We start from the raw sequence: 144,179 nt of genomic DNA, 5'->3' as shown, positions 1-144,179 counted from the left end.
ACTTCCACTTGTTTTGATAGCAAAAAGGCATTCCTATTTTTAATTCAACTATTCAATGAAAATTGAAGAAGTGTCATTTTATCTTACAGAAGCTATTAAACCTCAATTTGATTTAAATAGCGATTATTTAATTGCTTTTCAAATTAATAGGCTTTCTGCATCAAAGAAAGAACAGTAACCAAACATGTTCAGATGAACAACTGGTGCACTGTCCACTAGGGGGAGCTGAGGACCTAAGCAAAAAAGCACCCACATCAGAAGGGGGATAAACTGGCAAGCTAGTTGTTGGTACTACCTTAACTTGTAGTGAGTGAGTGCCATAGCAAAGGCAGTCAAGCTAGCCTCAGATCCACAAGTTCTGTGCAGTCAGAGCAAAACAAAAACCGAAGTAAGACATACTATAGTCTATATGTACCTTAGCAAATAGGTAGAAGTTGAAATAGATTGCTGAGCAAAACAGTACTCGAGGACCAGCATCCATGGGGATTTTAGAGGTTTTATTTCAAACTAAATCAAGTTTGGTTGTATTAACTGAATGTCCATACATGGCTGGAGCACGAACACTTTAGTTCACTTTAAGAATCCTGTCTGAATACCTGCAACTGTTCTGCAAGTGCAAACTAAAGCACTAAGTAAAAATGACCAGGAGATTCACTTCAAAAGTGCATCCCTGATATGAGCTCTAACACTAGTTTAGTAGCTAGGTTTAGTTTATTAATTTGAGCCTACATTAGTGCAGTCATTCTATGTCTAGCTAGTATCTGTACTCAGCACCAGCCCACTCAGAGATAGGTCTTTTAATCCTATTCCCTTACACAATATAGGCAAGCCCACTTACAGACCTACTATACTTAGCCAATTCTGGGTTGCATCCTAAACCCTTCACTTATATAACCCTTCACTGTTACCTTGTTCAAAAATTACTCTTTCTTTTCACCCAACTGACAGGAGCTAGTTCTATCATCCACAGTATTAAAAACAGAACTGTGCAATACTCATTAGCCTGTACAGTATAAATAGAGGGTACGATTTCTAGAGCCCCTTTGCCTGGTACTCTAACTTGTTGCTTCCTGTTTCTGGTCATCCAGAAAAAAAACACAGTAACTTTTTATTTTTAATTCCTTGGCACCAAATAAATTACTCGCTATAGCACCACTTGCAAATTGCAAAAGCTGGAAAGCACAATTAAAACAACAACAGAACCAAGAATATCAACTTACCCTAACGCAACATAAAGATGCTCCATTCAAAATGCACAGAATCAAAATGGTTCCACACACAGAATACAGTAGACATTGACCAAGTTTACATTAGGTGTAGTAGAAAAGATCATTTTAAATGAGTTTTTGTGTACAATATAATCTTTTAAAATATCTTCCGAACCTGTATGACTGCATCATGAGCACTTGAAATCAGAGTCTGACAATCAGAGGTAAATCGACAATGCTGCACGGATGTCTTGTAGGCCTCCCGGCATTTCAGAACTTTCCCATCCAACAACTGTAATACCTTTACAATGAAGAATGCAGTAATCTATTTACTTTACATAGTTTATGGAAAGGAAGAGAAGAACTTGCAAATTCTTTTTAATTAATAAAGAGACTGCAAATACATCATTCTCAGTCAACAAGAAAATTGCATTAGCTCAATACTTGGTAAAAATAAATGCAGAGCTACATTATTAGTATTACCTCAAATTATTGGCATTTCAACATCATTCAAATGTAAAAACTTTAAAGTACTATACTAAAGAATATGACTGTAGAGTCATTAAAGTGACATTCATTTAAATAAAAGTATTTTTCCTATTGTTTTAAGTAACGTTTACAATATAATACCTTTACTGTTCCATTCTCCTGTCCAACTGCTGCAAATTTTAGATCTTCACTTAAGCAACAGCAGCAAATAAGGGATTCCTGAGGTTCTGTCTGCATAATAATGTTGTCTGTATTTCCATTAATGAGCTGCAAGACAGGAAGTTAATTAAATTAATAAAATATTTTAAAATTTAAACTAAAATTAAAATAGAGAGCTAAGAATGGTAAGAGAATAGTTTGTCAGTTTCTAAAATTTGAATTATCTGTATCAGTTACTTTCATAAATCAACTTCTTTAAAGGTCTGTGTAACCATCTCCATACTGTAACATCTCCATACTGACCAAGCTCCCTGAATGGAAGAAGTTTGCAAAAAGAAAAACACCTTAGGATTAGAAGGCTTTTAAAAGTTTGAGTACAGAAAACAGTAACTCAACATGTTATTCCTAGATTTCAAAAGCCATATAAGAAGCTCTGAGCTCAAAGCTACTTGCCAGCCAGATTTTCCAATTCATGCCAAATGGAGCAGAAGCATGACTTAAAACTTATTAGCGTATACAGTGCACTAGATTTCAACTCAGTGTTGACCTCAAATTAATTCTCCAGGGCAAAAAAAAAACAACTCTTTAGAATACAATGATTTACAAAACAAACAAAAAGATTAAAAAGAATCCACTGATATGATGTATTTAAAAACAACCATACAGTACATCAAAACTAGGGACTAGGGATTACTAATTTACCAGTTACAAAAGGTAAAACACTACAGCTACAAGAAAAACTACCTCCACAGATTGTGATAGTAGAGATTTACTATGGAATTACAGTAGCTTAACTGCAATTTGTCTTTTTGGTCAATTTTTCTTCTTGCACAAAGGTTAAAAATCTATTCTCTTGCTACAATAAAGTCTTCCCTCTTGACTGCACCTCTCCAGGATGTCACAATACTGTATTTAGGGCAGCAAATCTAAGCACCAACTTTCTCATGGAAAAGAAAGATATAATAGAAATATAGACACACACCTTAGGTCTACTAAGACCTACTAATTTAGATGACAGATTACACCATTACAGAGTAGTCTTATGTATTCTATAATTCAGGAAAATTGAAAGAATTCACTATCCTACATCCATTTACATGTGAGGAGTAATTCAACTCCATTCATTGTGGTTTTTCTCTTCCCTGTGGTTGATAGAGCTTCTTTTCTCACACATATGAAATGTTCACATAAATTTTAATTTCAGCATTTACTGCTTCCTCTTGGCTCAAAAATATCTTTATTGTCAAGGCTCTGATAGAGATATTCAGTTATTTCTATATCCATACTACCTATTATTCAAATATCATCAATATTCTACTCAAAGTTTCTTTTTTTTTTTTTTTAGCACGATTTTTAGGTAGAGTAAGAACTGGCTAATTTGCTGACAGGACAGACAAAAGACAACAGACAGAAAATAGGAAGAGAAAAAGGAGGATATCTCGAGGAACTCTAGGATTAGAAATAAAGATGATGGTCATGCTGATTAGCCAGGATTACATAGCTTACATGCTTGTCTCTGGACAAACTAGAAAAAAGGACATGACCCTACCAAAAGATTATCTGCACCATGTCCTGCAGGGCAGCAGAATCTATTCCAGCACTCACCTACCTACATATCCAGCAATAAGAATTCACTGATTTCACAGGCCAGAACAAAGGTTTTATCCTAGACAGCTGCTGCTTTAGGCTAAATAACTGAAATAGCTACCTCATAGCCAAAGGCATGGCATTGCCCGTTTTATGGCTTCACACACAATCAGTTTGCATAAACAGCACTCTGCGACAAATATGGAATTGTTTTATGCTTTTGAACACTTGTAATCGAGTAAAAAAAAATAACCTGAGTGAATAAGAAAAGAATAAGCTGATTGCTTTCACTTTGAAGAAAATCCTATCAACTGACATTATTTAATAAATGAGAGGATCATGCTAAAAACAAAACCAACAAAAAAAGATGTCTGAGCTTTTGCTATCACAAAATGGCAAAAATATGTTGAAAATTGGTGTATTATTACTTGGCACGCAGGGCGGCGGGGAGGAGGTCTCACAGTAAAAATAGTATATACATTATATTAATGGTTTATAGTATAGTATATACTCTATATTAATGGTATTCTTTAGAACACAAAAGGCTCTATAGCTCCTAAGGCTATGGGCTGACCTGGGCCCATGTATCATTTCCCCAGTTTGAGATTATTACTTCAGCAGTAGGTTTGATGCATTAGGTACTTGTGTTGTGTAACACCTCGTCTATGTGTAGTGTATGTGCACATTGCTGTGCATGCCTAAGCACAATTCCAGGCCTTACAACATCCCCAGTCTTGAAGAGAAAACAGTTTTGTTCCTCCACATCGAGCTTCAGTTCCTACATCAGTGTGGAAACTCCCTTTAATCTTCAGTTTTTGCTTAGTAAACTAGGCATAGTTCCTAGAAATAAAAATGTTACCATACATTAAGAGTCATCTACTACAGATCCAACTGTTCAAAGTAATGAACAAGCAGTTATTTCAGTTCTTCCTCTGTATCCTACTGAGATTTGCAGATAACATTCAAATGTAACAATGCATTAAGAAATAAAGCTTACTTGTATATGCTTCTGATTGTAAATTGCTAAAATCATTACTTCACCGTTGTGAAATACAGCATCTAGTTCACTTTTTAGCTCAGCATCAGAAGACTTGCACACCTTGTTTGTTTCCCAAATCTGTTGAAGAACACATTAGTTTTATTTCATTTGTTTTATTAGTTTTGTTAAAGGACAAGATATAAAACTTGCTGAGTACCTATAAACTTAAGTCATATAAATTTACAAGTAACATTAACTGTCAAACAGTGAGAGTTATCCTCCTTCTGTATTTATTTACTAGGGGAGGTTGGGCAATTACTATAGCAATTCCAATGGATGAAACAGAACAACTTTTTTTCCAAAGCTGACCAGCAGACTCCTCGGTATTTGGTATCACAGTCCACAATTTTCTATTTCAAAGAGTGTTAAAATTCAATTACAAAAAACATCACGTACCAATTTCTAATACTTCAATTGCTTTCAAAACGTTAAGAATGTTAAGTGTTAACTCAGAAAGAAGGAAACATTACTTTGGTAAGCTACAGTTCTACTTACACAGCTTTTAATGAGGCATTACAACTACAGGAATTTGTTCTAAATGTTAACACACAAATATATCTAATAATGAAAGCAACATCAACTTTGTAAGCTTTCAAAAGAACCCTCAAAATAGTTCACAATGTTTTTATTTAGATAAAATCTAAAACAAAATAGGTTACAATTACTCTTGAACAGCCATTGGACTTCGATATGCAAAAATAAAAAAAAAAAAAGAAGCTCATTTTACTGTATATATAGGTAACTTTATTATAAATATTTACATTTATATAATATAAACATTTACCCATATATAATACCAAATAAATGTTTGTATTATATATATGATTTTATAACAATTTTATACACACATACACAAAATGACATTTAAAAAAAAGCGATCTTACTCGTATTGTCTGGTCATCAGAGGATGTCAGAAACAGAGATCCATCTGGGGAAAATGTCACACAGTGAACCCAGCTCATGTGTCCCCTGCAATCTGCTACTTTTGATAAGGATTTAATATTCCATAACTACAACAAAAATATGAAAGAAGAACTTAAGTGGATTTAGATTGTATAGTCAGGGAAAATAGTGCAAAATCTAGAAGTATACTTAATTACTATTTTTTCTAGTATCTTCTTACTTAACTCTGAAATCAGACATGTAATGAGAACTGTGCCTGTTTATCATATTTTGATGGTCAGAGAAATGGAATCAGCAACCTCTTTGACTAATATAAGAGATGAGGTGGGGGAAAAATAAAGACATAGAAAGAAGAACACATATCACATATCACTCATTATAAAAACACATATTGTTCTGACCAAGTAGGTTGCAAAAACAAAACGAAAACAAAAGAAAGAGCCAGAAAACCCTGATACTTGTACAGGCTTCTTTAGCCATGCTAGTCAAAGTTATTTCAGCTGTTGTATTCCTCTTTAGTGAAATGCCACATCCTGTAACAGCATATAGGAGGAGAGGAGCATGTTTTGTTTGCTTGTGTTGAATTAAGCAACGGGAAGGTATACACTCCACACAGTGGTAACAGTAACTTTAAATACATACAGTAGCCTGGTGGTTTTATATACAACTAAGATGAATGAATCATAGAATCATAGAATCATAGAATATCCTGAGTTGGAAGGGACCCTTAAGGATCATCAAGTCCAACTCTTGACACCGCACAGGTCTATCCAAAAGTTCAGACCATGTGACTAAGTGCACAGTCCAATCTCTTCTTAAATTCAGTCAGGCTCGGTGCAGTGACCACTTCCCTGGGGAGCCTGTTCCAGTGTGCAACCACTCTCTCTGTGAAGAACCCCCTCCTGATGTCAAGCCTAAACTTCCACTGCCTCAGCTTAATCCCGTTCCCGCGGGTCCTGTCGCTGGTGTTAATGGAGAAAAGGTCTCCTGCCTCTCGACACCCCCTTACTAGGAAGTTGTAGACTGCGATGAGGTCTCCCCTCAGCCTCCTCTTCTCCAGGCTGAACAGGCCCAGTGCCCTCAGCCGTTCCTCGTACGTCTTCCCCTCTAGGCCTTTCACCATCTTCGTAGCCCTCCTCTGGACACTCTCCAACAGTTTCATGTCCTTTTTATACTGTGGTGCCCAGAACTGCACACAGTACTCGAGGTGAGGCCGCACCAGCGCAGAGTAGAGCGGGACAATCACCTCCCTCGACCTACCGGCGATGCCGTGCTTGATGCACCCCAGGACACGGTTGGCCCTCCTGGCTGCCAGGGCACACTGCTGGCTCATATTCAACTTGCTGTCTACCACGACCCCCAGATCCCTCTCTTCTAGGCTGCTCTCCAGCGTCTCATTGCCCAGTCTGTACGTGCAGCCAGGGTTTCCCCGTCCCAGGTGCAGGACCCGGCACTTGCTCTTATTGAACTTCATGCGGTTGGCGATCGCCCGGCTCTCCAACCTGTCCAGATCCCTCTGCAAGGCCTTTCCACCCTCATTCGAGTCCACAACTCCTCCAAGTTTGGTGTCATCGGCAAACTTGCTCAAAATACCTTCTATTCCTACATCCAGATCGTTTATAAAAATATTGAAAAGTACCGGCCCTAAAATGGAGCCTTGAGGGACCCCACTAGTGACCGCCCGCCAGCCTGACGCAGCGCCATTCACCATAACCCTTTGGGCCCTGCCCGTTAGCCAATTGCTCACCCATCGTATGATGTTTTTATTTAGCTGTATGGTGGACATTTTGTCCAGTAGGATCCTATGGGAAACCGTGTCAAAAGCCTTGCTGAAGTCCAAAAAAATCACATCAGCTGGTTTCCCTTGGTCCACCATACGGGTGATCTTATCATAAAAGGAAATCAGGTTAGTTAGGCAGGACCTACCCTTCACAAACCCATGCTGGCTGGGACCAATGACTGCTTTGTCCCCCAGGTGCGCCTCAATAAGTTCGAGAACCATCTTCTCCATGATTTTACCAGGCATTGACGTGAGACTGACAGGCCTGTAATTGCTAGGGTCTTCTTTCTGACCCTTCTTGAAAATCGGCACAACATTTGCCAGCTTCCAGTCTACCAGGACCTCTCCAGACTCCCAGGATCGTTGAAAAATAATTGAGAGAGGTTCCGCGATGACGTCCGCCAGCTCCTTCAGCACCCGGGGATGAATCCCATCCGGACCCATGGACTTGTAGGGATCCAGGTGGAGTAGCAAATCCTGCACACGTTCAGGGTCGGTTGGGAGTTTGTCATCCCCACCGTCCTGGTCCTCCAGCTCAGGGCACCCTGGGTCCCGAAGCCCATCATCGGCATTGAAGACAGAGGCAAAGAAGGCGTTAAGCGTCTCTGCTTTGCCTATGTCATCGTCTGTGAGAAGACCTTCCCTATCAAGGAGCGGCCCTATGTATTCTTTAGTTCTCCTTTTTCCATTCACATATCTAAAAAAACCCTTTTTATTTTCTCTCACAGACACAGCCAGCTTCAACTCTAGGTGTACTTTAGCCACACGAATTTTCTTCCTACAAACATGAACAGCATCCCTGTATTCTTTCCATGTCACCTGGCCCTCCTTCCAGTAGCGAAACACTCTCCGTTTCCGCCTAATCTCCATAAGAATGTTCCTGGTCAGCCACGCCGGCCTCCTGCCGCGCCTGCCTGACTTGCGATATTTAGGAATTGCCTGATCTTGTGCTTCTAGGAGGCATCGCTTAAAGAATGACCAGCACTGGTGGACATCAAGGCCTTCAAGAGCAGCTTCCCAGGGGACCTTGCTGACTAGTTCCCTGAGCAGCCTGAAGTAATGTATAGCTTTCAAGTATTATTTCCTAATTTACCTTTTATACTTTAGAAGCAAACAAAAATTATAACAATGAAGGACATTGAAAGCCTGTTAAAAAGGCTGATTTGTTTGAACTCTGCATACAGAGTTAAAACGCATACAAATACAGACACATGTATCATTTTACATTACTGAAAAAAAAAAAAAAAATCAAATCACTTACCTCAACAGAACAATGAGACAAAGCAACTGCTACTAACTCATCACCAGCACAGAAGTCACAATATTGGATTGTACTGTGATGACTTACGATGACTTGCGTTAACAAATCACTTGTTTTAACATCAAAAAGCTGTGAACACATAATTGCAATCCTTAGCACACAGATGAAATTACTTCACTACAAACAGTTTATATACTCAGCAGCATACAACTTCAAATCTAAAATGTATTTCTCTCAGTCAATGTTTGTCACCCACATATTTTTACTTAACACACACTTAAAGCCATGCAACTTATGTCTGAAACATCTAGGTGGCCTATAATATAATCTTTATTCATAGTTTTGAACTAGATAGCAGTATACTACCTATAGAAAATTATTAACATGAGATACTTACCAAGAGTTTATTTTTGGCAACAGCCAAAATCATGTCACTATTTCTGGACCAAGAGCAACATTTTACTAAGACCTCCACATCATCTTGCTCATCTGCATTTTGGAAGAAATCTTTTATCTCAATAGTTTTCAGTTCATTTGCTGAGCGTGCTTCCCAAAGCTTCAAAAAAAAAATATATATATAGAAAATACATGAAATTTCTTTTTACTGCTGAGGATAAAAAAATACAACAGGGAAGAGCTATCTCCCAATCACTTATAGGGAGGAAAATGAGGAAGACACACACATACACACACAAACCACCACCACCAAAAAAAAAAAAAAAAAAAAAAAAAAGAGAACAGAAAGGAACACCAAAACAACCCTTTGCTTTTTCCACTACCCCAATCAACAAATGGCATTAAATATTCACATGCCCAGATGGCCGTCTCAACCTCTACTAGGCAAAAGAATAAAAACAAAAATAACATCTGCTCTGCAACTCTATTTAATAAAACCCACTCACAATGAGAAATCTGGTATACATCTAGTTTTGTACCCTAATTTCACAGAGACACCTGCCAATGAGCTAGAGCCTCACCTCGAAGTACTGTGTGCAGTTCTGGGCACCACAGTACAAAAAGGACATTAAACTGTTGGAGAGGGTCCAGAGGAGCGCAACAAAGATGGTAAAGGGCCTAGAGGGGAAGACGTATGAGGAGCAGCTGAGGGCAATGGGCCTGTTCAGCCTGGAGAAGAGGAGGCTGAGGGGGGACCTCATCGCGGTCTACAACTTCCTTGCGATGGGGAGTGGAGAGGCACGTGACCTATTCTCTGTAAACACCAGTGATAGGACCCGCGGGAATGGTGTTAAGCTGAGACAGGGGAAGCTTAGGCTGGACATCAGGAAGAGGTTCTTCACCAAGAAGGTTGTTGCACACTGGAACAGGCTCCCCAGGGATGTAGTCACTGCACCAAGGCTGTCTGAATTTAAAAAGCGATTGGACTGTGCATTTAGTAACATAGTCTAAACTTTTGGATAGACCTGTGCGGTGCCAGGAGTTGGACTTGATGATCCTTATGGGTCCATTCCAACTCGGGATATTCTATGATTCTATGATTTCTGTATCCTCCACCACAACTTTCCTTCTGAATGACAACAGCTACTGCAACCCTTCTTTCCCAACGTCTTTTTTGCAACTCTACAGATATTTAATGTTTTAAGAACTGCAGTTCTGGAATACCATAGATCTGTTGCAGCCAAAGGCAGTAAAAACAAATCTTACATTCTAAGAAAAAACAAAACAAAACCCTCTCAAATTCTTTTCTGGTGCACACATGGAAAACGGTGCACAAATTACTTTTAATACTTGTTTACTGATGGTTCATTTTCAGAGATGACAGATGTTTCAACTAAAATTAAAAAGATTTACATATGTATATATATACACATCAACATTTTTTGTTTAAGTAAGTTTTGAAACACCCTCCACCCATTTTCTTAGCCACATACATTTTTTCAAAAAAAAAAAAAAAAAAATGGTGTAAAGTAAAGGATTCAAAATGAAGTTAGGTAGAATTTGTTTTAAGCAGTAGACACCGAACTTTTTTTTTCTGGTAACGGACAAGCCTTTTCAAAGTTTAGCATTAAAAATAGTAGCAATACTCAACTGTTTCAGGGTTTAATTCATTAAAAGCTAATTATGCAAATGCAGAACTTTCTTATGCATATTTTGCATTTTATGAAAAACAAATCAAACCAAGCAGTTGATTTAACAAATATGCCGTGTACCTTTACTGTTCCATCTGTTGAGCAGCTGGCAACATATTCATCATTTGGCGAAAATCTACAGTGATTGACAGAATTTACATGACCAAACATCGTATTTCTACAATACTTTCCCTTCAGATCCCAAAGCTGCATAAGAAATAAACATATAAATATCATTATATTTGTGAACTATTCCAAGATAAATTTGAAAAGAGAGATTTCTGTTCAAAGAGAAATTTCTTTACTGAAAGGATTGTGCGGCACTGGAATAGGCTGCCCAGGGAAGTGGTTAAGTCACCATCCTGGAGGTCTTCAAGAAACATGTAGACTACATGTAGTAGCATGGTTCAGTGGTATGTCAGTACTAGGTTAAAGGTTGGAACAGATGATCTTAGAACCTTTTTCCAACCTGAATGATTCTATGATTCACATAGTTCACATTCTTAAAGTGCACTGGCAACCAAATCCTCAATTTTTTCTTAGTTTTACCTTTGCTCACAGACTTTACACTATGCCTGAGGCTCCCCCACAATTTATTTCCATTTGCTAGCTTGCATGAAAATTATTCACATCAGTATTATATAGACCACTTTGTACAGTAAGGATAAGGCCCTTATCAAACAAAGTTACTGAAATTTTCTTCAGACTGAAGAATAAACTTTGTCTTGCCTTTCTTTCAAATTTCAAAGTTCAGAATTACGTAGCTTATATACAATAACTAAAATGAAATCTCTCAAGTTATTCTTGGATTACTGCATCCTTATTAATAAAGACAGAAGAACATTCCACATGTTTAGGGCACGTGCACACACAGACTGTTTTCCAAGCCTACAGCCCACACTTTCTTTCTGTTTTCAAATTTCTTGCCCTTCTCCTATATAAAAGCAATACACTTGACTGCTCAAGTGATAGTTCAAAGCAAGAACAATTATCTGGACAGTGTTCTCTGAAAACAATCAGGTCTTTTCCACTATTATTTTACTACTCTATTCTATTATTGTGCATATTTCAGTTCTGTCATTCATTCCCCATGAAAACTGTTGAACTGTCCAAAACTTCAGCCACGTTTACAGCCTGAGAGTGGTCATTTTAAACATGTTTGTTCTAAATCTGTTTGTTCCAAGATGTAAGTTTCTGACAACAAATGCATCTCTCAGGACATCCAGGTCAGCACAAAAGCCTCATCTTTTCATCTTGATATTGGCTCCTTACGTCTATTTTAACTCCAATTTACACAAACACAAGCTTCTGCCAGAATGCTTCAGATGAGATCTCACATTACCATTAAAACATCTAACAGACTGCTACAACTGGAAAAGGCACTCCTGCCCCCTCCAAAACTCCCACGCCTCACTGTCTATTCCCAGCATTTCTCTTGTACTGACACTGGAGAGTGGAGCCACTACAGTGAACTGAAGAGAAAACCAATCCCACCAGAACTGGCTCCTTGAACCATACCATGCAGAGTAAGATCAGTACATGCATTGCAACAAATGCAAGACAGATTGCAAGCATAGTAGGTCCATCATCTTCAGTGCCAGTGAACTATTTGATTTGCCCAACTGTGCTGTGAAATTCCACCCTTATCCAACAGCTTAGGTCATCCTTCAATCTCCTTTTTTCCTCCTTCCTCAAATACAGACTTCAGTTACCTTGTTTCTGCTCTCTCTGTACACATAATGCCCCCCAGTCTGAACAATGCCAGGTGGCTAACCTGACAAATCTCATTTTGATTATTCTTATTTGTTGGTTTCCACTTTTATTTCTTTACTATGCCCTATGAATTTAGAAAAGAAAAAAAACTACACCTGTTACACTTCCATAAGGTAAACCTTTTAATCCTTCAGCATCCAGGTTGAATGTTTGTTTCATTGTTATTTTCCTAATGTTTTTTTAAACATTCGAAATGTTTAAAATCTTAAAATTTCTGCTTCATTTTTTCTTATTTCATTTTTAATCAGGTATTCCACTCCCAAACTTTCCCATTCCACCCTCTAAAAGTCTTGCCAAAAGTCTCCATCTTTGTACCCTACTAGTAAGGATTTGTTTATTCTCTTTCACTAAACATGAACATTTCTTCTATTCTGCCTTGTTGAAATCCAGTGACAGAGCTTCGGTAAGTACTCCCGATCTATTTCCTTATCTCTTCTTTAAGTTAAAAAAAACTAATTTACAATGTTTGAAGTACATTTATACAACAACAATTAGTCTGTTGTGGTTATTTTTATATTGCTAACCATAACCTTTTCCACTTACTTTGATGAAAGTATCATTTGAGCACGTGGCTAAAAGATACTGACCACTTCTGTTATTGAACTGGCAGCAATTGACCTGCTCTGTGTGTTCTTCAAATATGTGCATACACTTGCCTGTTCTTGAATTCCAGATCTAGACAGAATTGAAGGACAAATAACGCTTTAAAATATTGTCAGTGTACTTGATTTAAAAATATACATATACAAACTCCACTGGAATACAAATAATGTCCTAAAGCATTCTCAATTACACAACAGAAATGTTTGGAAGAGAAACAGAAAACATGTATATTTATATTTAGACACAAAAAGCTGTAATTTTAAACTGTTTCTACTAATGTAGCCAAGATAGAGATATATACACTTTTCAAGAACCAGAACACAGTATCTACAGTCAAAGTTTCTAATGACAAAGAGTCTGTGACCAAATAGGACTGATCTGGTCTTATTAAAATTCAGTTTTAGCTTATTATTAATTATATAAACTTTCACAGCAAAGTGTTTGAACAACTTAGAAATCAAAGGGGAAGGGGAAAAATCATTGTTCAGATTAGAATCTGAGAGACTAGAATATCAATCAAGGTTTTGCTGCAATACTGAAAAATTAAAAGTGAACAAACAATATATAACAGAAAAATAATACGAAAAAAGCTTTATGGGCATTCATGTTATGAACAGGATTGGACTCATACATTATGCTCTACTTAAAATGAATCACCTGACAATACAAGGAAAACAACCATCATACATAAAGAATTACAACTAACATAGCTTCATTATAATTAACAGAGTATGCCTAATGAAACAAGTATAAGGTTTTTCATTTTGTTTTTCAACATCAGGTTTAAGACAGTTAAAAAAATAATTAGTCCTAAGACTGTTCTGCTTGAATTGGTTAAAACTGAAATCGGAACTATCACACTTAAAAAAAAGTCTGTTTTCTATTTCCTTACCTTCACTTTTTTATCAGCTGAACAAGTTGCTACATACTTATCATCTGCAGAGAACGCACAACAGAGTATTTCATCTTCATGAGCAGTTATTTCCAGCAGCATCTCTCCACTTTCTGTTTTAAACACCTGAAGAAATACAATAAAGAAATCTTGTAACTGGCATATAATTTTGAAACGTGCTACGCAGATTTAAATTTGTGTTCCCTGAAACAGATCTCTACGCTCTTTATTAAACTGGTTGCATTTTGAAAGCATTTATAATTTCAAGGTAACATAATATACGTGTAAAAACATTTAATTGGAGTTTTAATTTCATAAAGATAATAGAAATTCTTAGGGAAAGAAATACTGAAAAAATATTTTTAAAAAGTTTCTGCATGCATTACGTGTTTAATTAATTATTTTTTTCTACCCTTTATGCCTAAGTCTAAACTTAAGTCTTCTAACATTTAAGTCTTTCCTACTCTTTAAGGCTAAGTCCACATCCTCACTCATTTTAAGAATATCTGCACAAAATACCTATTAACAAAACCTAGCCTGTTATTAAAAGTACAAATTCCAGGTTAATATATCATGATATTCTTCTACTGAAAGAAATAATTTTAGCAGCAACTGATGATTTGGGGAAGGAAGAGGAAAAAAAAAAAAGTAATAGTAAGAAGTTGTACAGGATGACACAAATCTGTCTTGATCTGGTTGGAAGGAAGTAAAAAGCAGTTGGGAAGAAGTACTACAAATTAATCTTTTTTCCCCAAATTGTGAGATTTTGCTTTACAAGCATGAAAAAAAATCAAGACATCCTTTCCTTTACAAGGGCACATACTCCTAAGTTACGTAAACAAATCACAAACTCTTCTTTACAGCAGCGTTCAGGATGCTACAATTCTGAAGTCCCTATGTTTCCCACTGTTTTTTTCATCAAACGGGAATATAATAACAATGTAATAGTTGGTATTTGTTAAAACAAGAAGATTAATATTTAAGGAAATATAAATTTACAGTAAATTCTGTGGAATATCTGTTCTTAATCTAATGCCATAGTTGATTCCATGGAAACAGTAGTGGTAGTCTTAAAAATTGAAAAACATTAGTTTTATTTCCATGCCACTAATATGAAAAACACAAATAAGTTCAAAGTTAATGCAAAAATATTATTAATTTTCCAATTATTTCTTTCATGTAAGTTTAGGTTAAATGCAGTTACAATCCACAAAATTTTCCTTTTTTTTTTTTTTCCTAGAAAATCAAAAATCAAGAAAACAGCAGTCTCAGTAACGAGGCCATGAAGGACAGAAGCACGGCACAGTAACTTCAACAGAGCATAAAACTAGTACATCCACCAAGCATCTCCTTAAGTGGATGCCACATAGAAGCCAGCAAATAAAATAAGCAAACGAACACCACCACACTAAATAGACAAATGAACAGCAACTAAGGGCCACTTAGTATTTTTACTTTAGTACTGAACTTATCAAGCATCCAAAACAATACCAAAGGCTTGCAGAAAAGTTGCTCTTTACCCTTACCTTTGGCTGTCTGGAATACGGATACTTTACCAGGTTAGTGGCTGGCTGATTGCTAGTTTTCTCAAGAGCAGTTTGGCTCCCCTCCAGGCAGACTGCTGGCAAATTTGGATTAGTCACTTTCCTCTCTGTCTCCCCTTATCCACTTCCTAAGCACTTTGTACCTGTTTCCAGTCTACTACTGTCCTCAACTTCTGGGGCTCACTTTTATCCCTAGATTGATTTCTTTCACATAAGAAAATTTACTTACTAAGCACCAAAGTAGTATAACATCCATTACAATCCCACGGAAATTGCAGAGCTGTAACTGTCTTTTCAATTCTGTAGAAAATCCACTATGATGGGAAATATTTTTGCAAACAAATAGGAAAAATGCTGGGATGTATTTCTTTGGCTATGGGCTTTCTTGTATCATTAAAAGGTATTTCATGTTGATGTATTACACTCGTTAGAGTACAAACCCTGATATCAAAGTTTAGTTTTTGAACTAGAAAATAGTATTTTAAACATGCAACTTGATATTTATGTAATCATACATCCCTTTCAATGTCTCCAATACATTCTAGATCCGTAAGATCTTCATACCAAAAGAAAAGCAACAGGACTTTTAACAAACGTTATGAAAATAGTACACAGCGTTACATTTCACTCATGCATAGGCATTTTACCTGAAGTGTTTTATCAGCTCCACATGATGCTATTCTTTGTCTGTCCTGAGAAAAGCAGGCATGGTAAACCGCATCTTTATGTGGACGAACAACCAGACGGGAGAGGTTTTTCAAGGATTTTTTATTTCTGCAAGATGAGACGGTGGATTTTAGATGAGTAAGATTTCCTAGAGTTTATTATTCAAAATCCTCCCTAAAAAGATAACATTTGTTCAGACATCTTGAGCAGCAAGCTTTAGAAACAACTGGCCTCACAGCCTTCATGCAGAAGAAGGGAAACACAAATTACTCCTTTCCCTGAAAAATTTTCGTTGCCCTCCAACACTTAAAGCTTAGGAATCATGAAAGATGCTATGTGCATGAGAAACTAACATGCTACTTCATGTGCACAGCTGTTGCAGTGCAAGACAGTCTTCCTCATGACATCTTAATGACGGGGTATGTGCTATGTCCAAATATAAACTTATTTACAAGACTTCTTGCTCTCCTACAGTTTCTCTTTGAATTTTACTCAAGAACAATCACACATTTGTTTAGTTCTAAGGAAAAATATTTCAGTTTTACAGCAATGACTCATTTTTCATGGTTCTTGCCTCACTTCAAAAAAGACTTAGGATTAGTAGCAACTGTAATCATCCTGTTAAGCCAGGTGTTAATACAGAAAACTGTCACTGTAATAGGATGATTTTTGGTAATGAATATATTGTTACAAGATATTTTTTTTCTAGGGTCAATAAATCCATGTACTTTTTTGTTTTTTATGATCACCAGCTTCAATCTTCAGGCTCGGTGATTGAAAAAAATGAGTAAAATATCTTGAATAAGGTTACTGAGCTTTAGAACGAAAACAAATTTCACTGCAAAATAGTGAGTCATCAAAACATTTCTTCTTCCCTCATAAGGCTAAAATTACTAGTCAAGAGTACAACTTACTCATCTGCACATCCAGAAACCATTCTGAGAACCCTGTTCTAGGATTCAAGACAAAGTCATCCATCTTCATTCTGCTGATTTCAGCTTAAGTCTCCTACATCCAAAGTAAATGCCCTAAACTACCTGGAGACTGACTCTTCTAAAGCATGTATCTTTCAATTGTTTTTGTTATAATTCTGTTAGCTATTCAAAACGAAATAACCAAATATTCGGTGATGATAGAATTCAAGTCTGCCTGGTTTGATCTGCCTCGTTATTACCCTGATTACCCAAAAATCATTTTGTTTCGTAACCATCAAAGATTGCAGAACAAAAACACTGAACGGGAGAATCTAATTGACAGTTACATGGTCAGATGACTACTGGACTACTTGCTATACTGAAAAAATATTTATATGCATATACTTTTTCCTTAAATAACTTAATAAGATACTATGGCATCAAAAAGTTATATAAATGCCAAAAATATCAAATTGGGGTAGAGATTACAAAGCCTTTTAGTATTTCTCATCTCACTACTTCCAAAAAATTGACAAGTTAACATAACTACTTTCTTTTTTTTAAAAGTGCATATTTTACTAGAAAATCTAACAATGTACTGCAAACACACACAATATTTGCCCCGCATTTCTAAATTTTCTAAAAAATAAATTTAAAGAATTGTCAAAGAATCTCAATTTCATCTTTGTATAGATATTCAAAATTAACAAATCACTGAGTAAAAAACATTCCTTTATTTCTGTGTAAACATTACTAATTTGTAGCTTTACATATCCAGTTACCCTCCTTGCACAAATGCCTGAAAATTGTTTTACATACTTTTCCCATGAAAAACATTGTACTTCTTAAAGTCCTTATAAAAGCCATACACTATATTTAGTTGTACATGAAATGATTGTATTGAATCAAGGGATTAATAGATCAGCAAATGGATTACTGCTACTTACATCCATTCCAAATAAAATGCTCCTGTTTCACTCTGAGCACGTAGCTTGGCTTGTTGATATACCTCTGATGTGTCTGGTTGACAGAGACCCAGCTGTATAATGTCAGGAAATGGCTGTCGCCCAAGAAGGTGCCCATTTAAAGACAGAAATTCCTGGAAATTCTCACGTACTATGCTATCCTATGTACAGAGCAGATAATATTTGGTAACACATACAGAGGATACATTTTCTAAGTGCACTTTGCTTTTTTAATTTCCTATATAGATAATGTTCTTACAGAAGCATTTAGTTCTACTTAGTTCTATTAGCAAGTACATATGATAGACTGAAATATATACAAGCAAGTTTAATTTCATGCTGCCTGTATGTCTCACTTTTTAAAGTTTTCTACAGAAACTCCCATAAATACATAAATAACATGCAATTAAAGATAGAAAATCATATTTTGAACAGACTGATCATTTACCTTTCACATACCTTTTGATCCAGGACTGAACTATATTCCACATATTCATGAATCAGATGAGCAGGCCCTACCAATTCTGTTTTAGCTTTAATCCAATCTAGAGAAAACAGAAGCTCACGGAGTTCCTACAAGAAATACAAATTAAAGTTCAGAGCATGAGTTCCAAGACTGCATCTACCTAAGAGTAGGAAAAGCACAAGAAAAGCACAAGAAAACACAATAGATATTTAATATACAATTAATATACAATCAACTTTAACTGAAGTACAATTGACACCAATTCAAAAGTTATGCGATTTCCTGTTTCCTGCTTCTTACTTGAATGGATATGAAAATTCTGGGTATAGAAATATAAGCTTGGTATTATAGGGAACCAAAGGATTGTTTCTTCTCTGATTAGTTGTACTAAGGAATGGGGAGGATGAAACAAATCTTGACTTCCGTAGCATAGAAGACCTGATTTATGATACAACTCTGAAAGAAGCTTCTTTCTTCTAGACCAGTCTGGCAAAGATCAATCTGCTAATAGTGATCTGTTGTTATTCACAAATGAAGAGTTTCAGTAAGAAAAAGATGTTATAGTTGCATTGAATTTAAAAATGAGAGCTACCTCTAGAAAAACAAAAGCAAGTATTAAAATACTTGCTGGGATCAGAAAACTCTGGGAAGTGTACAGTCATAATGAGAGAGGCTAAAGAATTCTGAGATGCTAGTTCTATAAAATATAAAAAGGCTAATTATAAAAACATCTTTCTTACAAACTGAAAGCAAAAAGATAATCAGTGAGATAAGTATGATTTTAAAAGACAGATTTGTAGCCCACAATCATTTCGAAAACGCCTGTAGGTACACAAAATATACTCTATACAAGTCAGATAAACCATCTCAGAAGAGGTTCAGATGAAAAGTTTTAGCATGTGAAATAAAGCAATTAGTCACCAGCACCAAATGCTATTCAAAGCATGAAGAGATCCAAGTGAAATTACAGAAAGTAGTTTCTACTACTGATCCATTGTTTGTATCTTATACTAACTTAGTACCTAAAAAACAATAAGTGGCAAAAGTGATGGCAATTTTTTTTAAAGGCTCCAAGGTAATCCTAGAAACAGAGATATGCCCATCCAACTCCTGCCTAACATGAAACGGCTCCTGAAGTCTGTCAATATAGAGAATGAACATTTACACAGAAATTAATATGACATAATGGGAAAAAGTAACAATAATTCTGTAGACAAAAAAAATCTCTCTTCACCGATCTAATCAAATCATCTGAATAAATCGATTTACTTTTATCATACAATGTAGCGAGCCTGGATTTTCAGAAAAGCTTAGGGAAGATTTCTTACCAAATCTTCCTCACCAGGAAAACAAAGAGAAAAACACAAACTGTTTTAAGAAATATTCTCATGAACTGGTTGAAAAGACAAAAAGACAAAGGGTAGAAATAAAGTAGTTTACATAGTAATAGACAGTGATTATCAGTGGACACCCTAAAAAACCTTACGTTCACTGTTTGTATATCTGCACAAAAGCCTGGGAGCAGAGAGGTTTGAGAGGGAAGAAGTGGCCTGGACGGGAAGGGCAAGCATAAAGGAGAGAGGTGGGGGAATCAAGAAAAGAAACAAAAACCCAGCCAGAACTCACCTTCTGCATGTTGGCACCAGCCATGTGATATGCTAGGAAGTTATACCAGTACATGCAATCCTCTTGAGATGCAATAGGCATGTTAAGCTTGTAATGTTTCTTGTACTGATTGACTATGTTTTTATGTAGCTCCTGCAACATGAATCAAAACACACCTTCAGTGAATACTATACCAAAGTACGGACTGACTTTAGCATTGAGGTTTATATTATTGTTATTTCTCAAAATAAGATGTCAACAGATGAAATAAGAAAAAATTATCTTCAAAAACTGTACATATAATTTATTGTAAAAGCTTTCCCCAGAAACAGTCTCTGGATACTAAAGCCAGAAAAGCAAGCTGATAACCTTCCTTCTTAGACTGAGAACAGCTCTCGAGTCACTACAATAAACAATATATATATATATATAAAATAGCCAATATATATATAATATAGCCAACAATAAAAACAACCCTTACATATGTAGAACTAAAGCAAGACTAGAAAACATACGTGAATCTAAAGACAGCAATTTGCTTTTTCTTCATATCTACTCTTTCTGCCCCTTCCTTCAAAACTGATAAATTTATTTGGCCCAACTTTTAGGACATCTCCCTGCAAGCACTGCCTTAAATTGAGAAAAGGAGTAAAAAGCGTTTCCCAGTATTACAGAAGAAATTTTCTATTCTGGTAGGGTCTTGATTTCTTTGGAATTATCAATGGAACACTCCCTCTCCTGATGGAAACATCTTTGACAGAGACACAACGTGTTTAGAATCTTCTTTCAGATTAGCCTGAACACAGGCTAGGCAACAAGTAGAGAGAATGGCTCCGGAGAATGGCTTGGGGTACTCGTGTATGAAAAACTTGACAAGGTGCTCTTGCAGCCCAGAAACCATATTCCGTGCTGCATCAAATGAAGTGTAGCTAGCAGGTCAAAGGAGGAGATTCTATTTAACAAAGGAACATTTTCTGAATGCCCAACTTTGGGAGAACAGAGTTAGAGGTAAGTAGATTAGCCAAAACTGTACCTGAAGCTGGTTGCGATTCTTCTCTGTAAGAAAGTCAAGTTGAAGATCATGTAAATAATAGTGAAATGACTTCCCATTACGATCACAGAACAATAGTGATTTGTTAACAAACTCCTGCAGTATATCTTCGACTTCTTCGGTTTCCATATCCCAAAGAATACAGAGCACCTAAAAAAGCACATTAAGACAGAAAAGATAATCAGAACTAATATCATAAAAGAAGTGTTAACTGACAACAAAACACATGGTAAAAGTTATGGACATTTTACAAACTGTAGTAAATTCAGTAAGTTACCAGTTCTTTCATACCAGACTATGTATATGACAGATAATACAAATTAACCCTTCATTTGTCCATTTGTGATGACTTATGATGGTCATATCTTTTCTTAAGAGAGACGAATTTCATAAGAGTTTAAGCCCTCGGAGAGCTCAATTATTAGTTAGCACAACTAACTAAAGAGCTATATATGCAGTGCATGTTAAACCAGTATTATGAACAAGTTTATTCAGTTACAATTTTTTAGTTTCACTACTGACAATAAAAGTCATGATACAACAATGGACCCAATCTACCATTTATTATTAAGTTGAATACACAAGTTATACACAGTTACAAATTTTATGACTAATTCATTGCTTCTAACTCACTAAAAATCACAGAATATCCCAAGTTGAATGGGGTCCACGAGGATCACAGACCAATACATATACACAAAGTAACAACAAAAAAAGCCCACACTGCATTTCTGTTATTACCTTAGTAGGTACTTTAACATCTTTTGGAAGAATAGAGAGGTCTTTATAGTAGTCTTTAAAATCATTATCCAGTTGCTCAACACTTATGGACATTGCTTCATCAAGGGCTTCATAATCATAAGACGAAGATTTTCTTATTCTTTTAAATTGCTTGTTCTGCAGCTGTTTGAGATAGTACTCCCAGCGACTGGGGAAGTCTCGCAATAATGCGCCTATCAAGGATATCACAAGAGGAGAACCTGAAGGAAGAAAATAAAGTTAATCTTGGAGGTTTTCAAGGAATAATTCAATAGTTTAGTAGTTGAATAAATCTGGTAATTTTCCCAATTCATTGGTAAAATTCTTGAGACGTGGAAGACAAACAAAATATGTTATCTGCAGATGTTATTAAAAACATGTTAAAATGTTATTTGCATATATTATAACATGCAGACACCTGAAAAAACACTAAGTTATCATCCAAATATACTGGAAAAAATACACTGAAAAGAACTACTTGAAAGATCATCACGAGACACCTTTGTTTAAAGAAACAGAAGGCATCCAACAAACATGTGTGTTTTACTTAAGGGATACAGTATCAAGGAATGTTTCCCTCCTCTTTCTCTAAGTCAAAACACAGAAGAAAAAAATCCATTGAATGGTAAATGGCAAGTTAAAAAGTAGAAAGTATCATACCTTTGCATTCTCTTATAATGCAGTTAGCTTGTTCTGGCAGTTCTGGTATTTTCATATTCACAAACAGGGATAAAACCTCCAGCCCTTTCTCATGTGCAAGTCCACTTTCTACATGAATCTCATATTTATTGCCTAGACACAGAAACACAGGGAAAAAATAAAAAAGATTTTTTTAAATGCTGTGGAAATGAAGATTATTTTCTGATAAAAATCTGGAGCAAAGGATCTGGTTCATGATTTTATGCATAGTATTTTATTCTTAGTACTAAGCATATTACTAAGAATAGTAGAAAAATAGTATAAGTAAATCTCAAGTTTTCATTATGGAAAAAAAATAGCATTATGTGCATGTCATAGCAGTGACTTCTTCATACTGTAATCAGTTTAACAGCAGCAGCATCACACAGGCTAATGTATCCCATTGAGAATCACTGCACTCTTCAATGTAGATGTTGAACTTTTAGGATAACATTTAACATGTATTTCATGTAAGAGCATAAGGTCTTAGAGAACAGTCTTCTGAAACTTTGTCACTTATGCGCAAGTTGACAGACACAGGTTCTATCAGATTCTTTTAAAAGCTCACAAAACCAAACTGCATACATATATAATCACAATTTGTAGTGCAGGATAAGAAACTGTTCCTCACCAGACACAGCATCCGTTACACTCCTGTCCCGGCTGGTAATAAGAACTTGACATTGATTATCAAATGCTTTTAATACCCAGGAATCCCAAATATCGTCCAGGACCAAAAGAGATCTAGGACAAGAGAAAACATTGCAGATTTCAGATCAACTATTAGTAATGAGACCCAGTATTTCATCTTAATAATTAAAGAACATTTTCAGAATTAATACCATACCACTTTATAATTTTCCTCCACTAACACGTAAGATATCTTAAGAGGGCATTAAACACTGTGCTAGAAAGCTGAATGCAAGTATCTCCACAATAAAGTTTTTACTATTTATTGCTTTTACTTTAACCATTTTACCATTTGATCCAATTTTTACCCATTTATGGCTGCAATTGAAGTGCACTTGATAAATATCGTTTTAAAGACTATTTCCATTAGAAGATGTCAGGAAAATCAGAAATATTTACTCCATTTTTTAACAGAATTCTGCTTGACACAAACTAGAGATATACTTTTAGATAAACAATTTCAACTTCCTCTTAACTCAAAAATTAGGATAATTTTTTTCCTCAGAAAGAGTAGTCAGGCATTGGAACGGGTTGCCCAGGGAGGTGGTGGAGTCACCATACCCAGGGATGTTTAAGGAAAGGTTGGACATGGTGCTTAGGGACATGGTTTTGTGGGTGACATTGGTGGCAGGGGGATGGTTGGACCAGATGATGGTGGAGGTCTTTTTCAACCTTAATAATTCTACAGTAAAACAGAAAAAGGAAAAGCAAAAGATGAGAGAGTTAGGATGTTCTCTTATGTTTTTTTTTTTAGACGCAGAAACATGTAAACATTACACAGACACTTTAGATGATTAGACCAAAGTAACTGACAAAACTTTCAGAGTAAAAGAAAAATGTTTCATTTTACTGACATCACCTGGGATATTTGCGCAGCATTAGCAAACGAAGACGATCTTTAGCCTCCTCAATGTTAAGTGGTGGTCTCTGTGAAAGAGTAGAGTCATGTTCTAATCTACTACAGAGATTTTGTAGTTTTATAAGGAGCCCTGCTTTGTCCTGTTTTCCAACAGAGATCCAGTGAACTCCTCCTGGAAAGTAATCTGACAGGAACAACAGTGTTAATCATGCTTTACATTTAAAACTATAAGTATATATAGCAGATTAGAACAGCAATCAATAATGCAATTTAAATTAAAATATAAACTGCAAAGTCAATTGCCAGCAACATTAAAACTCATTAACACCATTAACACAGAAAGTTGATTCTACAACACTACTGTTTTTTATTTTTAAAGGAACAGACTCTGTAGCGCAAGTTCCCACAGAGAATTCACACTGCCACTGATGCTGCCCCTCCTCTCTACTTGCATTCCTGCCTAATCCTTGACAACCCCTTCTGCATCCAACCTTCCTGCTACTCCGACTCAGCATTCATTGTTTTCACCCTTCAGAAAGAGGCTGGAATGTGAAATCATTACAAAACAGTGAGTAAGAAAGCATCTAGAAGAGTCAGCTACAGCAGAGGATGATGTATTCTCTATCCCTCCATCATGTTTTCTATTATCTCAGTTGCATTTTCTTCTCCAAGTGTCCTATGCAGAAAAAATACTAGAAAATTATTTCATTTATGACACACTAACTGTAAGCTAACATAATACTAGTATAATCACACCACAAACACATGTCATCATTAAAATCTATGTTATGTTTTGAGCATGATTTTTTAAACTCACATAGCATGGGTAAAAGTCTGACTCAACAAGCAGAGTCCAAAAGGAATAAAGACTAAAATGATTATTTTACACTGACAGAAATAACAATTTCAGGTTAATTAAGGGTATATCTACTCTCATAAACCAAAGCAGATTCCATGGTGAAAAGGTATTCTCAATCTTTTTCCATATATTAGTAAAATATTTAGTGGTCCTAGAGCACTAAATGCCTGTGAAAGCCATAACTTGCAAGCAAACATTTCAAAACCATCTATGGAATTTAGCAACCTAAATACTAAATTACTTTTAAGATGACATAAAAATACTTCATCATACACACCCAATATGTGTATACTTGTAGCAATCTATAAAAACAGAGATGTTTCTATAAAGGTACCTTCCAAGAGCTGGTGATCCCTTAAAGCTTCTGCTGTTAAAACAGTCTTCCCACAGCCTGCCATTCCGTAAACCGTGACCCAGCCTGGATCACTTCCCAAGCTGCGCAGTTTCTGTTTAATAGCATCTACCAGTTCTGGCCGAGTGACAAACACAACCGGTCTTTGTGGTACTCCTCCTTCACAGAGGACTGTCTTAACTGAAGTTAAAAACAAGAAACGTGAAAATTGAAAGTAATTTCTAAATATGACACCTCTTCAAAACAAAGCAAAACAGAAACAAAACAAAGAATTCTCTACCAATAACTACTGACTTTTTTCCCTAGCTCATGTCCCATACAAATGCTCTAAAAGATACCAGACTAACAACACCAGATACTGAAAAAATATTGCTTGTTTGACAAATTACTAAGCAGGTACCAACTTCTCACCTATGGTAGTGTTCCAATTATTAGCTATATATTCTGCAAGCTAGACCTAGTTACATCAACCCCAAGAAGGGAAAAGAATTAACACCAACAGAAATTATGGCAAACAAACACAGGAGCTCAACATTACTATTCCCAACAGCCAAGTCACTTTCTCAGCCAGAAGTTACTGTCCCAAGGACGCAGCAGAAAACAAAATATGTTATATAGGGCTTTTACTTTGTGGTTAACAGCACAGCATTGTGGCCCATTGTGACCCATGCCATCCTTCCTTTGATTGAAACTAAGACAGCAGGACTTGTAAAAGGGCAGCTAAAGCATAACAGGAAAGTAAATGTGCACCTAATCTGTCCACTAATGGCCACACTGCGAGGTGCTGCACATATTATACTAATAATTTTTTTTAAGTCTTACTCAGGTAATCAAAAACCACATCTCTCTGATCCTTCTTAAAATGTACAGTCAATGCAGTAAGAAGGCTCGTTCCATTAGAAACTACCAGCTTATTTTATATCAATCAACAATGACAATAACTACAACATATGTAAAGTTTAGGAACTTAGAGTGACTAAAAGATCTGGTTGAAAGAAATAACCAATTAATTATATCAACTGTTGGTAACTATTGGTATTTGCTAGTGAGAGATTATAGGTTAATCTTCAGGGAAAATGTCAGAATTTCGGAGGATTCAGCTTTTTATGTTAGATTCAATTTCTTTAATATATACGAGTCGTTTTTCAACTTAAGTAAAATGTTACAACTTACAAAAAAACCAGGAAGTTTCCAGTCTTTTCAAATACACATCACTAAATAAGAACATTTTCAAGATGATCTATGAATGTCATAACCATCCTCTCCTACCATATTAAATATATGAAATAAAGGGAATATTGATTATTGTGCTAGCAAAACAAGCAAATACACTTGTCATTTACTCCTGCTTCATTGGAACAGGTATTATAGATAGTCACTTAGCAAGGAATAAAAATACAACTTCTCTTTACTTTCAAGCACAGTGATCACTGTAGTTACACTTACCATAAGAAGTCATTCCATCCACAGAACTCTTTCCATTACCAGAGAAGACAGGAATGCCATCCTGAAGAAGTGCAGCAAGATCTCTGTACCCTTCATGAAGCAGTGCATTATAAAAGGATCTATATGAATTATTATCTTTTGTAAGAATAATGTTTATTAGCATAGCCGCTCGCTCCTTCTGTGTGTTCTAGAATAAATATTAGAACAGATGTTATACAAAACTGGGAGAACTCAGAAATCATCTAATCTATCAGTCTGTCAGTTATAGACCAAGATTATACTTACAGAAACAAGCAACAATTTGAGCAAGCCCTCAGCTCAACTTTATGAGGTGCAATAAAGACTGCAAGCTAAGCTTACGATTAAAAATGTGCTGAATCCAGTAATGATAGGCAGAAACAATTATTTTTAAAAAGGACAATAAAACATATAAGCAGCCTAGGAAGATTAAAAAACAGTGAGAGATGATTCTACCTGTTGTTTCACTTTCTCTTCCTCCTCTGTTGTTAGTACTTCGTCAGATATCATATGATCCATAATATAACAGGTCTTGATGTCTCTCTCCAGAGCTTGACGATTCATAAGTAAATAATTTCTACTCTTCACATCCATGTTTCTTCAGTGTGTCTTTGTTTCTTCAGTGTGTCTTCAAAAAAGCAAAAAAAAAAAAAAAAAATAGAAGTCAAGCTTGAACTAGAACATAACTTGCAAGTACAATGAAAACAGTTTTAAAGTATCTTATGAATTTTTGTTAGAGTTGGAAAAAGTAGAAGAGCAGCCGCGTTAACAAAGAATAGAGTGAAATCTTCAGGCAAGCTTCTGCAGTTTGTAATAGCAATCTAAACAATTTAGTTGTTTTTCACTTCTGTTCTGATAAAATTATTTTTATACCACTGTTGCATAAGTTTAGTTACACTGCTTGGGACCTACTGGTCCAGGTTGGCTGGACAGCACAGCAGCATCAAGAAAGTACAGAGGAAATTTAATGTAATTCCTCTTCAACAGAGTAAAAAAGATACATTAAATATTTAAGTTTTAATAGGTCACAAGCTACTGTGAACATGAATAATAGTTTTCAGGCATTATGTAGATACCAAATGAAATTGTCTTAAATCAAAACATACAAATGAACGTTACCATAATTAATCTACTACAGCCTAATACAGTGTTCAGTTTTGGGCCCCTCACTATAAGGGCATCCAGGTGCTGGAGCATGCCCAAAGAGCAATGAAGCTTGTGAAGGGTGCGGAGAACAAGTCTTATGAGGAGTGGCTGAGGGAGCTGGGGTTGTTTATGCTGGAGGAGAGGAGGCTCAGGGCAGATTTTATCATGCTCTACAACTACCTTAAAAGAGGCAAGGTAGGAATCAGGCTCTTCTCCCATGCACCAAGTGACAAGACAAGAGGAAACAGCCTTAAATTTTGCCAGGAGAGGTTTAAAGTTGGATATTAAGAAAAAATTCTTCTCTGAAAGGGTTGTGCTGCATTCGAACAGGCTGCCCAGTGAAGTGGTTGAGTCACCATCTGTGGAGGTCTTCAAAAGCTGTGTAGATGTAGAGCTCAGGGACGTGGTTTAACAGTTCACTTGGCAGTGATAGGTTAACAGTTGGACCATACGATATTAGCGGCCTTTTCTAACCTAAGCAATTTATGACCTTCCACAATTGCTCCACTTGGAGGCATATAAAGCAGGTATAAATATAAATATATAAAGACTTCATGTAAACATATACACTGTATGTATAAAGACTTCAGTCTTTATAAATTAATGAGACTCAATAAACTACTTGCATTCACTGTGAGAATGGAAGTTTTAAATAAATAAAAAAAAAAAAAAGAGACATACTGATAATTTTGGGGGTGACAACCCAAAAACATTAATTGAGGTCCTTTATCACATTTCTGTCACTTTATGTTTATGAAAACTTGCAGAAATAAAGATTAAGTTGCGCCAGGGGAGTTTTAGGTTGGATCTTAGGAAGAACTTCTTTACCGAAAGGGTTGTTAGACATTGGAACAGGCTGCCCAGGGAGGTGGTGGAGTCACCATCCCTGGAAGTCTTTAAAAGACGTTTAGATGTAGAGCTTAGGGATATGGTTTAGTGGGGACTGTTAGCGTTAGGTCAGAGGTTGGACTCGATGATCTTGAGGTCTCTTCCAACCTAGAAATTCTGTGGTTCTGTGATTCACAGCCTGTGCAAGCTTCTCACATATTTGCCAAGTGCTTCTGTGTATTCTCTCCTTGCTCTACGTACCTCAAAATTCTGAACTCCTTGGATCATGTAACGGGGACACAAGGACAGCTCTTGCGGTTGGCAGCACTGGGCCGAGCTACAACCAAAAACAAACCCTCAGAGACTCCCACAACACCATCCCAGCGTCCTCCAGCTCCAGGACTCCCCGCAGCTGCACTCCGATCCCAACACACACCGGAGCACCCACCCCTGCCAAAGGCCGGGCTAAACCTTCCTGTGGCAGCCCCTGGCGCACAAGCATGCTTTTACACACTTCCAAAATTAAAGCTATTTCGGGGGGAAAAGCTTTTCAGTACTGACCAAGACACCAATCGCTCCTTTCCCCTGCACTCCCGGGCAGGTACCGAGGCCGGTGGCGCACCGGGGCTGGCTGCAGGAGCTTTTCCTTTCCCTTTCCCTTTCTCTTTCCCCAGCCGCGCAGCGAAACCAGAACAAAAACCGCAGCGGCCGCAGCCGCCTCCCCGCACCCCTCACAGCCCGCCCGCCCCCGCAGGGGGGACGTCTCCCCGCGTCCCCCCGAGGCGGGGATGGCGATGCCGGTTACCTGCCGCTCAGCGCCGCCGGCTGCGAGGCCTCGCCCAGAGCAGCAGCCGCTCCCCGCCCAAGCGGCGGCCCCCCCACGGTCGCTTCCTCCTTCCGGGCCCGGGGGCGGGCGGAGCGGCGGGGCCGTTCCGGTGCCGGCGGCAGCCCCCGCCCCGCCCCGCGGCGCACAAGGCGCGGAGCCCGGAGCCCAGAGGCCGTGGCCGCCGCCCCACGCCGGCGCAGAGCCGCGGCGGAGGCCCCGGCGTCCTGCTGAGGCGGGCACGCGCCTGACGTGGCGAGCTTGGGGCCGCGCTTCTCGCCCCGAGCCGTTTTTCCGTGCTGCCCCCCGCAAGGCCCGCTCTCAGCCCCGCTGGTGTCGGAGGGGACACGAAGCAGCGTCTCCGCTAGGGGTTTGTGAGGGGGGACGCGTTTTATTTTACTTTCTCCTGCCTACTTCAGGCTCAGAGCGCGCGTCCCGGTGCCGTTACTTGCTGGCAGCCCAAAGCTTCGGACGCCTGTGACACTTTTAAACAGGGCCCTGCAGGCGTGCGTGCAACCAAGTAAGTATCTCTGGCATCCAACGTTTATATTTCGGCGTGTGCCTCAGCTGCAGTGCTAGGGAGTGATGCGGAAAGAAGCACCGCGCTCCGGTCCCAAACGGTGCTAAACCAAGTCCGGCACGGGTTCAATTAATCTCTTCTTAATTAAGTGCTGGCGGACTCGGGTCTGACACTGCCTCTGGGTCTCCACGTGGCTGGGCAGAGTGTGAGCTTCTGCTGCCTTTGAAAGCGGAGATCCACTTAGCTGACCTCACTTTTAATGAAAATAACAGTTCTTATTTTATCTAAACGTAATATTTCATTATTCTTCCGTATTTTTTCTGTGAATGGCTTCATATTAGCTGCTGCCTATAGCTTCACAGATGAAATAATTGCAACAGGATCATATCTAAATTAAATATTTATTTGTAATGCCACGTTTATAAATGAGAGGGAACACGTTTTAAAATGTACAAATACTTAAAACAGGTTACAGAAACTTCTGCTAATACCGTGACAATAATCACCAACTATAAAAACAATTATCGTGCTTATTTCAGTTCTTGTGCTTTTAAATATCTCTTCAAAATGGCTAAAATAACAGCTAAGAACAGCTAAAATATTTCTGGAAAGGTGAAATTAGCTAAGGTTTGAAGAGCCTGTGCTCAGTTTGAAAACTGTGCTCTGTTGTATATAAAGAAAAGTCTTAACAAAGTCTTATGAAAGTATTGTGGCATTTTATGGAAGTTCACCTCACTAGGTAAGATATTAAGCACCAAAGGAAACATTTTGGCGGTATTTGTGTAAATAAAAAGTCTCTTGTTTTGTTTGGTAGCTCTCTCTTTTGCTTCTGCTTTTTGAAAATGCAAAATGTCTGAAGTTAAGCAGAGGAAAAAAGGCATCTCTTCATCCAAGACCAGTGAAGATTCTCAAAAGCTTGAGAAGCACAGTAATCATGGGAAGCTGGCAGGTCCCAGGACGAGCAATAATCAGAGTTCCTTTTGGATAGACTTGAGGACAGCCTTGAATGTAATTTCCCTTGCAGCTTGTCTGGTGTTGACCTGGTAGGTAATCCTCTACAGTGGATTTTAATATTTTCATTTATATTCTGTACCGTATTTGGTCATGGACAACAAGATTAGTAATGTTTGAATATATTGTTTGTATTAAATGACTGCAGAAACATGTTAAAGCTAGAAGGGTCAAGAAAAGAATAGCAGTATTCACAGGTGTGGAAATATCGTTATACAGTGAGGCATTCACAGAAGCTTAATCTGTTTAATCAAGCTGAAAGTTTAAAAGGTGCCTTGCTCATGAATTGTAAATATCTGCTTTGGAGGCTACATCTAACTCTGAAGAGCAACTTAATCTTTCAGTAAGCACAACAAGGCTCAGTTGGCAGGGAATAAATAAATCAACAGCAGAAGGGAAGTAGAGTAGATTTGCTCAGCAGCGTGGTAAACTGTTCTTCGTGCAGTCTTCAAGAAGATGACATAATCTTTGTAAAAGATGTTCCAGTATATCTTAATGACATCCATACCTTAGTTCCATCAGAAACTGAGCTTCATGCAGAACTGTTAATGATGAAATTCTCAGAACTCTAGTGCAAGAAATTAGTCCAGACTATTACACTCTTTAAAAAATCTTGCAGAACTTGTTCTTATTTTAGATAATGAAATCTGTGTGATACTAAGTCTTTGATAAATGCATGACATACATAAATAGATACACATAAAACATGGGGCAGAAACATCACTAATCATTTTATTTCTCTGTGTCATTCTGTTTATCAATCTGTAACTATCACTTCTAGCTTTCATTACATGCCTTAATCCATGTAGACTATCATAGTTCTTTTAGAGACTTCTAACTGCTATGCAGTATACTAAAGAGTATTAACTTATGTTAGTGCAAGTATTTTAAATAAACTGTATTATTCTAGATAAAATAGCTCCTACTACTAAGAGGACTGCTGGATAGTCTACAATAAAGCTTGTTTAGGGATTAATAGATGTCCAGTAAAAATCAGGGGTTTGCTTGGTTGTCACACTTTGTTTCTGCTCCCAAGTTCACAGCGAGTGAGTCCAATATGTACATGAAGTACAGAACTGAGGTATCTACTATCTGTTCCCAAAGCTAGCATCATCGTAACAGAAGCTTTACTATTCTTGGATGGCCACATGTTGATTAATGTTAAATGATTAATGCTGTTTCATGTTAGGCAGCATTAGCTTAACCAGCCTTTCTAAATCTAAAGGTTGATATGCATGGTTTTGTGATGCTTTGCAAGAAAGTCCAAATTAATCTTTCGTGTTTTATTTCTGCCAATTGAATTATACTTTATCAATGAAATATACTGCTTTAACTGTGTGGCAAAGCATTAGAAACGTGTGATGACCTCATTGTATTCTCTGAAATCTTTGACTTCTCTGCTGTTTTCATTTGAATGGTACCCTTTGTAAAACTGAAGCACGTCTACAAATAATTCCTTATTTTTACACATCTATTGGAAACTGGCAATTCCAGTAGGAAGACAGATCAGGTTCATTAACCCCTATTTTTTGTCCTGTCATGTATTGATCTAGTAAATTCTATCAGCACAAATCTCTGTGAACCAGATCCTGGAATGCTTAACTATAGTTACATTTACTATTTATTTATTTGTAATTTTAAGGTTCCTATTCCAGCAGTCAGGGCGATTTGCTGATATGGAAAAAAGGTACAACTTCTTGCAGCAAGAAGCTGAAAAATTCCTGGACATGGAAAATAAAGTCAGCTTAATTTCTGAAAAGGTAATCAGTACCGTCTTAATTGGATAACTTCTGATGAATGTTTGTTATTGTCTTATTTCATTGCCCTTTAGTCAAATTTAACTGACTCTTCTTTTTGATAATTTTTATAATGTGTTCTACTTGCCTGTGAATTGGCCTTTGAATATTTCATTGAAACATTTGTGAAGACGGCACAAGAAATCAGGTCTCGCTTCTGATTCGTTAATTTCATTTACTGATTTGCTACTGAATCTTGTTCAGGTTGCACTTTGTTATTTATGTCTTTAAAATGAAGATAAATGTAAAATCTACCTTACAAAAGTGTTTTGCTGAAGATAAAGAATATTCTGAAGTACTCTGTATTATACTTGCAATCTAGCAATCATTGAAAAAAGTTTAAGGAGTGTGTTGCTTAGTATTATTTATTTAAATCCTTATTTACTGACCTTGTGTACATATTAGAATGAATATTAATACATTAATTAACAATGAGAACATTGATAAGGAAATCATAACCATGGTGAAAGTAGTAGCAAAACTCACTTAGTCCATTGAAGCCTATGCTGACTCTTGAAATATAAAACTGATTTTATTCTTATTAAAAAAGACACATTAGGAATAGGATCTGTCTTAATTTTATTAATGCACCTACATGTGTCAATCCATTACCATCATTCAAGGATGTAAATATAGTAGTTGTATCTCAGTCTTATTTTATTAGACGATAAACTACTTCGAGAACTTACGTTTATGCACATACTTCATTCTACTATTACTGTTCTGTAGATAATTCAAATATACGTTTATTTGAAGAAAAGTTACAGTTATGTAGTAGACCAGTTCTAGTAATAGGAAAGAAACACTGAAATGTTAGGAGAACAAAATAGTAGTAGTATTAATATTATTATTTTTCATTGCTATGTGTGACACTATCCAGTAGAAAACTTAGGCTGGCTGCAGAATTATCACTTGTATCTTAAAAAGAATGAGAACATGGCTTATGTAAGTGATGTTGTTTTAGCAGTGATCTCATAATGTTGTCATTTATATATATAAACACCATAATTATGCTATAATTTTGGTGTTAATAATACTACATTCAGATACACTGCAAAATGTTGCATGGGATTTAGGTTGATATAATTTACAAAAAAAGGTATGTGTTCTATGGAAATTCATAAACAAACATACCTTTCTATGTGGCTCTTTAACGCTCAATAAATCAATACTTTTAACAACAAAATGTGAAAAATATTAACATTGAGCATTATAACAATTAAAGTGGCTTCTAAGGGACTTTATACTCTGTTAAATAAAAGCAAGTGATTTTCTAGTCTTACTTTTTTTAAGTAGATATGGACGTTGTTTTGTGTTATAAATACAGCTTGAGTCTTCTGAAAGTATCCTACAAGAAGCTGCTTCATCTATGTCTGTGATGACTGAGTTTAAGCAGGAAGTATCTACTCTTCATAACATCATAAGGGATATTCAGAGCAATGAACAGACTCTCTCTATAAAGATGCAGAGCATTAATGAGAAGTTCCAAAATATTACAAATTCCTGGAGAAGAAGCTTGGATGAAATGAACACAAACACTAGTGGAATAAAATCTGAAGCAAAGTTCATACATACAGAAGTTACTTCCCAAATTAATGAAGTTGACCAAAGAATTAAATCCCTTTCAGAAAGATTAAAAGATCTGGAAGACAGCACAGCCAGAAATATTAAAACGGTAAAAAGGCAAGAAGATGATGAATTCACTAGAGTTGAACAAAAGTTGGATTTACACGCAAAGGCAGTCGAGAAGCTGGAAGAGGAACAGAATAGTCTGTTAGCCAAGGACACAGACCTGAATCAGAAACTTGCAGCCTATGAACCTAAAATTGAGGAGTGCAAGACCTATTTGCCAACAATTGAAAATGCTATTCATTCTATTCTTAGACTATCAAGTGAATTGTTAAGTATGGAGAAAAAGATAGAGGGATTGACAACAAAGCTGTATACTGTGGAAAACAACATGTTGAAAACTGTCTCTGATACAATGATGATGCAAAATCTTCCTGAAGGCATGCAGTACAATGGTAGCATATTGAAACTGCAAAATAAAACAGTGGTTGTAGAAGAAGTAGTACATGACATAAAATTATCTTCAAGTGCTGAAGGGATAACTTTAGAAGGCTCTAAGTTAAAAAATGACCAGGACGGGGATAAGTGAATTTGGACTTCCAGTTTTCGCTAATGAAAAAGCACTTTAATAGTTTATTTATAATTTGACTCTAGCATATGCAGGGAAGAAGGGAGAGGCTGAGGGGGGAATACAGACATCAGATTAAAAATTTTAATTTATATCTCATTTCCATTAAAAAAAAAAAAAACTTTGGTTTTTATGTTACTTCTTGTGACCATATTCCATGGACTTTGTAACACAGTGAACTAACTTCTTGGCTCTAGGCAGCCGTACGCTGTAGATAATTCTTCATGTTACATATATCATAACATTTTTGTGCTTACAATACAGACTTCACAATGGGAAGTGGGAATCTCTGAATGTTACATGCAAGAAAGCACAAAATACATGTTTAACAGATGATGCTGAATTTTAGATACAAAAACACTACAGAAAACACTAGTAAAGTACCCCTTACTGAGAACCTTGTATTTTATTGGTATTTACAGGTGGGGGAGTATATAGCAGCTGGTGTTATATTTTTATTTCTTTGACTTTGTGCAAATAGCCTCATTAGACTTCACCTCCATCCTTTTCCTTCCTAAACTCAGTCACGGTTTTGTTCTCCCATTGAAGTCTTTGGACTACGTATAGACTGAAGTCCTTACTCCTGTTGAGTTTCTTACTCCATTATTTCTTTTGCAAGTTCAGTGTGATCAGTCATTGTATTAGACTGAGAGTTTTTTTTTATTGCTATTAGAAATGTTACAAGTTTTCCTCTATAGAATGTCATAATGTGACTTGTTTGGTATTGGTTTGCATTTCAAAGGAGAAGAAACTGTTAACAGAGTCAACTGAAAATGTTTCCTAAACTTTGGTGAAACAAGGACTGCAATTCCTGGAAGACACTGATTTATACACTTCAGGGAGGGGAGGAGGGGGGAGGAAATCTATTCATAGATCAGTTAAATCTATTCATAGATAAGTTTTCACAGGGCATAGTGCTACATTATAGTCCTGATAACTCTATATTGAAATTTGGATCTCAGGACCACCATAATTTTGTGTCTACAGATGTACGTCTTGGTAATGTCCATTTTCTGAATTCTGGGAAGGAAATTGCTTAGGCAGTATGAATGTATAATGCTTATGAATTAATTTGTTTTAAGTTATTCAGGTTTTCTACATTCATTTATCTGTACGGAATTATTCTTTAAGTAGTTAATGCTGCACATTCACAATACTAATTAAACTCGTACTTCTCAATGCTAAGAAATCAGTTTCATATATTTATTACTCAGGTACAGATTACATCTGTTTACAGTTATTCAATAAAAATATATTGGAGTGTATTGCCCTGTCTTGGTGCATAATCTAATTAAAAATGAATTGTTTTTCCAGAAAAGAGTACAGAATACATACTTTAATGTTCAGTGTTTGATTAAAAATACTATAAATATATACTATACTAAATCTTTTTAAATATTCTTCACAAGTGTGTTTTACTGTGTTTTTATTTCATCTCTGCTTGGAGGAAGAGGTAGCACTACCAATGGTATAGTGCCCAGTTTAATGCCTTCCATCAACACTGTCTGTGTTAAAAATTGAATTTACATAAGATGGAACAGGAAATCCTCATCCTTAGGAAAACCAGCACAGCTCTTTATAGTGTAAATTCTAATATTTTGTTTTTAAGCAAACAGCTCTGTGCTAATGAGGAATGACCGACACTAACAAGAAGTTAAAATGCTTGTTTCTTTGGTGTTACTTTTACTACTGGCCTCAGAAAAAAGGATTAGTATGATTTTGTGAAACAAAGTATAGCCTCTAGAATACGTTTGCTTGCTTGTTTGGTGGTGGGTTGTTTTTTTGTTTGTTTGCTTTTCCTCCAAGATCTGCTCTGGCTTATTGACGATCAAACAAATTAGTATCATTCATGCAGGTTAGCGGGTCAAACCTATTCTGAAAACAAACCTATTCTGAAAATTTGGTCAATTAATAAAAAAAAAAAAAAAAGAATAGAGATCGTAAAACTCTTTCTACTGAGTTGCAGGGGAGCTTGCTCAGCAACAATACAAATGTGGATGATAAAAAGCTATATGTGAGTCAAAGGAAGCAATCTAGATTAAAAGTTTGCCATCAGACAGTACCCAAAGGAATTTACATTGTCTAATGACATTCCAATTTTAAAAAAAAAAAAAGTAGTAAGATTTGTTGTTGTTTTTGTTTTTAAAATTAGCAGTGTGGCTAACCTTAATTTTAATTTGTTTAATTTGTCAACCTCTGTTTTAATGTTGTGTGTGCCTAGTAGCAGAATTATTAGCTTTTAATAGTCAAGCGGATGGTTGATAGGATACTTTTTATTAGTCAAGAGGGAAATTACTGACAATTAATCATTTTAATGAAGATGCATCTTGAGTTGTGAAATACCAGTTAATTGGGAGCATATGTTGCTAGTTCTTTAACAAATAAGCATTGTTATTGTTCTGCTTACCCTTTCAATGTGGTGATTAAGTTTTATGTTTGAAAGGAAACATAATTTAAAAGTGCATTTAAGTATTGAAAACAACCTGGTAGTCCTTTAATAGGGTATTAAGATAAGTGCAAAAATCAGGTGCAGTACTGAATAAAAGATCTGTCCTTAGTGTTTCTCATAAAAATAGTAATAAAAAATACAGAAACTTTATATTTTAATCTGAGTTTTCAAGTATTATGCTGTTGCCAGAGAAAAGAACCATTTGCTAGGGAAAAATGTAAGATGGTAGCTATGCCTGTCATAGATCAGGTTCCAGCCTTCATGTGCATTTCCACTTCTGAAAACCAAGCTATTTCTAGAGTGTATGTTTGAACACCTGACCTGCTCCTCTCTTGTATCTTTTTCTAGTATCTTCTGTAATTTGGAGTCTCTGTTGCTTTAAAATTAAATTTAACCATTATATCATAACCTGCATTGCCTATTTAGGTAGCTAGTCAACAGTTGTTACTGACATGAAGAATCAGCATATTCCCAACCAAATTTCATCTCAGATTGAGAGCTAAGTGATAACGTAAATGGTTCTGAAATATTTCAACGTCTGAACAGTATTTTTTTCCTATGAGGTATGAATAGGTGTGCAGATATTTTAATTTCTTCTGCTCAAAGTTGAAAACCAAAAACCAAACATTTAAAAAAAAATAAATAAAACACAATAGAGAACTAGAAAATTCATCCAAAAAAAAAAAAAAAAAACCAAGAGTAGCACATGTTTTCCCTTGTTAACATAGTTTTCAGGAAAGTGGGCTGTCCAAGTAATATTTTTTTGTGTGATGCATTTTGGTGGCTATTTAAACAAAAGAGAATGATGCCTAATTCTTTTCTTTTTTTCCTCATGTGAATGTTTTTTTTAAAATACATGTTGCAATCCCCAAAATAAAAATACATCTGTAAATTATGCTCCTTAATTTTGTAATAAAATCTTTAAAGTAGGCAACTTTCTAAAATGTTTCTGAATATCTTCTACATGAGTCTTTCTGGATCGCACAGATTATAGACAATACAAAAATTTCTGTAAATCAAAAAAAATTTGCATTTGATGATTTATTTTCCTCCCTCCCTTACAAATGATACAAAATGATATAAAACCTTCCTGTATTTTAAGAACAGAAAAGTAGTAATATTCGAATTTGTTACATATGCTGAAAGGAAAAATATCTTAATTGTCTTGCAACACCAATTTATTTCTTAAAGACATGGTTTCCTCTGAATTTCAATATCAGAATTCTAAGGTATTTCATTAGAGTATAGCTTTAATCTTGATGTGAGAGTTAAGTTAGAAAAATTGTCAAATATTTTTATTTGTGTTTCTCTAGTGTGAAAAGACTTGGAACTTACTGGAACAGCTGGAAGAACTCCAAGTAACTTCTCACATTAAACATCTACAGGAAGATATTTATACAATGAAAACGTGGACTAGCAACATAATTAAAAAGAAAGAAGAACTGCAGAAGAATTTAACAACCCTTTTTCATGCAGTTACAAGTGTGGAAGAGAATGCAGCTTCTGTCGCAAAAAACATAACTTTGAAAATTGTGACAGTAAAAACTGACATAAGGCGTATTTCAGGCCTTGTTTCAGAGATGACAGCATTGACAAGTTCTTTGCAAGCGCTAGAAGATAAAGTAGAAAAAGGTGAAAAGAAGACAGTAGAAAATATAGGTGACCTGCTTACTAGTAGCATTGACCGAAGTACAAAGCTACAAAGCTTAGCATCCAGTAACGCAAGAAAAATTGAACAAATTAAGACAGCATTGTCTGAGTTAAGGAATGATTTTGACAAACATTCAGATAGACTTTTGAATCTTGAAGGTGACAGAGCAAAAGTTCTGAAGACTGTTACGTTTGCAAATGATTTAAAACCCAAGATGTACAATCTTAAAAAAGATTTTGCCATCTTGGAACCATTAATAAATGACCTAACACTGAGAATAGGAAGATTAGTTGAGGACCTATTGCGACGTGAGAAAGAAATTGTTGTACTGAATGAGAAATTGACCAATCTAACAAAAGTTCAAACTGAGATCGAAGATATGAAAGATGAAGTAACCAAGATTTCAGAGATGAATTGATCACTGGGAGATGACACTGCCTGGAGAATAGTAGTGTTTGAGGACTGTTCCTCCATCATGAGTAGTACTAAGAAGGAAAGACAATATTTAAATGCTTCATTTGGAAGCACACTGAAACTTAACGAGAGACTTGTCCTCTTTCTTTTAAAAGAGTGGGAAAAAAAATCATACTGATTTTGAGGGACAAAAAGCTATAATCTGAGCAAAAAACTTCTCTGTGCACATTTGTGTATTTCTGAAGCATGACGCTATATTTAACAAACTGCCTATTTTGTATAATAAAACAGTATAAAAGCATAAAATGTATTTATCTTTGCTTTCATTCAGTAAGCAAGACCAAGACTGGCAAATCTTCAGCTTTCCTTTGCTGCTTCAAAGGAGGGAATAAAATTGCACTTTCCAAATAAACAAAAGTTAATCTAACTACACTTGCAGTTTAGTGTTTTTCTCAATATATTAATTCTGAGCAAAAACTTTTTCACATCAATCATGGTTGATTTTCTGTGAGACCTCATAATTGTAATCACATAATTGTGCAGCATCGTTACGTCTTTAAAACATCAAACTATATAGTGGTGGTGCTTTGAAGGACCTTCTAAGCCTATTGACGGCCTCCTAGTGTCACTATATCCATTCAGGAATCCTAACTGTTACTCATTATTGCTTAGCCTTATACTACTGTGAGCAGCAAGATTAGCAAAGAGAAACTACTTAGGTGTCAGACTAATGTAAGCCCCTGGCACTATTTCTGCAGCAAAGAACAAGAGTTTAAGTGACCTGAGACATTTGAAAACTCAATAGAAGAGAGACTGAGATGACATGATGCTGAGATATGGCTTAGCAGAGAAAAGGGGGAAATTACTTAATTTGGAATAAAAAAATATTATTAAAAACAGCTAGGGGAGATGCAGCAAGAAAAATCCCTTAAAATGAAATTATATCAAGTATAACAGTATAGTAAGGCCTTTACAACTACTTGGTTGGTTGGTTGGTCATAACTGCACATCTTGCAACTACTTGGCCATTGGCTTCGTAGAAGAGATAAGCATTCCTCCCACTCACCATTCTCACCTTCACTCAGCATTCGGTATCTTCTTCATATTGCTGTCTCCCATGCCTTGCTTGCTGCGTAGTCTTCAACCTTAAATGCTTTGTTTCATCATTTGTATATTACGGCCTGGTATTCACTGAATTCACTAATCCTCTTTTTTTGTTTGTTTCTGTGCATCCTCATATTAGCCCTGTCAAAGAGAGCACCAAGCATAATAGTCATAGCTAGCTAAAGAAAATTGATGTAACTGAGAAACCTGTTCTAAGTGTTTTTCAAAAAGGCCCTCATGATGCAATTAATCTCCTGATATCAAAATCTTGAGAGGAAAAACTAGGTAAAAATAGATCTCTATTAAATATTTTTGGTCCAAAACATACTAACTATGCAGTGTTTTGCCAGACAAATATACTGCCTGCAATGAATAAATTTGCTTTCCAGTGTAGGAATAGAGACTTAAAATTTGAAACAGGGAGCTGTGCAACCCTCATGACAAGTTATGAAAATATGAGTGTAGGTAGCCTGAATGCAGTATCATAAAAATACCAGATTTTGACTAATACAAAGCTTCTTGCCTCAACAAAATCTCTACATGGTTTAATCTACGCAAGTGAGAGAAATGGAAACTACACTTCAGATGCACAGTTGATCAGAGAAGTCTTGCAACAGCAGAGGTCTTTCTGCATGAAAATAGCACTCTGTCTCTCTTTGAACAGTAACCAGAAAATAAATCATGAAAAACAATTGGTGATTTCACTTTCAAACACAAATGGGTGATCTCCAAATATTAGAACATAAAACTTAGTATACAGTCGTACGCGTACACGTGGTGTCCATGGGAAATTATGTATGCAAAATCTATTACAGAGTCATCAATTTCCCTTCACCTACAGAGATATGCAGGCCACCCTTCCTTCCTGGGAGGTTCAGGTCCAAATCAGATATTATGATCCTTTTAGACACTTTGTTGCTACCAAGCAAAAGAGAAAAAGTTTAAGTCACAGAAGTAAAATTTAATTAATTAATAATAATAATTATAATCAAAGTTCACGCACCCACAGTAACATCCTCAGAGGGCAAGTTATCCATGATTCTCCCACAGTCTGTATAGGTGTTATGAACCTTTATTTTGATTTTCAAGCACACACCTGCACTGTACTAAAAAAAAATCAAATGGAAGTTTGGTCTAAGGACAGCGGCAAAGCTCATTCCATAGTGGAAAAGATGAGGTGCAGCTGCCTCCTTGCTTTAGTGCTGTCAGAAGTGAGGAGTGTATTAGATTGGGAAAGTTAAAAACTTTATTTAGTTCATTTCTAAGGGTGTTCAATGATACCCTCTACAATAATTTATTTTTTTTAAAGTGATAGAGAGATTCAGGTAGTAATGAAAATTACAGCTATGCTACTTACAGCATTATCATCCCATACAGTCCAACCTGTTATGCTATTCAGGACATGTTTGCTTTTAACTTAACATGCAGGTATAGAACTGCCAATTATATGCTAGCCAGCAACTGATAAGAAGAAGAACAACAACAAAAAAATTGTATCCTGTAAGAAGGCCATATAGCTATTAAGCTCATCTATCCAAGAGGTACTCATATTTGCTATAAAAAAACACAAGATGTTTATTGTTTTCATTGTGAACTACATCATTTCCATGTAGAAATGCAAATGAATTACAACTATTTGTATTATTATAGTTCGTTTTAAAATATGTAACAAGCACTTCAGCAAGTATCAGCATATTTGATCTGTAGTACACTCTAATACAAACACAGGGTGTCAATGGAGTTCTTATTCCAAATCTATAGAGACAGCATGTTTTAAACCAGAAAGCAGATCTCAGCTCCGGCAATAGCAAGAATGTTTTCTCCTTCATAATGCAATATACACAAGTAGCACATACACAATCCATGTTTTACAAAGCACTCTTGGGTTTAATGATCATTCTGGAGTTACCTAAGTTATATTTTGTTCCAGGGGAGTGCTCCTTTTTGATACAGGACTTTCCTTGCATTGAAAACCAAGCCCATCAAAGGACTGTAGCTCTCCCACCTCATCTTCTGTACTTTCAGAAAACATACTACACGTTATGCTATAAAGCACAGTTATCAATAACAAAGCTGACCTTTAAATAATTTTAATACCACCATTTCCCCCCTGAAGCTGAATAAAGATTTCAGTGGGTGACCCTTTGTGCAACAGCATTTCATATGTTAAAGCCTTCCATCTCAAGCATCCAAACCACGGCTGAATGAATATCAATGAAGTTAGCAGCTGCAAGGCAATTCTCTCCTCTGGTTTTCCACTGGAGCAGAACACTGGAAGTGGAACTCTTTTGCCTCACTCAAAAAATAAAAAATAAAAATGAGAAGAGCTGGCTGTCCCTTGAAGTCTTATCTCAGATTTACTTTGATAGAACTATCTGAGCATCTTTAAGAGAATTTCAGCAAGGAGAAAAAGAATTTAAGTTGCATGAATACTGCATGTATTTAAGACAACTGCCAGCAGGTTATCCAACTTTTTCTAGAGAAAAACTGCATGATTTTGCTCCACACGACAGGAAACAGTCTTGTCTGAGAAACCTAGCTTATCATTGGCTTACTTGACATTCAGTTTACCTCACTGTATAAATTAAGTTTGTCTCACTCTTCTACCAGTCTTAAAAGTTCACAGTGGTGCCTCACTTTCCCAAGATTAGAAGGAAGTTGAATTTTTTTCAGCAAAGTCCAGTGTGTTAGAGCATACTTTTTTAACAAACTGTGATATTCAGTGCACAAGTGATGCTTTTTTTTTCTCTCCTTCTCAGAGTAACTTGTACAATGTACAAAGCCTCCTTTTAATGCTCTCCTCCAAGGATGCTCTTAGGAGCATTTCACATTTTGTTAAACTTCAAAGCTTCCTGCTCACAAGAAAGACAACATGTATGTACTTTTATCACTGAAATTCAACATTAACTCACTTCTTAAAAGTATTGTATTTACTAACAGAAGTTGACTTTTCAGTATAAGAGTTACCAAGAATGTATATTTCCAAGAATGCATGGAAATGGACGTTCTTGGAAGAATGTATGTTCCTTGAATGTTTAGTGTCATGGTAACAGGGAAATACAGTAGTTTTAATAGGTTTTACTTTGAATTGCTGCCTTTGAAAACGTGAAGCGTTAGTTTACTTGTTTAGCCTAACTATCCAAAATCTTGGAAAGTCATAGGGTATCCCAAGTGGGAGGATTCTCAATGCTAGCAGAACATCAGACTCTGGTAAGATGTATGTACCAGTCAAGGTGCCTGCTACTCCAGCACAGCCTGCTTTAATTCTCCTTTTAACTCTAAGAAAGTAGAAGCAATATAACTTATGTGAAGCCAAGCTAAGTTCAACATCATCAGCTCAAATGCTGAAAGACAACATATCTAAATGGCTTTGCACAAAGGAGACTTCTGTTCCAGCTCCACTAAATGAAAAAAGTAGTACTGGGCACAGCGAACCCTTTACATGCTATTAGGCATGTTTTTGGTTTTTGCTCTGTGATTATCAAGTTTCTTGAACGAGCAAAACTCAAAAGGTAGCTTGCTCATTTTACACAAAAGACCGGGGGAAAAAAAAAAAAATTGTCTTTATAAGGCATTTCTAGTTTGCCATGCCTATGAGTCTAGAGTTCTTTAAACCAATTAAGGTTGAAAAAATGGTATGGGCTTCTTGCACTGCAGAAATGTACAGTTCAATCAAAACTCTGTATTAAGGTAATTGAGCCCCCAAAAAAGGGGAAAAAACATCAAGTTACAGAAGTACCATGCTTAAGGAAAAGCTGGCAAGTTGAGTCTCTACAATAAGAGGCAATCAATTTTTATTTTACTATAAAGCTGTAGTAAACTTTTAGTGGTTGAATATCTTTGAGAATCTTCATTAACATCAGCTTTATTGTCGTTAAAGTAGCAGCTACCATTTAATTCCACACTACAACCAGAAGGACTAAGATCTTTGGATACAGTTCAAAGGCAAGAAAAGCAGAAATTAGTCAAGTAACCATAAGTTACGTTAGGATGGTCACTTCAGTGCAGAAATAGTTTTATGTGTAAGGCTCCCCTCAACTCTATGGAGAATGCAAATACCCTAAGCCAGATGCCCTACCAGACTGCAGTCTCATCTTAGAGTCCAGTTCCTGTATAGTAACAGCTTATACAAGCAAGTGAAAGAGGATTCAAAAAAAAAAATAGCACAAAACTGCAGTTGGTTTCTGAATTACTACATGGAGAGGTTCTTGGGACTTCTCTGGGAACAGCAAAAGCTTACTTTGTTGCAGTTATTTCACAATTCTCTAATTCCTGAAGTGTAGAAAAGCCTGTTTTTTATTTTACTTGGGAAGTATTTAATGCATTTGCTGCTGTGAAATGAAGCTTACATATGCAGTAGTAAACAGACACTAAGCACTCCGTTTCTCATTTATTTCAGGCAATGACAGTGGTAGAATTTAAACCCTCACATGTGATGAGGGCACAGCCAATAATGATATCATATAGAGTTTGTTTTCTACATAGTCAAATATATAAAAGTTTCATGAAACTCATCACTGGGACAGCCAGCAAAGTCAGTCCATGAGTTGTCTACTGAGTTAAACCAAGCTTCTTCTTCAGAGATTCTGGCATTTCAGGTGGAGGTGGACGAGGAAGTCTGAAATAAACCTTCACAGAATCATAGATGAACCACTGTAGTGCAGTCAGGGTACCGATCATGATGATACGGGCAAACAGGCCTTTCCATACACCTGTAGAACACAATAAAAGCCATGAGCATAAGAAGCCAGGGAATAAGAAATCTCTCAAGAACACAAAAGACAACATGAAATGCACGAAGGTAAGGATTTACCTTTGAATCCAAGCCTCATAAGAACCTGTGAGGCAGAACTGCCCTTTTCCTTGTTCAACACAGACACCACAGAATCAGCAGGATGAGAAACAATTGCACAGAACACACCAGCTGAAAGAATAGTTTGACATCAGTTTAGTGGTATTCTAACTGTACCATTACTGTGTACACTAAGCACAACCAACTGAAACCACACTTTCCCTAGACCACTAATAAAATACACAGGAGTTAGGCCAAGCCTCCTGGTATTCTAAAAGGATAACAGGTCCATTCTTATTAGTGTTATGTGACTATCAGGAAACACCTCAGCTCTAATCATGCAGCTAAACCTTCTGTCAAAATAAAACTCATTCTGAATCTCTGGGATTTAAAAGTCACCTTTCTGCCCTGATTTCTCTCCCCTTCTTTCAGCCTTCCCGGACCTTTCCCATCATAGCAAAGATGCACGTTTTCCTGCTCGAATCAGATGTTTCTAAACTTTATTAACATCAGAACACACAAGAGTACCATCCTACTACAGATCCATTTAACCACTCATTCCACTCACAGACTGAACCCAGGCTTTTTACCTGAACATTTTAACGTTACATGTAAATTCTCCTATTCTGATTCCACCTATTTGATATTCTGAGAAGGGTTAAGCTTCCCGAGTTACTGTACTCCATTAACAAAGTGCAGGATTTAAAGACTGCTTACCAATATAGCCTGCAACAAATGTGACTACCAGCTGTTCTCCTTTTGAACATTCACTTCGTGGCTTGGGAACAACATACTTGTAGAGAGCTTCAACAGTACGTTCAAAGCAGGCAAATTTCATCATTGTGTATGGAATCTGTCTCATCCATAGTGGGGCAACACCTTTATAGAAACTTAATCAGACAAGAGAAACTCAGTTTCATTTTCTCTAACATTTAAGGTAAATTTGCAACCTAAAAAAAATATTGTTAGCTTATTGCTGTTATCAGCAGAACGACTTCTAAAAACTGACACCATGAGGCCAAACTGTCACAATACTTACGGAACAGGAGCACCCTTGTTTTATTCATTCCCAAGAACTAACAGTTGTCACTTTTCAGATTACAATGCACTGCACTAATACAGTACTGCTACTATAAGTGCAGCAAGGCTCATGTCTGCATACCAGCCAAGTCCTGATAGCGATAAATGACTTGCATATTTACAGCCACTTTTATCAGAACATAAGGCTAACATGCAGTTATATTACTCTCACATGCCAATGACTCAAGCATCTTCGACTGTACAACCAAAAAAGTTGCTGAGTATCTGACTGGAACTGCTGGAAACTGAAGTTATCCAGCAGAACTCAGCACAAAGATACTCACAAAGATGGATCTAAGGAGCATGTGGAACTAACAGACGTCTCAGCACAGATTCTTTGATGCTAAGTATGTTATCTTGAACTACAAAGACACAAAATATTATAAGCTAAAGCCACTATTAGTTTTAGCAACAGCCTTTCATTAGGAAAAGTATTCCAAATCAGTAAGTTGAATCAAAATTGAGAGACTTACGCCCAGATGCCTTCTTCTCCAAACATTTTAGGTACAGCTTGCCGCAGAGTGTTAGCATATCCAGGCTGTGTCTGAATGCGAACTTTAGCAGCTTCCATTGGAGCCAGAGCAATGTCAGCAAAAAACTCTGCACTGGCAGATGCAGCTAGATATAGTGAAGTACGCCACAAATATGCATTTTCCTGAAGTGAATTTGAACACATTTTCATTAATGATTCATCCTTCTATGATTCCTCTGTGTTAGAAATACTGTTTCTGATGTACAGTCTCACAGCAAACACTTAAGGCTTACCTCTCCAAGCATGTTGCCATATAGGATTTTGAAAACTTCATAGAAACCAAATTTACAAAGCCCCTGCATCGAATATCCAATAAAGGTTGGAGCCCATCCCTTAGCCAAGCCACGAACTCCATCTTCTTTGACCGTCACTGAAAATCCATTGAAGATGCTCTTGTATTTTTGTGGATCAACCTAAACAGAATACAGTTAATTACATTAAATAGCTTATCATTTCACTTCTCACACCCCCCATTTGACACAGAAAATTCTTAAATTCCTCAGACAGGTGGATTCGTATGATTCTCTGTATATCATCACAACCACAAGGTCATACTAATGTAAATGCAGTAGGCTGCTTGCTAGTCTCAAACCCTAACTTATTTCAGCAGTCAGGAACCAAGCACCCTGAATTGTGATTTACATTCATTCTCTGTAGACTTTCTACATAAGAAAGATTTACTGAAGTCACTATTGTAACACTGACAGTACTATTTTTGTACAATTATATTTAGATTTGATTCTTCGAATATCTGACAGAGTCTGTCAGCAATCTATTCGAGCCTACATGTCACACCTACTTACGAACAAGGTGTTGCACCTGTGCCATATTACCAAGGCTGAACACTCATCTGATTTTTAAGGAGAAAAGGTTACTTGTCCATTGTTAGCTTGATCCCTCAACACAGTCAGACTAACATAGGTAGAAAAAAGCAAATCAAAGAACACTCAAGAACTTCTGCACCTGTGCTTTGACTTTACAGTAAACACTACATTGAAAATATTTCCTGCATACAAAAACTTTGGTTGAGGTCAGAATGGACCTCTAGAGGTCATCTGATACTCTGAGTATCAGATCTTACAAAAAGAGTCAACCTGAACATATATTTGTTTCAGGTCATTCTGACAATTTTAAGTCATGTCCTCTTGCCTTTCATACTTGGTATCATCCAACTTTTCATCCTCCCCAGGAAATGTATCAAATTAGAAGCCAACCAAAGCTTTCATGAAAAACTATGGGACATGCATGCAAAACTACAATGTCTAATTCTTTGTCTCACAGTCTGGCAACAACCTACTTGAGAACTAATTCACGTAAACGTTTCAAGTTTAAAAGACTCAATTTCAAAACACTGAAATTCAGAATACTTAATTGGGTACTGTAAAATGAGACTTTCTCACATCAGACCCACGTTTAACAATCATCTACATAGGAGACCACCTCCTCCTAAAAAGATATGAGAGGATAGGAAACAGCTTTCTTCCTGGAGAATCTAGGAAGAATTGGTAACATGATCCCCTACCGGACCTGTAAAAAGATAAATGTTGACAGGTTTTACAAGGTCACACTGCAAGCCACATGGAACCTCTCTCATCACACTTTTTTCTACGTGCTAGAAAAGGAAGGGGGTGCCATCACCACCCTCCTCAGGTAAGATGTCCAGAACTGTAGCTCAAGTAACACACATCTGTTGCACATTTCAGCTACACTTTCAGAAATAACACACACATGCAACTACAGCTTTTCCCTACTGGTAGAAATACAGTTTTTCCATGTAGTTAAGCCTCAATCCAAATTTTGTAGAAAGCATTTTGTAGAAGTGTGTTGCCCACTCTTGATGTCCAATGAGTTACAAAATGACTAATTTGAGACCACAATTTCAAGTGTTCTCAAGCATGCAACAAAACCTTTCCCTGTAAAGCGCTAAAACCTTCTAGAATAACACAGTTTTGAAGAGCATCACACATAATTCTCCTAGTGTGACTAGCAGTTCTGACCAGAAAGTAGTGTCCTCTTCATGTCCTCATCATTTCAGGCATTCTGTCATTACAAAATAGCCACTTTTATAATTGGTGTTAGCCTATGCAACAGGAAAGCCATTAACTATTACATTTTCAGAGATTTGGAGGTGTGCTTTAATTTGCTTCATTCTTGAGGTGCAGATTTGCCTGAATAAACTCAGTGCTGTTTTTAGCCACAGCTGTTCAGTAGATGATTTTCATGTTGAATCTGGTACCATAAGTTAATTGTAATGAGACTTCACTACTTACAGTTCAATCACGAAACACTTCTATCACTTCAAGTGAACTAGCCAAGCCATAATTCATGCAGTAATATCCAAGATATTAATTGCTAAAATTATACATGCATGCTACTCCAAGGTAAAAAAAACTGTAAGTCTTCAAAACACTGAAAATGTTACCTTAATTCAGTCACACATTAATTGTCCTAGGTAGCCTACCAGCCAGCAAGAAATAACACTGTAGTGAGTGCTGTGTCGTCGTTTTTTTTTTCTTCTTTTTTTTTTTTAAGCCAATATAGTAAGCTGAACCTGTCCTAAATACAGTCAAAAATAACTTACCCAGGTTAGCCTAAATGCCTCATCTACCCTTGCAAGTCGTATTTTAAGTTGCACAGCAGTAGATTTGAGAACTTATGCTCAATTTATTTGCTGTGTGTTGATCAGAAAAGGTTGTATAGCGTACTGTAAACTCCTAATATGCCAGCTACGTACAGAAAAAGTTTAAGAAATGTGTAAGTTAATACAAACCTGCATACGACATTTCACTAAATCCAGAGGTACGACAGCAGTGTGGGTCAGGCCACAACTTAGGACCCCACCAAAGCCACAGAGAGCATAAAACTTGAGCGAGCCATATTCACAACTGTAGTCTGCAGCAAAAAATAAAGACACACCATGCTTTTACATAAACTCCGTGCTTTGTTGGACAACGATGTCCATGTGATTAGTTTAAGGCTCCACTTCATTAGTAGATTAATTATACCACACTAAACATGCTTTATCAGCTTCACCACATACTGACATGCAGAACAAACCTGTATTCTGCATTTAACCAGGTCTAGAGGAACCAGTGCTGTATGTGTTGTTCCACAGCTAATAATCCCACCAAGGCCACAAAGCATAAAGAATCTGCCTGAGCCATATGCACAGCTGTATTCTATTTAATTAGAAAAAAAATTACAAATATACGATCAACCAGACATGGTAATGAAGATCAGAGAAGAAACAAAATCGACTGAGTGCTATCTTCTCAAAATTATTAAACTGAAACAAGTTCGCAAGATATACTATGTAACTATAGCATTAAAAATAATTCCCTTGTTTTCAATTAACACATTTCAAACTATCAAAATTTGATTCTAGGCCTTCCAACTTAAGTTTGTGCCTTTAAAAAAAGCAGTGAAAGAAAGTTTTAGCGCACAGCACACCTGCATCTTATAAATGAATCCCATAAACTACTAGTAGTAATTATGACTCAAAATCGCAATGTTAAACATTCTCTTATACCCATGAAATAAGCAAGGAAAGCGTTTCTCTAGTATCCTGGAGAGAAAGCTTTTTTTTAAGCCCTTCCCTTAGTTATTAAGGAAATACAATAATTTAAATCTCACATAGACACTGACTGTGAAGTCCAAAGATCAGATTAAGGTTATATTTTTTTCTCTACACAGGTATTTTTCAGATTCTTCATGCAAATACATTTTTCTTTCAAATGCAGACACAGAGATTTACATTTAATTTAATGAAATTCTAGAATTTTTTTTAAGACTTAATCATTACATTTAATGTTAATAAATAATGCTCATTAAAGAAGCTTTTGGATCACATTCAATCAAGGGATATTTAACTTGCACTGCTCCACGCAGCACTGTGTATAAAATCATCCACTTTTAAAAGGTTTTTTTTTTTTTTTGACACATGAATTCTAATGGAGCAGTTACTGCAATTAAAAAAAAAAATCAGATTCTCTTCCATTGTTCAAGAAGCTATACAGGATAAGAATTATTATGATTACACACAACCAGAAAACAATTTACTAATAACAGTAAAAATAAGCATAAGGTAGCAGCACATTTCTGCTTCTGTGCCAAACGTTATATACACGTACACAAAACTATAATACAGGATAAGTGTATAGAAAACAAAACACTTATAGAAAATATTCCCCAAGAGTGGAAATGGATAATTTAAGTTCCTTTGCTATTAGTGCTATATATGCCACTATAATAGAACAGGCATTAAGTGTTACACCAACTTAAGAAGAAACACGTCCAGAGAAGCATTAATGAAAATCATGGCACCAAAAATCTATCCTCAAATTCAGTTTCTCTGACGTTTTTTTTTTTTCCTTCTGAAATAAATTCATTTGTGAACATGAACAGAAATTTCCAATTACGTTTAAAAGCATCAAGAGATCACCCACTAACACTACCTGACTAGCGACTAATTTATAGCTTCCCTATTATAGAAGTTCCCCAAAGCATTCCAGATTTTTCATCACACTATTTCTCACCGTACTCTTCAAAATTAATCACAAAGACAATAAAAATTATATTTTCTCTTTATTCTAAAATAAAGAAAAACCGAATTCCCAATCATAGGCATTGTATTAAGCCTAAACTTAAAGACAGGAATCAGTTAACAACAAGAATAATTTATAACCTGTGAGAATTTTTTTAAACTTACTGCTCATTGCTATACACATGCTAGTCCTGGACTTGCATATACCTCTAAATAGCATGGTTAAGCTGGCAGCTTTCCAGACAGTAATAATATTCTGTTTAAAACTCATCAGAATGATTAGCTTAACATACACAAAGTTTTCTATGCAGGTGCAATCAGAGCAGACTCCAGGTCTGAATTACTGGGCAGCTCTGTCCAGCTTTATCTTTGGCCTGTGGCGTGGAATGGCAGTACTCTAATACTTACTACACTACCAAGATACCAGAACTGCTTTTTCACACTCCCTTTTACACATCAATTTATTGTTAAAAGACTGTATTCCCCAAACTTTGTAGAAGACATATAAACTTAGAGCTTTAAATATCTACTTTATTAAAATGGTACTCAGACTGATCTGTCAGACAGATAATCAGAAACAGTATTTAAGACAAGCAAGCCATTATCAATTTGGCATATGCTCTTTACATGTACCTATGCTTACAGTATTAGGAAAAGAAAGCCATAGTATATACCTGACTTTCTATTTCAGAAGTCAAAAATGCCATTCTAACATACCTAGATGCATAGATAAGATAAATGCCCTGAATCTACTCAATTATGCAGTACAAAAACATGCCTACTCTGCTACCTAAAATAGTCTTAGTCCTTGTCGTGATGTAGCTGTCATCTTTACTTCAGATTTAAAACATTAACAAGGACAAATTCCAAGAGCTGATCATAAAACACTCTGTCTCTGAGCTGCATTATAGTTGATGCCCCAAGCTGAACTCAAAAGGTCTTGTGGTTTGTACTGACTTTGTGTGACCTTGTATAAGCTCAGATATCTTCTGCAACGTGGTTGTTCTCTGAACACAAAGGCCAAGAGATCTACATGACACGTGAAACAGAAAAAAAAATACCAGGAAAGACTAGCAAAGACTAAGAGTCAAAGGTGATTAGGATCTGCCTAGAAAATATGAAGATTTAACATAACACTTGTAAGAAATACGTGGACTTACAGAATGTATTTAGCACACTGAAAAGTGATTTTGGGCTTTATTTCGCTAAATTATTATTACTGAAAGCCAGACGTATTTTTAACTTAATAAAAATCCAACACTCTGTTGTCTTTTACATACTACATTGAAAACGAATGCACTAACATACTTCAACAGTATTTCAGAAGATGCATCTTGTTGAAGTCATTTTACAGTATTTTTTGATAAAAATAAGCACTAACATACTTAAACAGTTATAGTATTTCAAAACATGCATCTTATTGAAATCCTTTTATAGTTTGTTTTTTTTTTTTAATAAAAACCAGACAGATGGTTTCCTATCAAAAGTTTTAAAGAATTTGAATTTTGACATCTACTTTCACTATTGGGAGTATTGTCAAGGTCTGACCTTTGAAATCATGACTGTGATAATGAAAGAATGCAGGAAGTGTTTGGACGTGAACCTAAAGAGCATCACTGCATCTTATGTAACAGCTATCTGGAGTACGCCCTACATCTACTGAACTTACAAGGAGGAAAAAAAGGAGAACAGAACGCATATGAACATTCAGGCATCCAGCTGTGAATAAACACTCAAAGAAAAAAAAAATAAAGACAACAGATAAAAAGGATATTTCATCTCCATCCAGATTCACCGATTCACATGGTGCTTCCTCTTCTCCTCAGCAAGAAGCACGGGCCTACAGCCTCTGCCCCCGAGGCCGCAGGCCCAGCGGAGCCAGATGAAGCAGCCTCCCAGCCCCAGGGGGGCTCCATCGGGGCCCCTGCATGCGCCCCTGCCCGGGACCTTCCCGTGTCCTCTGCCGGTAACGCCGGGCCCTTGGTGCCACCCAGCACACGCCGCCCGCGGAGCGCTGCGGGCTGCCAGCGCCTCCCCCGCCCGTGCCCTTCCTCGTCCTCCAAGCGGCCGCGCGTAGGCCCAGCGCCGGCTCCTCCCCAGCCCGGGGGCCGCTGCGCCCTCTCCGCCGCCCTAACGGGCACCGGGACCCGCTCCGCCGCCCTTCCCCGTCCCCCCCCCTCGTTCTCACCTTCGGCTGCAGACGCGGCCGCCAAGCTCCGCCGCGTGCTGGGCGCCTCGGCGGGCTCCGTGCGCTTCCTCAGGCCGTCCTGCACCAGCTGGAAGTGCGGCGCGTAGAACGGGTTGAGCCGGGCGAGCGGCGCGATGGACGAGAACATGGCGACCTGCGGCGGGCGACAAGAGCGCAGCGGGGCGGCGAGGGCCGGGCCCGGCACAGGCGAGGCGGCCGCGGCGAGCCCGGGCGGTTCGCCCCTATCCCTCCTCACCCCCCCCAGCCCCACTCACCTCCTAAGATGGCGGCGGCGCGCGGCCCGCTGCTCGGCCGGCGGCAGGGCGCAGAGGCTGACCGCGGGCCCGGCGCGGTGACTTTGTCCTTCGCCGACGCCGCGGGGAGGAGCCAGGGCCCAAGAAGCCGCCAGGCGATTGGCGGAGGCGCGCCCAGAACCGGCACCGCGCTGAGGCGCCCGCTGCCCCCTCCCCCGCGGCAGGAAGGGCGGCGGCGCGGCCTGCGCGCGCGGCGCCCGTCGGCCCAGCACAGCGCGGCTCTGGCGGCGGTCCCGGTGCTGGCCCCGTGATAATTTTCTAGTATTTTCGATAATTCGATAATTTTCTAATATTTTTTTTCTCATTTTAGTGGATTTACACGCTACAAAACTAGAACACAGGTCACCTCTCTAGTTACTGAAGAGGTAAAAGACTCAAAGGTTTCCCTAACCTCAAGGCACCTATTCCCTCATAGTGCTCCTTCATGTAAGCACACAGGACAAAGCAGCGGGCACAGCCTCCCTAATAAAGGGCTCAAAGCTGTTACATAACGGCCAGCACACCCTTACTTAGAAATAGCCCTTTGGAACTTCCAGCAGCATGACCAGCTGCTACGCTAACCTTACACCTTGCTCCAGTTGTTTCCCAATAACGTTAATACAGGCAGAGTATCAAAAACGACAAGCGTAACAGCACTGTCACAGAACTAACTCACTTGGCTAACTCCCTCCTGAGTAAACTAGACTCCAGCTGCTGAGTAGGAAAAGGTCAGCTGAAACTTGCATTCTTTTAATAGCTCCATCTAGCAACTAGTACAGTTCCCTTCATTGCCACTGACAGCAAGGACAACAGGCCAGAATTGTTCTTTTTGCCATTACTTGTTCGACTCTACTCACATGCATCTAAATTCATAGCAATATCTTTTATCTGAAAGTGAAAGCCAAACACTGACACTTATTTTTAATTAGTCATGTTTGGAGGTTATTAGCTGAGACTTGGGCTGTTACCTTGAAGTTACATATAAAGGACTGCAATTCTTGTAAACTTGTCTGATTTTTAAACATATAGAAAACCTCTGCTCCTTCCAACTGTAAAGCATGAAACATGTGACTATATTTATATTCACAGTGGCAATTTGTGTGCATAACCAGTACCGATACTTGAAGAGTTACAGCCTGTAGAACAACCAGTTATTTGGGTTTAGCTAACAATTAACTTCTAACCACTGTACTATTAAATACTATTAAAAGGCAGAACCTAACATGTCACTGTGAAAATACATGGATAACATGTTCCTGCTGAATGCCTATCATTTTATGCAGTTTCTTTTCCTACATGTGTGGGGATAAGATTGCAAAAGCCTGTAATTTGAACCATCTAATCTGACTTCTGATCACAATGAAAGTAGTAATGGATGATGACTTGAAAGATGCTACCTTTTCATGTCTGCTTGTCTCAGATTCATAGAAGACAGCCATTTTAAGTTAAATCCATCTTTTAAAGATCAGCAGTTTCCCAAAAATTGGTTTCCAAACTGGTATTTTCCTATTTCCCCAAAGCTTTTGTAAACATTTTATTCTGTTATTAACACACACCCCAGAAGCATACAATGAAGGAACTTTAGACCAGTTTGTTTTACAAGAACTTGTCTTAACAAAAACTTGTCACAGATCTGCCATTTTGGTGAAGCCCATAAAGTCAAAGCTCTTAGAAGCCTGTTCTCCAGGTAACCTACTGTTTTCAAAATATGTAAGCATGTATTTTACATACTCAGTCACTGTAAAAGTGTCAAGAGCTACTAAACAGTGATTCCAGAGAAGCAGTACTGGATTAAGTCAGATCTGTGAGTAGATTTCATAGCCTAAGGGAAGAAGCTCTAACACCACAGCACCTCCCTCAGCAGGATCCAAAGTAACTAGACTGAACTACAGCAGTCACATCCTCAGAATGCAGGAAGTAGCAAAACCTCTCCTATTTTTACTATCCACTACTATGTGTCCTCATCTTTGTCATTTTTTTTTGTCATTCGAGTTCTCCCCAGACATACAAGTATATAAACACAATATAAGCATATTTGTCACCTTAGGACTATTTTACAAGTTGAATTGACTCAGGCTGTATGCTGTATGAACACATTCCTGTATGCAACTGTCATAGCCTGAGGCTGCACCAGTGCAAAGCCACCTGGTGCACTCCCCGAGGAAAGAGAAGTAATAGGAAGTGTTCGACAAATGTAATTAGACTTAACAAGCAATATTAAAAAATGCAAAGTAAAAGCTAAACAGACAACTGAAAGTACACTGAAATATCTAAGCTTGTAAACACATGATTAAGTTATACATCACAACCTAACCCATATCTGCTTTGATTAGCTAGGTGAAGCAAGCCAAAAAAATACACAACATATACCACGCAATTTTACAAGTTTCATTTGCAGTATACACATCTTTTCTGCTGAAGAGCCTTCTTACAGAGCTGTTATTTAAAGTTTTTTTTTTAAACTAACCTGTTCCTGTTTAACTTCACAAAACTAATTACAAATAAAATAAAAATTAAGGCATTTTATGCACAGAACCACCTAAGAAGGTGGTGGCAAAAAATGGCAAAAAATGAGATTTTGGTACTGTGGAGACTTTCACAGGTCAAGCCATGAGAAAAACAAAACAGTATTCTGTGGGACAGTACAGACATACTGCTAGCAAGTAAACCTGGAGAAGAAATAGTTCCTTCACAATGTTTCCTACTTAAATGCAATTAATGTTTCAAGCCTCAATTTTAAATTAAAGACCCTCCTTGAGTTTCCTGTCTTATATACCATGTAAACTCTCACAGCCTTACCATGAATCAGGAGCATAAAAATAAAACTTACAACACTGAAAGTGTTGGAACATGTAAGTGATTCTTAGCCTGATACCAGACACCTGAAACTGTGAATATTAACAGACTACCACACAGTTTAAATGGAAGAAGTGTACACTTCATGTTAGAAAGCTCTCATTCAGACTGGGAAAATAAGTATCTGCCATGTTTTCAGTATCCTACACAGGAAGACCAATGATGGAAGGAGGAACACAGCATAATGTACACAACAAAAACATTTGTCCTGATTAATTGAGACTCTTTTCAGATGTTTTGTAACCTTTAGCCTAGAAGTGAATTTAAGTAATTACTACATAAGAATTCAACTGATCTTTGTAATTAGAATTTGGATGCTATTATATTACCAGCCAATACAATTGCTCTATTTTGTGATTGGTGCTGGAGTTTTAACCCGATTCTGTCTAAATGTCAAGAAAAACAAATGAGGAATACAAGTTCCTGTTGCTTCAGAACTTTGAGATGAAGAGTGTAATTCAGTATAATTTAGGCAGCTCTATTTAGGATGCTTTAAGCACATTCAACAATTCCATTAATAGTACTCTTGCACCCTGTACAAAAAGATCACTCATTTCTGAAAGATGCATTGTTACTAACTACAAGTGAACCACACATAAGTCTTTAAAGTGATCTATGTGGAAAAGTCTTTACCTACTTTGAATTAACGCTGAAGTTGAAAGGTTTCTTTTGGAGATTCTCCAAAACAGTGCATAAATGAAAGAATGATGACATTTAATTGCATTGCAGGGTTTGTGTTTTTGTTGTTTTTTTTTTTTTGATGACACTAGCAGTATCCATGAAGAAGGTCGACTGAAAGTACTCCATGTAACTAGAGAAGATAAAGATATATTTCACATTAACACATATAGCAAAGTGGAATGAAAAATAATGTGAAAAGGAAAATTCTTCATCACTGAAAAACTGACTAGCTTTTCCCCTGTTCAAATTCAAGGCCTAATGTATACTAAAAGATTATTGTACAAAAATTATAGTGCAAGTGCTATATTTCACTTACCAAATGTTGACGCAAACCATTCTGTTTTTAGTATCGGATTTATTTACTTTTGTAAACATGGAATACCCTAGCAGCACAAAACACCACTGATGCACCAATTGTCTTACTTTTGATTTTTTCCAGCAATGCATTTATTTTGGTAAGGAAAACCCACACACATTAAAAACATCTTTATTTTCCTGCATTTTGACACCAAAAGTGAATGTCTTACGTTACAATTTTCTATAGACACAAGTTCAGCTATTTGAAATACTCAAAAAGCAGATTAGAAGAAAAAAAACATTACTCTTAACAGAAAAAAACACTATTGCTTTGCTACAAATTACCGAGTTTGTCCCAAAGGTCACAGAAAGTAATGTTTTCCCCATAACTACAGTCTACACAGTAATTGTACCTAAAGTAAAAACAGACTATTAACTAATGTTCGTAGCTTTTCATAAGTAGCACTTTAAGAATAAGTATGATTTATTGCAATTTTGTATGAAGCAATGAGACTGAACATCTGTATGCTGCAAATTTTAAGCACACCAAAAATGTATACATTCACTTTAAGAAGTTGTTGCTTATCACTCCTTATTGGTAGTAGTGAAGCCAGCTGCCTGCTCAACTAAGTTACACAATATAGAGTGTTTCAGCATGCTTCCACTGAGAAAAATACTCAACTGCATGAATGTAGTAAATCTCACCTTTGAAGATGAAACTGTAAAAGAAAATGCAGCAATGCCCTCTTCATATAAGAATAAAACTTCATATGGAATTTTCACGCTTAGAGAATACCTCTCTACATGAATATTCAAAATCACATAAAGCTGTATCAGAAAGACCTCGCATTTTTAAGAAAAAGATCACTGCCAAAGTCGAAGTTCAGATTAATTTAGATAACAGCCTTTACCCAAAGAAAGGCATTTTAGTAGCAAATTATATTTGATGCAATTTTTGTCTTCCACATGTATTACTAATAAATAAGTTTGTCTAAAACATCTGTCGCCAATTAAATTTGTACTCAGCTCCTACAACACTGTAAGCATTAAAATGAAGTGATACACTTAAATGTTACACTTAAACAGAGTTACTTGTATGATTCTATGACTTACAGAGATGCAAACAGGTCTACAGTTACATTTACTAAAATGTTACAGTAACCTACAGAAAAGATTGTTGTACTCTCCCTACATCCTAAAACACCAAATTCAGTTAAAGTGTTACTGAAAAACACATGAAAATGCATTTCCCTTTATCACTTGTGTTAAGAATTTTCCTCCACCATAATCTATAGACAAAAGTACAACTTCTTTTCTGTACAAAGAAAGCTTTAAAAAACACAGCTTCACATTTTACTACGTTTGCCCTTCTCAGTTTCCAAGATCTTGCAAAAACAAATATACAGTTTCTCAAAAATGAATTTAAAGGATGTCCACATTAAAAAAATAAAGCCTACAAAAGTTCAAAGATCTAAAAAAATGTTACTCCTATGGCAAAGTGATCTCCTACTAGTCCAAAGTCCAGAAAGTTACTGATGTCCATTTAATGTTAGCTTGTTTCATTTATCCAATTTATCAGGTTCCAATCACATTATTTGTAAGTAGTCCTTGAGCCGATGAGAGGGCAGAAGAGTTCTCTACAATTAAAAATAGGAGATCAAATCGGGTGTGCCTTTCAGAAAGATACTCATTGGGCACCATCTCGAGAGACAATATTGAGATATTTAGAGAAAGGATTTCCTTGATTAGTTTCCATAGACTGATAAACCAAAAACAAGAAGACTGAAACAAGAACAAAGAGAAGAATTTTTATCCAAAGGGGAATGGAGCGTTCTTTTTTTGTTGGTGGTTTCTCTGACTTGATGTCACTTGAGGTACCATATCTTGGAGCATACTTAGCGAAACTTTCCTCCATTCTGAAAGGAGTGTGCTCTATAGGCCGACTAGCAGCTCCTTTGATTGGTCTACGGCAGCTAGCACTGTTAATTAAAGAGAAAAGAGTGCTGTACATTTAAAAGAGGAATCTAAAGTATACAGGAAAATTTTTAGTACAGATAAAGAACTATAAATTATTTCCAGTGAATAGGGTACCTGAAACATTTCATAATGATACAAGTGCTAGTTTTAAGAGACAATAGTTAATCATTCAGAATTCAAATAAACATCCCTTTAAAAAAATCACTGCCACTTTATGTTACCCTATCCACATACTCATATCATGACTGGAAATAAAACTATGAAGCATTTCTGTCTGTCTTTACTCATCACTTACACAGTCTCTCCAGGATTTCCAAACCTGAGTTTGTCCAAGGCCATTAAAATGTTACCAATGGCTAGTGGCTATGTCAACACACAGAGCCAGGTAACAAAGTGTAAGGGTTAAGAAACCTGCATATATTGTCATGCCCTTAAATGCAAGGACAGCATGCAAGCATGGTTTTAATAAAAAAAAAAAAAAAGGGGCACAGATTTAACTAGTCTGATAAACCTCAAACAATAGAAAACAGAGCTGAATGGTGCCCACAGAAGTAGTAACTGATTTTATATTTCCTCCTTACAGCATGATTTCATGCAACTGCATTTCACATTGAAATTTTAGTTAACTTGTTGGAAATAACATTAAGAGTGGATTTCACATTATCTTAACATAGAAGAAATTACTACCTCAGTCTCTAAAAGGGACAGTCAAAATTTTATGACTTGATTATCCAGAGGGTTTTAGTTTTTATTTAAATGTTGAGTTCCAAAAGAACTTAATAGCCCTTCCTATTCTATCCTTACTTAAATACTATGTATGAATAAGAGTCCTGTTGTAGTCAAAGAAAAAAGTGGTATTTGAAAGTTATTTTGAGCTTTCTTTTTGAAAACCAAAATCTGTGCTGGGAGACTTTCTTAATTAACAGCCAGACAAAAGCAGTTGCATCTAGCCAAAAACTCAAGTCAAATACTGAAGCATTACCACAGGGAAGCTCCTTCCATTTAACCTCCAAGAGTTACAGTAATAATTACTACTATAATGCTATATTCCCTCCATCCTCTCCAGTTTAAATAAAGAAAAGGCTTTTTGACCAACGAAACTATGTACACAAACAGAATTGGTTCTCTCCTGTCACAGAGCCAGAATGCAGGAAGTCATGCCTCAGAAGTCTAGCAGCGTAATTTAAAGATACTTCTCAAATAGGTTTTCAATAACTGCAAAACAAGCCCTCCATAAGCATCAACAATACCTAATTCCTGTAGGTGTTGATACTTCGTAAGGGAACATTTCCTTAAGAATATCCCTTTCTACTCTTTGTTCTTCTGTATGAGTTCTTTCCAGCACCTAGGAAAACAAGAAAAAAAGTTATAGGCCTAACAAACTTCAAAACAATAAGGTCCTAGGTAACAACTATCTCAGTGACCATAACCACATGCAGTTTGCAAGAAAGCATTTGAGTCACCCAGTGACATATAAGAAGTTTAAGTCTTGGGTTTTAAAAGTTGGTTTAACCTTCATTACTGGCAGCTGTCTGGTCACTTTTGGTGTCTTAAAGCATTCAGTGCTCTCCTCAGTTTCCTTTAAGATAAAGAATATATTGTATAAATCAAATACAACTGCCAGCCAATGATCTAGATGATCAAAAAAACTTAACCATCACCTCTATCATGGCTGTGTTGAGCAGGTCACAGGAATGTTTATGGCCAACATGATTAAACAAGCATTGATGGGGATACTCTGTCTCTTTTTGCTGTAATAAACAATGCCATAGTACAGTGAAATACCAACTGAAAACATATGTAGTTTGAAGTAATAAAGCAAGTTTTCCCACCACCTTCTACTTGACATCTAAGTCTAAGCTGCCATTACTCGTGTTATAAATAAAGTAGACCACTTCATAAATCATGTCCATTGGTAGAGCAGGCTTCATAAGTATTAATGCACATTTATCTACAGTAACTACTTGGAGCAATAAACTCCATTTAAATTTAGCCAAGCATAATCTTGTCACACAATTGCACAATATTATAGTACTACATTAATACAATTACATGGGCTTGCCAGTGCTTTAGACATTTCTCCAATAAATACTTAATCTTGACAGCTTGAATAGGCTAAGAGTATAAGAATTCCCCCACACACCCTTAGTAACTGACAGGACTTCGCAGCTGCTTTCTAAATTCAGACTTTAAAGTAATTCTACTATTTCAGTCCTTCAATTAAGGCACGTTGTGTTTTTTTTTCCCCTCAGAACATGCCAATATATGAAATCAAAGCTAGGTAACAATTCTGCTCTATCTTTGAACTAGTTAAATAGTTTATAAGAAATGAAGTTATACTCTGTATAGAAAAATAGCAGCATATGGAGACATAGCCACAAACATACTTGGCTTGGAAAAAAAAGAGCAGAATTCTCCCACCCTTCCCCACCCCCTTACACGAAGCTGAAAGGGGAAGATAATAAATCTTTATATTCTCTTTGATGCCATATGACAATGTTAGTCTGGTTGAACTACTGTGCCACCAGGGCAATGACACCTTCCATTCCTTCTGCACCAAGAGCTAAACACACACACACACAAGAATCTTGTTCACAGAAAGTAATAGCGATCTATATTTTAGTTTATTTACTTCAGCTGTCATCAATGGTTTCTTTGGTGTTCTTCTGGGCATGTCTGAGAGTTCACTGATTGACAGTGTAGGAGCTGCATGCTTGAAATTTCCAGGCACCCTATTGCCAACCTGCCGAGATTCAAAATTGTTCAAACTCAGAATTAACCAAAAACACAAAATAAAAAAGGGGAAGGGGAACAGAACCAAACAACAAAACCCTTACGTGCATCAAAAGTATGTATGTTAGCAATTAATTCAAGAAGGTTATGTAACAGATACTCTGACATAAGCAAAGGAAATGCATTGCTTATCATTCCAAATAGTTTCTTTTAAGCCATTTAGAAACATAAAAGCTATTTAGTTCACACAAAAAGCCAAACTTTAAAGCAGATATTCTGCATGTACTTAAATGAACTAAGTAGAAATCAAGGCCTTTAAAATGGTTCTTCTCAACCCTCCCCCGAAAAAGACGTGAGACTAAGTGATTACCTAGTGCCATCTCAAACTGAGCACCACTAGGTACTAATACAGAGACTGAATGCGGTTTTAAAGACTACTTCAAGAAAGCGAGACTGTCTTCTATTAATGTCTTCAAAACAGAATGATTCTATTAGTAAAGATATATTACAGAAGAATACCACTTGCATGATTCATTATGTATATTTACTAATCGTATTTACTAGGGTTTCGTCGCTTGCAGTCAGTATAGTGTCAGCTAGGGAAGTACTCTCTGATATTACAGCATCATCTACAGGCAACTGTGCTGTAGCTTCCACCTGTTTGTTTAAAACAAAAGAAAACAGTTGAATAAAATAGCCACTAGGACCCTCATAGTAAGAAAAAAGCTTTTCTATTATAATAAGCCTCTCATCACCCTTTTCCTTGGTGTTCTTCTTGACACTCTGGTAGACTCCCTAGAAAATGCCTGAAGAGGTCCACTTTTTGAAGATCCACTTGTCCAGGCAGTCTCAGTAACTCCATCTTGAGAGTAAGTCTATTCAAGCATCAAACACATGATCAAACATGAAAGCCAGCTCTCAACATCAGATACCCAAAACCAAAAGCCAAAATAGCATGCATACTCCATAACCAATTATCTTGAATACATTAGAAACACCCACCAAGAACAAAACCAACCAAAAAAATTTAAACCTTTTATGTTCAATAATGCCTGGCTAACTAGACAGGTAGTGTTGACCACAATACTCATATTAGACCATGCTATTTTTCAAATACAGAATGGACTAATTAATGACCAAAAGCTAACCGGCTCACTGCAACAGAATGAGATCCATAATGATACAAATAGTCACATCAAGTCATGGACAGCAGATATAACTTCTAAGCCTGCTACATTACCTACCTACATGTATACAACAAAAATGAAGCAAAAGCCAAACACTATAATCATAAGCAAAATGCAACAACTTGTTCATTACTCAAGAGTGTATTCTCTCAAGTGAAGACAACGTTTTAGGCACAGATACCTATATTTCTCATCTCCATAGGGGAGAGGGGAAGACGGATGGGGAGATGTTTTATAATCTTAGAAGTTCCCACATAATGATGAGAATCACTTAATTCTCACTTAACTGTGGGTTAAACGATCAAGCCTGAAACAGAACATGTTGTTATGTGGTTGTGTAATGAAGTGCCAGATTTTTATAACCATTAACAAACAGACCATTCCCCAAGCCTGACAAGCCTGATACATGACAAGCTATATGCTAAAATTAAAATCCTCCTCAAACCTAATTCCAAGCACACACCTGGAAGGAAATGGAGATGATGGAAGGCCTGTTTTTTCAAAATTAGAGAATATTTCCCTTTGTATTTTCTTATCTTTAAAGAACAATAAAAATAAAAACCCTTTGTTAATACTGAGGTCTTTGCACATTAATACCTCTTTCACTGGCACATTACCAAGCTTTAAGTTACATTTGGTGCTGGTGGGAATTACGCAGACCACTGCTGCACAGCAAAATAACTTCTCTGAAAGTGTATTAGCCACAAAACTGAATGCATTCAGAGTACAGACTGTAAAGTACTTATCTATCAAGGGGTAAAAAAAAGTTTAACACCCTTCTCAGTTCCCCACTTGTACCTTGTAAGTTACTCCAGTGAAACTAGAAGCTAAGCAGTTTTATGATTATAAATAGAAGTTCTGTGTTACAGCTGCTACATATCCAGCAGAGGGAGCACAAGTGTTTTGCTGTATTCTAAAGTTACTGAAATACTTTGAAAACCAAACAATGGATATTCATGCACAGACCTCGTGCAAATAAATTCAGATACTCCATATAGAATTGTAGATTTCAGCCTATGTCTCCAGTATTCTTTTAAATTTAAATAAACTTCTAATGAAAGGTCTCCCAATCCCTCTTTATACATTCACCGAACACTGGCTTCTCAGCTTTTTCTATTAAGAAAAGCTTAACCTGCAACACCTTCAATCATATCTCCTTTTCCCATATCCTTCTTTCTATTTGAGAGGTGTTCTTCCTTAGAAGCTTAGAGAAAACACTAATTTCAGACTAGTCCCACTCAAATACACTCCACTCGAGAAAGCAGAGAGGCAATTCCCTAATCCTACTATTGGAAAGCTCCCCTGCCCCAGACTGTTTTACTAGGAACTGATCTCTTTTCCCCCCCACAATGAAAAGTTGGAAGTGTTTCAATAAATAAGCCCTTATCGCCTTACTTTTTCTTTGTTGGACACTCAGGTATTTTAAGTACCAGGGAGATCTTGCATAAGAAGTCTAGGAAGTGGCCAAGTCTATTTTATGAAAACTATCCAGACTTCAGCAGGGCATATTCAACAGAAAAAAATAAAGTCTACACTTAGGATTATCTGCACCATTAATTCAAGAGGCGTTCTCTGTTTATTCTGCAAATACTTCAAGTAAATAAACCCTATTAAAATGAAATACATTTAGATACATCAACACTCTGTATACGATCACAGAAAGCTACAGTGCTGTGGTTCAGAAGTATCATTCAGCATATGCATACAGGTAGTCAAAAACAGAAGAGCAGAGAAGAGTAAGAACAGCACAACCAGAATGCCACTACAGAAGTGCTTGCTCTTCTTGAGACTTTCTGCACTGCAAGGAGGCCTCAGTAGGCTTAGCCCACCTCTTCCTGTTCAGTGTCATCTACTATGAGGCCTTAAACTCATGTTTTTGACCTTTAAGTCTACATTCACCTACTAGGTTGGAGGAAAGCACTCAAGTTAGGATTTTCTTCCAACTCTTCCAGTTTACAATAAGCAGGCAATTACACACAAAGAACTGAGCTCAAGTTCATCTAGTCCTCCACTGCTATCCAACTAATAAGACCCTCCCCACCCAATTTCTGTTGCAACCAGCCTGCTCTAAGACTTACTTGCACTCTTTTAAGAAAAGAGAAAAGCAACATCCTTAAGTGCCAAGTCTTCAGCACCAGATGACAGACAATCCTTTCACTATTCTAGGCTAAGAATAGTACTGCACAGGACCTAGAAGTGTCTCACAAGTTAACACCACACTGCCAACCAGTCCAGGCCCACCACTCTTCAGAGCCCCAGTCTTAGATCCAGTGCCACACAGCAAACACAAGTTGCATATAACTCTGTAGAATGAGTATAGTTAATTGACAAGCTGTGACCTTAAGATTTAATTTCACAGAAGGGGAAAATAAAGGTTATGATTTTCCCCATCTTCCAGTTTCATTCTCAGCAAAATGCACGGCTATGTATTTGCTGGCCCAAGACATAGGGTTTTGCATCCTCTTGGCTTCATGCAGTTATAAAGCACTGTGTTTTTTTTTTTTTTTTTTTTAAAAAAAAACAGCAGTCAGGAGCTCAAAGGTTGAACAAGCTAGAGAGTTCTTGAAGAAGTGTGTCACCACTTTGAAATGATACCTTTTTGGATTAATCAAGTTATATTACATTAACTACTAATTAGTAAAATACAGAAGGAGCAAAAACATTGTATCTACACTACTCATGAAAAAGATTAGAAAATAGTAATAACGTAATGTTATTACATTGAAATTGGATGAACAAGAGCGAAAGTAAACCCTCGCACTTAAAAAATGCCCTGAAAATACAGAATAAAAAGGAAATGGGTTCCCAAAGATTATGAAGCTTTGTTTGTTGATAGCTGCATTACATGTAAATAACTAACATATTGAGGCTAGCAGGGATTTGGGGGTAGATAGCAACTTACAAAACAGTAATCCTAGAAGTACAAGAACTTTATAATCCAGATGCCCATTACAAACACCATCACGAGATGAAATTGACTGAATAATGAATACTGATTTTGTGTATTGAACCATGTATTGTGCATTGTATATCGAACCATGTGTTTGTTTTGATTTGTAGAAGTGAGATCAGTTTAGCCTGTATCCTTAAGAAGCCAGTCAAAAATATGCAGAACTGGTTCTGTACATTCACAGCTGTGAGCTTGGGTAGCTCACAGCTGTGTGTTACCTGCTTTAAGAAATATCTATAGTAAAAGAAAGCTGATACATACACATATCATCTGAATAGGAAGAATCTAGCATTTACCATACTACAGAGTACTCAGACAAGACTGATTCACTAAGATACTGATCTGCTAATATCAAACTATTAGCAGGTTAGGTTTTGTGCCCCTCCAGGATGTTTTCTGGACAAGTCCTTACTGTAGGACAACTCTGCTACTTATTGGTCAGATGAGTACTGCTGTAAATATCCTAAGTAATCTAAGCTGTGCAACACTTTATTTACTGATACTGTCACATTGTAAGGACAGATCAGCCACCAGTCACCAAATCCAGGCTTTTGAGCTGCTTCTGTAAAATCCTTCTTTCACTAGGACAAGGGAACCAATGATAGTATTTCTAAAGACAACGAGTACATACAGTGAGATTCAAACTAGTTATTTTCTTCTAAGGAGAAGTTTGCCAATGAATTGTCTACTCCAGTAATGCTGCATGTCTGTATATGCCTGTATTTATTTATGTGCATATATATAAAGCAGTACATGGCTTTATGGATTGTTATATTTAACTCAATTATAAACATATGAATTTATAAATGCATACATTTAGAGATAGAAATAGATACTAAAATAGATAGAAATATAATGTTTCTGGTATTTAAAAATATTTCTCAGAAAAAAAAAGACTGGAAATGTTTTCCAAATCTTTTGTTTGGGAAACCGTTCCTTTTATTAAGTCAAGTTCTCCACAAACATACAACAGGACAACACAAGTACCTCTGACTTATTTTCTGTCAGGCTTCCAAAGCTAAACATGTTATAGTTGACCTGGTGTTTTCCTCTATGTAGAGCTACAGATGCTAGCAAGAGAGACTGACAGTTTTTAGAAGACCATTATTTTGAATGTTATCATACAGGCAAAAACCAGCAGCTGTAGTTAATTCACAGGATTTTCATGCTGTATTAGAATAGGCTAAGAAAAAGAAAACAGCCAATACTGTTTTCAAGTTTTATCAAGTGTGATTATATTTAGTAAGCACGCTGCCTGCAGTTAGTAGCTGTTCTAGATGCCATTAAATGAAGCATACCTGGTTGTGTTCAACAACTCTTTGTTTGAGTGCTACTGGAGTCTTTGTCCTGCCTTTCAGCGGTTCTCTCTTCTCAAGCCTCAGCTCAGTCTTCGGATCTGTAAGTGGTTTTAATAATTTTTTTATATTACTACAGGTTAATAAACTACACTTGGTTTAAATTAGTACGAAAAAATCATTTTAAGACAGCATTACTGTTATGAACTGTTTCCTTAAAAAAAAAAGTTGTGAAGTACAGGTTAAGTTTTTCCACTGAATGGAGAAGAACTAAGCCTCCTGAAGAATAACGTTATTTCAAAGTTCTGACCCAGGTATGTCACTTCTATCCTTAAAAAAAATCCTACACCTCAAATAAGCTTTGACTAATCCAGCAGTTCCATTTAGGAACTGGTACCATGTCACAATTGCTTTAACAAAACTTCATACTATTTAGTAAGGGGACTGAAGCTTTCAACATTGCTTTAGGTTGCGAGTTTAGTCTCCTTTAGAATAGGTACTTATACAAGACTCCTTTTTGATGCAAGAGAATTGCAAGTGGTTAGCAGTCATCTCACCAGTAAGAGGATGCATCACTTCCACTCCCCTTACTAAAACACTAACAGCATTACACCCCAGATCTCAAGTTCAGTTATCAACATCCCCTAGGCCTTTTAAGCCTGAATATATAGAAACTTTTCATTTTTCCTTCAATGTTTGAACAGTTTGGTAATTAGATGGAGACAGCTGTCAAGTTACAATTGGAGTCTTGACTATCTCAGAACAAAAACAAAACCCTTTAACCACCCCATCACCACCACCAAGTACAAGAAATTAAAGATCAAAAGCAAGCACAACAATACAAAGCAGACCCAATTGATTTCCCAGTTGTATTTCAATCCCTTATGCTCCATCTCTGGATGTTTCTATAAAAAAAATCCACAGAACTACACTAATCACCATGAACCACACAAAATAATCATCTTCAAATATTCCATTCAATATATTTCTTAGAGCTTTTTTTGTTTTTACTTTTTGTAATGTGTGATGGTGTTTTAAGTCCCACCTCTCCTGCCCGATACTTTTTTTTTTAATCACTTGATATTAAAACACCCCAAAAATAAAAATCAACTCAACCCAAGCTATGTCCATAAGGAACAGAACGTAAAAAAGTGTCATACACAAGAAACTCATATACAAGGAGCACATTAAACAATACCTTTGATGTACTGAAATTTAATGAACATTTATAGACTATCCCCTAAAGAAGATAACTACTGGGTGCACTGTAATACAAAACTCACAGGCAAGGTGCAATGAGAACTGGAACCAGATTTACAGGCTCAGTTCCATGTGAAAAATGGACAAACAGAAGGGAACATTTTACAATTGAAGTGTCCTTTCCCAGAACAGGCTCCTAGATCACTGTGCTAGCACTCCATGATTAAGTATACTTATCACATGGTCTACAATGGTATATTAAAGCCTCAACAACAGATCATATCCTCTTTAGATATTTCTTCTACTTCTAGTATTACTTATGTATAATTTGAATAGTTCACATGCAAGTTCCACTTCAGTCTTACCTTCTTCATTGTCACTGTACTGGTCAGAATCATTACTTCCATTCTGTCTGGTGTTCTCAGTAGTTGAAGAAATCATTGGCAGAGGCATGGATGACTTCAATTCTGGACCTTGCTCTATCAGTTTCAACAGCTTTTTCTCATAAAGTTTCCTAGTTGTAGCTGTAGCAAGTAAAGATACATGGTACAGATGCAGTTTTAGTCTCCTGATGACTGCTAGAACATGACTGTTATATAATCCCTTGCGAATTTCCAGACGTTTTCTATTTTTAATCAGTCTGTATGACCTAAAGAATCATATACCTGGAGGTATATGCTACCTCTAAGGCTTCTGAATTTTTGGTTCAAGAAAATTAAGACAAGCTTAGATCTGTCAGCAAACCGAGTATTACAAGCATTTGTCTAGAGAAGGATAACTGCTTTTCAGATTTTTTGTTTCATTTGCCACGATATGCAAGTTGTCATGCCCTTGCAGTGTCTATCTCACTGCATTTCGTGAGGGTAAGTGTCCATGCAGATTCCACTATCCCCTTAACCTCTTTATCCTGGAATTAACATACTTTCTCCTAATTTAACATTTGGCCTATTAGCAAATTCAGCCCAATAAGCAGAGGTAGTATAAGCAAGCAGCAAAAACAGAACCTCTTGTTTCCCACATTTAGCTGTTCGGATGGCTCACCTAACCTGACAGGACAGCTGTTTAAAACAAAGAATAATTACACACTCTCATATCAGGATTGGGCAGGCAAAAATCTGTAGAAATGACCAGTGCCCACACTGCTAGCAGCCAAGAGTCCAACCTTATCAGAAAACTTCTAAGGGGAAGCCATTCTTAAGAAGTAGAAGACTCACAAGAAACAGAATCCATATGCTGTAAAAACTAAGGCATTTACTTAAAAATGAAAAACTTAAACATTTTTCTAAACATATTTCTAGTAGACTGCAGAGGTATTTGAATTTTCCACAAGGCTTAAGTGTTATCTGAGAGAAAGAAATCGAATGGGAAAACATACAGAAACAGCTAACAAAGTATTATGCATAGAAGACTATTTGAATGCATGCAGGACTCCAGGCTCTACCACTGGCACTTTCACTCAGTATTTCAAACATTCTACAAAAGGCCTTGCATGCTAGAGCAGACCATCTTCTGCTGAAGAGCTGTGAAATCAAAGTACCTTGCTATCAGGTCAGCACACAGTCTTAAGGCAAGGAGCTTTGATCTTGTAACACAGGAGACTGCCTAAGGCAGGAGATTAAGTTGGGGTGGGGACTTCTCCCTGTTCCTCCTGCTGAAGTAGGTCAGCACACAGGATGGCATGCAGAGTTCAAGGGGCCAGAAAAGAAATAAGCAAGGAAAAGATTTCTGCACAATGCAGAGTAGGAAATGCTCTAAAGAAGGGCAAATTCTCTGTTCTTGTTCTGCTCTCGAATAATAAGATATTATTATGTAAGACATATTTCGCATTTAAGCAGGCTCAAGATCAACCTCTGTACCAGAAAACCTTATTACCACACTGCTAAACTTTAGTAGTTACATAGCTTCAAAACAGAAGCTGGAACACGTACAGCTGGCCTAGAATATACAGAACAAACTGGATTTTCCTACACAGGAGTGCTTCAAGCATTTTCTGTGTAAATAGTTCAATGAAAACATCCCATCCTCAGCAAAACACAAGACTATAACAATACTGGTTATGTAAGCAACCAAATCAGAAAAGCTCAGGGTACTCAGAACCGAAGTTTAGAGATCAACACATTCAACAGGTGAACATTTTAGCTACTTCAGTTGACCTACCTACAATTGGGCCAGGATTTATTCCATACTTCATAAGTTGTTCTTGAAGATCTTCATTACTCAGCTCTGTTATATCTAGGTCATCCTTCTCTTCTGCCCTAGGTTTGTCAGTTTTTTTCGTGGCTTTCTGCAAAAAGCAAAAGGCAAAATGTTTCCAGTTAATATTTTATTATTATTAGAGCACAGGGAGCTATTAGAGTCCAGAAAAGCAATGATATTCACACATACCTCAACTGAAAGTAAAGCATATGTGAAACCCTTTGAACCATTTATTCCTACTAAATAAACAAGTGTTTCCTACTCATAAAGGGAAATAACCATTAAAAGATGCCTCTTTAATAATAAAAAAAACCTTACTCATTATTCTGATCACGTATTTTAATTTGAAGTATACAACAGGAGAGAGTTTCTCTCCAATAACTGGAGAGAGAAACTACTAGACATTTAACCAGCACTAAACAGTAAGTATTTGTGTTCCATTAGCAATTTTGCATTATCCTTCTACCTAGGAGGTCGATACCTCTTCCTCTAATGAAGAGGAGGTCCCTCAGTTCTCACACCCTCCCATCCAAGTTCCCCAAATGCCTACTCCCTCTCTTCTCCTACTGTAATCTCACAGAGAACAATCTCAGAGGACACAATGTTACAAAACAAGTAGAAGAAAGGCAAAGCCAAGAACACCCTCAAATTTTGAAAAGCCTGCCTGCCTAGGCCACTGCTACTGTAGCTCTATCTTGCTATAAATGCTCTATTCTTGCTATATATTTTCTATTATATATAAATATGTGTGTATATAAGAATATATTAAGATTAATATATTAAGAATATATATATTCCTGCTATAAAGCTCTATTCTTGCTATATCTTGCAAACACAACTCTGGCAACACACTTGAACAGTTGGCAATACACCACCACCACATACAGATGGTTATCAAAATAATCTGCCAAGATGCTACTCCCAAATTAGCAGTTTCCATGATATCCAAACAGAGTGATCATGAAGGCTTCCCAAGTTGAACAAGTGTTGTTACTACAATAGACATTTCTAGGCTCCAAGATCTGCAAGATTGATGAGGTATGACAGAAGAAATATGCTCGGGAACTGCTTGCTCTCAACTATGAGAAAATCCAATAGAAATACAACTTACTTCTAAGTACTATCTCAAAGTAGGAAGATATAAACATATCAATTATACACTTAATGTAATTCAACTTAAAGATCCAAATAGCTCTTCTGGTACTTACTGAAGACCCTAAAATTCCAAATGCAAGTATGTTGTCATATTCATTCACAATTAACATTTTTCTTGGTGTATTTAGTAAGATATCACTGTAAGACTGTAAGAAGATCATCAATACAAGTCAACAATACCTACCTAGCCATTAGTGCCAGTTTAATACTGGTTTGCATACAAGCTTGGTCTTGATATTTAATGCTAAACAACTATAAGGATTTCCAGCATAACTGTTTCTGTAATTAAGTTAGATTTTTCCTTAACTCCTGGATTGTGAAAATGCCGGCATGATGAACTTAAAATTAACTGTTGAAAAACGAGAATCTAAGAACTTAAGATTCTCAAGAAACAGACTCCAAGAAGTCTGAAGAAAGGATAAGATCACTGAGGTAGTAGAACTGACTAATGACTGATCAAGTGAGATAAATCTTTAGATATAAATTTAGATATAGATTGAGATAAGTGCAGTTTCTTTACCACATAAAAATCTAATTATTATTTGAAATAACTGAACCCACTTATCAGAAAGTAACCAACCTGCAACTACAGGAGACTTGTTTTTACTTGTGAATCTGTTGGTCACACTTAACATCAAATAGTATTACTGTATAACAAGAATTTCATATCTGGACTTTTTCCCCTCAACTACTGACCTGTACAAACAGTGGAAGAGTTCAAAAACACATGCTGGGTTTTCTTGTTAGATCTGTTTATACTATTGACAGCTCCAGAGTTTGCACATGTCACAAGTCAGATTAACTAGGATGATACTTGGGTATTTCAGAAGACAACTAGCGTGGTGTAGCAAGTCAATACTGCAACACCCCATTAAAGAAACTGGAACCATTTTAATTTATCATTGCCTTTGTATCTCTTACTGGCCACAAAAGAGGCTATACTCTTTGAAAATATATACCAGAAGAACTACACAGCATTCTACTAAGTTAATTTACAGAAATCTAACTGCAACTTATGAGTAGTGACATCCTCCAATGCAAGTGAACTCACATCCTACAGTATCTTTAATATATTTCTTCCAAATACCATTTCACTTTGTCTGATTTTGTTTCACTTTTGCATTAACACAAATCTAGACCATGAGAATATCCAGTTTCAGCAGAAAAGAGGGCAGTGGAGGGACGAACAGTTGAAGGTAATTGTGTTCTTCAGTAACAGGACCAAATGCATTGATTACCTTGTGTTCTGTGAGGTCTCAAACTTTTACTTTTGAATACCTACTCTCCTTAAAGGAGATGCAAATGATTTCACCTGTACAAGTACAAAGCTGCCATTTAACCACTTACTAGTCCATAGGATTAGTCCCTAGAAGCAGAGACTACTTCTAGAAGACAGGAAAAAGTCTCACATACCTTGTCCATGGTACAACCACATAAACCTCAAGTTACCACAATCATACTACAATGCACCACTACACTTTCTGTGCATCACAACTTTTTCATGGGACTATCCTGTGAGACAACTTTTATTGCAGGTTTTTTCTGATCTATCACTGCAAATACAAAGAAAAATAAGAAAACATTTTCCTGGTTTGGTGTCATTCAGTAAAATTAAAGTCTTACTATGGTGCAGAGTAAGTGTTTAAAATGAAATTGTGATGAATACCAGAATTTGCTGAAGTAACGTCTAATCACTTTGCCTGTAATACTGTAAATATTCTTACAGTGTTGTACTCAGAGTAATAAATCTTTATCTGAAGATCTTGTAATCCCAACCAGAGCTAGCAGCATTAAAAAAATTCCAGTCATGCCGATTTTCTAGGAAGGAGATGGAAGAGGATCAGCACACTTCACTAGGCAGAGATTTGTTCATGTCAAATAGATAGCCATTTGGTAGCATATCTGTCAGGCTCAGTTTCAGAATAGAAATCCAACACCAGTTTGTCAGACAGACCATACTACTACTTTTACTACGTCTAGCACTAGTCCACCAAACAAGAACTAACACATCCACGAAGTCACTGAATAATACCAAAACTATGGGATGTCAAAGTATTTTCAAATCTTGACTTAAACTGTCCCTACACTAGGATATTCAAGGGCTTTAATTGTAGATAGGTGCAGCTTCAACACCAGCAGCAGAAAGGCTTAAGGCTTCTTTACTATTTCTCTGAATGAGGTTAAGACAGGCTAAGGAAGCCCAGATCATGTCAACAGAATGCTCTTTAATTCTCCATTTGTACAGCGTCATCTCTGGCAGCAACTAGTTATTTCTCCTCAGGAAAAGATAAGGAACAGCAGTTACCAAGTCTCAATAACACACTTGCACAGGGAAATAGAGGGCTTCTTATTCAATCATATAAAGTTTTCTGCTGCAGAAAAATTTAAACTAAGTCCTCTTGGACTCTGGTATAATATTTACAAAGCTACTCGGCAGACAAAACAAACAACAGAAAGGAAGTTCTGCAGCAATAATTCAGGGATGCTGATAACTCAGCTTTGAGAACTCTACCTTTTAACCCTCGTTAGTACATGCCAGACTTGAATTTCCATGCCTATGTATGGTAACAGTCCTAAACGATACGACTAGGGACTACTTACCCCTCCTACTCCTTCCTCCCCAGCCACTAAACTCTACATTACTCAGCAAAAGGAATGTATCTGCTCTGAAAGCAGATCAATGCTGCATGGTGAAGAGTTGTTTCACCACAGCCTCTGGTGAAAAAGTAAAAATTCAGAACAAGAAGCAAATCAAGAAACCAAACTCAGATGCTCCCTGGTCTCAACCAGGTGAACCTGGAAATGCAACTTTTGTCTCTGTCCCTGCTGACCTGACATGCAGTGCTAGACAGAATTGCTTCACTAGGACACTTGGGCACATTTTATTTAAATACGGCTGCTGTTCTTATACCAGCACACTAAGAAGTGTGCCCCCCCAAGTTCAAGATCCTACAGCTGCAGAAAGTCTGAGGTGCAGAAGAGCCCAGCAGGACTTCTCACTGAGGTGGGAATTAGTCAGTCACTCACACTGCAGATGAGCGCTATTTAAAAGCCCACTGAGGTGCTGATCTGTACAACACATCATCATCAGGAGATACAACCATATAGGAAACATCAAATAGATCCTCTTTTGTCACCAGGTAGCACATAAACTTTACATTCTCTCACCTACCCAAGAATGCAGTCCCACCCTCCACACTCTTCATCTTACTAAGCATCTGGACCTATTATTCTGCCCCTTTCCAACAGGGAAGGGATTGATACTGTATACTTATATCAGCTACAGATATTATGTATCAACTACACCACTAAGCACAGATGCTAGCTCTGTGTTTATCTGGCTGCCTAATCAAAACAAAAAGTAAAAAAACATCTGATAGGCATCGCCTGTAAAGTTTCAAATAGGCCCTTCAGGTCCAAATGTCATTATATCTTCTTACTTCCTTAGATGAAGGTATCTGACTGATTTTCTTCAGATCACCACTTTAAAGATATATATATATATTTTTTTTTTTTACATCACTTTCAGAAGAAATTCTTCCAGGGAGACATGAAAGGCATCAGTAACCAAAGTCAAAAAACTACATCTTCTGAGGTCTGAATAGCTCCCGTTTGGAAGCGATGTCAAAGTAATTTTTTTGGTATGTACTTTAAAACAATGCTCTTCCAGGGGCAAAAATGCTATTTTGTAGTTATTTCTGCTTTGAGCTGTCTGTCTTGACATTCAGGTCACCATCAACTAGCACCACGAGCATCATCCAGATGCAGATGGTTCCCTCTGCAGCAAGGTGTCTCATACCAGCCACTGTCCTCACATACCAGTGTGCTAAATAGGAGCACAAATACCCCTTACCCCCCTCAAAAAAAAAAAAAAACAAACAAACACTGAAGAATAACAAACAAAAACTCCATATACATTAGTAGAAATCAGGAGAAGCTGGATACTCTGGACAACATAATCAGAAAGCACATTCCCCAAGAGCATTCTTTTAAAAGCCTTTTCCTCTCCTGGTAAACAGTATAGCTACAGTGAGCCCCCCTGCCACATACCCAAGAGGTGTTACATCTACAGAAGTGTCCATACTTAAAAAGACACTTTCAAATATTTCACAGGAAAAGTTATTTTAAGCAATGTATTTGGGACGACATTTTTTCCTGACTTTGATTTGGGGAGTTTTATGTATTTCACAGCACTTAAAGTCACCTTGTGCAAAGCAGAGTGCAGCACATGCAACAGAAGTTCTTACTGCATCACATTACATGTAAGGAAATGAGTTTCAGAGGAGATGCAAGATCTTACTACATTACAGTAGTCTATTTGTGACATTCAGGTTCCAAAAAGAATACACTAACTGCCTAAGGAGTTTACTGTTCCAAAATCTGATGTCTTCAGGTCCTGAAAATACCATTTACAGAACAACTCCCCTTTAAGGTTTTATCTGCTCATACAGTCACGTTAATCACCTGTACATTCACTACTGTATCAGAACAAATTAGTCCTAAAACTCACATAAATATAAATGAAACAAGACCAGGCACTATGGGTGCATGAAACTTGCTGTCCTCCGATATATCACTAATACACTAAAGTTTTTATTCGTTTTGAGAAAGTTAACTGGGATGTAGTATTGATAAAGCTGTGCTGGAATAGCAGCGGATTTAAAAGATCCAAGTTGCAGCAGGAGAATGAAAGTGTTTTTCTTCTTAATCCCTGTTGATAAAGATCCAGAGCAACGTACACCTGAATGCATTAGCAAACACCCAGAGCTCAGAGAAGCTCTTTACAGTTTAACCCCTCCCCGCCGCGCCCCCTGGCGGCCTCCCCCCGCCCCGTGCCGTGCCCGCCCCCCCCCTCGCCCCGCCCGGGCAACCCCTTGTGGCCCGCGGCTGGGTCCCTGCGGGCAGTGGTTGCAGAGGGCCGGGATGGCTGAGGGCAAGCCCTGGAAGGCAGGGGTGAGTGAGGTCTCCCGCCTGCATTGCTTCTCTCTGCTCAAAGCGCTCCTTTCCTCGCTCCAGGCACTGTTCTGGCCCCTCTTTCCCTCCGTGCATCAGGCATTTGCTCAGCCAACAGCGGTAGTGAGAATTCAGCGACAGATTTGTTATGAAATGCTTGTGTTACGTTAAGGTATGCCCAAAGAAATATACAAAGAAAAGCACAGTGGGACAGAACTCTCCAACATGCAAATCCACTAAGTGCTCTCTCACCGTTTTTACAAGTTTGTACTAGCCTCGACTGAATCACCTGGATGGGAGAGACTTTTGCAATCTTCAAATTGAGCAGTACTCCAACTTTCAGCAGTGATACAGGAAACGGTAGCCCACTGTTTTCTTAATCCCATAGGAGAACAAGAAATATCTTTACAGTTTTATCAAGTTGATTGCCTAAAGGTTTAAAACAGCCAGTTTACATTGTCCCCCTCCATATACACAAATATTACAATTTCTAAGACCTTCAACAAAAAACGGAACTAGTAAAGCATTGCAGCTTTGTTGGTCTCATCTCAGCCTAAAAACAATGCAGCTTGTCCTGTTGTATCAGTGCAAGTTACAGAGTACACTTCTATTTCCTTACGCATGCAGCGCAAACTGTTCGCTGGTCCTTTTAAGCGCGCACCTAACCGAAACACTGAAGACAAAACAACACAGTTATAAAGACAAGATAGAGGATGCTGAATCCGCCTTTGTTTCCAGGTCCTACGAAGACACTTATAGGAAATATGGTATTCCTTTATCTATTCCATAATGCCTCGTAGCTTCAATATCCTCCCTTTGCCCCATGCTCTTTCAGAAGCCTAAGTGCTTTCCCTCCTGTCTCCTCTTAGTCTTATCAAAATATTTCACTTCGTTTCCATAACAGAATCCCACTCCCTTGGATGTCAGGCTTCAGACAGGACACAGAACACCCAAATCCAAACAAATGCCACTAGCATATTCAGTGAAGTTTTGGAACACCACGATACTCTGCTTTGAAATTAACACACAGCACTAGCAGAAACAGTGCAGCACCTTACAGCAGTTATTAACAGAAGTGTAGTGGTAACACCCGTTCTGCAAACAACAGAGAAGTCACCCACAATTGTTTAAGCTCAAGCACAGGAAAAGGAGGTTAAAAAACATCTTGGAACTTTAGTAGTTAAGACTTTTGTTTTTCAGGTTTGCGCCCCTCAGTACAAGAAAGACATTGAGGCCCTGGAACATGTCCAGAGCAGGTCTATGAGGCTGGTGAAGGGCCTGGAACACACAAGTCCTACGGGGAGCGGCTGAGGGAACTCGGGTTGTTTAGTCTGGAGAAGAGGAGGCTCAGGGAAGACCTCATTGCTCTCTACAACTACCCAGAAGGAAGGTGTGGGTACCTGGGGGTCGGCCTGTTCTCGCAGATAACCAGTGACAGGACTAAAAGGAATGGCCTGAAGTTGCACCAGGGGATATTTAGGTTGGAAATGAGGAGATGTTTCTTCTCAGAAAGAGCAGTCAGGCATTGGAACAGGTTGCCCAGGGAAGCGATTGCATCACCATCCCTGGGAGTGTTCAAGGAAAGGCTGGATATGGCGCTTAGGGACATGGTTTAGTGGGTGATATTGGTGGTAGGGAGACGTTTGGACGAGATAATCTTGGAGGTCTTTTCCAACCTTAATGATTCTATCTACCTAATGATTCTATTCTCTTCTCCTACAGGCTGTGAAACATGCCAGATTCAAACAGCCTACTGGACTTGAAAACACCTGGAACATGCTACAGGCAGGCTACTGTAAGTTACATTAACGTCTAGTTCAATATAAAGTTACTCCAGTGAACATTAGTCAAGTGTTTGAATTGAGCAGATGTTAGGAAAAAGAGATAAGTAATTTAGTTAGAAATCTTGTTTTAGTTGCAATTTCCAGTTTCTTAACTCACCAACCATTGTTTTCTTCCCCCCCCTTTAAAAAACTTGAGGTATGAAACATCTTTTAAAGAGCCTGTTTCCTCCGCTCCTGCTTTACAAATGGCCTTTTAAAGATAGTATTTCAGAGAATTAAACACTTGTAGCGTCACACAAATCTTAACTCCCGTAGCTGGCAATCACTGTACAAACCTTTGCGTGAGAGCAGACAGCGCGTTCTCCTTTAAATTATGAATAAAAAAAAGCTTTCTTAATGCATGCAAACTCACAGCGTGCTTGTGAAAATATAAAAGGGAAAACACGTTTCCCTAGAGGGAAAGATTTTAAGAGGCTCCCATCTTTTCCCTTACATGTATGCGATATTAAAAGCGAGGTCTCGGGAAAGCGTGCAGCGGCTGGCGGGCAGCACGCCGAGCAGCGGCACTGCTACAAAGCAACGTGCTGGGGCGCACCGGAGAGGCAGCCCCGGTGAGCGGGCGCCCTCCCCACAACCCCAACACGCCGCTACCCTCCGCAGCCTCCCCCTTCCACGTGGGGCCGCTCGCACACCCGCCGCTGCCTCGGGGCTCCCCCGGGGGGGCCGGGGCCGCCCCACACGGCCCGGGGAGGGCCGAGCCGGCCCCGCTTCTCCCCCCTCAGCCCCGGGGAGCGGCCCCGCGCCTCCAGCGGCCGCCGGGGGAGCGGCGGGCGGGCCCCGTGCGGCCGTGAGGCGCGGCGCGGCGCGGCACTCACCCTGCCGGCGGCGGCGGCCCCGCGGCCCCGGGGTCCGAGCGGCGTGGGCTCCCGCTCCTCGTCGCTGGAGAAGTCGGGCTGCGCGGCGGCGGGCGGGTTGCGGGCGGTGAGGTGCTGCAGGTAGAGCTGCACGTAGACGTCCTTGCGCTGCTCGCCGCCCGGCAGGCTCACGTTGTTGGCGATCAGCTCGCTCTTCAGCTTCTCCTTGGTCAGCACCGACGGGTCGGCCAGGAACTCGGGCATCGCCGCCGCCGCCGCCCCGCCGGGAGAGGCGGCAACAAAGCGCGGCGAGGGGGGGACGCGCCTGCCCCGCGCCAGGAGCGCAGCTCGGCGGCGGGCGCTTCGCCCAGCCCGCAATAAGCCGCGCCCCGATTGGCGGGGAGGGGGACGAAGCGGCTCCACGATTGGCCGCCGGGCGGGAACGGCGAGAGGCGCGCGCGGGCTCGGGCCGCGTTGGTGCCTTGCGCGAGGGCTGGCAGCGCAGTTTAAATTCGGCTCGGGCGGGAGCGGCGCGGGGCGGCGCCGCCATCTCCCCTCCCGCCGCCATCTCCCCGCGCCCTCCCTCACGGGCGGCGTCTCCCCGCCGCCCCCCCGCTATCGTGCCTCTGTTGCGCCTGTCGCGATAGTAGGGGGTTTAGGGGGAGCCCACGATATCCCACGACATCCCACGACGTGTGCCGCCGGCTCCGGCCGCGGCAGAGCTCCGCACACGCCACAAGCCCTCCCCTGAGGCTCGCTGAGGCGCCCGGCTCCCCGCAGCGCCTCATCGGGAGCCCGCGCGGGAAGCGAATTTGGCAGGGCGGCTGCCGCAGAGCTTGCGTGTTAAAAACTGTAACCAAACAAAAACCCGATTCCAGGGGTTTCTGTCCCACTGCAAATCTGGAAAGGTTTGCCGGTTGTTTTTTTTTGCTTGTTTGTTTTCAAGCTGACTTCAAAAATTTCACAGGAGTCTGGCCAGCTGTGGGGAAGGGCTCACTTTCTGAGTGCAGAGCCTTCAGAACAAGCATGCTGCATCTTTGTTTACATACTGCCTGCTGGGAACGCACACCGCCGTGAATTCGCTCGTATTTGATGATGGGAACTGCTTAATATTTGCATCTGGTTACGCACGCCACACTTTTGAGAACTGTATTGCAGTATCAGAGGTGAATGTAATTGAAACGTGAATGTTTCAATTTGTCCATCAACCCTGCATGTGAAACAAGATAGTTAGTGTTTGCACACGCTCCTTTTGAAGTCCCTGAAAGACTTTTAGGTTACTGACAGAAAGGAATTCCCCTGGTTTGGTTTGTTCTGTCACTAAATATGATGGCTGTCATTCTGGTTTGCCCAGTCATTGCCATGGTGTGAGCTGTCGTACAGCAGTTTCAGTGCTGAGGGTTATCTGCAGAAGGGAACTTTCATGTAAAGCTGGAGCCTACCCACAACAAGTCTGACACTTTCTACTCAGGAACTGGTGTGGTGTAACAACGTCATACAAGGGAGAAGCTTAGTTTGCAGAATTTAATTTACCTTAGTGCAGGTAACGATATGAGGTGGCTGGCCATCATCCGCAGTTCATTATAATGTATCTAAAAGTATTCATTTCTTCGTGTCATGTATTTTATCTGTTCAGTTTGTTAGACAATGAGGCTGAACTGCGGGTGGAAGTTTTCCTCCCATGGAAGGAAATACAGTGTGAAGTAATAAGTACTAAGTATGAAGTATCAGCACAAAGTTACACTCCCAGTTCTGATTTCTTAGGAACAAATGGATGGGTTTACTGGCTTTATGTTGGACATGTATTTTTTGTCTGTCTGCTGTCAGGCAAAGCTGTCTTGGAAGCATAAAGACAGCAGAAACTCAGCATCATGTGCATTGGCTAGCTTCAAAATCCAATAGAGTGGTTGTGGAACCACAGTCTCAAATTAATCTTACTTATAGTTCTTATCTATGTTCCATTCATGTTTTAAAAGTTATTTCCTCAACCACAGACATACACATTATCTGTCATGAAAGATTTTATTGGTTGTGTTTTTACATGGCTTGGACACTGGACTTTTTTTTTTTTTGCCTTATCTTCAGGTGCTTCCAAAGTGACAAAAGCTAAAGCATCCTACAATCCTTTGTATCACCCAATTTCAGAGCAGTAGACTTCTCTTTGAAGAAATAAAAGCAAACAAACAAACAACAACAACACAACCTTGGCACAAAACTGTCCTCTATTCCCTAGCTCTACACTTTTCATTTTGTTCCCTGGGAATAGGCATTCTCCAGGCAAGGTAATGATACAGAAGATAACGTGAGAGAGCCAACATGTGCACATGCATAATGATTAGCACTGGAAAATCTTCACTGTGAGGGTGCCAGCACTCAAACAGACTGCATAGAGAAGTTGTGGAGTCTCCTTCTCTGGAGATATTCAACCCCTCCCTGGATGTGGTGCTGGGCAGCCTGCTCTAGGGGACCCTGCTCCAGTCTGTGTCTGTAACCTGCAGACCTGCAACTAGCACCACAATTAGACCTTAATACAGCCGAGGATCTGTGCCTTTATTGTTTGATTTCTTTGAAGGAAAGAAAACTTATGTTATGAAGCAAAGTGCAGTGCTCAAAGGAAATAAGTTCATTATGAATCAGCTCAAAATATCTTTCTAATATTTTACAGGAAATTTAAAAAACAAAAAAAAAACCACAAAATGGTTCATATGCCTGTTATATGATTTGCGTCAGGTTGGAGTAAAACTCTTCTTTTGCCACGCCTTGTGAGAAACATTTCAGTACTTAAATGATTATTGCTAACAGCAAGTTCCGCTTTTCAAAGACCAGACTTCTACCTGAGAAACAGGTCGTCACGTTTTACTTCTTGTCAGTATAAGTGGTGACAAAAAGGTTTAGGCAAAAAGTGAAAATGGTGTAAGATTATAGCCATTTTCATTGGCTGAAAAAGAGTGTAAGCTTGCCTAAAAATGTGAAATATGCTGAAAGTAGAAGCCAAAAATCCTTCCTTTGTAGAACCCTCCCAAGTGTCTGGAATTTGTTAGCTTTCCTGACTGTGAGGAAAAGATTTTCTGTCATACAGTCATCTTTGATATGAGAAGACTGAATGCCTCTTAATTATTTCAGATTTCTAGCTTAGAGTTTCCCGATGTTTATGGTACTTAACTTCTAATGCCACCCATAAAAACGAGGTATGTAGTTCATGTTGCACTACACTGACAAAATATGTTATCTCTATCTGTGTGTTCAAAAAATTATCCTAAATTCAATGGAATTTTTTGATAACATTTAATCCATAGTAAAATATGCATGTATCATTTGCATTCATGTTCAATATTTGCCTTGAAATACATATTAAAATTGTGAAAACTGTAAATCCATTCATGACAAAGACATTTAAGGAAGTGCTACAGATATGCCCTTGTCTTAGACTGCATTGATATGGAAATCTTCTTATTTAAATGAAATGTAAAAAACCTATATGAAACATTAATTCAGTCTTGCTGTACAGTGAGTTTGACAATGAAAATAATACTCCCTCTTAGAAAGGCAACAGAAACTGGAAAGCATTGCTATAAATAAAATAAGCAGTTGCCCAATGGTTATGGTATAGTGTAACTATACCTTCTAGAATCACTTGTTGCTTGTCCATCTTCTTGGCTAATTTAGAAAAATAATGTGGCTTTCTATGAGCACTAGCTTTCTTATCAGAAATGTCTTTTTAGGCATAATTCAAGTAGAAATGGCAAAGCAGGAAGAAAAAAAGCATGCCTTACTGAAAGTTACATCTCCTGCTGAATTTACCAGAGGACATGGTTTTACCAGGGGACCAAGCTGGGCTCCTGCACCCCAGTGGGAACACTCTTGGTTGCCTGACAGGGTAGGCAGGCAGGTGGCTGCCCTTGTTCTGAATGCAGGGGTGTCCAGCTTGGTGGGAAGCTGGTATGCCTCTGTATGCAGACAGGGAAAGAAAAGTGCACAACTGGATGGTCTAGCTGGTTTAAAACTTCTTATTACTGGTGTGATGGATTTGGGCCTGAATAACTGAGGACTGGAAACAGAACTATCAGTTTCTACTTAAGTACACTGACAGTTAGAAATGAAGTGAAAAGAACAGTTCACAGGAGAGCGCCCTGCACTGAATCATTTCCAAACAAGATGTATGTGGTACGTATTCTTATCATATATGGACAAAGATAAAGCAGAAGCTATATTTACCATATATGAGCTATTACTTCAGCCCCCGGATTTTTTAACCTTATGAGAATTTAAGTAAGTGTCTGTATTTAATTTGTAATAATTTTGTAAGAAAAACAAAACAAAACAAAAAAAAACAACACTTTTTAGGAGATGAGGCAGGTTACAAAATGCAGTATTCAAAAGGTAAGAGGGACAAAAGCACAGAAGCACATGTATTATAGAAACAAATACCCACCAGACTACTTGAGTGCCTCAGAATTAATGGAGCCAACTTGATAGTACATCTATGGGTCTGAAGAGAATTGTTATCTCTGTTTTACCAATAAGGAATTGAGAGGGAGAAAATATGGTCACAAGATCTCTGACATTTTAAGGTTTAAAGATAGCATTAATTCTTTCACTTAATTTTGAATTAAATTACTTTGATTTTGGGAGAATAGGCTCGCTCTCCAAAGAACAACTGACAGAAAATTAAACCTAATCATTGGTTGTTGTGTGTTGCTGTTGAAAGGGAGACAATTACGCTTTTCATCCCGTCCCAGGCCACGCGCTGCTGACGCTTGCCTTGTGTCAGGTCTCGTAGCTGTGCCGCCAGGCCCCCACGCTGAGCCAGCAGCTGTTGCTGCACAATTGCAAGACGTGATGCAAGTGGCATGGGGAAAACGGGCAGACAGGGATGGTGAGGGGAAGGCGAGACTGACCTCTATGTGACAGCGTGCCCTCACATCAGATGCAGGGTGAAACCACACCCTGAGCACGGCGATGCTATTAATAGGTCTTCTGTATTGGCATCAGATGAACTCCGCACCGCAAGCCCAGGGTGTCATCTGGCAGCAATCTGGAATGCTTGGAGCAGCGCACCTGCTTTGGCAGCAGAACAGGAATGCAAGCAGATTGCCACTACTTCTTACATCCACCTCTCCGATGGGTGCTAAAGCGGAGACATAAGACATTTTGTAGGACCAGTGAAGCATGTAACAGACTATGCATCCAGCCTAGTTTTCCTCACCTTACTTTTCTGCTGGGGATCTCTGTATCTTAGCAAGTTTATGAAGAACCTGCGTATTCTTTTCATCGTAGGATATACTGTTTATTTTAATTGGATGTAATTCTGTAATTTAATCTATTATCATTTAACTGATTCAGGCTTTTCTAAATAATTTGTCAGCATTTAACATTGTTAGCACTGCAAGGGAAGGAACCCAGGCTACTACAGGAAAAGAACAAGTCAGAAAGTAATCAAGTATGTCAGATGTTTTCCTATTGGGGAATTCATCATATAACTCTGAGAAACTTTGCAGCTGCAAGATCTTAAGTGGGTATCTTCAGAAACTTGTAAAGCTGAAAGTACCTTCTAGGAAAAGGGTAAATAAAGTGCTCTTATTGACTCTTATGACTAAGCTGATCTCATCTTTCATTTCTGGAGAAAAAAAATGTTAGGAATATTAAAATAATTTGTAAGCATTTAGAAGATAATGTCAATACTAAATGTGTGCCAAGAAGTAATCACATCAAGCCACTTTTATTCTGTGATGAAGCAAAGGGCTTTGTAAACAGAGTAGAAGGAACAGGAATTATATCACAGAATCACAGGATGGTTGAGGTTGGAAGGGACCTCTGGAGGTCATTTGGTCCAACCTTCTGGTTCAAGCAGAGCCACCCAGAGCAGGTTGCCCAGGACCATGTCCAGGTGGCTTTTGAAGACCCCCAAAGAAGGAGACTCTGCCATCTCTCTGGGCAATGTACACCAGTGCTCAGCCACCCATGCAGCGGAGAAGTCCTTTCTGGTGTTCAAACAGAACCTCTTGTGTTCCAGTTTTTGCCCATTGCCTCTTGTCCTGACACTGGGCACCAGTGACAACAGCCTGGGTCTTTGTACAATCCCTTCAGGTATTTAGGCACTTTGATGAGATCCCTCCTGAGCCTTCTCTCACCCAGGCTGAACAACCCCAGCTCTCTAAGCCTCTTCTAATAGGAGAGCTGCTTCAGTGCCTTGATCATCTTGGTGGCCTTCCATTGGACTCTTTCCAGTAGGTCCCTGTCACTCTTGTACTGGCGTGCCCAGAACTGGACACAGTGATCCAGGTGTGGAGCCTCAGAAATGCTGAGTAGAGGGGAAGGAAGGATCACCTCTCTTGGCCTGCTGGTGATACTTTGCCTAACGCAGCAAAGAATACCATTAGCCTTACTAGTGGCAGGGGCACATTGCTGACGCATATTCAAGCTGGTGTCCATCAGGACTCTTAGGTTCTTTTCTGCTTTCCAGTTGGGTGTTCCCCACCATGTCCTGGTGCCTGGGGTTGTTCCTCCCCAGGTGCCGGACTCTTCACTTCTTCCTGTTGAACTTCATGAGATTCTTGTGAGACCGCCTCTCCAGTCTGTTGCGGTCCCTGTGAATGGCTGCACAGCCCTCTGGTGAGGCAGCCACTCCCCCCAGTTTCATTTGGTCTGTGAATTTACTGAGGGTGCACTCTACTCCATTGTCCAGATCATTAATGAAGGTGTTAAATGGGGCTGGATTCAGTATTGACCCCTGCAGTACTCCGTTCATTACTGGCCTCCACATAGACATTGCACCACAGACTACTACCCTCTGGGCCCAAACAGTTTTTGATCAACCTCTCTGTCTGCTCACAAAATACATGTATGTGTTTTATCTATACCCTGACTGTACATATACCCTGATTATACCAGAATCTTTCAAATTATCACAAAACATGACCAAAAGCCATCCAGGAAAACCTAGAGTAGATTAAACTGGTAGGTGGTAAGTATATAGTTGCTGCAAAAACTATCAGTATTTTCATAATTTCTGAAAAAAAATGTCAGTTATTTTCAGCAAAAGCTGTGAACAATTCACTCATTCCATTCTATACAATATTTCCATTAAAAATCTGGGTGATGGGATAGAAAACATAAGTATAAAATAGCACATTATATGAGCCTAGCAGGTACTGTAATTATATTGACAGATAAAATAAAGATTCAAATTAATTCTGAAGAACTGGAAACGATCTGGAAAAACAGAATAAAATTTAATAGGGATAAGTGCAAAATATTGAGCACGGAGTAATTGAGTTAACAAGTACAGGACAGGGAACGGGCGGTAGTTTTATCAGCCCTGCAGAGGAGTTGCTAGGTGCTGTGGTGGAAAACAGCCTGACCCTTAGTGACAATATCATGTTGTTAAGGAAAGAAAAAAAAATACTAACAAAAAGTACTAACCTCATAAATGTACAGTCAGCACAGCATGTGAAGCACTCCTCCTTGTCTGTTCAGAACTGGTACAATCTATGTTGACTGAAATACTGCGTCGACTTCTGGGCACTTTAAAAATGCAACTCATGTGGAAAGACTCCAGAGACAGGCAATACAAATATTTAGAAGCCCAGCAAACTGGGTCTTAGTCTGAAACATACAGCTATGGGGAGGCACAACAAATTTGTAATATGTAAGAAGTAGCTGTAAAAAGGAAGGGAATAAACTGTTTGCCATTGCTACTGGCAATAGCACGAGTACTCGATTTACGTTACAACAAAAGAGACATGATGGTTAAACTACATGTATTAGCTTCATAACAGTAATGATAGCAAAACACTAGAATAGAGCACATAAAAGGCTGCATAATTTGCCTTAGACTTTAAGGGTATATTGGACAAATCTTAGGCTTTAAAAACAAAAGTATTTGTCTAAAAAAAAAGTGTGATGATTCTTCTGAGTTTGGTTTCTAAGACTTGTGTATTCTCTTCATTTTCCGCCATGGTTTACGACGCTAATAAACCATCCTTACAAACCTAGAGCTTCCCTCCGCCATGTTTCTCTCTGTCTCTCAAATTCAGGCCTTTGACAAGCCAGTCTGTTTCCCTCCTAAGTAAATTTTGTTGTGTCAAACATCGTAGTCCACCCAAACCACAAAAATACTAGCTCTCGGGCTCACTATCTCACCTCTAGATCAAAATGAATTATTTTCTGTGTCTTTTTGCCTTCGGCACCTCCGTATGTGGAAATGGCGACTCAGAACATTGCTCTATGGCATAGCCTGAAGCCACCACGTCCTGACATGACTCTCCTCACCAAGCACCCCCCGATCAGGGCTTTGTTTGCCTCTGGGGATCCTGACACCAAACCCGCCGCGGCTCTGTGGCCGCCCTGTACCACAGGCTGCCCGCCCTCACTTTCACTTATCATGTGAGCTGGAGCCCGAACACAGGGTTTTCCTGCCAGATTTCTTTATTTTTTTGGCCTCAGTTCCACTTAAAAGTTTAGAACTTCTCTTTCTATGCATCTTTCCAACTGTTTCTCGTCATTCCCACAGTGTGTGTGGAGTTCTTGCACACATCCTGGTCCTTCACGTGAAGTTAGAAAGTCCTGTACACACACACGATGAGTAAAGAAGCGCCCATATCGAAGTCCCGCCTTAAAAACAAAGCCAAACAGCACGGCGAGTCCCTCCTTTTCGCCCGAGAAGAGGCCGGGGGAGGAAAAGCAGGAAAAGGAAGTGACCCCGACGTGATTCGAACACGCAGCCTTCTGATCTGGAGTCAGACGCGCTACCGTTGCGCCACGAGGTCCTGCTGGGCAGCCCTAGGCAGAGCCTTACAACTCGCCCACCGCAGGCCGCGGCGGGGCTGAGGCAGAGCCCTTGGGGGCCATCCCGGCGAAGCCCCCCTCACCCCCGCTGCGGCAGCCGAGCCGCCCCGAGCCGCGGCGGCCCCTCCCCTCCGCCTCGGGCTCCTTTCCCGCTTCCCGCCCAGAATCGTGACCGCCCCTCGCCCACACCCCCACTGCCGGCCCCTCGCCGCGGGGGCCTCTCGCTGCTTCGGGGGCGCCGAGCCCAGCGCCGCCGCCCGCGGGGTCGCGGAGCCCGGTCACCGCCCCTCGGCCGGGCCCCCTGCTGGAAGCGTTGGGGCTGGTGGAAGATGGGGCTGTGCACATAAAGGGACCTCCGCGAGGTTACTTTCCAAGGCAGCTCCTCGTTAGTATAGTGGTGAGTATCCCCGCCTGTCACGCGGGAGACCGGGGTTCGATTCCCCGACGGGGAGGCCACAATGTGTTTTTATTCAAAAAAAAAACCAACAGCCCAAGCCCCACCCGCTGCAACGCTCCGCCAACGACAACAAACAAAAAGCGGCGCCCCCAGGAGGGCCGGCCCTTTTCTGGCCGCCTCCTTCAGGCCCGAACGGACAAAAACAAGCGGCGCAGCAGCGCCTCTCCCCGTCGGGGAATCGAACCCCGGTCTCCCGCGTGACAGGCGGGGATACTCACCACTATACTAACGAGGAGCCGCGGGGCTGCGCCCGCCGCGCCGCCGCTCCCCGCCCAGGGCCGCGGCCTCGGGCCCCGGGCACCGCGTGAGGGGCAGCTCGGAGCCCCGCAGCGCCCGGCGGGGTGGGGGAGCGAGGGGCTGAGCCTCCGGGAGCAACCGGTGGAGCATGGGGGGGAGACAGCCCGGCTGCAGCCCGTGTTTTGTGTGCTTTTGGGCCTCGTGTGCTTGCAGGGAGGGGGGGAGTTCCCGTGCCGCGGGGGGGGGGCGAGGAGCAAAGCAGCCCGGATAGTCTTCGCCTTCGTATTTTCGCATCTGGTTCATGCTGAGCGTTTCTTTTTACGGGAACCTGAGAAGCCCTGGAGTCAGCAGTCCTGGGGGTGAAGGGACTCCAGCACCTGCTCCTCACCTACCTAAAAAGGGGAAGAGAGAAATGGAAACCAATTCCTTTGAGATTTGAGAGTAAAAGGCTGAAGGACACACGCCGGCTGGGTGGCTCGGTCCTGGTTTTGTCAGCAGTAAGGTGCTTGTAGGTTGGTAACACAGTGACATTAGACAGGAAACTGTATTTCCTTTATTAACTTGTTAGATGAAGCATTAGCTCCACACGCAAGCAGGCGATTGCAATAAGCCGTGCTCTCTTTTGATGATTTCTGCTACTACTAATACTTCTTTAGATAAAAGGACACCAGGGTGTCCTTTTTTCAGACAAGCACAGCTAAAGAACGAGCAGCAATCCAAATGTAGGCGTCTCAAGATGTGACCTGTGCCTGACACATTTTAGAAAGCTGGCCAGCTCATTTGAGTATTTAAATACAAATGTGTTCCTGAGCAGATGCAATAAATTCATGTTTTATCCCGACAACTGAAAACCATGAACGAAAGTCTCAGAATAATTTCATTACTTTAGAAGTGCTGTAATGAAATGTGCTGGTAGGGCCATGATCAAGTCATGGGCTTTAAGCCTCACGGAGCAGGATTGAAACCAGTGGTGCTAGGCTGGTCTAAACTTGCTGGGCAGGTTCAAATTTTATTCAAAAGGTGCTGATGGTTAACTTTAACCTGCGGGACTGCCTACTGGATCAAATATTGCCTGCTTGCATGTTGTGGGACCACTTGTGCTTGGCTAGTTTAGGCCTTCTCACCAGTCGTTTCCTAGTGTCTTCAGTTCCTTGGTCCCCATGGTCAGGCAGCTGAGTTGGCACCAAATGTGTTTAAGCGGTGGTGCTAGCTACAGTCTGACCTTCCTTTGATGCTGCTCTTTGCCTCAGAACTGGTTTTGCCTAAAGCTTTCACACAGACCTCTCCTTTCTCAGAACAGGACTTCTGCTATCTTCATAACATCTCATGCAAATTTCTGGCATTGGTAAGTATTTTTGGACTACCAGAGCCAGGCTTGCTGCAAATTATGTAGACATTTTGTTTTGTTCCGTGGCTTTGGCCATGATGGCACAAGTGGATCTGCCTGGGAGTTCTGAACCTCCTGGAGATACAAGGAAAGGCTATGGTGTGACACACTCTTGAAGCATTTTCAGCAAAGGTACAGTGGAACTGTGCAGAGCCCAAGCCAAGGCTCTGAAGAGTCTAAAGGAAGAACAAGTGGCCCTATTGGCACTGCAGTCCAAGGAGGAGACATCTTGCAGTGTTATGAGGAACTTGAGTGATATTGCTTGCATAATTCTCATGGTGCTTTTCATTCTGCAGCAGAGTGTTGGTACTGCTTCTACAATTCACTGTTTCAGAGAACCCAGGGATGAACGGTGGCTACCTTGCATCAACAGAAGAACCTTGCAGTGAAAGAAGGGCTGTTGACAGCTGGGACTGACCTCCTCGTTTCCCAGGCTTCCTCTGAAAGGCCCCAAGAACAAGTGACACAAAGTTTGCAGCAGCTTACTAAAGATGTTCTCCTCTTTGCTATGTTTCACCCCATTTTCAATAGCTTAGTACATTGCTAAGGGCATCCTATCAGAACAGAAGCTACTTTAGTAGTGAGAGTCCTTGGTCATGCCTCAGCTGCCCTACTCCCATTTCAGGACAGCTACTGTTACCTGCCTCAGCCATCTTACACATTTTGTATACTTTCTTCCAACCAGTGCAATCCTGAAACAAAAGTGTCCATAAATATGCAAACTCATGCTCTTGCACAACCTCTTCCCACTCTCCTTCTGGCAAGGATAACAAGCATATCTGCTAAAATATGTACTATGACCTGAGCTGGTGATGGTACATAGAGTTAAAGAAGCGTTAATCAACTAGGCTGCTATGGTGAAAACAATAAACATCTTTGCTTCCTCATTGAAGCTGATATGCACTTCTGAAGCTAGTCTTCAAAGACGTTATTGTATACTCCAACCTAGAAGATGATTAACTGCAGAACAGAAGCAGGAAGAGACATTGAGCTATGAAGCAAAAGTGTTGTTTTAAAGTGGATGGACTATTACAATGCTGCAGTGACTCATAGTTACACAGCAAATGCGTTCCCTGTTGATTTGTCATAGAGACATGTAAGTACAAAGCAGAACAGGTACTAGGAACTAGAATCAGTGCTCCAAGGTGTATGAAGCATCTGCCATCCCTTCAGGATTTGCATACAGCTATTCCATGTGCCCAACCCAAACCTTCTTTCATGCTTTCCTCATCATGGTACGTTCAGTCTGGTGGTAGATCATGGCTATCACTAGAGTGTTGATCCCTGGAGCAACAGTTATCTGTAAGAGGCCCTTTATGACCATAAGCAGGAGTAGGTCTGGGATCTAGCTCAGCCTTGTAACTGCAATCTCGTTACCCCGCCTTCAGCTTGCTTAGCTGAAAGTCAGCTTGCAATGTGCTTGCCCAGTTGAGTTTTGAGTATCATCATGGATGGGACATTCCACAGCCTCTTTCCTGCAATGGGTTGTCCTACCTCACTGTAATATTTTTTCCCCTTGTTTCTACTTGGAATTTGCCAAGTTGCTGCTTGATTGGTTGGCCTTTTCATTTTGCTGTGCTTCTCCAAGAAAAGTCTGGCTCCATCGTCTCCATACCATCCTGCTGGGTAGCTGAAGAGAACAATTAGGTAATCCTGTAACCTTCTTTTCTTTGGACTGAATAAATCCATCTGTCTCAGTGACATGTGCTCCAGCTCCCTTATCTTTTTGGTGAGCCTCCATTGGGTTAATGCCAGTTCATCAATATCTTTCTAGTATTGCAGAGCCCCAGTGCACGGTACTCTATAGGCAGTCTCAAACAAGACCAATGAGTGTGGGGAGCAGTAATCACTTCTCTTGACCTACTGGCTGTGCAGTTACTAATGCTGCCCAGTATGTGATTAGCTTTTACTGCTACAAGAGCAATTGCTCCCTCGTGTCCATCCCTGTTGTTCACTGAGACATCCAGAGCCTTTTCCACAAAGCTGCTGTTTAAGCAGTCAGCTCCTGGCTGCTGAATGGGGTTATTCTATCCTAGGTGTAGGACTTTGCATTTGCCTTTGCTGAATTGGAAGACATTTGTGTTGTTTTATTTCTCCAGCCTGGCAAGGTCCCAGCAAATGGCACTCCTGCCTTTGAGAGCATCAGTTGCTTTTGTAATTGAAGACGCTGCTTAGTCTCTCAAACTAAAGGCTGGGCTGCACACATTATCCTCACACTGCAGCTGTGCTTGCATCCCCAAGTCCAGAAGCAGTGGATTTGACACAGTGTATGCAGGATACAAGGCAACATATTCATGGGTAACAGAGGTACAAAGTCAAATCACCTCTAATTTGAAGTACCCACTTAAAATTTGGCCATGTAACAATGTCTTGAACTAGACCAAACCTCTTACATCAGGGCATGTCTCAGTATGAACTGCTTTGTTGAACCTCACTATAAAAATGATGTCTTCTATTAAATGCATTAAGCTTTCTTTTTCATAAAGACAACATGACTGATGGCCACATTAAAAAAATAGGAAGCTATTTGGTGTTCCATTTGCTTTCTATTTTATTGAGATACCTTTTGGTAGGGTTAGAATATATTAATACTTAAAAATATACCTGCTTCAGAGGAGTCAAGGTGAGTATTATCGACACCTGCACCGTGTCACCTCTAAAGTACTACAGCCTCTGGAAAATTGGCCTGATGCAGGAAAGTTATCTACAAGATTTTTCAAACCAGAACCCATGAAGAAAGCTAGGAAAAGTGACCCAATTGTCAGTGGGTTTAGATTTGCTCTACATATCACTATAACCCCATCCAAAGGGGTCCAAACAGAGAAAGACAAAAACAAAAAAACAAACAAACAAAAGGCTACCAAATAATGCTCCTAAATCAACATAAAAACAAGCCCTGGAGGAGAAAAGAGGCTCTTCAATGCTGTTGTCTTCAGTGGATGTTGCCTGAGTCCATAACAGCTGCTGTGAACTGAATATATTTGGTTCTGATTACTCTTAGCTATTTTTTACACTCCTGCTGATGCCCATTCATACATACCCAGCCCTCTGTCTGCTCTTTGTGTTCTATTTTATATTTGTCTTTGTCCTCACCCTCTAAGTTCACAGCACAGGATTTAGTTAGATTTTTGCTAAGAATTTATGAGTTATAAAACAGCATAATAAGTTATGGGATTCATTTCTTTACAGTTTTTCACCTTATGTAATTTCTGCACAGTGTTGTGGATTTGTTGTGCAGTCTGTATGACTTAGTGATCTTTTTTCTGTGCTAATATATTTTGATCAAGCTAAAACAAAGATTTAGAAGTCATTAGAAAAATTTACATCACTTAAGGAAACGAGTGATTGGACTTCCTGTGTAAAGTCAGCAACTGAAAAGCTGAAAAAATTCCAGGTAAAGGGGACTGTGACATTGTATGGCACTGCCTGGTGGATTAGTGGGAGGAGGGACGTAAGGGGCTTCCCCTTATTAGCATGCCTGATATAGTTCATACAGTACTAAATGCAGCCACACAGCTGGGCAGCTTCCTCTCTGTGTTGCATCATGTGAGCTGTCTAATAAAGGGGGTCTGTTAAAAACTTGTTGGATGAATCTCAGGGCTTGAAAATTTATGTCCTAAGAACTGTGAAATGAAACAGACAAGAAGTACCCATGTAGAACTGCATTTTCTATTTTGGTAAAAAGCATGAAAGAATAGTCGAACAGTTGAATCTAGCTGTTTATATTCCTATAGCATGGTGTAAATCTACTGGATGCTCCCAATAAGAATAAACTTCTTACCAGACAGACTCTGCATTCTGATCACTTCTTCCCTCAAAGGGGATTGCCAAGCAATTGTATTGAATAGATACTATGAAAAACTGTGAAATTCAATTAAATTGGGAAAAGTAGAGGCCAGCTGTTTTTAATGAATGTTTTCAACTTTAGAGCAGCAAGAAACCTGAGATATCCTGGTTAAAATCAGAGGATAGGACTCAGTAATTAAAGGGAAGATGGTTGATTAAATTTGTGTACAGAATTCAGGTGTCAGGGATGTATAGTTTCAGAGTAATCTCAGAAGAGTGTTTATGCAGCAAAGCCCTTAGAAATGTTAGGATATAGCAAAATCTGGATACGTTGTGTACTAATATAAGTGTCCTTGAGTAATGCACTTCTGGATACCAGAATATCCCTGTCATGTGCCTGTAATAACTTCCTAGTCATAACTTCCAAGCTGTGATGAAAGACTGTAGTGGATCTAAACAATTATACCATTGGTCTGTCTTGGTTTAAAATATGGCATTTCTTAGGAGCTTGAAACGGTCAATAAATTGCCTCAAAGTAGACCACAATATAGTACCTAAGAAGGAGAATTCTAGAGATGAAGACGTGGAAATAAATCAGGTACTGTCATACACAGCCATCGTGTAACCATGAGGTCCAACTCTCTCATCATATCACTTCTTGGAGTGAACACCTGCCATTCCAAAAAAACGAACAGTGAATCTAAGAAAGCAAAATGCAGTGTAGAGACAGGAAAAAAACATGAGATAACAAAAGCCACACAAAGTACTACAGGTAAAAGCATCACTGACTGACGTTAGGTGACTAAATCAAAGATGTCATGAGATAGAGACATCACACAGAGAAATGAATCATACTGTAAAGAGGATGTCCATTTTACACAACTGTGAATAAGGGAATCTTCAGTGAATTTAACTTCATCCTAGAAAGCTGATCATCAGATTTTTTTTTTTCATGCATTCTGATGCTCACTAGGTATAAACATCATGGACAAATGCAGGCCAAGTAATTATGATGGAGTAAACTGGACACCTAAAACACAGATGAACTAAAGGAGGAGGTGGTATTAAAACCAAATAGGCAATGCTTGCTTAAGGTATAAAATTAGAAATAAACAGAAGAACCTGCAGAAAGCTCTGGGAAAAATAAATAAATAAATAAATAAAAGTATGTTCCCACATCAGAACTTAGTAATGCCAGAGCCCTTGACTAGTGCGGCTCTGTACATTTGAGAGATTGTACTAGTATAGTACTAGAAAATCAGTAGGTTAAAAAATGTCAGTGTACTGAGCCAAGAAGTCAGTTTAGTTTTTATCTAGCAGTTCACAGAAGGGAAACTGACTTCACCTTGGAAATGCTATCAGAACGTGCATTGGAAGTATAAAGGACATGACCTCACTGTGACTTTTCAGTACTTAAAGGGGACTTATAAAATGGATGGAGAGTGACTTTTTGCTTAGGCAGACAATGGCAGCACAAGGGGGAATGGTTTTAAAGTAAAGAGGGGAGATTTAGATTGGGTGTTAGGAAGAAATTCTTCCCTCAGAGGTTGGTGAGGCACTGGCACAGGCTGCCCAGAGAAGCTGTGAATGCCCCATCCCTGGAGGTGCTCAAGGCCAGGCTGGATGGGGCTTTGGGCAGCTTGGTCTGGTGGGAGGTGTCCCTGCCCATGGCAGGGAGGTTGGAACTAGATGACCTTTGAGGTCCCTTCCATTCCAAGCAATTCTATGATTCTATGATTCTAAGTTGCTGCTTTTGTGAAAGTTTTGAGAAGTTTCAGCATGACAGACATAGGCATCACTGAAAAATGTCTTGGTGAGTCACAAAATCCAGTTAAGAAAACCCCGCAGCTGAGACAGAAAGCATTGTGAACAGATACTGAAACATCACACTGCATCATCAAGGTACATTTTGTCTGAGAAAGCATTTGGTATTAAGTGGAAAGCAAAATGAATGGCAGTTTGGAATCTTCTAAATAGCATCTGAGTTAATGGAGCTTAGATGAGCAATGTAATGTAGGCTGGCAATCTTTTTCTAAGAGTTCAATTAGAGAAGACCTTCAGAGCTTGATGAATGTTTTCAAAAAAAAAAAAAAAAAAGATAACAAAAGTGGTAAAAGCACTCTCAGCAAAAGACAAAGGTGACAACTCATTTATTTTAACAACCAAGCACTAGATCACAGCTACCAGCACTCCAGCAATTTATTGTAGTGCTGGCTTCACTGTGTTCCTGATCGTCTGGCCACCACCACGTACTATTTCATTGTGCTGTGCACCAGGTAGAGACAAATAGCTTCTGTTCTAGACAAACCCATGGCTTGATGGGGTAACAGTTTCACCCCTTCCCCTTTCTTTGGGATATAGGGGCTACACAACACAGAAACCACAGTTGTCTTTTCCTTACTCAGTGCTGCAAGGACTGTAGTAATCTGTGCACACAGGGAAACACTGAGAAACCCTAAGTGGTCCTCATGGCTTATAAAAGCCAGTAAGGCTTAAGTCTTATTTCAGTAGTTTTTCTTTCTTTCTTTTTTTTATTTTTCCTCCTTTCTTTTTCCTTTTTTTTTTCTTTTTTTTTTTTTTTTCTTCCTTGTCATGCATTGTAATATTATGCCTACTTCTGGCTTTTCCACTTTGTAGTTTTCCTCACCTTTCCCCTCCCTTTTCACTATTCTTCCCTCTTCCTTTACCTTTTTGGTTGGTTGGTTGGTTGGTTTACTCTTTCTCCTTAAGAAAAAATAGGATGCCCAGCTCTTGTCCAAATCATGAGGATGCAAAAGAGTGATTTAGAGTCTAGAGGAGACTGCTGTTCCGCTTCAGCTGTGCTAGGAGAAGATCCTGGGATTGCCCTCTTTTGCTTCTGATGCAATTTTCAGGGCGTGGATGAACAATAGAATGGAAATGGATAGGTTTTTAGATTTGTCAAATGAAAGAAGGAAGATGGTACAAAACAAAACATTAAAAAGCCTTTACAGAAATTAATTGCCATTTCCAATGCTATTAATGATAGAGAAAAACAAATGTGCACTTTCATAGCATCACAGAACGTTTTGGAAGGGACCATAAAGATCATCTGGTTCCAACTCCCTGCCATGGGCAGGGACACCTCCCACCAGACCAAGCTGCCCAAAGCCCCATCCAGCCTGGCCTTGAGCACCTCCAGGGATGGGGCATTCACAGCTTCTCTGAGCAGCCTGTGCCAGTGCCTCACCACCCTCTGAATGAGGAATTTCTTCCTAATATCTAATCTAAATCTACCCTCTTCTAATTTAAAGCCATTACTCCTTGTCCTATCACTTCACTCCCTGACAAAGAGTCACACCCCAGCTTTCCTCTGGGCCCCCTTTTAGGTAGTGTAAAGCCACTGTAAGGTCTTCCTGGAGCCTCTTCTTCTCCAGGCTGAACAACCCCAACTCCTTCAGCCTGTCCTCATAGGAGAGGTGCTCCAGCCCTTTGATTATCTTTGTGACCCTCCTCTGGACTTGGTCTAATACTTCCATGCCCTTTTTGTGCTGGGGGCCCCAGACCTGAATGCAGGGCTCCGGGTGGGGTCTCACAAGAGCAGAATAGAAAGGGAGAATCACCTCCCTCAACATGCTAGTCATGCTTCTTTTGATGTAGCCCAGAATACATTTGGCTTTTTGGGCTGCAAGTGCACGTTGCTGGCCCGCAATTCACCAGTGAGTGTTAAAGATGTGAGAGACGGTTAACTATCTTGTTCAATTGTAATGGCCTGACACTTAAAAAAGATGCAGAAATGAATCATAGTGCACTTTAAATTTTGAAACAAGATGAATATTTAAAGGCAGTTGAAGAGCCAAAACCACAAATGAGGAACAGTTGAGAATGATGTGCTTAGAGCACAGCCGCTTTAAGAGCTCAACACTACCATGTCTCTGTAACGCATTGTCTGACAATCACAATATCTAGTTGTAGTTAATTTGCAATCACTAATTCTAATAAAATAAAAGAAAAAGCATCAAGAGAAAAATATCAGATACATTGCTAGGTACAATCAGGTTCAGAGAAGACAGGGCATTTTATAACTTTTTCACAGCTGCTAAAGATGGGAGATGTTGATCTGCACTCACTGGCTTGGAGATGTCACTTCAAAGTGATGAGAAAAAGACTTAGTAATTGGTGTGGGGCAATATGTGAAGGGAGCCTTTGTCAAGGTAGCAATAATTAAAATAATGGGTTAATAAAGTTCAATACAATGTGAAATAACATAGCTATTCCTGTGGGGAAAAAAAAAAAGTATAAACTTTTTTTTTTAATTTATGTTAGTGTTTCTCATCACATGCGATTAGAATGTGGAGATTTTTACTCCAAAAAGCACAGTGTTCTTCAGAACAATAATCTTTATTTCTTTCACTGCTATTTGGCGGGGTAATAATCATCTTTCCTTCAGTTTCTTTGCAAAAGAAGTAGAATTTCAATGCAATTGCACTGGCTCCCTCTGGTGGCACTCAGAGATGTTCTACTTTACAATCCAGCAAAACTACTGATTCAAAACACGTTTGATATCAGAAATTGATATTACTATTTTATTTTAATTGTTGTATTAAAAATAGGAGGAAAAAGTAATCATATCCTTGAAGTCCAATGCAGCTTACACAAAATCAGTTCATAAAAATGAAATCCTATCAGCAATCTGGGTCAAAATGGCTGGAGAAAACATCACTTGTTTCCCTTCCCTCACATTCTTTTAACTGAATTCATGGACAGCATTTTACTATTATGTGTTTGGAAAGGAGAGGAGTTACAATGTCTTAGCTATGGCCCTACCCTGTTTCACTTGGCAGCAGAGATCAATCAGTCTTTTACAGAAAGTTTTCACAGGAAAATTTCCGTTTTGAAATTAAGGCACTTGGCAGTTGTTGCCACTTGCATCCTGAGAGCTCTTGCCAGAGCTAAAACAGATGTGCAGTTAATGCCTGTTTTTGTCCACTTGTTTTTAATAATGAATGTGGATAAGAGAGGAAAGAAAGGGTAAAGAGGAGCAGGAAATGGGGAAGCAGTTAGATCATTTCCTTTATTTATCTATGCAGGAGGACCTGCATTTTGAGGATGTTGCCAAGGATGAAACTAGCCCTTTTATCTAAAGTTGGGTAACTCTGCAGTTACCCATCCTCAGCAAAGCAGGACTGACTGAGGGGAAGAAAATGATTAAAGTTGCATCATCAGTGCGGCCCAGTCTCCCATCTCTGCAGTCCAACTCCTCATTATTGAACACAGTAGGTTTCCTGAATGACTGAATGTTCCTGCCCCTTCTTCTACTTAATAACAACGGAGAGATCAAGGAATATTGCCTGGAAACAGAAAGGGAGAACAGGTTTTGGTCATTTTAAGTCCACTGTATTAACAGTCACGGGTTGATACACAGATATATTTCCAATGATAGCACTTTAGAAACTATCAAAACAAGAAAATAGAAGAAAAATTATTTTTTTTTCTATGCATATTGCAGAACAATATATCAAAAGATCAGCACTGAAAAAGCACCAGACATTTTAATATGTACTGAAATTTTACAGAGAGGAAAGAATGCATTCACCATGATGGTCCGAATTTTTGGGTAGACCTGTGCGGAGCCAGGACTTGGACTCAATAATCCTTATGGATTCCTTCCAACTCAGGATATTCTATGATTCTATGATTCTATGATAAATACTCATATTGGAAGAAATGGCTCTTCTGTTTAAATGGATAAAGGGGGCACAATCTTTTCTGATATAGCTTTAAAAAGTGAAAAGGGAAATGCTAAAAGTATTTTTGAACCATTATTTTTTAAATGATTTGAATACTCTGCTTTTTGAAAGCTCTTTAGTGCTAAATACCAATAATATTTTGCAAATTCTCTGATCTTGGCCAAATTCTGATCCTACAGACTCTTCTGCTTAAGCAAAAACCAAACTAAACCAAACCAAACCAAAACCATCACCACCACCACCATCACAAAAAACAAACAAACAAACAAACAAACAAACAAAAAAACACCAGAAAACTTATTAAATAAAATGTAATTAATTTACTGGATTAGCAAGTCTGAAAATTCAGCTTTTCAGAATATTTCAGGCTTAAAAATCAAAAATAAAAGCAAACAGTATTATGAGTAACAGCTGTATATATGTGAAATATATATATATGTACATATACATATACATTCTCTGCTACAGAAGGAAGAATTCTCTCTGAGTCTTTTATTAGTATATTTAATCATAATAGCTTGGCATTCTTGAGGCTTATGTATATAATTCTGCACACCTGCAAGTTCTTGGAACACTTCTTTAACCTTTAAGAAACACACCATCAGACAAGCAATGTATTGCATGTGTCAGCACGTTATTCTAAAATATTTAATGTGAACTTTATTATTTGTAAATCTTGTTTCTTCATATGAGAAAGTTCTGTGTTATTCAGCAAATTCTTTACCTGACATTTCCACAGCTGGTTTTACATCTACAAAATCCACTAATTTTAGACAATGCCTTTTTGTTTTCAAAATCAGTTCAGTCAGTAATAAGTCACCAAATTTTAAATAAAGCTAGCTTTTGAACCATGAAAGAATAGAAGAAATTTGAGCCTTGTGTAAAAGGCAAAAACAATTGAAACTGTGCATTAAGAATGGCAAGTCATTCATAACTCTACATCACACAACTGAAAGCTAAGCTAGACTATTTATAGCTAAGCACTGTCAAGAGCAATATGTGTTGATGAGAGAACCTGACTGTTAGTACATTCCTAGATTAGGTACATGCTAATAAGGCCTGTGAAAAGCAATAAAAGGGATGAAGTCTTAAGATAATATTTAGAAGCCAGAAAACATGTTTAAATTGCTTAGATAGACAAAATGGAAAATTAGAGGCATAAGGAGCTAAAGTAGGTAAAATTTTCACTTTCTAATTATTTGTAAAGCAATTCTGTTTTCTATAGATATTTAAAACAAGCAGACTGGTAATACTTTTAAAATTTACTTCTAATAATCAATGATTATATTAATTATAATAATTATTAGTATTTTATATTACTAATTAAATAGTAATATATTAAAAACACTGTTAATAACGAGTCCATTGTAGTGTACATTTTCTTGAAGGTATTTTTTTTTAAACAAAGGAAAGAAATCAAACACTTTTCAGAAGGGCTTAGTTGGGAACTGAATCACTTTTGCAGTACAACATTCTGGAAGATTCCAAAGACAGTGGGATGCGGCTTTGCGAGACTGTATAGATCGGTCTGGGAATCTGATGTGTCTTTGGGTCAGAAAATCAATCAATGTTCTGGTCATCACTTTTATTCAGAAACAATTCCTTAGTATGTAAAGGAGAGAGATTCTAAATTATCAGTGTTCCCATAGAATAACACTGTATTTCTACAGGATTGACATAAAAAATGAAGTGTTTTTTTTTTTTTTTTTTTTTTTTTAATTTTAAATATATTTTTATATATATATATATATTTTTTTTTAGGTAAATGGATTGTGGATATATATGTGGATATATATGTATGTTGTATGTTACAAAATTCATCCTTATCATGTGCTCCCTGCTGCCTCCTGTAGCACAGTGTAACAGTCTGTGTTCCCTATATTTGGAACTGAAAGTAAAACTGTGCTTAAAATCGGCACTGCAGGGCCAAATAATACTACTGTTCTCTTAACAAGAGGCATGCTTGCATCTAGAGCTGAGTCTACCTACAATTTAGGGAGGGACAGAAAAGTGTTCTAGTTCTGCAGACCGGATGCAGAACTTCAGCTGAGATATTTCAGAGAAGAATGTTGTGGATAGATACATATCTCAGATTCAAATACCTTTGTGTTTCAAGATGCATTCAGAATTTTGGGTGTTGCCTCATGCTAGTGCCATATTTAAGCTTCCTTTGTTTGAGGTTTGAGGTTTTAGTAAGTGAAATAAAGAGAATGTGTAACTTTTAAAATACAAGGTAGTGAAAGCTATGTTTATAGAGAGGAGATTATGCATGGAATTCATGGAAAGAGGATATGAAATTTGGAAGGCAGTAACCACAGTTTCTACAGTGCATAAAACCACAACATTTTCTTTATGCATTCAAAGATACAGCCAAGAGACAGTCGTGCAGTCCACTCTCCCCCTGCACCCAGTTGCTTCCTCAAAGAGAATCCAGCATGAAGTTACACATCAAGAATGGCAGTTTTACGGCTCATCCTAAACCGTTGGATCAGGTACAAAAGGAGGATGGGAATGGGTGATGGTATCAGGGCAGTCCACATGCACATTGATCCTAAGTTTACTGGTCAGGGATCTGAGCAGCTCAGCAGGCTCTTTTGCCTGCCTTCTTCTCATTCTGTACTCACATAACTGTGATGCCTAAATTACAGTCACCTATCTCCCAGCTCCTAACAGCAATACTTCATGAACATACTGTGAACTCTCCCTCCCTATGTAGTCAGTAGAGAGACAGACACGGCATTTCAGTGTTAGGACACCAGAGTGTTATTTCAGACTACCCACAGTGTCCAAAGTTAGGCGGGTAAAGGTAAGCATGCTTAACTAGGAAATTGTTATTCCTGCTTAGTTTATATCCCTCTCCTTGTCCCAAGAAGTTAGATTTATTTCCCCTAAAATTTATCATGATTTTGGCAACCCAGAATTTTTTTCTACCCTGACCCATTTTTTTTTCTTTCATTAAGTTTGTCTACAGGAAGATGGTTGTATATAAAAGGTTTAATTTATATTCTTGATATTCTATTACTAAGGAGATGGTTACACTGGGAATGAAGATGGCTTTATATTAAAATGTGTTTCATTAGCTAATTTAATTGATAGGTTTGGTATCTCACAAGGCAACTCCCAAGAAAAAGGGATATTTTAACTTAATATACTATGCATAAACACTTTCCAAGCACGGATGATAATTGCTCATCATTATGTCTGAAGCAATGGTCTTTTGGCAGAAACTTAATGACTGTTATTCCATTGGGCAAGATAAGGCTTTGGTATTCACTTAGTGAATTATTGTCTTAATTCTTTGTGTCTGGATGATCACGGACAATGTTATTAATAATAGATTGGAAATGAAGAATAAGAGGGACTATTCATCAAAGACCATATCCAAAGGACATACCAACTCTGGCTTGCTGGACTGATTGTTTTCTACAAGTGGTAGTGTCATTTGTACAGCAGATGCCTAATAGCAGCTACTGAAGAGTGACTGAATTACATTGTTCTTAGGTAGATGTATGCATCTTGCTGTCTTTGCAAATTGTAAAAATAAATTTATAGAATACAAGTACATTTTCATAGATGAAATTCCTTTCAGGCAACTAAAGATTTGAAATGACTAGTCATTACATGACTGGCTTTTCCTTGTTTTCCAAATGCTGATAAATGGAAGTAGAGAACAATGTGTTGTAGTAGATAATATGAGAAGACTTTAAAAGGTCTTGTAATTAGTTGTATTATGAAGAGATCCTATATCATGCACCTAGTAGACATAGTTATGGTTCCTAAATTTTTCTGAAGAGGAGAGATTTTTCTTCCTCTTTTGAAGTACATTAAAATAGTTGACCTTTTATATACCCAGTATTTGCTTTTATACAGCAAACAGCATCTTTTTTTTTTTCTGCAAACAGCATCATTTTCTCAAAGACATAACCATTTATGAAGAACCATAGTGGTATAGCATAGTGGTATACTCCATAGTGGTAATAGCTAACAAGATATGGGGAGGAAGGACTATTCTCCAGCTCTTTTTCAACTCCTTCCAATCAAATATGGCCATCTGAAACTCTAGGGAGTCCATCAACACTTATATTCAGAAGATGTAAGGGTTCTAATTATAACCAGTTCTTCACCACGGCCATGGATGATGAGGAGGAGAAAATGAGATCTCAGTGTGCACCTTCTGTTTTTTATTCACCTGCAGTGAGTGTCAGAGAGATAACTGGCTTCTATTGATTGCATATGGCACCAGTATCTCTGGATACCAGAGAAAAAGTAATGTGAATGGATGATTTGTGTAACTGATTCGTTCTAAGTTTGGTACTTATTTCTGAATTAAAGCCTCAGTACACAAATCTGCATGTACAAACTCTCTCAAGTTATTACATTTATGTCAAGAATTAAGCCTGGTGCTCAGGAAAAATTACACAATAGCTGGAGAGGAATAAAAAAAATCAACAGGACAGAAGTGCATAATATGAGGAAAAAATTAAGACAAAAAAAGAACTCATTGTTGGTGAGGTTAAGGGAATAGGGCTCTCTGGCTTAACCCAGCTGGCCTGGGGGAAAAGAAAAATAGGATAAATAAAAACACACAGGAAAAAAACATTACCTATTAAATTTTAATGTGACTTGGGCAAGAAAGTAGAAATGTTTAATAAAGATCTAATTAAACTTGAGTGTGTTAACTGGCAGGGGCAAAGATACATAAGGGGGCAGTTCTTAAAGAACTAGCACATATATATACTGGTCTCAACAATGTCATTTCTCCAAGCAGAATTTCAGAACATGACACTAATGCCAACAGTACTCCCATTTCCTAGACCAGTTTTCTTCCCATTTTATCTTCCTGTTTTTGAATCTCTGCACACTTTAATAGCTTCAAAAATGTTGCAGAGGGATAGTTAAATTGTTCAGTAGTTAAACTTGCAGGCAGTACTTAGGAGAGATTTGCAAGAAAGCAAGAAAAACAAAAAGTTCTGAATAAAGAAAATAAAAATAACAATAGAAATCAAAGTATGCTTTAGGGCATTTTCATTATGATTGCAGCTAGTGATGTAGCTTTGCTGTGCAATGAGGTTAAGACAGGCCGTTGTGCATTTTCCGAAAAGGACTTGACATATGATTGTTGCCTAAACAGCACAGATTGCCTTGCTATAGCTTAGCAAAATGGGAAGAATCACAGAATTGTAGGGTTGGGAAGGGACCTCAAGAGATCTTCAGGTCCAACCCCCCTGCCAAAGCAGGTTCCCTAGAGCAGGCTGCCCAGCTCTGCGTCCATACGCACCTTGAATATCTCCAGAGAAGGAGACTCCACAACCTCGCTGGGCAGCCCGGTCCAGTGCTCTGTCACCCTCACTGTGAAGAAGTTCCTTCACACATTGGTGCGGAACTTCCTGTGATCCATTTTGTGGCCATTGCCCCTTGTCCTGTCCCTACAGACCACTGAAAAGAGGTTGGCCATATCCCTCTGTCTCCCACACTTCAGGTATTTGTAAACATTAATAAGATCCCCTCTCAGTCTTCTTTTCTCAAGGCTGAACAGCCCCAGGTCTCTCAGTCTTCCCTCACAGGGGAGATGCTCCAGGCCCTTTATCATCCTTGTGGCCCTCCGCTGGACTCTTTCCAGGAGATCCCTGTCTTTTTTTCTACTGAGGAGCCCAGAACTGGACACAGTACTCCAGGTGAAGCCTGATGGGGGCAGAGTAGAGGGGGAGGATCACCTCCCTTGACCTGCTGGCCACGCTCCTTTTAATGCATGCCAGGATCCCATTGGCCCTCTTGGCCACCAGGGCACACTGCTGGCTTATGGTCAACCTGTTGTCCACCAGGACCAGCAGGTCCTTCTCCGCAGAGCTTCTCTCCAGCAGGTCATCCCCTAGCCTGTACTGATATGTGCGGTTGTTCCTTCCCAGGTGCAGGACTCTACACTTGCTCTTGTTAAACTTCATTTGGTTACTTCCTGCCCAGCTCTCCAGCCTGTCCAGGTCTCGCTGAATGGCAGCACAGCCTTCTGGTGTGTCAGCCACTCCTCCCAGCTTTGTGTCATCGGTGGACACTACTCCCTCATCAAGGTTGTCGATGAAGATGTCGAACAAGACTGGACCCAGCACTGACACCTGGGGAACATCGCTAGTCACAGGTTTCCAACTGGAAAAGATGACCTGACAAACTTGAGGGTGATGGGGGCCAGAGATGCTTATCAAATTTCCTTTAGATTTTAATAAAGAAATGATGTCACCAAAATGACTACCCCAAACTTTAGACTAAAGCAGATTTCTGTGGGTAGGCAGAACTATAGGATGCTTTGGGACAGAAAAGTTCTCCTTCTGTCCTTAGTTTGCCTAGTGCTCATCTGAGAAATTTCTCATTAGTGAGTATTAGCACTGGTTTGGATGTCCCTTCTATTCAGCTGTCATGGGGTTGTTCTCTGTGATATGAAGATTTTGGTATGCTGCTTGTAGGCTCTGAAACATTGAATAATGTACATAATGGATGTTGCCTTTAAGAAAACATCATATGATATTGACAAATTAAATTTTAATATCTTTTTGTTTTTTAATTAAAATAATTGAAAATATCAGATGATTAGGATGCGCTTGGCAGACTAGACATTTGCATTGCAGAGGGTAAAGCATACTTTCCAACCAGAAAGTGCCAGCACTTTGGCATGGAGCCAGTCAACTTATTTGCACTACTCACAGTTATGGGATCAGAGCAGTTCACAGGAATATTTCAGAGTTTATAAAACTATGTTCCAGCTACTGCCTTAGTAGAATGTTCCCAGAGTTCACTGTCATAGAACTAGATATGCCTAACCTACACTTCTGAAGACAAAATGGTGCCAGTGCAATTTCACATACTCTCACCATTGGTGTCTGTTGGAGCCCTTGATCTGCAGTAGCTTCGACTGTGCCCCATGTGCAGGGTTGCATAAAGCTGGTGGTAACGTGATAATATGTTCAGCAGCTCTTGATGCATTTTTCCCACCTTAAATTCATGATGGTAAAAATATAATCCACATGGTGGCCAGGTGGAATGAACTTTAAACCTTCTAAGTGCCATTTTAGCTGTTTCTATGACAAATAGGTTGTCACTGTTTCCCATATGACTCTATATGACATAGAAAATAATTAAAGAAAGCATACACAGAAACATTTTTACCTGGAACTGAAAAATAAGATGGCTATGAAGGTTAGAGCTCATTTTCAGGGGGCAAAAAAGCATTTAGAACGTAATTTATGAAGTGAACCCAAGTCAAGGGGTATTCTTTGGGAAACAACTCAAAACTTTGCTCTAGCTTATTGCTCAGGACACATTGCTAAATGTTTTTAGTGTAACTGTAACAAATCCTTTGTTATTAGCATACACATGAGCAATGTATGATCATTTCAATCTGGGAGATAATTAACAGGAGCAGAAAACAGCATATCCAAAAGCTAGTCCCTCTCTGCTGTATTGTGTGATCCCCTCTGGGAGGCATAGGATGCAGTAATATCAACAAGTATTAAGCTAGGGCTTAATCTCAAACCTCAGGCTCTGCCAGCCTCTGCATTGCTCTATAAATCATCCTTTCTTCTTAGCAGAGCTTGGTTGGGTATTAAGGATGTGTTTATGTTTAAGCTTCAAAGTCAGTACTCGCTGATACAATTAACTAATCTACATATTTCCAAGCTAAAGTTGGTTTTTCATTTTTTGAATAGAATAATTTTTCATCTGAAAGTGCTGATTTATCAAAACTGAAGTGTTTTGTGGGAAGATGTTTTAGCAAAAAGTGAACAGATCTGTCTGCTGAGGAGGCATGTGTGAGAACCTACCAGTTTGACTAAGCCAGGGGCTAGTGGTAAGCTGAGAGCATGCATCCCTTGAGCCAAGCGTGTGACTCCTTGCAAGCTCACCTCCTCTATTTCCTGTTTTTAAGTATCTCACCTCAGGGCTGCCAGGAGCTAACACTTAGAAAGATAAAAACACAAGAAGGTCTGGACATTTGAAAGCCATGATCTCATTTTTTTTTTTTTTTTTTCTGTGACAACCTGAGTTTGCAGTTGACAGGAAAGTGGCTTTTCTACATTGTCAGCAGAAAAAAATCCAGTTTCTGGATTAGATGGCTGAATAGACATATGAATGTCTATTAATATCTGCAAATGTATGCATGCAGCATGAGCAAGCTGTCTTCACTGGACTTCTTAAACCCCACCTGTTTCAAACATGAAAATATAGGTTCTGAGACACATAGCACCAGCCACCAAGGGACAATGCTAAGACAGCAGCATGGTATGAACTAGCCAGATAGAAATCCCATGTTGCAGTTACACCACTTTCAGAAAGGAGTCTGAGAATGCATGCATGAATAGATGCCATTATCAGCAATACTGGGGTAAATACAGATCCCTGTCCTGCTCCCTCCAGCTCTGGGCTGCTGCATTTAGGACTTGCAGTTTCACCTCATATTTGCCTTTGGACAAAGCACAAACAGAGCATTTGCTCTGGTCTCCTGAATAGTGACTCTAAAGATCTAGAGTCAGAATCTGTGTCAGAATCTACTCTCAATTCCCTGAACAAGCTTGGTATTGAACTGGCTCCTTTGTTCTTACCCAGCGAGAATACTCATCTCTCTAATTTGCTTGGCAGTCAAACCACAACCTCCTACTATTCAACTTACTCTGAAATCATAAAGCATTGATTTCGATAGTGTTTTATAGTGAGGAATGATATAAAAGATGAGAGACACTGACAAAGGCAACCTAAGTACGCATCTACATAATTGCATTGGTATAATTATACTGTTAAGATAATACCTTTATAACACACCCCAGACAAGTGTCTTTTTTTTTTTTTTTTTTTTTTTCCTGTAGCTTTATACCTGTTTTAAAGCTATGTGATGATATAAGTCCTGTCTAGACTACAGTATTGTGTTTGCTAGGACTTGAAACTTTTAGCATTTAAGTATTCTGATTAGGAAAGAATGAAACTTTGGTTGATATAGAACAGAACAATGCCTCCTCTCAGATTACTCTCCTGGGTCTACCTACAAGCACTTTCCAGAGCATTCAGGTAAGTCTCCTCTCTTAGTACCTATATTCAAGCAACAAATATCAGAAGGGAGCTGCTCACTTTCCTAAGGCTTCTGGCAATTGGTTTACTCTAATCTCATGTTGCTTTCCCAGTCTCTCCACACACACGTTTGAAAAGTCTGCCAGGATTAGCAGCCATTCCTTTAAGCATGCTGGGAAATCATGTCTGAATTTTTATTCCTCATCAGCCAAAGTATATTGTTTTGTACAGTGGCAAATTGGGAAGGAATGTGAGAAAAGCACATGTAAAGAATTGTAGTAGTACACAGTACACATTCCTGGTTTCTGCTAATCCACAGTTTATAGATTTCTAAAGCCAGAATTTGCATCATACCAGTGTTTAAAATGAGCAGTATTCATTCCTTTTTATGAACCTTGAGGCCTGTTTCGAGAAGCAGAAGAATATATATATACATTTGGGGCAAGATTTTGTTTCTTTAATAGGAATAAAAATTTCCATTGGCTGTGTCAGGCCATAAGGTTTTTTTTTTCAAGCAGGATTTTGGAAAGCATTTATTCAGGAAATATAGTCCTTTAAGGTTGATCATACATGGAATTTAATGCTGACATAGCAGGAGCTGGAATGAACCACTTAGTTTCAAAGGTGACTTTTAGATTTTAGAATTCCCTTTTCTATCTCCCTGATAATGAAGTGATTCACTTTCATCTTGCCATGATACTCTTACATCTGTGTAAGTGTGGTTACTACTACACTGTTGCAGTTGAAATGTTGCCAAGTTGTATCCAAATTTGTGTTTAATTTGGGATAATGAAACCGTGTTTCTGCATTTTGCTGACTAGTGAGAGTGATTTGACTCCCAAATTATAAAACAGTTGGACATATTTGACTATTTTAGTGTCATCTATTTTCCATTTTCTATCTTTGAATGCAAATAACTTTTTTAAAGAAAGCCAATGCTGTGAATAACATGTAACAACATGTGAACTTTGCACTAGAGGTAAATACAATGTGGTTGTACTTTCATAGCTGTGAGAGAATCATCTAAAAAGGTTAGACTGAACTATTATTTCTTTTTGGTTTGAATACATAAAATAGATCAGTAGACAGTCAGTGGACATCATCCATTTTGACCTTAGACCTGTTGGGCCACATCCAGAGCTAACTGACATGCTTTCCTCCACCTTCTTGTATTTGTCTACTGAGACAGAAGAGTCCAGTTGTTGACTACTGAGGCCAAACGGTGTTACTTCAAACTTCTTGCCATGGAGAACTGGAAGTTAAAGCAGGTGGTGGCCTACTTTGACACTGATGTTCAGCATGCTGTCATTATTTTTCTTGTCACCCTTACATAGTGGTTGTAATATGACCTAATGTACAGAGCAGTTGTGTTTCTTTGTTTTGTGCTCTTCTCCCTGCCTGTCACCTGCTGTCCCTGGTTTTATATTTAAATTTCCATCTCCCTGGCTAGAACCAATGCTGCCACTCACTGTGGAGGAACAGGGAGGGAGTCAGTCTGCACTGTCTATGAGCCCTTCACTGGTAAATTCTGGGTAGGAATGGAAATTGTTTTTGATCTCTACAGTTAATTAGTAACATGATTAACATTTTGCCCAAGTGTTAGTACTGTAAATGCACTATTTGCTCCCCATCTTTCTACAGTTTATCCAATTAGAGTTTCAAAGCCATACTGTGTAGTGAAGGACAGCACCTTAGCCGCCCCGAGGAGCACAGTGCAGTCAGGACAACAGGGCCTTGCAGCGTGCCAGCTCGAGGCAGCTCATGTTTTGAGCACACAAAAACCCGGATTGGATTAATTCTGTGTGACCACAACGGGAAAACAAATAAATTCATGACAAATATTAAACTGAAAAGTTAGTCTAGCTCTAATACATCTTTGAAAGCTTCATGTGTTTATGTGAAAAGCACTTTCAAGCCGGCATTTTGGCACTGCCTTAGCAGGGCTTGTATTGGCGTACGGAGGACATCTTGTGGTCAGTCTGGAAAACTCGTTCTCTCCCAGCACGCTTTCAGCCTTCAGCTTCCTAAAGGAAGCAAGATACTCGCTGTGCCCCCGCCAATAAATTCTGGATCCACTGCATGTTTTCAGCCATGTTTAACTGGGAGGAACAGGCTCCAGTGGTGTGGTGGCCTTTTGCATTTGTTGAAGTGAGGCCAGTATGAGCAAAGGGCAGCCCCAGCATGCTGGCAGAGGTGGCTGTTGAGAGAGTTTGGTCTCTGCCCCAAGTACCTCCTGGTCCTCCTGTGGAGTCAGGGTTTTTGGCAGGTGGCTGTTGTGAGTGCAGAGTTTATGTTTCCAGCTGGGGTCAGGGAGATAGAGGTGCTCAGGGCTGCTGAAAAAATCTCATTTCCATGAGCAGTGTGCATTACCGGGGGCAGGTGTATGTACATGTACAAGAGGCACACAGTCCTAAAGCTTGCCTCAAGAAAAGGGATTTAAAAACTGCCTTCTAAATAAATGTAACCAAGGCAGGAGAGTGGGACAAAGCCTCTGAAGCTGGATAGTGTTAGCATTCATTATTCAAATCCTGATTAGTGGGTTTATGACTGTGAACTGAGAGCAGGGCCTGCAGCGTGGGACAGCAGTGAATGGAGGCCTTGTTCCAGGCTGGCATCACAGGGCACTGATGCGAGGGAGGAAGCCCAAGGCAGGCCAAACTGGGCCAGGCCGAGCAGGCCCATTCACATGCCAGAGCAGTAACCAGCGGCAGAAGGCTGCCAGGGTTCCCTAAAAACACACAAGGGGGGCTGAGGAGCGAAGCCCTGGGTCTGGCTGGTTACAAAGCAGGATTGGAGCTAATGGTGTAACCAGTCTTCTGCGTTCCTCCTGCTGTCCTGACACCAAACTGCATCAGGCACGTGACAGCATCAGACACATGAAATAAAAAGCAATCATTTGTCAGGGGTGGGATCGCCACGTGTCTGCCTCTGCAGAAAGAGGTTCACAGGTACTGTTGCTGCTCATGTCAGACATGCTGAACATGTGCTGCACGGACATTGTGCAGGAACTACCACAGTACACACATTGTGGGAAATCACCAAGCTTTCTGCTAACAGCCTTCGTTTTGGATAAGTGTGCAACACTGTGCCACCAGTTCTGTCAACCCAGACACATGGAAATCCAAAACAAATGTAGCAAATCCTCCAAATCCACTGGGTAAACATCTCCAGAGGAAAAAGGGGAGTTGGGGAAGTACAGATGTCAGTTAATCAGGGCTACAGAAGGATGGAGGGCAAGAGCAAGATGTAGGGACAGCAGAGAAAAGCATGCTGGACTTGTCACGGAGTAGGTAAATGAAAGCCCGGCTTTGTCTTTTAAGAGGTATTAACTAAATCTGCACTTGAGTGTCTGTATGCTTTCTCCCTGATCTTCATATGCCCTTTTGGTTCAAGAACTATCTGCTTTGTGTTTGTGCAAAGTCTACCACAAGGAGGCTGATTTTTATCTATTTTATATCTGCTTCTACAACTAGACTAAGAATGATCAGCTGTCACATTTTGACTCTAGTGCAGACAGGTGAGATCAGCCATGTGAAAGACATGCTGAATAAACTTGGTGATTGTGCTTTTTATGGATCTGACAAAAACAAACATCAAAACAAAACAAAACAAACAAACAAACAAACAAACCTGGCAGAGGTGCTGGCCAAGCCACTATCCATCATTTATCAGCAGTCCTGGCTATTGGGTGAGGTCCCAGCTGACTGGCGGCTAGCGAATGTGACGCCCATCTACAAGAAGGGCCGGAGGGCTGACCCGGGGAACTACAGGCCTGTCAGTTTGACCTCAGTACCAGGGAAGCTCATGGAGCAGATCCTCTTGGGAGTCATCATGCGGCACTTGAAGGGCAAGCAGGCGATCAGGCCCAGTCAGCATGGGTTTATGGAAGGCAGGTCCTGCTTGACGAACCTTATCTCCTTCTATGACAAAGTGACGCGCTGGGTGGACAAGGGAAAGGCTGTGGATGTGGTCTACATTGACTTCAGCAAGGCTTTTGACACCGTCTCCCACAGCATTCTCCTCAAGAAACCGGCTGCTCTTGGCTTGGACTGGCGCACGCTTCATTGGGTTAGAAACTGGCTGGATAGCCGGGCCCAAAGAGTTGTGGTAAATGGAGTCAAGTCCAGTTGGAGGCCAGTCACTAGTGGCGTCCCCCAGGGCTCGGTGCTGGGGCCGGTCCTCTTCAACATCTTCATCAATGATCTGGATGAAGGCATTGAGTGCAGCCTCAGTAAGTTTGCACATGACACCAAGTTAGGTGCATGTGTCGATCTGCTCGAGGGTAGGAAGGCTCTGCAGGAGGATCTGGATAGGCTGCACCGATGGGCTGAGGTCAACTGCATGAAGTTTAACAAGGCCAAGTGCCGGGTCCTGCACCTGGGGCGCAATAACCCCAAGCAGAGCTACAGGCTGGGAGATGAGTGGTTGGAGAGCTGCCAGGCAGAGAAGGACCTGGGAGTGATGGTGGACAGTCGGCTGAATATGAGCCAGCAGTGTGCTCAGGTGGCCAAGAAGGCCAACGGCATCCTGGCTTGTATCAGAAACAGTGTGACCAGCAGGGCTAGGGAGGTGATTGTCCCCCTGTACTCGGCTCTGGTGAGGCTGCACCTTGAGTACTGTGTTCAGTTTTGGGCCCCTCGTTACAAGAAGGACATCGAGGTGCTTGAGCGGGTCCAGAGAAGGGCGACGAAGCTGGTGAGGGGCCTGGAGAACAAGTCGTATGAGGAGCGGCTGAAGGAGCTGGGCTTGTTCAGCCTGGAGAAGAGGAGGCTCAGGGGCGACCTTATCGCTCTCTACAGATACCTTAAAGGAGGCTGTAGAGAGGTGGGGGTTGGCCTGTTCTCCCATGTGCCTGGTGACAGGACAAGGGGGAACGGGCTTAAGTTGCGCCAGGGGAGTTTTAGGTTAGATGTTAGGAAGAGCTTCTTTACTGAAAGGGTTGTGAGGCATTGGAACAGGCTGCCCAGGGAGGTGGTGAAGTCACCATCCCTGGAAGTCTTCAAAAGACGTTTAGATGTAGAGCTTAGTGATATGGTTTAGTGGGGACTGTTAGTGTTAGGTTAGAGGTTGGACTCGATGATCTTGAGGTCTCTTCCAACCTAGAAATTCTGTGATTCTGTGATTCTGTGAAAAACAAAAAACAAAAAAACATAGACCCTTGTGTTTTATCTCAGTTTAATTTTGTATATGGGGCAAGCAGATGTACACTTGACTGCTTTAATCACTGCACTAAAACATTTATTTTCATATCATCTTACTATAATAGGGATAAATCTGTTGGGATGATGCTCTATTAGGACTTCTGTTGTCCAAAAGTGTTTTGTTTAGAGTTCTGCCCTGCGGTCCTGCCATAAAGCTCTTTGCTGCAAATACCATTTTTGGGAGGACTTCCACTGTACTGTGCCCATCTTTTATTTCAGCGAGTACTGCCACCTCACTGTTTTCTTGCACTCCCCTGTGCCAGCTTGTGTATTAACATCTTATGATGTAATCACCTGAGCATCTACTTTTCATATGCTTGTACAATACCTAATGCAACAAAGTCCCGAGGCTACAGGTTCTACCACAGTAGGGCAGAATTAATTAGAGTGGCCCTGTGGCCATGAATTTTGATAACTGTGCTGTAAGCAGCACATCCAGCTCCTTCTTCACTGTGTTTCAAAGGATTCCTGCTAGAAATCGTAAGCCACAGTCTTGTGATGGACATTGCTTCTGCCTGTGATACCACCTGGAAACTTTCCATTGTTTCAGCTCAAAATAACTTGAATGTTTCTTTAGAATTCTGTACAGATGTAGTTCAGCTGCTGAAGAAATAGGAAATGTTATTAATCTGGATAGAAAAATATACACAATAATACCAATGAAAAGAAAATTTCAATTTAGCCTGCTTCCATCAAGGATTTAGTTTCAGTAAATAGAACCAGCTTAAGGGAGACAAACAAGATTTGTCTCTGATATTAGTATGCCTGCAGGAACATGAGCAATTTTGTTTTATTTGTGCAAATTCTTTGATTTCATTTTTGTTCCTTTTTTTTTTTTTTTTTCTTTTTATATCATAACAATTTTTTTCCATTACAACTCTTCATGACACTGAAATGTAATATTTCGGTGTTTTGTCTTTGGTCTTTAAACAGTAAGTTTTGAGTTGGAATTTTAAAATTAGGATCTTTTTGCTTATTTTGCAGGTGGAAAGATTATTCCACCATTATTCCACAAGCCCTTTGGCCTTATTTCAGTCCTAATTCAATACATTTATCACTCAGTAGGCTGCTAAAAAATAAAGTGTTCTTTTCTTCATGATCAGTGACAATTTAATTTCCAGGACTGTTCAGGACTGTTCTCCACTCCCCTCTCTCTCCCCCCCCCACTTTTTTTTTTTTTTTCTTTTTCCTGTTTGTATTCTAAACCATTTCATTTCAGTTTCATTTGCTTCTAGGGCAGATTGTACATATTTCTATCCTCAGAGTGAGGTAATGTATGTTTTATTATGAAGCAAAGTAAGAATAATCCATGGGTGATCTTTTGCCAAAGCAAGAAGAAGCTAGATCCATGAGAGTCAGAAAACATAGAAAACATAGGAACTATTACAAATGAGAAAACAGAACCAAACTGGAATGAAGCAAACGTTATTTCAATTGCAGAGAACTGCAGCGTCTCTGATAGCCTGTTATTGCCTGACACTAACACACAATGCATATCTATCAATATTCTCATATTTAATGCATATATGCAGCAGCAAATGCACTTGTTTTGCCCAATCATGGCCCAAAATGTATCTTTAGGTACATCTGATATCCTGTTAAGTTCAGGCATGGCTTTCCTTACATCTTGCACATTTGCGCTAATGGGAATATGTGACGTTTAACAGTTCTGTTGCAACCATTGTATCACAGATTCTGTGTTTTGTAGTAATTTGGCCTATGAATCAAAACTAGGCAGCTTAAAAATACCTGCAGCATACAGTCATATGTAGTTTGAGTGCATGTGCTTTCACAGGAAAAATGGTGTTTCACACTGTACTGCTAATGCCCTACAGATAAAGAATTCGCTACACTGATTTAGCTCACCTTTAACCTTACTTCTGTTATATCTGTCCGATAGCCTTTGCCATTCTTCACTACCACGATAATGTGAGAGTCCAAAACATAAAGAGATGTTAGCACTCTGGCAGCTGTAGCTGCTCTAGTTATTTCAGAAGCATTGCCTGTGGACGTCTGCCTTGCCCATCTAATAAGGTGGCTGCTGTACCCATAGCGTAAGTGAGCACAGTGTTGCTCAGGTGTGTTATGCCTGGGTTCATAGCCTACTACGTCACTTTGCATAGATTTAATAAAACAACAGGAATAGCTGTTATACCAGAGTTTGACATGCAATGTCTGAGAGCCAGCAAACAGTTGTTTCTGGTGCCTCACTTTTGGGAAAAAATCACACAGAAAGTGATGGGATAAGGATCTGAGAGAATGAAACTCTCCATAGACAGGGGAGCTCTTCGATGTATTTAAACTGGCACAGTGTTTTTTGGAAAGTGTTTGCCATTGCTGTTGATCCCAGAGTACTGCCCACATGAGTACTGACAGCCTGAGTCGACCAACTGACCAGGCTCTTCCCATTCCTTGCCGGTGCTAATGATGTGTCATCAAAACTGTCTGAGACTGTTTTGCAACAAGCCACTGCACTTTAATACATTTGCTTTATTTCTCTGTATAAAAAAATTGATTTCTGAAATCAAAGCTTGCAGGCTATTCCCCCATAATGTAAATGAATCACTTTGGTATTCCTTTTTAGATGAATCCAGCAGTTGTGATAATGACATTTTTAAAGTGGCTGCTGCCTAATGCTGTGTAATTATTTTTAATAACGATTGATCCATAAAATAAAATTCATACCATTCTTAATACACAATCTAACTAGAAGCAGTGATGAGGTTTGTGCAGAGCATGCAAATCAAGAAGTGTCTGAGTCCCTGTTTCACAGGGCATTTCAAGCCCTGTCTGGTCTAAAAGTAGGTATTCTACTTCAGCTTCAGGAATGTTTTGGCTGCTTTTCAGCTGACCCAAACAACAGTTAGACTCCATAACATGTTATAAAAAATAAAAAGTAAAACAGTATTATGATACATACTTGACTGTCTATCCTAGACATTGCATGAAAGGAAGTCAAGAGGAACAGAGACAGTGCTGGGAACCCCCTGTTTATACCAAGGATGTTCTCTGTGACAAAGTAAACTGCTGTTCTGGATGGATTTTCAGTTGTAGGATCTCAGGCCAGTGTAACGTACAGTCAAAAAAGACTAAATTGTTGGACATTTTATAAGTGAAATGAAGTGTATGCATAACTTTTTATTTATAAGTTGTCTTTGTAAAGTGCATACTTTACTCACTTATTCAAATGCATATTGTTCAAATACTCATACACAGGACATACCTGAAGGTAGCTATTATTAAAGACAATACAAAGAGGATAGGATGAGGGAGAAGAAAAAAAAGACTTCTCTTTGGTCTTGAGTGAACATGATTCCAATGTAATAAATTTCTAAGTAAGCAGTATCTTTTTTTTCCTGTGAAGTGGAGAAAGAGAGCATTCCTTTAGACCCTGTGATATATTTGTGGCATTTGATGTGGCATTTGCTATGGTATGGTGTATATGTAGAGATTTTGTTAAGCAGCATAGCCTGGCCACTGGGACAGTAATCTAGGCCAATTCCTGCCTATTAAGGTAATATTATTCAACTTGTGTCTTTTCACAAAATATGAGAATATATTTTCTTTGTTGTTGCTCTTTGATGGAAGTTCCATTCTCCTAGAGTCCAAAGTTCAGCTGAATGCAGGCATAGGTATTATTTTTAATTTATGCATCTGATGTTTTAAACCATTTTAAAAGGCATTGTACATTAACTCTAATTTTCTACCTACAGTTCTTATCAACAGTTGTATTTTAGAAGCAGCCAGTTCTACATGAGTTCAGCAAACTGTGTTTTTGAGAGCTGATAGGTGCATTGGGTTACAAAGGCTTTCCTGGATTATGACATTCCCTTGCATTAGGATGTGAACTGCTTTCAGCAGGCTGCCAGTTAAAAGGGATCGGATCAGTTATGACCTACTGAGTATTTGTGGGACCCAGACCTTTGTTAGCAAGCAGATGCTAATACCTGGAAGACAAAAGCACTTAAGTGACATTGCTAGTAGAAGAAAACATTTTTCTTTTGTTTGTTTGTTTGTTTGTTTATCTCCTCTAGTGGTATAACAAAAGGAAACTAGTACATTGGATGGAACATGTTGCATCTGTGACATTACTGCCATGTCTCCTCTTCATGCCTGTGTGGACAATTTCCTTACCCAGGGAACTTACTCCTGGAGAACTCCACTCCAGCCTTGGTCCTGCTGCTCTGGGGCACTTGCTTACAGCGCAGTCTCTGTGGTTGAAAGCATTGCCTGCATCTGTAAATTGGGGCTTTTTACCAACTAGAGAGCCAGCCTGACTTGGGAAACTGAGGATCTGAGATCAACAAAATGAAGTTTAGGAGAAGGAAATGTAGCTGGTGATAATGCAAAATCAAGCACAAAATGGCCAATACCTGGCAAGATAGCAGAACTGCAGAACAGGGTCTGGGGCTTCTACTGAACCACAAACTGAAAACAATCTGGTGGTGAGATACTGTTGCATAGCAAATCAATCTCCCTCTGGGATGTATTAACAAGAGTGTCACAGAAATGAGAAGAATTTACTCTTTGCAGTGCTGGTGTGACAGCATTTGGATAGGTCAGAGTGCCATGCTTTGAAAGGAAGACATTCCAAAAAAAGAGCAGTGAAGATAGTCAGAGGTGTTTAAAAAACATTATCTGTGAGAAATGAAAGAGGAAAGGATTTGTCACCTCCAGAAAAGAGATAACTGTAATTGGGGAGAGGTAATTCCGATAGCCTTTCAACCCTGCAAAATTTAAAAGATTATTATAAGAGGACAGTGACCCATCATTCTCTGTGCTCAACAGCAGTCTCAGGAAAACAGCAGCTGAAGTTTCATCAATCATTACCTTAGCTAAATATTTAGGAAAAAAAAAAATCAAACTATAAATATGTTTATGTTCTGGAAGAGGCTGCTGAAGGGTGTTTTTTTTTTTGTACCAATGTTTTTCAGAGAAGGCTATATAAATGCATTTCTCTTCATAGTGGGAGGCTGAATGTCATCAGGTCTTTTCCACACCTACAGCAGGAATACCAGGAAGGACTGCAGGACTACCTGCATGACAAAATCTTCGAACTCCAAGGCTGCATTAGTGGATGGTGTTATCAGGTCTTCATGCTGACCTGGGCCACTGCACTGTGTGCAGGATTACCTTCATGCTATAACGTTTTAATATCCTTGGTGGTTGTAAGTGTATTTTGAACTCCCAGGTCAGTTCCTGTGAGAAGCACAGCATACACAGAGCTGCTTGCAAGACACCCCACTCCTCTCCGAGGCACAGCAATACTCACCTGTATCTGCTTTCATAGGATGAGGACGTGAGACTGTGGGATCTGGAACAGACCTGTGAAAACTGGGACCATTGTAAATGTAACCGTTGCCTCTCCAGTGTGTCTGTGGCCTAACTTCTGTGAAAGCATGCATCTATTTTCCTACCTCCTGGGCTGTGTCTGAAGTAAATAGAGATGAGCTGAAGGACTTAGTGCTGGCGGCCTGGAAGGCAAATAATTCTGTGCCTGGGACTGTAACCAGGCAGCTAGCCAATATCAACTTCAGTAAATCAGCAACACTCACTGCTCTCAGCAAAAATCACTTCTTTCTTTAAAAGAGCACATTCTTGGAAAACTACACTCAAAAACCCACTTAGGAACTTTCCAGACAATTACTTTACATTTCTTTGGCTTTTAACTCCCTCCCCCCATTTGGTTACAAAATTTCAGCTGCTCAAAAGACTGCTGTAGCAATCGCAGCAGGAAAACTCAACACCACTACAAATCTGTGCATAGATCTTTTTGGCTTAATACATTTATTATTTTTTTTTTCAACTGGGGACAGAAGAGTATGCAGTAATGTTTTGATGGAACATAATATATATGGGAATAATTTGTATGTAATGACAAACAGGCTTTCAAATCTGTTATTACTCCTGTTTCTTTGGCAGGCATAAAAGCATGCTGGGTGCTGTACAAGCAAGAAGAGGTTCAGGTGCTTATTCTGTATGGTGTGTTGGAAATGGCAGGAATGCAGAAAATTGTGGTACTGCTGGGGCTCTGTGCAGGTGAAAGCTGACTGTTTAAAAGTGCTTGTCCACACTTCTTCTGTCACCTGGGGATCCCAGGGCAACTCTGTAATCTTTGACTGACTCTTTAAAAGATATCTCTAGAAACTGAAACACGCTATTTCATGCAAGAAAGGTTTCCTACATTTTGGATTTAGAGAGTCTGATTGCTGAAATGGTACTTTAATACAGCCTCCTCTTCTAAAAATTGGTTTTCCCAAAATGATCCCAAACTTTCTGAAATAACTGACAAATCCTAATTCCCACAGATTTTTTTTTTTTTTCTTTCTTATTTTTCATGTTATCATTGGTAAACACACCTCTAGGCTGGTATTAACTGGCAAACTTTTGACATACTTGTAATAACTTTAACACCTGCCTTTTTTTAAGAGCAGAATAAATCCTGCTGAAAAATATTTATAGTGATCATCAACAATAAGTCTAGGGGACTTAAGAGAAAGTGTTGATCATTTCTATGGGTCTCCATAACTGCAGTGAGTTTGACTGCAATAAGTCACAGCTCCCAAAGGGACTTTGATTATATAGATTCAAATGTGGAGAGAGCAAAGATAAGTGCCAGAGCTTAAAAGCACTGAATCCTGCCTTAAAATTAACAATCACAAAGGCTATATCTATTTAGAGCTTTGATTTGATTGAATCTCTCAAAGCACAGATCAATCATAGACACAGTAACGAAGCCAATCACCATAATGTCTAAGTAAGGACGGTTATCCCAGTCTTATTGTTCCCTGCATTAGTCTAGAGATATGGTAGGATCAAGCTCTCTTGTTAGTCTCTGAGCCATTCCTCCTTTTCTATCTACAAATGACAGACAAGGGACAGAAACAGATATGTCTTGTAGTCTACAGCAGCATATCAATATCCCAATCTGCATAGCACACAACAGGAGTCACCTTGCAGATGGATTAGTGTGCCAGCTCCCTGTTGCAGGTAGGTAATACAATAAGTTACATAAAAGTTAATTAGGAAAGCAAAGAAAGCAGAGAGCCTAGAAAAGCTCTGATGATTTGTTTAAATTCTATAATCCTCAGATGTTCTGGTGATTTACAGTGAGGCTCATGGATTCCTCTTCTTTAGGGTAGAATATAGGGGATGGGTTGCTGCTTGGTGAATTTGACTCTTTAGGTGCATAACTGAATAATCCACAGGCCATACTTATCAGACAGGGCAATGTTTCATGAATCAGTCCCAGAGCTACATGCTATTTAGAGTCCTTTTGATTGATTTCACACAGATAACATTTAATAGGACTGTAAGATCACTTCTGAGTTTGTATAGCTAGGGCAGACCACCAAAAGGAGGAACTTGAAAGAGTCTAAGAATATTAAACTGTTTGAAAGCTTTTAATATCTTTGTTTTATTTTCCTGATTGTTGCAACCCACTAGCTACTTTTATTTTTATAAAATAAACTACATTTTTGTGCTAACCCTTTTATCATTAGTAGTATGTGTGACCTTTAATATATCTGTCATATACCTGATACCACAGACAGGTCAAATATTTACCCTCAAAGGTCTTGCATACTTTGGAACAAATACCACCTAGTCCAAATGCCAGAACTCCTCTCCAGACCTGAGGAAAAAGCTTTCACTACACGAAATGCTTTGCAGCTTGGTGAGATAATGGCTGTACTTGTGGACAACAGTTTCCCTTATTGGCGATAAGAACTTTGTGGGCATGGGTTTCCAAGCAGCGCCATGTTGTTTGCGAAGACAACAGGTCTACATAACTTGGTGGATATCATGAATGTGGTGAGAACAAAGTAGAACCAGGCTTATGGACCTGGGAAAGGAGCAGAACTTCTTAATTTCCCCTCAGTGTGGGCCACGATTCAAAGGAACTGAGTCACAGTAACAACTAATACAGCTGTTCTCAATCTCATTTCCTATGGATTAGCACCTCCTTTGCAAAGATGACTGCTGCTGCTGATGCTTTTATTAAAAACTATCAGTGTTCTCCAAGGAAATTAAGCCCTCAGAAGAATTCCTGCTGCTGTGCCTCTAACTCCCCCTGACCATCTGCAAATCCCGGTGTAGATCTGCAGAGGGAGAGAGGATTAACTAGAGATGAAGATCAAATGTAGTCCCTCCAGCTCAGAGCTGAGTGTGGATGACAAGGTGGCAGAAGTAAATTCACCATCTCTGCCCATGCTGTAGATACCCTGTGGCAAAGCAAAAGAATTAGTTGCCAGGGGCAGCATGTGGAGCTTCCAAATGTTTCAATCCCCCACAAGAGGGTAAAGACAGTGGTGGAGCTTTTGGGAATGAGGCAACTCCAGGGGACTTCAAAGAGAAGGTTAGCAGGATGGGATAAAGGAGAGTGAGGAATGACATTCAGCTGGAAAAATGATGATGTTGTGTTTTCATTGCAGGATCTGGGCCTCATGGTCTTTGACTTGCCACTTGACTCCCTTGGTCTTTCACTTATCAGTTGCAAACTCCCCTTGTGGGAGATACACCACAGATACAGAAGTGAGATTTAAATGTCAATACAATGCATTGCTATGAGAAAGTAATGTTTATTTAAAAAAGCATACAACTTGAAAGAACTGAAGACCCTTGGTATTTGAGCTTTCTGTCTGGAATTGTGGTGCTAATGCAGAGACCAGCGTGGTTTCATAAAACAGAAGAGCAGGAATGGCATAATCCCTATCATTTTTCTCTTCCACAAAGGGAAGGGTTGGAAATTGCACAAGCAGCCACTGGATGGCAATGTTTCACACACAATTTCAGTTTCAGCGATTTTTTAAGACTTGGAGTGCAGGTGCTCATCTGATTAAAACTTTCATCCAAATCCTAGTCTAACACTTATTTCAATTCCATGTTTATATCACTGACAAAAATTGAACTGACAGTTGTATTATGGAGAGGCTACTGGCTCTGCATAGCTAAGGTCGAAACTTGTTTTCCATTATAAACTCAATCTTGGCCTTACCTCTGAAATTCTCAGTAAAGACCATTCCTCTTTCACATAGTGGGACCACAATGAGTAGCAAAGAGAGGTGTTTTGTTCACATTTCAGATAACTCAAGCAAGGTACCCATTTGGTTCAGATCTATGGACAGCTGGATGTTAACATACCTCTTAACTTTTTTTTTTTTTTTTTGCCACATTTTACAGTGTCTCCTCTGTGAAACTTCCCATGAAATTTAAGACTCTGAGGACGTGATGTGCTGGGGCTGAAAGGCTCACTGGGTAAAATACAAAGTGAAATTCCTGTGGCTGACTTCACACTTCTTCCTTTATGTTTGCTGCAGTGAAAATTCACCTATCCAAGTTTTCCTGAACATTTTCAGCAAATGAAAACCCAGTGACAAGTAACACAGTGACAGGTGCAAGTATTTGCAGGAAGCAATTTTTTATGCTCATCTGTCTGTATTCATGCTGGAAGCACTTACACCTGGATTCGGCTAGAAAACAAGCACAGTGCAAATCGGGTGACTTGGCTGGCAAATTACAGCTGACCAACATGGCTCACAATGAAAATGCTGAATGCATAGAGAACTAAGGTGGCATCTGTCCACTGCTTGTTGTTGTTCTTTGTTTTTTTCTTTTAAAAAGAATAGTGTAATGCTTTGGGAGATAAAGTGGAAGAAGAAAGTTGAAGAATCTTAATCATTAGGAGCAGTTATTGTGAGAAAGAAAAACAGTAAAAATCACTGACGTTATTATTTACCTTGACTCAGTTACTGCCTTACAGGTCTCATTTCTATATAGCTGCTCTAGTTACCTATTGCTAGCCAGCACATCCCTGACAGGTATGTCATATGTCAGACAGGAAAATAGGAAATCACCATAACCAAGAAATCATTCAAAAAATTTTGTTTCTTGTTTTGGTGTAGGTTTCAGTAGTAATTCTGGGAATTATGTTTACAGTGCATTCCTTCCTGTCTGGGTCTGTTTAATATGGTGTTTACTGAATCTGAGGAAACCAACTCCTTTGGAGGAGGATTGTTTTTTGAGCTATTTCTTGATTCTGTGATCATCCAGGAATGGATACACTTTCTAATCTGCCGCTGATTTTGAACAACAAGCTTTTCAGACATCCTTCAGAGAATTCGTAATTCCTCTAGATGGAAAAAGTCCAACCACATTCCTATATTGGCATGGGCTTTGAATCTTTTGCTTTACTTCTAAAGATCATAGAGAATGCTCCTAGCAGATTTTGCATAACAGATAAAAAGGTACACAGAGAGGAGGATTGAAAGACTGGTACTGCTGCAGAGGAGAATTAAGGTTAGAACTACACCTGAAGATCATTTCCACTTTTCAAGTGGTCTCAGTTTAGTCTTACAGTGTGTTCCCTAACTTCTCAATCGCTCTCTTAGAGAATTAAAGTGCTCTTACATTTTCCTTCTCTGATACTGACAGGCACTCTCACACTGTACACAAGCTTCTGTCTGGGAAGTGCATGGCTTCTCTTGCTCTGCTGCTGTGTAGAGCTAAATTCACAAGGTGAATCTGTATTTGATCAAGCCATTTCAAACTTGGCACTTCCACCTTTTTTGATCATGAATGATGATATACCACAAAACTACATAAACCATTCTAATACAAACTTAAGGTACAGGCAGACAGTAAGTCAAAAGTAGATTAGACTTACATTGCCTAGACCTCGCTGAGAAAATGATGTAACTTAGTCAGGTGATACTGTTTTGCGTCACTGAAATTCATTTATAAGGTCACCATTTCTCTAAGGAAAGCTGTTGCTTCAGGTGTTAGTCATCTGAGTATGAATGTCAGTTTTGACAGCACTTTTATTAGTTTGCATATATTTCAGTCAATTATAAAAAAGGGAGGTATTTTAAAAATAACTGTAAGTGTTCATGCAATTAAAGCAGAGTTTTAAAAACCTGAACACATTAGCCAAATATGTTTTACAAGGTATATCATAAAGAAATTTTTGTTAACAAGCATCTGTTGATGGCCTAGGAGCTCAGGTTCTTGGCTCATGCAGTAGGTCAGTCATACAGAAAGGGTAAGTCTCAATGGCACTCAACAGCCATTTGCATAAGCTTCTCAAAATACCCAGGGCCTGATTTTTGTAAGGGTATGATTTTATTGAAATGAGTGAGTTCAGGCCATAGGTCTAATATACAGCTGCAGCTATGCATGCAAATCTGGCCCCAGGAATTCACATTACATGTTCTTCTGTATATGGGGAGCACACAAATAGTGATAACCATTTTAGTCTAAATGCCTTGCCCAAAATCAGAAAGGACCTCTTTGGCAGAGACAGGGAAATACTTCGAACTATGAAAGATTTAAGTGAATCTTTTCTTTTTCAAAAACATCAAAGGTTGCCTATCTGGATCAAAATAGAATATTTTATTTTGGGACCTTATATCATGACAGACTGCATATTGACACACTTGGGTACAAATCACAATACGCGTTGTCCCTGTGTATCCTTTCAAGTAATGAGTAGTTCCTAAACGAACTAGGCATATGTTTGAAGCCAATCATGCAGATTTAAGTCTTCAGCATCAAGCTTCTCTCTCAACACTGAATTTCTTTCATTGTGTTCTAGTGGGCTCAGATCAGATAGATTTTCAAAATACAGTACCTTCAATTTTACTTTTTAGCAAAGAAGTTACTGAAGTCATAAGGACTTTACTCAAATAAAGAATTTAAGATTTTCCCCACTATTTGTGGTAAGGCAAACAAAGTAATTTTCTCCTGTCATCAAAGAATACATTTCTAAAATGCCATCCCTGCAGAGGCACATAATCAACTCAGTAAGAAAATGAAACTGAGAAAACAGAGAACAACGAAGAACAGTACTTCCACGAGTAAAACTTAGGGGTGACTTTAGGCAGTCAGAAAAAGAGCACTTAAAATGATGTATTTAGAAAACATCTTTGGTCACTTATGAGAATCTTCTGAACATGAGTACTGTATTTCCTTTGGAATTAAATAAAACTGCATTAGCAAATTAATGGCCCACTATAAATATTCTAAGAGGCAGTAGTCAAAGTTTCTTAAAGTGAAACCTTCTGTAGCACACAATGGACAAACACAGAAGTAGGTCCAGAAACACCATGAAACAGAATGTAAAATGAGTCTGGTATTCTTCAGTGTGTCAGTTTTCATTGTGCTGCGAAGTTGACTAAATGTGAGGGGGATGGACTGATTTGAAAATGCAGTGAAATCATAGTATAAATTATTCCTTTTTTTTTTTTTTTTTTAACCAATATTAATGACTTGAAAGACTGCATTTATTTCACATTGAATGTGACAATAAACTGATACTTTCTCCATATAAGATTTGTTAATTTTCTGTGTACTTAACATCTGTTTAGGAATAGTAGCTATCAAATCCAAGAGCTCATCAAATAATGAGGGGAAGTGAGAAGGAAAAAACAAACTGTGTGGGAGAACATATAAGACCTGAAATACTGTTTAGTGATGACTGCTTGTACGTCTGGGTGAACTCAAGGGCTTCCAGGATGGAGACTCAACTATTCCAGGAACTGACAGCTACCCTGTGACTGAGGGAAGCTTCAGGAGATTTGGGGAAAGACAATTAGGGAATAATTGGCCTATTAGAGAAATATCTTCCCTTGCTTCTGATGAGTCTGTTGTCTCATCAGCTCAGCACAGACATTGAGATTAGAAGACGATTGTGCTTTTAATGCAGGACTGGTGTTTTTCCTCCGGGCTACTTTAGGTAAATAGTGCTTCTCTCCTCAAAGTGTGACACCTACAGGTGGCAGGGATGTTGACACCAGTGTCTTCTACAAAGACCTTGTAATGAAAGAGGCAGCATCACTTGTGAATGCTAGGCCAACAGTCTTGCTTCAATGCTTAGTGAGGGCTTGATCATGTCAGCAGGACTCCAGACCTGTGATCCTTCACAGTTTCAAAGGAATTTTTGGTCTGCCCTACACCTTTGCTTTATGTATGATGTGCCACCACAAGGCACTCTGCCCTATTTGCTGCTCAGTGACAGACTGATGCGGACAAGCGTTTCTGGTGGTTTTCTTCCTTTTGACCAGGAATGGAAGCTGCAAGCACTGAGGGCATGTCAGAAATACAACCCTTCCCTGCCTTCTGACAGCTGTGAGAGGAATCATAGAAGATCACGTGGTGAGAAGATAGGGAGGACAGAAATGCTTATGAACAAAGGAGCAAATGAGGTGGAATGTGAAACCTAGCACCTGCTAAGGTCACTTGTACCAAGAACAGGAGGCAGAGAGAGACAGAGGCTCAAAAGGGTTCACAAGGAAGCTGGCTTTTAGTTTTGTTCAGTTGCACTGGAAATTAAATGTGGAAAATATCAAATAGTTTAGACTTTGGCAGAAGCTCCTTCCCCTCTTCCCCACCATGGGAAAGAAAGGGACAGATTCCTTAGAAAACTTTTAAAATTGAAAGGATGTTTTGAGGTTTTGGAAACCAAAGACAAAATGTATTGAAGCCTGAAAAAGAACAATCTGGGGGTTAGTTATATTGTCAGCAGCAACTGTGTGTTTTATTAGAAGGCAAAGGTTTTCACAGCTATTTTATGCACCTCCATTTGCCAGCAAAATGTTTTCCTCCATTTCTTTTAATGACCTTGCAGCAGTATCCATTAAACTCTTTTATTTTGTCATTTCCTGATCTCAGCATTTTAATCCACAGAAAATTTTGCACAGTGGGCCTACAGAAATGTTTCTGTGGCAAAGAACATCTGACCAGCATGAAAGGAGAAGGTGGCTTGAGCAGTTCCTCTCAACTGGGTCAGAGAACCAAACACGAAATGGTTGTGTCCCCTCGCTCACTGCTGCTCTCCTGCTTAAACTGGGATTTCAGGTTCTCATCCCGTTTTTGGAGTAGACAAGATCTTATTTTGCTATATTATATCTTTAGCAGTGACAAAATCTAGCTGTGCTACCACTTAGCAGTTAGTATTTTTTAAAATTTTCCCTTTAATTTTAATCTACTAAAAGGCTACTCTTAAGCACCCAGTGGAATTGTACCATTTCTTACCTTTGACAGCATCTTGAAAAAATCTTTATCTGTTTGTAAAGCTATAAAAAAGTCTAATTTCCACCTTAATTCCAGACACAACAGAATGAAGAGAAGACTGTGTCTATTTCACTGATATATGAGAGACTTAAAGAAGGTAACCATTGCAGAGATTGATTCTGCAGCCTCAGCAACTTTGAAAGTAAAGTAGGAGGTTTAAAATCACCAGCTTCAGCATTTTCAGAATCTAAAAAATTGTTGTGAAAGTGAAAAACATCTCTCAGTCTGGAGTTACAGGGAACAGCATCTGTTACATTATGACTTATGAATGATGATAAGAGAAGAAAGAACAAGCCAATAGGTTAATATATTTAGGAAGGCTTTATTTTGGATCCAAGAAAATATTTCTCATATGAAAGAAGGGAAAATTACCATATCATGTCCAAGAAATGTGTTACAAGAAGTCTGGTTGTTTTCAGAACAGAATAGTCAGTAAAATGTTTTTGTGGAGAACTTAGTGTTAGACATACTCAGTATACACAATCTTAGCCTTGTTTTGGATGCTTAAGTGGCAGCAGAACTTTAATTGATGTTCTGGGAGAGCTACAGGGTACTGCTCCAGCAGTTCTTGAGTTTTGATCTGAAGCCTGAAGCAGGAATCTCAATCTTTTTATTCTATTTGCTTTCCTATGAGGTGCCACATGCCTGTTATGCAGCATAAACAAACAAAAAAACGTCTTCACCATTCAGGACAGAGAAATAAAAATGCATGCTGATAACATTGAATGTTATCAACATTCATGAAGTGAGTTTTCCTCTGTGTTAACAGCATTAGCTTGTCTGAGGAGGGGTCTGAGAAAGTCACTGAGATGCAAAAGCTTCTGCTGATTAGTCATGCTTTTTTCAAGGATGTTCAAGGAATTTGCTTCTATGTTCTTCAGTATTTTTGTACAAAATGAGGCCGATGATGGCGTTGCAGACAGATCTGTTGCAGACACTAGGGATTGCCTGGAGAACTCTCTAGGGCAGCTCTGGTAATCTTACTAATTGTGGGCTTGTGGATTTTTAAGGTATTATCCTTTAAAAATTAAGATAATTCTAATCAGGAAAAGGACAATCTTGTTTAGTGAGTCCAGTCAACTTCTACATTTTTCTTTTCCCTTTCATATGCTTTTGAGTTTTCCTTTCAAGCAACAGTATTTATTACCTCCATTACTTTTAATATTTGCATAATTTGTTTGACAATGTGAAGGGGGATCTTTGGGTGTCTTTTTGCCCGCACTAAAATATTGCCTTGATATCAGCTTGTCTGGAGTTTGGTGTGCCTGGGGAAAGGTTGATCATCTCACACCCCCAATTCTTGTTAGCGGTTCTGAAGGAGCCCCACAGGAGAGAGAAACAGATTTAAGATGTTTCTTGTGAGAAAATTAAGAGATCATGGTGACTACAGTCACAGCTAAGCAGCTCCAAAGACAGTTCACTCCTTGGATCAGCATGTAGTCCATGCTGACTTTGCAGACAGAGTGGGACAGCCCTTTGATACCTGCAATTAACACCTCTGATTTCCACCAAAAGGTTGAAGCAACATTCACCCACCAACACTGGAGACAAGATGAGTGAGACCCACTTATACACAGCACCTTTTGCACTCCATAACTTTTTTTTTTTTTTTTTTTCTTTCCCATTCAAAGCTACCAGCTGAAATGCAGCCATACACCCTAGAGCCTGTTGGATTGCTTTGCCAAGGGACACTTGTTTGCATAATGCGACCAGCTGGTCATGGCAGGTTATGTGATGCTGGCAGCTGCCTCTTTTCAAACAGCTTTAGTGGCTCCTAGCCCTTGCCAATTGCAAGGGTGAGATGCGGGGTCCTTAGGGAGCTCAGTCTTTATTAAGCAACCTAGAGAAACCCTGTTGTTTTAAAAATTTGAAGCAAATTAGAAGATTGATTGACTACTTCATGGCTAGGTCTACCAGTATTTCTCCTAATCCAAAGATGAGTGAACAAAAGGGTGTAGGTGAATCTAACTTTTGTACTTTTTTAATAGTCTATTTCTTCCCCAAAACTTTTCTGCATTGGAGTAGCTCACAAAAAGTGTTGTAAACATTTGCTGCTTTCCAGCTTGATGTTAACTATGTAAGTCACATATATTGTTTCTGCTCTCTGATTGAATGATTTAGGTAATCAACCATGTCAATGAAAACAGTAACAATCAAACTTAAATGTGTTCTTTTGTTTGTTTGTTTGTTTGCTGAATAGCTCAGAATGCAAAGGTGAAAATCAATGTTTTGAACATCAGTGGAAGTGAAGCTTGACTGCATGAATATTTACTGACAGCAAAGATGTCAGATTGGAAAATCATATGAATCAAATTTGATTTTGCTTGTTATAATTGATAATAATAGCTGGTTGTGTGACAGTACTCCTCAATAGTCTTTTGGTGTTCAAGATACACCAAAAGCATACAACTAAGTGATAGCCTGATCCTCAAAGAAGTTACGATATAAGCATACAACATAAGGGTTTTACTGGCCTTGGGACAAATGTTTGCAGAATTTCCCTCTTTTCTTCCTGTCTCCTGTCTCTCACACACAGAGATATATTATTTTACCAATTATAAGAACCACTCTGAAAAATTTGATTTAATGTTACCACTATATATTCCCCAAGATAGGGCTGCATAAAGCTTTTAGTTTCTCTAACTTCTGCAAGTGCTTTGTTTTAGAGAGAAGAGAGAAATCAAATCACACTAATCACATTTCTGTGATGTCAAAAGATTCAGTTATATTTTTGGTATGGTTCTATAACTCATTCTGCAGAGGGATCTGCTGCTGCAAAAAAATGTCCTCTGTCGTACTGCTAGCATGGAAATCTATCATCTCTAGTAATGGTTTTGGTAATTTATATAGCTAAGAGGGTCAGGTAAACATCTATAAAACTTTTCTGTGTATATTAACACCCTTACTATTAGACTCTGTTTAAAACTTTCTACCAATAATAATCATTCAAAATTGAAACTTCATCTGCTGAACTTACTGGAGAGACTGCTTATTGAAAGCATATATTTTGACAGTTTTCATAGACTGACTCATAAATTCATAAGTAAAGAACAATAGCTGAGTTTAAAAATTTGAGCTTTTAAACTAGACACACTAGTCTAAAAGTTGTGATATGTAATTAGGACATTGAAAATGCCAAGAAAACTGTATGCTCAATCGCAAGAGTTGAAACGTGACATTTCAAACAGTGAATCCCTTCTTTGGATTACTCAACATAATTTGCAAACAAGAAATTTGGGGCAGGTACTCAATATCATGAAGTAATACATACATTCAAGAAAATCATAGTCAAATAATAACAAGGGGAAAAAATCGTAAGCATCTTCCCTACTTGTAAGAGTAGTTTGGCATGGATCAGCCTCAGAACAATCAGCAATGTGAAAGATCCAGAAACCTTAGCTAGCAGTTGCTAGCAAAACACGTACTCCTACATTACATGATTTGGTTGCAGTACCCTCCATTTAAGCCAGGGCTGTTTCCATCCATGAAAGCATCATTTTATTGTATTTTATTTTTGCCTAGTAATTGAAGAATCTCATAACACAGGCATTCACAAACCGCAATGTTAGAAACGAATGAAGTTCATAACCCCTAGCAAGATTACAACAATGAAATCAGAGCCTGGTCAAATGCCAGAGGAAATCAATGGCAGATAATCTGCAGGCTTCAGTGAGGTGGGATTGAAACCAGAGCATCTACTTTCAAATCTGATCCTCACTTTGTCTGTGAATTTGGGCAAATTATTTCTACTTTATAGCCTTTGTTCCTTTTTGGAATAGTTGTGAGGCTTCAGCTGATGCTTCAGCTTTCAGAAGAGTGTCAAAACCTTAAATGAAAATATGAACAATTTCAGATATATAAACCAATGCCAACAATGCTAAATATGGGCTTTTTATCTTAATTGAAAGCAAGTAGCAACAAGATGATGATATGTATAAAGTGTACTAGAAGTGCACTTAAACTTCTGACATAGATTCAGTGAGAAAGAGACATTGCAGGAGTAAAACAAAATACGTAAGGATGCTGAAGAAAAGCAATAAAACATCCAAACCACCCAAATGCCTGCCATATGAAAACTTTCCCTTACATACAGAGAAAACATACAGATACTTAAAATTTGGCAAAACAAAGGCAGAAGGACATTTCAAAGTAAGCAGGTGCTTGCAGAACTAAAACCATTCAAAGAATCTCAATAAACAATAATATGACTACTTATCACTTAAATAATGAAGCAAACATTTATTTTTATTTTTTTTTCCTCTAGGTCTCAATAGTAGCACAACTTAGCAAAACTGTGACTGGAGAAAAAGGAGCATTGTCAAAAGGTTATTGTATTTCATAGATGCAGGATCAGGATTAGGATATTCAAATTTCCCCTTTCTGATTCAGAATCATCCATATTTCTAGCCCCACAAGAATGCTCTACTAGCAGCTAATTACTCCTTCAGGTTGTTCAAATACATATATAACCGCACACTTTTGAATTATTTTAGCCTTAGCATTTATGCAAATGAGGGATCATTTCCTCAGACTGATTAAGCCAAAAGGACATTTTCATCGAATTGGGACGATTCATAAATCTGTATTTTACATTTTTACTGATATCAGGCAAAGCACTGCCCTGCACTTTGAGAAAAATTCTGTGTTATCCAGTACTGATCTCATGTCAGTACTGTCAAACTGACAGTTTCTGTCAGTTTTTCTTTGTTCCTGAACCATTTCTTTGCAGGCATTTTTTTTTTTCTGGTGCTCTCTCACTGGCTTTTTTTTTTTTTTTTTTTTTTTAACTACATGCAAAATGTTCTTGAGCCAGTAAGCCAGTTTTTCACAAGTGTATTTTTGCCAAGTATTTCCATGCACGCAAGGCTACATGTCCTCTGTTAGCACTTTTGTCCTCTTACTGTGGTACTGTGAAAACTCAAAGCTGTTTTATACAGATCAGTTCTCCCTGTATGCTAATGATTTATATTTTGACAATGCATTTTTTAAGGAAAAAACAGAACAAAACTGTGTAATGTGAGGTATATCTGTAGAGTTACACTGATATAAGTTAGAGCCAGTGGTATTTTACCAACGTTGTCTGACAGCTACATAATGAAAAGCATGTGGGACAATAGCATTTAATTTTTTAAAGGGCAGAATTCTCTATATGTTAATGAAATCCTGAAAAATGTGATTGATTTATTTGAATTTCACATGAAGAGGGGCCAGTTTGTCCATGATAATGTTGTATAACCCAAAAGGACTCCGTCTGACAGCTGTTGAATAGCATATGTAAAAGATGGGATGTGGGAGCAGTCAAGTCCATTATAACCTATATTGATGCCCCCCTTTGGCAATTTTACTATAGAAATCAAGACTTAGTGCGCCTGAAAATAATTGCCTTCTCCTCACTAGAGATAGTCCTTCTGTTCCGGGATAATGCTCCATGGACAATGGCTACGGGACTGCTTTTGTCATGCTCCTCATGCAATCTGTATTTGACTGACAAACAAAGAATTCCAAGGGCAAAAGTTCAGGTTTTTACAAGTACTAGTTGTAAACCCACAAGGTAAAATCCTCGCCTCATACGTGTCAAGATACTCTGCTCTCCCTCATGTATGAGACATCTCAGAACGTGGGTAGCAGGGAATAATGACTATCCGAACAGTTCTGTGGCTCCGAGATGAGACTTTAGCTGTGAGAACACTCAGTTCATTTAAACAGCAGAGGAGTCATTATCCCTGCCGCCTGTGACAAAACTTTAAAGGCTAATTTCATTTCAGGCTTTTTGTCTGCCTGTGGAAAATGAACCGTTCCAATTCCTGTTTGCTCTCATTTGCCTGAGCGGGGTAATTTCAGGCTCTCCGTTTCCTGATTTTAACAACAATTAGACCTCTTGCTGAAGTGGCTTGGATTTTTACGGCTAAACCTTCAGACGTACAGAGCTGTGGGAGGCTGCAAAAATAAAAACAACCTGGTGCCTTCTCCCACATGGAGGGCTGCTTAGCTCACTGCTTGTGGAACACTCCCTGCCCCAGTGCAGGTGTTCGACATCTGCTTTTTCTAGAGCAAGCTGTTCAGGAAAACACAGGACTCCAAAGCCTGGGACTCAGAAGGACAAGATCGGAAGTTGCCTGCAGGCACACGTGGCTCAGCTTCTTTGCCTGTCCTGTGCACCATAAAACATTCTCCAACACTCTGTAGCATTTTCAGTAGAAAGAACCCTGTTGCCCCAGGAAGGGAGTGGGGGCAATGAGTTTTAGTTTCTTTGAAAACCAAGCAGTCTGGTGAGTATGTCTCCATGGTCCTGAACAGGGGTCTGTCCCCTGCAGTAACAGGAGAAGTTAAATAAATAAATAAAGGCAATTTGTAATGTTTTCTCTCCACTCCACTATGCCCCTCCCTATTTTCACAATGACACACTCCTGATCTTTTCAAATGCTGAATTTTTTGGTAGTCTTATCTGGCTCTTCATAGACTCACTGCATCTTAGCAGGCAGATATGGGACCAACCGACCAAAGACAACGAATGGAGCTCTCACTGGGGAGAGGAGGAGTGTTTGAGCTGATGCTGTGTTTGTGCTGGGATGTGGCCATGAGGTCAGGTGCAAGTTACACTATCTTAGATTCTCTCTGGCCTCAGGTCATTTTTTACTAGGATTGTATTTTCAGAAGTGCTTAGCATCTATCACTGGGATCTGATTTTTAGATGTGCTTCCAGGTAAGCACTGAAATAAGCAGATAGATTTAAAAAAAAAAAAAAACAAAAAAAACCAAAAACAACAACAACAACAACAACAAAATCAAACTCTTGGACCGAACTGTTTTGAATTCTGGCTGCATTTGCAGGTGGCATTTGTGGATTTTTTCTGAGAGATTTTCAAAAATGACTCTGTCTCTTGCTGTAGAATAAGATTTACAGCTGAATTTCAATTTTCCATATCTAAGTAGCAGTACAGGCAGATGCTGCCTTCTCATCCTATTGACTTGACTCAAAAATAAACTGAAAGTTCATCTACCTGTGGCTTATTTTGTCCATTAAAGTGGGCCAGATCTAAGATGAGTAGGATCTGAGCAGTTAGCTCAAAGCCTCTTGGGAAGTCAGGGGCCATATTTGCATTATTCTGTACATGCATGCCAGAGAAACCTCCTGGAGGAACGACTTGTTAGCTACCCATGAATTGTCATTTTTGTCTTGTCCAGGTCAATAAAAAACTTCTAAGAGATCTGCTAATATGCTGCAAAACCTGTTAGCTGAAGATAGTAATTCTGGAGTGTCCCCTCTGGGTACTCTTCTGGTTCCTGGAAAGAAGGGAATCATTCACACAGGAAGATATTAACAAAAATGAGAGACCAATAAATGCACCTGTCACTGTTCAGCAACAGCTAAAATTAATTCAGAAATCCAAACAATCTGCAGAAAACTGAACACAATTGTATAGGAAATTAAGTTATACAGTTGCCATGACCTTTAATCAATCATTCCAGCTGTTAATGTTAATTTTGTGATCTGAAAATCATAGTTCTATTTGCATTTTAATGGCTGTTAAATGAGAGTCATCACGAAGAAATAGTGGCAGCTTGGCCTTTTGATACCAAGTTCTTCCTTCCTAATGTGATTTGGAAGATTTGGAATTCCTCTTCAGAAAGGGTTTTGTTTCAAACTGCAGCAGGCATAGGGAGCCAACTTCACAGAGGGAAAACAGCCAACTCAAAGCAAAATACCATTTTAATCTTATTGTAGCTACAAACAGATCATAAAAATCAGGTAAAAAGCAATGGCAATTTCACTACCCTGTAACTAACAACAACAACAAAAGTGCCTTTTCCAGAGATATATAAACTATTTTAACATTTTTCCAACAGCAGGATTTTTGTACCTAACAGAAAATTTTGTGAAATGGGGCAAAAATTGAAAATGAAATAAAATCCAGCAAATGTAATAAAAATGCTAAATAACCCCAAATCTAGGGTTAGCTCAATTTGTTTACTTTGTACTGTCTTGGCCAAAGTGTTTCATACAGGATTGTTTTATAAATACTGCTCTTTGGCTTATTTTGCAGATAATGAATTTAGTGGTATCACATTAGATCTAAACTCTATTCAAATCAGGTTCCCACTCCGGAATAACTGTGAACTTGTTGATTGCTTTAATTTTTAATAGGATCTAAATATCTGCCAGCTTCTTGTGCTAGTATTTTCCATTCTAACATTAATACATTTTCTTATTAATATAAAGACCTTCATTGTTACATGAAAATTTATTTGTATGCAAAATGCATAAATCTGATTAAAATGAGATGTTCTGCTTAAATCTTCACCTAAATCTCCTAGGAGACAGTCCCCAGGTGAATCTTCGCTGGTTAAAAAAGGAGGTCTTGGAACTACATGTTCAGAAAGGAAAGCAGTGAGCTGCAGACAGATTTCAGCAATTTGAAAGCAAAGTATTAACAATGAAAGAAGGAAATGGTTTAGTTCTATCCAAAGTCCTTTTTATTTAAAACAGGTAAATTGTAAGTGGAAAAAAGTTTCAGCAGATGTTTTCAGGCTGAGTTTCATAAAGGATTGAATAGCAATAGGGAAGAGGAACATTGATAAATGCCCTGCCTTTTATCACACAAGTAGGACTTCTGTCCATAAAGGCAGTCTAATTTGAATGCATTGAACAGCACACCCTCTTCTTTCCCCAAGCAGAGAACCTATGCATTTTCTGCTTCTACATTACTTCTACAAATAAAACGTGTGCAGACGGAGTGCATGCTAATGGGGCTCCTCTCTGAAGTCAGAGCAGTAACTGACGCGGGAAGTTGTTGCAGGGCAAAGCTCCCATCCTTGTGGTGACAAGCCCTACCCGGAGTTCTTATGCAGCCATACTGTTACCCTTCAAGCTTTCCAGTTTAAAATTTAACCAGGAAATGAGGCAGGTCTTAGTTTTAGAAGAAATGCAAACAAAAAGCAAAAGTTTCAGGATATTTTGGTCTTGCTGAACTTCAGGAAATGTGTTGCCCAAGGATTCTGCTGTCTGTGCAGTAATGTTCTGATCCGTAGCAGAGCTCTGTACAAAGTCAGTGCAGTTGCGTGTGCATGTCTATGGTGTGCATAAATAGTGATAGACAGATATCCCAGGTCTGAAATTTTGGCTTTACAGAAGTCAGTGAGAGCTTTGCTGCCAGTTTCCTTGAAACTGGGCAGTCACCCAGCAGTCTGAAGTCCTTTAGTCTAGACTGAGAATGGGTGAAATGTAGGGCTCTGAGGGCTCCTCCACACTGGACCTGTAACAAGGGTAAATTTTACATCTGGAGATGGAATTAAAGATGTGTGGCATGAAAAATTAATTTATTCTCCAATTTTAGACAGATTCTAATAAATCTGCTTAGATAACTAATTGTGATGTTAATTAGCATTAATTGTGTTGTTTTGTGTGTTTTTTCTTTCTTTCTTTCTTTTTATTTTTTATTTTTTTTAACCTTTTTGTATGTATTTCCACTATATGTCTTCTCACAGTTAAATGGGAATAGACAAATCTCTAAAGGTTTGGTGGATGATTTGGCCAGGTGTTCAGAAGGTCTATGGCTAATTCTAATTCTCTTTTCTGGATCTCTTCAGTTAAGACAGCAGCTGACAGATCTTGAGTACAAGCTCTCTCATAGCATTCCTAGTAATTCTAATTTTTGTCAGTTTATAAATAATAACTTTTTTTTTTTTTCAGGTTCTGGAAGATTTCTGTGCACATAAAATAAATGGATATTAAACATTCTTCAAGACGAATGGCATGTGGAAATGATTGACCTATTTTATTTTTTTCTAAAGAATCATGTTTCTCCTTTTTAACTTGAACCATATATAACTGTCCTGAATTTTCATTGCTGGATTAAAGGTATTAAAGAGATTCCAACAGAGTGATATCTTAATTTATTATTTTACACCTGTTGCTAATCCTCTGCATTTAAAATGTCACTATTTTATGTTTGAGTCAGAGCTTTCTAAGGAAACCCTCTCTGTGGTGTTTATCATGCAACAGATATCATGTTCCTCAACAAACTTCAGGAAACAAGCCAGCAGATTAGCTCCAGGAGAACAGACAAATCTCAAAAGTATCTTTATAGCTATATTGCAGGTCAGAGAATCAATGCAAATGGGACCCATTTTGTTACTTACAAATTGCTAAATTGAAGGACATTTATAGAATATTATCCTAAACAAATATGTTCTTCCTGTTATTCTTGATCACATTTTACTTACATTCCTTTTCTCTTAATCTGATATTTTAGCATTAGACTGAAATGGTTTTAACAAATCAGACCCTAGAGGGCTTTAATTCACTTTTTTCTCTGATTTCACCATTTTCACTATTTTTTCTACCTACTCCTTTCAGACATATTAAAGTTTGGGAAAACCAAATATTTTTCAACACATTTTTATCCTGATTTAAGACATTTATGACATTTGATAGCCATTATTTATTTATTTATTTGTTTGTTTTTATGATCAAGCCTGGGAACTAACACCTGATGCTGGCTGAAAAATCTTTGCGCAAAACCAAGTCAATTTTCAATTTCCTTTCTGAAAGTCTGCTGAAAGCAATGATAGATGGTACATAGTTTGGGTGTCATGAATATGCTCTTATTTTCTTCAGAAAACTCTGACCAACCTTGTTCCATCTGAAAGTAGCTGTCTTTTTAGAAGCCTTACATCATTAAAATGCAATGATAGGAGTTGTCAAAAGGAGTTTTGTTTCTATGCACTTCCCCAGTTTGTTGGCACTAGTGATAAAATACACACAAAGGCCATCTGGCCCACAGAAGATAGTTTCCGTCAAGATAGATTTATGCCAGGGGATTTATGTATACAAAGATAAATGAGTAGATTGCTGAGAGTGAAGGAGAAGGTCCTTCTTGGTAAAAAACTGGTGATTGGAGGCCTTCATGTGAAAGCAGAACTGGGATTCTTCATACTCCCTTTGAGAACATAGGCTGGTTGTAGTCTTTATTCTTTGACGTTGTCCCGAAGATAAAAAAAGACATTTGGGGATGGGCGTCTTCCTGGTGAGGCAGGTACTGGAGAAAGGTGATGGGAGAAAGTGAACAGAGCTTTCCCACATGCACCAAAGACTGGACTTGTGTTCAAACAGTGCAGGCCACATTGCTGAGACAGGCAACTCCACCCCCAGAAGCAGGAGACAAGAACTGGCCTGATGGGCAGCTGCCTTGAAAACTGGCATGGGAGAGCTGTGCTGTAGAATCTTTTCTGGGTTTGTTACCTCTCAGCCTGCCTCACTTTGCAGAAGGGATGCCTCTTGGGATCCCAGCAGTGGTTATTACAAGAGTTAATAAGCTCACCTCTTACGGTAATTATAAGAAATGGGTGAATGTTATGCAATATGTTTCTAAAGTGAACTGTGTTACCAGATCCCCAAAAGTGGAGATACCCCTTTCCTTACCTCTTGGTAGAACAGTTTATCACATCATGTTCAAGTGGTAAGTGTGGAATAGCTTCTGCTGTCCTGCTCAGATGACTTTCCAGACCAGAGGATTTCTCATTTGCCTCAGGAATGAGTCATTAAAGATGGTTTTGGAGTGCCAGGCTTTGCAGACTTAATAGAAAAACAACAACAACAACAACAAAGGAAAACAGTGTAATAAAGTGAATGAACAACAAAGTATGTGACAGGCAAATAGGTGAAATAAATCTCTGAAGAGAAATGATGTCTCAGCAGAGAACCAGATTTAATGGAGAAAAGAAATTTATTGGGAATTTAAGCAGAATCTGCAGGAAGGAAGGTTAAAGTGAACTAATCAATAAACGTTTCGAAAGTTGCCATTTCCCCAAGTCTCCTAACACTCACAAAGTCCTAATCCCAGTTTCTTAAGCTGTATACCAGAGCTAAGGTTGCAGGACAAGATAGTATATCTGGTCTTGTGCTGGCAGACGTAAACAAAGTTCTCTGTATTCTCTTCATCCCTGGGACCTACAAGTAAACTAAGCTGATTTACCAGAGCTGAAGTTCTGACTTAGAATAGCTCCAGAGGCTATAAAACAAGTTTGGGCTTAACATTGTTTTTCAGAAAATTAATAATTCAGAATGCAGATGATTTCAGATAGAGATATATTTTAAATAGCTTTCCTGACTTTAAATTAATGGATAGGAGCATATTACAAAATCATAATAAATGTAACTCTGCATTATGTGAAGCACTATTGGTAAGTTGCTTCTAGTGGCAATGTTATTGCTCATTATATCAGGGAACATACTGCAGGTGTCACAGATAATTTCCGAAAAGAAAAATATTCAGAATATTTACTGGTTAGTCTGATAGGATTATTCTTTTGGATGGGAAAAGTCAGGAATAGGCTCTATTCTGACTCATATGAGTGATCATAAAATGCCTAACAGAAATTCTCCATCATTGCAGAAATATTTATAGTGAGGTGCAGTTTCATCTGCACAAGAATAAGTAACATCCATTTTAAAGTAGGCTAACCTACAGCACTGTGTATGTGAGCATTCATATTTCGGAAACTTTTGCAGTATGATTACTCTCCTGTTATACAATCTGGAACATAAATTGGCAGCATTAGGAAGAGCTTTTCATTCATTGGCATAATGGTTCAACGTGTTATGGAAATAACTTAGATTCATTTATATTCAAGGGCTTTGGAAGGACTTCTATGCAGAATGGTGCTCAAATGCAAATTTCCAACATATCCAAATTCACTTGACATATTTTTCTCTTAAAATGAATTATCAAATACTAGGATAATGTTACAGAAAAAATCCATGTTTTTAACAAACAGCAGTCATTTTATTATGGAGTGTCCTATTAATGTCCATGGTAATGTCCTATTACCATGAAAATGTCAGATATTTCCTGTATTTATTTTGTGTATACCCAAGAATATGTGCGTTTGGTTTTACATTTTTTTTTTTATTTAAAGCTTTTTTTTTATTTTTATTTTTTTTAATTTAAAGCTTTTTGTGGTGGAGCAGTAACAAACTGCTCCATACTTAAGTCTGAGAGTAGCCTGTTAGTAGCTAACTTCTGAAAATAATCTGAAATCCAAATGGATATGTGAACCATCCTGAGAGCTGCTGCATCTGATGAGGCTGTGGGGAAGAATTCAGCATCCACAGAAGTTGTAATAGGTTGCTTTGCTGATAGATGAGGAGTTGCTCATTCACATGTCCTCAGAAATGTCTTATTATTGCTGTTATCTGATGCCCAGAAAAGGACAGTGACCATCTCCAAAGTCACTCAGATCAACAGATCCAGACCTTGTCACATGTGAAAATTAAGTGTAATGTTAATCCCCTGTTCTACCCCTATGTTTCACTGTTATCAGGAAGCAGTGGAGCCCAGGCATCCCAGCTGTCAGTCTATATTGATGAAAAGCCACACTTCATCCATTCAGAAAGCTTAGGAGACATTAACTGCTGGAATCCTCTCTGTTTGTTCAAGTCAGAGACCACAGGAAAAAAAAAAAAAGAAAAAAAAAAAAAGATGAATAAATAAAGCTGCCCAGAGAGAAGGATAGGGCCTTCATACGCTTCACTGGGAATCTTTCAAGAACTATTGACACACACAAATGAAGATATTTTCTTTCCATAATAACAAGCTTCTGTTCACCCAGAATGTCAGGAACTAAAACTATCATGGGATACAAAAACATTTGATGATGGGCTGAGGATTTACTATGCCACTAACTGTAGTGCATTCATCCATCATGGCCCCAGTCCATAGGCTAAATTATCCAAATTGGCCTCTTTGCTCATTTCCCTTTGATATTTCTGAGAGGTTACTAGATATCATTGCTTATATATATTCAGAGATGACTCCAGTGTTTCTCTGATGTTAATTAACTAATGGAGCTCTATTTAAAATGGATGGATGGTAAATGGAGCTCTATTTAAAGGAATGAAAATGTGAACTTGAGGAGCTCCTTCAATCAAGTGACCAGAGAGATGAGTTAGGCTCTGAAAAGGAGAGTAAGGCTCTGAAAATCCCACTGAGGAAAAGCTGATTCACGGCCAGGACAGGAGTTTTAGTTTTAGTTTTTATTCCTGCGCGCTGAAGTATTTTCAATGCAAGTCTAAAATAAACCTTTAAACTAAAGTTTAAAATACCACTGAACAGTTTAAGAAAGTTTCTGTGAATATAAGAGTCAGATTCAATTCCAGAGTCCGAGATGCCACCACTACAGCTCAAACAATAATGTCCCTTAGGCATTAGGTGTGTCTTATAATCACAGAGTCATAGAATATCCCAAGTTGAAAGGGACCCATAAAGATCATTGAGTCCAACTCCTGTCTTGGTTATACCCTTTACAGTACCAGCCAAGGAAACAGAGAGACATGGGTATCACTTTGAAGAATTATTTTTTGAGGGCATGAAAGCCTACCCAGAAGCCTCCAAAACATAATTTTCTGGGGATCAGGGAAGGACTGAGACTCCCAGGAAGCCAAGCATACCTTCTTTACCCCGTCAGTACAGAAGCCATGTGTAGAGACACTGAGTTGTCATCTCTTGTTTATTCTTGTTTTGCTTGTGCTGTCCAGGCTAAATGTCTCTCATCCTTTGGGATCTACAAACTGGAAGATTTAATTGCCATAGGTTGAATGTGCATCTGCTGAGGAGGCAGCCTTTCTGCCCTCTTTTGCACAGTGAGCAGCAGAAGTGTTGAGAAGGTGAGGAAGGGAATGCCCTTTTCTCCCTGAAGAGGGCTGGTGGACTGAATCCCATGCACATCCCCTCAGGTCTGTCCCGCTCTCCTTCACTTCCTATGATTAGTACCTGATCCCTCTCTACACAGCTGCCTTGCGGCTCCCTACAAGCTCCCCTGCTGCCTGCTTATGCAGGATGTAAGGCATTACACACTTTCCACAGTTTCTCAGGGGACCCTTCTAACCACAAGCGGTTTATAGTTGAATGTACATTTGCAAATTGATAATTTTGCATCATATTGCAAGAAGCTGCTTAGCCCTGGGCAGTGAGGTATTAGGAATGACATTAATTCCCCCCACAGACTCCTGAGCAGAAACTACAAAGGCTGGAAGTACAGCAGAGAGGTGGTGTTGGTGGCCTCGGGGGGAGCTCCCGACAGCCCAGCACTGCAGAGCAGGACTCAGTGTCCTGGGGCATGATGGACAAACTGCTGCAGCTGACTCGGAGACACTGCCTTTCTTCCCATTCACTGCCTACCAGGAGAGTTTGACCTCTGGGGCTGGAGCCTCTGCCAAGGATGCAGGTAACCATGCTACAATCTTACAGCTTTAGTCTCAGCAGGATAGTTCAGCATACCACATATGCCATGCACAACTTTCAGCATCAGTAGGAAAGCCCAGTTACAGGACAGCTGTCCTGTAACCTCATGAAGCTGCAAGTGGGG

The 144,179-nt window shown here is 38.9% G+C and overlaps 4 protein-coding genes, 1 long non-coding RNA gene and 4 other non-coding genes across 18 annotated transcripts in view; 3 read left to right on the top strand and 6 right to left on the bottom strand.

Moving 5' to 3' along the window:
* APAF1 (apoptotic peptidase activating factor 1) overlaps positions 1-29,583 on the bottom strand; it is a 35,075-nt gene extending 5,492 nt beyond the window's left edge. Inside the window, exons 1-23 of one of the 3 annotated variants that reach the window (XM_068668838.1) lie at positions 29,433-29,583; positions 28,889-28,964; positions 27,110-27,281; positions 26,636-26,822; positions 25,172-25,369; positions 23,979-24,162; positions 23,061-23,173; positions 22,412-22,543; positions 21,734-21,972; positions 20,975-21,142; positions 19,963-20,094; positions 18,330-18,443; positions 17,853-18,031; positions 15,973-16,099; positions 13,782-13,907; positions 12,830-12,961; positions 10,595-10,720; positions 8,824-8,982; positions 8,427-8,555; positions 5,367-5,492; positions 4,441-4,560; positions 1,839-1,964; positions 1,384-1,509 (exon numbers count right to left, since the gene is read on the bottom strand). In XM_068668838.1, coding sequence (XP_068524939.1) covers positions 1,384-1,509; positions 1,839-1,964; positions 4,441-4,560; positions 5,367-5,492; positions 8,427-8,555; positions 8,824-8,982; positions 10,595-10,720; positions 12,830-12,961; positions 13,782-13,907; positions 15,973-16,099; positions 17,853-18,031; positions 18,330-18,443; positions 19,963-20,094; positions 20,975-21,142; positions 21,734-21,972; positions 22,412-22,543; positions 23,061-23,173; positions 23,979-24,162; positions 25,172-25,369; positions 26,636-26,822; positions 27,110-27,247 — 3,081 coding nt within the window. In that variant the 5' untranslated portion in view covers positions 27,248-27,281; positions 28,889-28,964; positions 29,433-29,583. Of the gene's footprint in view, positions 1-1,383; positions 1,510-1,838; positions 1,965-4,440; positions 4,561-5,366; positions 5,493-8,426; positions 8,556-8,823; positions 8,983-10,594; positions 10,721-12,829; positions 12,962-13,781; positions 13,908-15,972; positions 16,100-17,852; positions 18,032-18,318; positions 18,444-19,962; positions 20,095-20,974; positions 21,143-21,733; positions 21,973-22,411; positions 22,544-23,060; positions 23,174-23,978; positions 24,163-25,171; positions 25,370-26,635; positions 26,823-27,109; positions 27,282-28,888; positions 28,965-29,432 lie in introns of those variants that run through there. The other 2 variants (XM_068668839.1, XM_068668840.1) reach the window with 2 other exon arrangements.
* A 16-nt stretch (positions 29,584-29,599) lies between these two features.
* Positions 29,600-40,347, top strand: IKBIP (IKBKB interacting protein). 2 transcript variants are annotated; one of them, XM_068668843.1, is made up of 4 exons: positions 29,600-29,970; positions 30,785-31,013; positions 32,624-32,741; positions 38,737-40,347. In XM_068668843.1, exons 2-4 carry the CDS (start codon positions 30,820-30,822, stop codon positions 39,490-39,492), a joined length of 1,068 nt encoding a protein of 355 aa, XP_068524944.1. In that variant the 5' UTR covers positions 29,600-29,970; positions 30,785-30,819; the 3' UTR covers positions 39,493-40,347. The 2 variants fall into 2 exon arrangements, with proteins under 2 accessions (XP_068524944.1, XP_068524943.1); XM_068668842.1 differs by lacking the exon at positions 38,737-40,347 and adding an exon at positions 34,105-38,319 and having other exon boundaries at positions 29,830-29,970.
* Positions 40,348-44,969: 4,622 nt separating this feature from the next.
* On the bottom strand, positions 44,970-54,162 carry SLC25A3 (solute carrier family 25 member 3). Of its 2 annotated transcripts, none has more exons than XM_068668845.1 (8): positions 54,003-54,162; positions 53,728-53,881; positions 50,054-50,175; positions 47,230-47,409; positions 46,938-47,119; positions 46,102-46,274; positions 45,406-45,516; positions 44,970-45,304 (listed from the first exon to the last, which is right to left on the bottom strand). In XM_068668845.1, the coding sequence occupies exons 2-8, from the start codon at positions 53,873-53,875 to the stop codon at positions 45,144-45,146; spliced, it is 1,077 nt and encodes a 358-aa protein (XP_068524946.1). In that variant the 5' UTR covers positions 53,876-53,881; positions 54,003-54,162; the 3' UTR covers positions 44,970-45,143. The 2 variants fall into 2 exon arrangements, with proteins under 2 accessions (XP_068524946.1, XP_068524945.1); XM_068668844.1 differs by lacking the exon at positions 50,054-50,175 and adding an exon at positions 49,767-49,888.
* On the bottom strand, positions 46,534-46,772 carry LOC137850383 (small nucleolar RNA SNORA53). Its single transcript, XR_011092526.1, has one exon. It is a non-coding gene; the product is annotated as a small nucleolar RNA SNORA53 (small nucleolar RNA).
* A 3,809-nt stretch (positions 54,163-57,971) lies between the features above and the next one.
* On the bottom strand, positions 57,972-80,596 carry TMPO (thymopoietin). 6 transcript variants are annotated; one of them, XM_068668803.1, is made up of 11 exons: positions 80,160-80,586; positions 71,354-71,480; positions 69,562-69,720; positions 68,000-68,097; positions 63,320-63,439; positions 63,126-63,221; positions 62,464-62,574; positions 61,493-61,582; positions 61,345-61,410; positions 61,082-61,176; positions 57,972-59,833 (listed from the first exon to the last, which is right to left on the bottom strand). In XM_068668803.1, the coding sequence occupies exons 1-11, from the start codon at positions 80,400-80,402 to the stop codon at positions 59,542-59,544; spliced, it is 1,497 nt and encodes a 498-aa protein (XP_068524904.1). In that variant the 5' UTR covers positions 80,403-80,586; the 3' UTR covers positions 57,972-59,541. The 6 variants fall into 6 exon arrangements, with proteins under 6 accessions (XP_068524904.1, XP_068524911.1, XP_068524928.1 ...); XM_068668810.1 differs by lacking the exon at positions 61,345-61,410 and having other exon boundaries at positions 80,160-80,583; XM_068668827.1 differs by lacking the exons at positions 63,126-63,221; positions 63,320-63,439 and having other exon boundaries at positions 80,160-80,596.
* Positions 77,387-138,685, top strand: LOC137849312 (uncharacterized). Its single transcript, XR_011091852.1, has 3 exons — positions 77,387-77,500; positions 79,223-79,295; positions 138,505-138,685. It is a non-coding gene; the product is annotated as an uncharacterized lncRNA (long non-coding RNA).
* Positions 88,835-88,906, bottom strand: TRNAW-CCA (transfer RNA tryptophan (anticodon CCA)). Its single transcript has one exon. It is a non-coding gene; the product is annotated as a tRNA-Trp (tRNA).
* Positions 89,306-89,377, top strand: TRNAD-GUC (transfer RNA aspartic acid (anticodon GUC)). Its single transcript has one exon. It is a non-coding gene; the product is annotated as a tRNA-Asp (tRNA).
* TRNAD-GUC (transfer RNA aspartic acid (anticodon GUC)) lies at positions 89,546-89,617 on the bottom strand. The gene has a single exon. It is a non-coding gene; the product is annotated as a tRNA-Asp (tRNA).
* Positions 138,686-144,179: the final 5,494 nt, after the last annotated feature.

The sequence above is a fragment of the Anas acuta genome, chromosome 1 (genome assembly GCF_963932015.1).
Source record: "Anas acuta chromosome 1, bAnaAcu1.1, whole genome shotgun sequence".
NCBI lineage: Eukaryota > Metazoa > Chordata > Aves > Anseriformes > Anatidae > Anas > Anas acuta.
Note: the sequence above shows the minus strand (reverse complement) of the source record. Positions and strands in the feature narration are given on the sequence as shown.

Bases quoted from the DNA above. Each gene is read 5' to 3' on its own strand.
- SLC25A3 (XM_068668845.1), bottom strand. From the start codon at position 53,875: ATGTTCTCGTCCATCGCGCCGCTCGCCCGGCTCAACCCGTTCTACGCG. The intron at 45,517-46,101 runs GTAAGCAGTCTT...CTATTCTTTCAG, and splicing joins ATTTGTTGCAGGCTATATTG to CTGGTGTGTTCTGTGCAATT. The intron at 45,305-45,405 runs GTAAATCCTTAC...TGTGTTCTACAG, and splicing joins TATGAGGCTTGGATTCAAAG to GTGTATGGAAAGGCCTGTTT.
- TMPO (XM_068668803.1), bottom strand. From the start codon at position 80,402: ATGCCCGAGTTCCTGGCCGACCCGTCGGTGCTGACCAAGGAGAAGCTG. The intron at 68,098-69,561 runs GTAAGACTGAAG...AACCACTTACAG, and splicing joins GTACAGTGACAATGAAGAAG to ATCCGAAGACTGAGCTGAGG. The intron at 62,575-63,125 runs GTAAATACGATT...GAATCTCGGCAG, and splicing joins CTGCAAGCGACGAAACCCTA to GTTGGCAATAGGGTGCCTGG.
- IKBIP (XM_068668842.1), top strand. From the start codon at position 30,820: ATGTCTGAAGTTAAGCAGAGGAAAAAAGGCATCTCTTCATCCAAGACC. The intron at 31,014-32,623 runs GTAGGTAATCCT...TGTAATTTTAAG, and splicing joins GCTTGTCTGGTGTTGACCTG to GTTCCTATTCCAGCAGTCAG. The intron at 32,742-34,104 runs GTAATCAGTACC...TTATAAATACAG, and splicing joins TCAGCTTAATTTCTGAAAAG to CTTGAGTCTTCTGAAAGTAT.